This window comes from Somniosus microcephalus, chromosome 4 (assembly GCF_052327205.1).
Source record: "Somniosus microcephalus isolate GS21.2 chromosome 4, FLI_Smic_1.0, whole genome shotgun sequence".
Taxonomy (NCBI): Eukaryota; Metazoa; Chordata; class Chondrichthyes; order Squaliformes; family Somniosidae; genus Somniosus; species Somniosus microcephalus.
In genome coordinates this window covers 245,511,504-245,654,992 of record NC_140990.1, presented here as the reverse complement: position 1 = coordinate 245,654,992, position 143,489 = coordinate 245,511,504, and the positions used below count along the sequence as shown (strand labels likewise).

The 143,489-nt window shown below is 39.2% G+C and overlaps 11 protein-coding genes and 3 long non-coding RNA genes across 26 annotated transcripts; 11 read left to right on the top strand and 3 right to left on the bottom strand.

Moving 5' to 3' along the window:
• The first annotated feature begins 1,897 nt into the window (after positions 1 to 1,897).
• Positions 1,898 to 4,553, top strand: LOC147120334 (homeobox protein Hox-D13). The gene is made up of 2 exons (XM_085986116.1): positions 1,898 to 2,667; positions 3,040 to 4,553. The coding sequence occupies exons 1-2, from the start codon at positions 1,980 to 1,982 to the stop codon at positions 3,288 to 3,290; spliced, it is 939 nt and encodes a 312-aa protein (XP_085842242.1). The 5' UTR covers positions 1,898 to 1,979; the 3' UTR covers positions 3,291 to 4,553.
• Positions 4,554 to 5,953: 1,400 nt separating this feature from the next.
• On the top strand, positions 5,954 to 10,963 carry hoxd12a (homeobox D12a). 8 transcript variants are annotated; one of them, XR_015078169.1, is made up of 5 exons: positions 5,954 to 6,157; positions 6,309 to 6,369; positions 6,903 to 6,955; positions 8,599 to 8,670; positions 10,162 to 10,251. XR_015078169.1 is itself a non-coding variant. In XM_085986115.1 (2 exons), exons 1-2 carry the CDS (start codon positions 8,823 to 8,825, stop codon positions 10,398 to 10,400), a joined length of 756 nt encoding a protein of 251 aa, XP_085842241.1. In that variant the 5' UTR covers positions 8,677 to 8,822; the 3' UTR covers positions 10,401 to 10,963. The 8 variants fall into 8 exon arrangements, 2 of the variants coding, with proteins under 2 accessions (XP_085842241.1, XP_085842240.1); XR_015078172.1 differs by lacking the exon at positions 6,309 to 6,369 and having other exon boundaries at positions 5,956 to 6,157; XR_015078171.1 differs by lacking the exon at positions 6,903 to 6,955 and having other exon boundaries at positions 5,957 to 6,157.
• A 5,397-nt stretch (positions 10,964 to 16,360) lies between these two features.
• On the top strand, positions 16,361 to 19,688 carry hoxd11a (homeobox D11a). 2 transcript variants are annotated; one of them, XM_085986110.1, is made up of 2 exons: positions 16,361 to 17,678; positions 18,275 to 19,688. In XM_085986110.1, exons 1-2 carry the CDS (start codon positions 17,054 to 17,056, stop codon positions 18,505 to 18,507), a joined length of 858 nt encoding a protein of 285 aa, XP_085842236.1. In that variant the 5' UTR covers positions 16,361 to 17,053; the 3' UTR covers positions 18,508 to 19,688. The 2 variants fall into 2 exon arrangements, with proteins under 2 accessions (XP_085842236.1, XP_085842234.1); XM_085986108.1 differs by having other exon boundaries at positions 16,366 to 17,711; positions 18,275 to 19,686.
• A 7,286-nt stretch (positions 19,689 to 26,974) lies between these two features.
• hoxd10a (homeobox D10a) lies at positions 26,975 to 31,035 on the top strand. The gene is made up of 2 exons (XM_085986107.1): positions 26,975 to 27,947; positions 29,178 to 31,035. The coding sequence occupies exons 1-2, from the start codon at positions 27,209 to 27,211 to the stop codon at positions 29,447 to 29,449; spliced, it is 1,011 nt and encodes a 336-aa protein (XP_085842233.1). The 5' UTR covers positions 26,975 to 27,208; the 3' UTR covers positions 29,450 to 31,035.
• Positions 31,036 to 34,043: 3,008 nt separating this feature from the next.
• hoxd9a (homeobox D9a) lies at positions 34,044 to 36,684 on the top strand. The gene is made up of 2 exons (XM_085986111.1): positions 34,044 to 34,817; positions 35,378 to 36,684. Exons 1-2 carry the CDS (start codon positions 34,241 to 34,243, stop codon positions 35,617 to 35,619), a joined length of 819 nt encoding a protein of 272 aa, XP_085842237.1. The 5' UTR covers positions 34,044 to 34,240; the 3' UTR covers positions 35,620 to 36,684.
• Positions 36,685 to 42,196: 5,512 nt separating this feature from the next.
• Positions 42,197 to 43,810, top strand: LOC147120329 (homeobox protein Hox-D8). Of its 2 annotated transcripts, none has more exons than XM_085986113.1 (2): positions 42,197 to 42,632; positions 42,847 to 43,810. In XM_085986113.1, exons 1-2 carry the CDS (start codon positions 42,206 to 42,208, stop codon positions 43,137 to 43,139), a joined length of 720 nt encoding a protein of 239 aa, XP_085842239.1. In that variant the 5' UTR covers positions 42,197 to 42,205; the 3' UTR covers positions 43,140 to 43,810. The 2 variants fall into 2 exon arrangements, with proteins under 2 accessions (XP_085842239.1, XP_085842238.1); XM_085986112.1 differs by having other exon boundaries at positions 42,844 to 43,810.
• Positions 43,811 to 47,251: 3,441 nt separating this feature from the next.
• Positions 47,252 to 85,179, top strand: hoxd3a (homeobox D3a). Of its 3 annotated transcripts, none has more exons than XM_085986100.1 (5): positions 47,252 to 47,314; positions 57,821 to 57,847; positions 75,921 to 76,000; positions 80,963 to 81,499; positions 83,643 to 85,179. In XM_085986100.1, the coding sequence occupies exons 4-5, from the start codon at positions 81,016 to 81,018 to the stop codon at positions 84,389 to 84,391; spliced, it is 1,233 nt and encodes a 410-aa protein (XP_085842226.1). In that variant the 5' UTR covers positions 47,252 to 47,314; positions 57,821 to 57,847; positions 75,921 to 76,000; positions 80,963 to 81,015; the 3' UTR covers positions 84,392 to 85,179. The 3 variants fall into 3 exon arrangements, with proteins under 3 accessions (XP_085842226.1, XP_085842229.1, XP_085842227.1); XM_085986103.1 differs by lacking the exon at positions 47,252 to 47,314 and adding an exon at positions 47,378 to 47,519; XM_085986101.1 differs by lacking the exon at positions 47,252 to 47,314 and adding an exon at positions 55,662 to 55,724.
• On the bottom strand, positions 48,788 to 55,682 carry LOC147120327 (uncharacterized). Its single transcript, XR_015078166.1, has 3 exons — positions 55,280 to 55,682; positions 51,490 to 51,597; positions 48,788 to 49,928 (listed from the first exon to the last, which is right to left on the bottom strand). It is a non-coding gene; the product is annotated as an uncharacterized LOC147120327 (long non-coding RNA).
• LOC147120328 (homeobox protein Hox-D5) lies at positions 52,733 to 54,562 on the top strand. 2 transcript variants are annotated; one of them, XM_085986105.1, is made up of 2 exons: positions 52,733 to 53,294; positions 53,687 to 54,562. In XM_085986105.1, exons 1-2 carry the CDS (start codon positions 52,787 to 52,789, stop codon positions 53,932 to 53,934), a joined length of 756 nt encoding a protein of 251 aa, XP_085842231.1. In that variant the 5' UTR covers positions 52,733 to 52,786; the 3' UTR covers positions 53,935 to 54,562. The 2 variants fall into 2 exon arrangements, with proteins under 2 accessions (XP_085842231.1, XP_085842230.1); XM_085986104.1 differs by having other exon boundaries at positions 53,684 to 54,562.
• Positions 62,424 to 64,568, top strand: hoxd4a (homeobox D4a). The gene is made up of 2 exons (XM_085986106.1): positions 62,424 to 63,150; positions 63,572 to 64,568. The coding sequence occupies exons 1-2, from the start codon at positions 62,739 to 62,741 to the stop codon at positions 63,877 to 63,879; spliced, it is 720 nt and encodes a 239-aa protein (XP_085842232.1). The 5' UTR covers positions 62,424 to 62,738; the 3' UTR covers positions 63,880 to 64,568.
• Positions 70,294 to 74,518, bottom strand: LOC147120325 (uncharacterized). The gene is made up of 2 exons (XR_015078167.1): positions 74,127 to 74,518; positions 70,294 to 71,237 (listed from the first exon to the last, which is right to left on the bottom strand). It is a non-coding gene; the product is annotated as an uncharacterized LOC147120325 (long non-coding RNA).
• Positions 85,180 to 87,358: 2,179 nt separating the features above from the next.
• On the top strand, positions 87,359 to 89,173 carry LOC147120323 (homeobox protein Hox-A2-like). The gene is made up of 2 exons (XM_085986098.1): positions 87,359 to 87,890; positions 88,283 to 89,173. The coding sequence occupies exons 1-2, from the start codon at positions 87,545 to 87,547 to the stop codon at positions 89,029 to 89,031; spliced, it is 1,095 nt and encodes a 364-aa protein (XP_085842224.1). The 5' UTR covers positions 87,359 to 87,544; the 3' UTR covers positions 89,032 to 89,173.
• Positions 89,174 to 89,241: 68 nt separating this feature from the next.
• On the bottom strand, positions 89,242 to 95,991 carry LOC147120322 (uncharacterized). The gene is made up of 2 exons (XR_015078165.1): positions 95,707 to 95,991; positions 89,242 to 89,493 (listed from the first exon to the last, which is right to left on the bottom strand). It is a non-coding gene; the product is annotated as an uncharacterized LOC147120322 (long non-coding RNA).
• On the top strand, positions 95,956 to 98,181 carry LOC147120321 (homeobox protein Hox-D1-like). The gene is made up of 2 exons (XM_085986099.1): positions 95,956 to 96,606; positions 96,994 to 98,181. The coding sequence occupies exons 1-2, from the start codon at positions 95,967 to 95,969 to the stop codon at positions 97,356 to 97,358; spliced, it is 1,005 nt and encodes a 334-aa protein (XP_085842225.1). The 5' UTR covers positions 95,956 to 95,966; the 3' UTR covers positions 97,359 to 98,181.
• Positions 98,182 to 143,489: the final 45,308 nt, after the last annotated feature.

Sequence of the window (143,489 nt, the reverse complement as noted above, 5' to 3'; positions counted from 1 at the left end):
GTAGAATCTGCGTTGTCTCTGTGAAATAACCGCTCATATTGTAGTTTTCCAGTCTTACCTTTGACATTCTGAAAAAGATGTAAGACAAGATTCAAAATGTTTTCTTTGAAATGTGAAATAATCCTTATTTTGCACATGCACAGAATATCGTTTTCTAGTTGTTTGGTGTTTTCAATTATTCTTTGCCGAAAAATTCTTATCGGTTTCTTTGAGTGGCAACCTTGTCAACAGATTTACTTGTGTCTGGACTCTGTGACTTTCAGGAAGATGTGAAAATATGTGCAGTGGAACAGTGAGATGAGCCCCCTCAGTGTGCCACAATATTTCACACTGAAAACCAAGTCACAGTATCCCATCTCTTTCCATTATCCGTTTAACATTTGTAAAATGCTACTGCTGTTATTATAGCTAACTGCAATATATAACTTGCATCTAAATATCTCCCCAAAATGGAATTGCTTCGTTTTAGTGAATCACAAAATGTAATGCAATATTTGTAGCGCATGTTATGAACCTCTTATTCTAAGGTAAGCTGCAAAGTATCGTTTGGTTTGTCTAACAAAACATGTTTTTTAAACGTGGTTTTTCCAACTTTGGGAATATGTATTGGGAGTGTATTTTGGTGGAAAAAATTGATACTTTTTTCCATCTTTTCTTATAGTTAAAGATAGATTGTAGTAATCAAAATATGTCCTATTTTCAATAACAGAGTGATATTGCTGAATATTTCTATGTTTTTACCCTACGGTCTGTAATAGCAATGGAGTGAATTGAATCATGCAGTCGAATTATGCTGGAACTTTCCCACAAAACACATTTTCAGATTATAACGAAAATAGGGCCTGTGGAGAAAACCAGCATTTACTACATTTTGTGGCCGCCTCCGAAATCATATTTTTGTCCGTTTGACACAAGTAATTGAAAATTCTGGCACAGACAAATAGCAATTGGAAAGTTGGAATAATTTAGCGCATTTGCTGCAAAATGTAAGCTAATCCCAATATGCGAAAATCGTGTGCTAAAAAGGCAGTGGGATGATGCAAAATAAAGAACATTACGTGTAAATCGAAATTAAATATCAGACATCTGAAAACTCCACACCCCCGAAAAACATAAGCTGAGTTTAAGGAAGTACTGAATAAAACGTGCTCCTTATTTACAGATCGGGTATCTGAGCGAAACTTAAATGTAGATCGAATTACTTTGCGCTCAGATTTTTGAAAATGTAGTCTATATACAATCTGAGCGGAACTCAATATATACATGACCGTCTTATGAGTTAGAATAAATGAATGATCTTTGAAATTTATTTCACAGTTGTATACAGAATAATGCTAATCGCATCGTTTTATATATAGGACATTTATATGTTATCCCGAACGTGACATTTTGATGCTAAACGGATTATTAGCGAGATTCTTCGCCACAATATAAGAAAATGCAAAAAATGGTCACCACTGTGCCTTTTATTTATTATATCACAGTATGATTCCGTTCCCAATTTGAAATGGTTATTTTGCAAAAGTTGTCCAAAACTTTATTTGAAAGGGAAAGCAATGTAGAATAGAAAATTGACTCAAAGAATATTCCATGTATACTGTACTTGTAATTTACTGATCCTACAAACTCTATAATATATTATGCAAGCCATCAATAATATTAATACAAATAAATCTCAATGAAATACATCAGTAAAAGTATTTCCATGGAAACACCATCCTGTGTTTTGTTTACAATGCACATCATCTCTGTTAGTCATTTATAATGAATTAATTTTGGAAAAATTAAATGGTTTTAACATCGGGAAAGGGGTGCAACGACTGCAGAAGCCAGCTTCAGTTGCTGCGTATCACGTGGCCAGAATCGACCTATCAGGTTTCACTCGGTCAGTGCACACTCTAATCAGTGAAAATAAGCACCTCTTCTCACTCCCGAGGCTGCTTTTATAAAGCAGTACTTAGTTCGCAGTGGGTCGTGATATGACAGCTTCTCTTCTTTCAGCCCCTTGGAGGACTGATACAATCAGGTACCTACACAACAGAAACAACACAACTAACTCGGAGATGGAAGGACTGGGAGGGAACGTCCCTTCAAATCAATGCAGGAATTTTCTGTCTCCCTCTGCATTTGGAGCTCATCACAACTCTTTATCTTCGGGTCCTGCTTACTCCGTCGGAGATCGAACGCATTCTGTCATTTCTGAATCTGCTAAGCAGTGCAGCCCATGTCCAGCTCCAACAAGCCCTCCAAATCCAGCGATCAGTTACGGCTATCATTTTGGAAGCAGCTATTACAGTTGTCGAAATGTTGGCATTCAACAAACTGGACTGAAATCTGGCGCTCATGCATCTCTAGCCGGTTATCCAGTGGACAAATATATGGACGTTTCGGGTTTGACTAACACTCCTGTCCCCACTGACGAGGTGTCATCCAGGGCAAAAGAATTTGCTTTCTATCAGAGCTACCCCAATCCATACCAACGGGTCCCTGGTTATTTGGACGTTCCAGTAGTCCCTACAATAAGCGGCCACGGAGAGCCAAGGCATGAAGCCTTAATATCCATGGAGGGCTATCAGCCTTGGACATTTGCTAATGGCTGGAACGGTCAAGTGTATTGCCCTAAAGATCAGACACAGACTTCACATTTTTGGAAATCGCCTCTTTCAGGTATCATGACATATTTTTCACTGAGAAACGTTACGCTCATTTTAAATATAAAGCAAACAAAATAAATCCACTGTCGTTTGGTTTAATCTTGTCAGCAATTCGCCAGTCTTTTAATTAACAATATTTCAAACGAATAATACATGGAACACAGAATAACCATGTGTCAGAATTAATGCGCTGAAATGTGCGATTGGCCGTATGCCTAAATGTCTCAAATGAGTTGCTATTTTAAAAGTATATTTTAAAAGCCAGAAGTATGGGTTGTCATTTTTCTTTTTAATGCTTCATCTAACACCTTCGTTTATTTTCAATATCCTTTGAACTGCTATTGTTTGAAGTTTATATTCTTATAATTTGCATTTCCCCCCTCAGGAGATGTGATGCACAACCAGACTGACATCAACATTTACAGACGAGGGAGGAAGAAAAGGGTTCCTTATACGAAAACCCAGCTTAAAGAACTCGAGCGAGAATACGCCACAAACAAATTCATAACCAAGGAAAAAAGGCGAAGGATATCAACAGCCACCAACCTTACCGAAAGACAAGTCACCATCTGGTTTCAGAACAGAAGAGTCAAGGAAAAGAAAGTAGTTTCCAAAGTCAAAGAAAATATACCTTGATACCGCAGACATCAGTAACCAGTAATGGTGCATTGTAAATTGTATGCGATGGTCTTTCTTGTAGAAAAAGAAACTACATGAATGTAGGAGACGTCCAAGACACATCTTCGGATTTACAAAGAAATCTTAAAATGACAAATTCCACGAAATCTTGTGCAAAACTTTGCTAAAATACTTGATGTGACTTCATCACCACAATCAAATGAATAAGGCACTCTGTTAAGAGTGTGAACAGTTCCACATTCATATACTTGCATTGTGTTACCGTGCGGGATTATTTTCACGAGTGACATTGCAAACACTGTTGCAAAGTAATGCTTCATTCAGTCTTAAGTAACATTTTCGTGGGTTCAGTTGAGTTACTGGAGGTTTTACAATACGCAGATAAAATGGCGACTACAACTGATAACCCATTCTAACCCAAAGGTTGACATTAAGTAAAGTGTATTTCTAACTTTCTTAATGCAAGGCGATTTTTATTTAACATTTAAGTTTTCAGTCATGCTTTGCAAGAGGTACCATGGCTGTATTAAAAATGGGTTCAAATGCTGATCATATATTCTAGCAGCAAAATCCATTCTGTTGTGAATGATTGGAATTATATTGCTAAAAAAGCATTGTAAGTCAGTGCCAGTTAGAAATTATTTACAAGACTAAGTGTGGCACAACCCCATAAGATACTTTATCATATTAACGGCAGCGAATTTACAATCATTTGCATATTAAATTATTTAGTCCAGATATCGAAAGGGCCTTCTGTTTACTCACTCCAGAAAGTTCTATAGTAACATGTTGCCCTAAGCAAATGTAAACTGAAATTTCAGTCTCAAGTGAAATGCTTGTCAAATTTAAAAGGCTTAAAATGTCTTAAAAAGTTATGAGTTAAAATATGAAAACCTATGTTACTGCATTTTGAATATTTTGTTCATTTTAAACTGTTATTTTCAAAACAAATGCTAATATATTTGAAAGTCCCACGGTCGTTTTCAATGCGGTGCCTTTAATTGAAACATTTACAGTTGTTTTCTAATTAGTAACTTGTTATGCTGTATACTTAAATTACTTCATTATTGTAATCATGATAACTATACGAGTAAAATCGTGGAGAAGTTTGGCATTATTCCTATGTTTTATGTACATTTTTAACGCAAGCCTTTGTTCATATTGTTCATTTCCTTTACCGAGTTCATTTTGAACTCGCGTGGTTTTCTTACTTTGATTTATGCCATGTAAAATATTAAAAGAAATCACACTTTAACTGTCTCCAAGCTTGACATTTCTTGTAAATGAGTTCAATATATTTTGTCTTGTCACATCGCCACCTTCTATATTAAGCTGCACAGTATTTACACGAATGCTTCTCTAATTTACACATGTACACAAGTGCCGCGGTATTTGGGGGCGAAAATTACAAACACTAACGCCATAATAATAGAAGAAATAAATAGAAATTACGGTATCAATAAACTGTAAGGAATTTGAAATGCTGGTGTTGAAAGACATTATTTGCTATTATTTTTAATAATGCCTTGTGATAGCATGTTTATCCAGCATTTGGTTGCTGGGTATTTTGTAAATATAAATTAAACTATTTGAAAGATGTATTGTTTCCAGGTTGCAGCGTTTTAAATCAAATTGTGAGCAGGCCAAATTAAACGCAGAAAAGGAGTAAAATCCCAAATAGTGTCGAAGAATTCAAACTTGTGATATGAATAAAAATATTGTCAGGATTGATGACGTTATGTCATTTTCCCTTGTACGGGTTAATTCAAATTAGAGTCGTCCTCATTTCACATAAGCTTTCCAACCTTTTTTAAGGTTTGCCACAAATAATTACTGGTCGGTTAATAAACTGGTTGGCAAAAGTACCATTTAGTTATCAAAAGCAACTCATTTGCAGAGAGGCACACTAAAATATATGCTATAACAACGTCTTCTCGAATATTAAATACAACTAAACGTGTAAACAATCGAGTTAATTATTTTTATCTTAAATCTAAATTGAAACATTTAGTGGGCTAACGTGTAATCTCCGCACAGATGTAAACATTTATTGTACCATCCCTGTCGGCGACGGTGCGTAAATAAAACAAAACATGATAATGTGGGTAAGGTGTTCACCACAATACAAATGTAGCCTGGATTTGTAATGTTCCTTTTTTTAAAAGGGAGATTATTACTGGTATAAGGAAGTGGGGGAGATAAATCAGTTCCTAATTTTTAAAATAGAAATATTAAGTGATGAAGTTTATAATTAAACTAAGTGAGATTGAGTGCATTTATATGAGCAGGAACTTAGTAGGTGATAATGCTCCTGACCCTGCCTCTTTATTTACCAGCTGCTAACATTTTCTAACCATAATACTGTGCATTGGGATAAGTTCTGTTAGTCAGCCATAGAAGAAAATTAAAAGGAATTATGTTGTATTAAATTAAAACTCCATATTCTGTCATCTTTAACACATGCATACAGGCTGATTTTCTTCCATTAAATTTGTTGGAGCTTCGTGACATTAGATACATTTTTGGAAGGATCAGCGCTCTGACGTCAAATTTCTATTTACCATTGACCTTGACTATGGTTATAGTCTTTGACCTTGACTTTATTTAGCATCATGAATAATGAAGACGACCCTGATCGCAGAGCTAGTTCGCCATCTGCTGGATAATCTGCTGTAAAACATGAAGCAACATAGTTACAATCGAAGCGCGGGCCACAAGATGGTCGTTCGTACTTTACGCTGCAAACCAGTGTCAGAAGTACTATTTAGGCCAACAGTTTGGCTTTACATCCAAGAACTTATTGATAGGCTGTATTGACAGCTTAGACAGCAGCATTGCCTATTTTGCAAGAAATGCGCGAGAAAGTAAGTCTTTCAACCCAAGCTATGTAAGCTTTGCGAGGTCCGGTGCTCAACGTGTTAATAATTTGAGGTTTATTATTTTACATCATTTAAATTTAGCGTGTTTTCACGAATTTATACACCGCTTGCATTTTCTACATGTTGGTCTATTTAGTGTTCACATCCCGGATAACCAAGCACACCCCGAGATTGGTGTTCTATTGTGAATAAAGAATGTAAGTAAATTAGCCTTACTGTAGCGGTAGTTTCTAAGAAATATGTAACAGATAAATTGCTCGATTGTAGTTTTCTTCAGGATATTTTTACGTACGTTACGATAGAATTTCATAACCAGTATTTAAATGTTCACCGTGGTCGAATGAGGGTTTTGAGAAAACATCACTAACTATAAAGCAGCGTTTGTTGTGGGAAGTGTAAAGTGAGGATTCTTTGCCCGATTTCATTCCTTGGCTACATAAATTGTAAAGAAAACCTCAATTGTGGTCGATGTGATACTGATTTCAAGTTGAAGTGGCTCTTCATTCGAAAACACATTTCGCACTAAAACGAAGTTAACATCTTTTCTAAAAAAAATATGGCGATTTGATTTCATTCGACATTGACCTTGAACTGAGCTACAGTTTAATTTCTTGGAGTTATTTCGAGATTTTACAAGAAATGTTAGGTAGAGGCCCGCCTTCGGTTAAGCGCCTTTGATCGCAATTGCGTTTGGATTTTAATGTCTTACTAAAGAAACCCCATTTTTTAGGGCGGCGCGAGATCATAAAAGGGACAGAGGAGAAACAGTGGTTCTTCTTTCCGGTGAGGATGTGGTGGCGGTCTCTGCTTTGATTTTATTGCACATGATTTTAACTGAAAGGGCCAATTCGTGTCATATTGTAAATAGCTGAGTATATACATTAGAGAGTAAGGTAAATTGTTAAATTATAGACCGCCAATTATTAACAGTGTAAACAAAAAATATTTTAAAATATTACATTTCTGCAGTCGATGCGACGCTAGAAATAAACCGTGCCAGCTATGCGTGAATTTTAATTATCTAAAGTCACATTTGGAGCCAGAATTAGTTGCATAGTTCGATAAGGTAGACGCATTATATTGAATTTTATTCCATTTGCTTTGCTATCGATAAACATTAGTACCATTAGTTAAAATGCTAAATGAATAACACCCACATTAATGTTTTAATCATTGATAGGTTTAATAGATCGCGCAAACGTCTGTAAATTCTGCTCAAAATAAGTTTCTAGAAATTCTGAAGTTAGCAGATGCAAGAGAGCGAGTCCTTTCTTTTGGCTTTGACGCCAGCGTTGCAAATATTGACATTTACTCCAACAGTCTTGTTTCAACATTTGCTTTGTCTAAGTATGAAATGAGGGTTTGCGGTGCTCTAATAACGAGCAGCATTTTTAGGAAATCTTAAGATTAAAAAAAACCCTAAAATTTTGCAGTCTAATATGTTAAGAGTTGCCACGACCAATCTACTGGATTTTACTGAAATGTACGTATTATAAACACAGACACACAACCGAATTTAACTTCAATATTTTCACATGGAGCGGCACATATTCAACACAATAGAACTGTGCAACATTATTCTAATCTAATGTGGACAGACTAAGAACTGGACCGTTTTAGTTTCCGCCTAATAATGCATAGCACGCTTTATTATTATAATATAAACTTACTAAATTGTTATCAAATATCTTAGATAATTGAATTCAACTACGATAATTAGAACATGACCATTACTCACATAACAGTAAACACAGTGCTGATGTAGGGCTTTGTTTAATTTTATGAATGCGCATTTTTTTTGCTAAAAATCTAAATGAGTCTTGGCGCATTGTATTCGGTATATTCGCTGATTTATTCGATGTTTTAAACCCTCCCACAATTAGTTAGGCACGGAATATAATTTCTAAATTATTTAGATAATTTGCACTAACGTTCACTTGTTTGGTTTATTTGTCTTTTATGTTAACAAAATGAAATAAAATAAAATATATAGCGTGCCTGATTTAAACATAAATGTGCTTCGCCTAAGAATTGGTACTGCCCGAAAAATTGGCCGCTAATATAGAGCTAAAAGTAATGCGTTGAAATATAAAAATCTACCGACATTTTAATTAAAATGTTGCATTTTTTATTCGACCTAAGTAGATGTTACGAATTATCACCCGTTAAAATAGCGCATTATCTCTGCTAATGCATCATATCGGTTTTAGGCATTTGGTTTTCAAGAATGATTGAAACTGGTTTGAAATTGCCAAGAGAACACATGAGCATTTCGGATATTTAAAGCTTTATTAATCAAATATAACGTAACTAATAGAACGATTAATCAGTGCAGTCTGTGAAATGTTCGGAGATCTATTGAAATTGTATGTCCAATTTATTACGTTATAACAATTTTTCTGAACTATTCATCCTGTTGACTTCAGCGAGTTGCGTCCCGTGAGCTGCCGTTGAGGGGGATGAAGGTGCACATGGACGTGGACTTGGCCATTTCAGATGTGAGTTGTATTGGAACGGAGGCGGTGCCAGAAAAAAAAGCTGCTTCCGCTTGTCTTGTGACTCTCCCGGAGCCAATCGGCGAGCGCCTTTCGTTTATCTCTGTCTGGAAGCTAAATAGGGGACAGAGAAGATCTGATCGCGCTCCTCGGAAATGTGCGAGCACAATCTGCTAAATTCAGGCTATGTCGGCTCCCTGTTAAATTTTACCAGCCCGGAGCCCTTCTACTTCCCCAACCTGCGTCCGAATGGGGCTCAACTGGCAACTCTGTCGCCAGCACTCTCCTATACCCGCAGGGAGGTGTGCTCGCTCCCGTGGACTTCGAGTCCATGCGCATCGCCGCCGCAGAGCCGCGCCTTCAGCGGCTACTCTCAGTCCTATCTCAGCAACTCAGTCTCCATCAGCATCAATAGGCATGGATCAGACAAGGCAGCAGCCGGCGAAGAGCCTAACAAATACTTCTTCCAAGACAGCAGCCGAAAACTGGAGGAGAGATGCAGACACAATCAGTCTTATCCAAGTGATGCCAGCATCTCCTCTTCAGTCAACATCAATCCTGCCAAGTACGAGTACCCAAACGTGGAAACATCTCTGCATGGCTCGACATTACATAATCAAGGCTTTGAATTGAATTCCAACTCTCCCACTGTAAATGAAGGCATCAAGCAATGTGTGAGCCTCAATATGTCATTACAGTCATCAGTAACGCCAGTATGCAACAGATCCTCCGATGGTATAGTATCAGTGTAATATTAAAGCGATGATCATTTGAAAACTGCAGCATCCCTCCTTTTCCAAAGTGCTACCTGTCACCTTCACGTGAATTTCAAATATTGAGCATCAAACAATGATCCCGGAACACTGGCGCTTATTGCAATCAGAACCATCAGGAAAATAATTATTGTAATTACAAAAATGATTAGGACGAGATAATGAAACACAATACTGAAAGCATGGGAGCAGTCCATGTGTGATAGCTGGAATTACTCTAAATAGGAATTACTCTAAATAACAAGTAAAATTGCAACGTTAAATAGTTCCGTTTAAGTTCTAGCTAACATTTAAATAATGAAGAAATCGTAACTGTGTCCTGAATCTTTCGCCATTTTATTAAAAGCCAATATTTCAGGGAGATTCCTTTGTTCGGATTTATAATTTGCGAGTTTTCTGCGGCAAAGACTACAGGATATTAAAATGTTTGAATGTTTTATTTAAATATGTTATTTGTGCTATTTAGCTAGCTTATCGTGTCACGTAATAGTTTACCAGTGTTGTTCTTTATTTATAAAGGCCAAGGGTCACAAAAATAGACAATGTTACATTGTTTTGTCGAAGTTTTAACAGCATTTCTAAAAAGAACAACAATAGGAATGCTGCAATGCCAACAAAGTTATTGTCTAAACTAACACTGAAAAATTAAATCATTTTGGGGTGGAAGGGTGGTGAAATGTTTCAATTACTTCAGCCTTTTTTTCTCAATTTCGATTTGCAGGGCTGCCCTGGTGTCCAACCCAAGTGAGGTCAAGGAGGAAACGCAAGCCGTACACAAAGCAACAAATAGCTGAACTTGAAAATGAATTTCTTGCGAACGAGTTTATCAACCGACAGAAGAGGAAAGAGTTGTCCGATAGACTGAATCTGAGCGACCAGCAAGTAAAAATCTGGTTTCAAAACCGGCGCATGAAAAAGAAAAGACTTGTAATGCGCGAACAAACACTCTCACTCTTTTAGGCCAAAGTAAAGTTCAAATGTGAGTTTCAAGGTCGTGAATTGAACTTTTTATGGTAATTAAGCTTGCTTGCAGAAAGCATGTAGATCAAGAATATCCATTGTTTTAATGGATAGGTGCTCCTTTGATGTGCTGTCATATAAAACAGCAATCTAACATTACATTGCCACTGCCACTAGTCCAGGGCGTGTTGGTTTAGTTAAACATCAGCAACAAACAGGGACTGAGATGCAAACTATGGATACCTCGTGAACATTTGCTATAGCAGGAAATTGATCGCAAGGCACAAATTTGACTTGTTATGGTCTGTACTTCGCTGTCCGCGGATAACGTGCCGACGTCTTCTCATCATCATTTATTAGTTTCAAAGACATTTGTAATTGTTTTGTTTCCTCAATTTGTTTAAATTGCCACTCGAGTAACAAGCAGATATTCTGCATTTTGAGAATGTAAGTACAACAGGTAATTGGAATGGAACATTCGTATTTTAATCTTAAATATAGAAATATTATGCATGCACTCTACCTATGTAAATTGAGATCTAATAAAAAGAACGACGAAGCAATTTTTCATTTGTATATACAACTCATGTTGGTTTGTAATCGTGCTGTGAAGCTGGAGCCGGAAAGCGGATTCATTCAAAGGTGTGTGGAGATCTGATAAGGATGTATGCCTAACCAGGAGTAATACATTTGTTTGTCGAAAACAATGCGTTTACGGGATAAGTGATAGCGATATGTGTGAATTTTAATTCGAAGAAAGGAAAGGTGCTCGTTGAAGTTCTGTGTCTGACTTCAGTATAGTTGGTGCCGCGTTGTTTTCAAAACTGCGATGACCTCGGCTTCGCAGTTCAGATTTGCTTTGCTAAAATTACACGTGAATCCGGTGAATAGAATAAAATAAATAAGCAACGGTGCCAGAAATTAAAAATAATAAATAAAACACACGGGTGATAAACTGTTATGGAACTGTATTTTTCTTGGGTTCTCTAAAGGCCCATATTGAACACAATAAAAATAAAGAAACACGCCTCTCCAACTTTTTTTCTACAATTGATTTATTGCAGTTCTTTTACTCCAGTAACATTGAACGCCTAATTCCTGAATAAGTTTCAATATTTATACACTAGCCATTAATTCAGAACACAACATATGCACCTGATGCGTGAGTTACAGGGTTGGAAAATATGAATCGCCGTATAGACACATTACAGGTTCATAGTGTCGTAAGCAATCGTTTTCAAATGATCGCATTATCGTTGGAACAGTATTGGCTGATCACTACACACGCGAACTAATTTTCGTCAATCACATTTCTAAAGGATCTTTATAATATCGCAGAGTTTGCCGATCAAATTTGGGTTTTTATGCAAAATCTCGCGGGGTTCTGGAAATTCTGAGCACGATGAAAGATAAAGGAGATCGAATCCAGATTAAATGAGACAAATATTTCTTTTCAGTTGTGTTCTTGTACACCAATATTCAAGTGAAATCAGGGCACCAATAGAAACTACATAATATATAAAGACATCCCGTGGTCACCTCTCTTATTTTTATGCTACTGGGTTTTGATTTGGCAACACGCGATTTAACTCTCTCGTTTGAGCGTTGTTACCTAACACCTTCCTATTTTTACTTATGGCTGACCGCTATTTTATACGAAGCAAAATAGTAATGGGCATCTCTATGTAAAACGTGTCTATTAATTTATAATAATTCACATTCTTAATCGCCAGAAAAAATAACCATAAGTGCAAATATTTAAAGGCAAACTTGCACAAAATAATGTAACTAAAATCATCTATTCTTTTCTGCAATTGGAAAATGATTTGACCCGGGTGTAGGGCGTCACGTACTTGTTTCACTTGAAACGAGAATGAGACTTTTGTTCATCAATTTTATACAGGTTGACGACGATTCAACTCGCAATTGGGACACACTTTTCATCGAAATTACTGTTTGTATTGAACTATGGAAATAATGTTTGGGTTTTAGAGAATGGAGCCAAGTGCTATCAACCCCTTTGATAATTATTATTTCACTTTCCTTTTATGGGCAACGCCATTGTCGCGTACTACTTAGTGAATTTGTTGATTTGACGGCTTCAAGTATGGTAGATTTTTAATTCATTTAAAGGTGTCAAATTTTGTTTTGATGTAAATAAGTTATGCTTGTTAATGAATGAGGTTTGATGGACAAAGTTGTTCTACTTGAGTTTGGGCAGTTAGCAGACGATGTAAACGAGAATGAATGAGATGCAGCCACTTCGCTTCTCATTCTAGCAAATCAGGACGTGGGTGGCCAGAAAACAGCCAGTTACATCAAACCCCGCCATTTGTCTGGACTCCCATTAATTAAACATGCACCGTACGATTTCATGAATCTTTTAAGAATCTTTATTGAACTATATCAACGCAAAGATATATTCTCAGATTAAATGTAATTAAATATTTCATTCTGAGCATTTTACTGACTTTACCTGTTTGGGATTTACGAACAACGTTTCATGGGACTTAAATATATCACGATAACATGTCGACAATTAGGTCTGGGGGCGATGAAAACATGCTTATGAAATTCAAAGAGTTTTTTCTGGCAAAATATGTAAATGAGACTTGCGGTGCAAACAATGCACGCACATATTTAAAATTATTTTAGTGAAATTAAATTGATCCCAGGTTTTTATTCAATTATTGGCTCGTGTCAAAGCGACTTTTCATGTCCCTAGTCCCTGGGCTTCATGGTTGTAGCAAGTACATGAAAGAAATGCAGATATCTGCAGCCCAGACGTTACATACAAGAACACGTTCCTACATTGTTTGGACCGTGGCAATGAAAAGAAAGGTTACTATTATTGTCGAGACATTTTTTACATTTCAGAAAGACAGGTGCTATGGAAGAGAATACTTTAAACTAGGCTACTCTGAACTAGAGGTTCCTGCATAACCACTCGACGTGAAATATGTATTTAAATGTTCAAAGATTCCATCAAATTCCATTGCACTAAGTTTGCAAAACGTTTGCATAAAATCGTACATACTTCTGCTATTAAATTCAATTAAAACGAATGCATGCAGTAGTTTACAAATACATTGCTCACTTTTTAGAAAGTTAAAGTAGAATTAGCGTAAATCTATCGAATCTATTGAATCTGATGAGCTTGTTTTAGAAACACTGTAATCTAATAAAAACGCCTCGTAGGTTTGCAGTATGGGCGAATGATTCTGAGGGAGCTTCGACCGAACACAAGAAGGACGTCCGCAAGCGCCACGTTAGAAAATAATTCGAAACAAATTCAACCACCAATTCGTAGGAAATTACGTATGTCGTACCAGACTCTAGAAGGTCCTACATATTTTAATGCATATTCATCCAAATGTAAGATATATTTTAAAATCAATGAAACCATGCATCGGCATTTATTGAAAATATTACCGTTGTTACCGCGATTGCACTTCTAGTTCAAGTATTCATTTAAAAACAGAGACCCCAGTATTTCGGAACTGTGAATTGACTTCCAAATGGAATTAGAAACGGACCAAAAGTGACTATCGCTATGCTTTTCTAACGGCTGCTGCTACGTTTTGGGGAGTGCTCAGCCCTGAGCGTGGTGCTGAATTTCGGAATGCTTTCCGTGTGTATTATACCGCAAGTGTAAATAATGTGGCACATCATTCCAGGCTCTTATTTACATTCATTTGTTGGATTATTGTAACTAAAGTAAATTGCTGTAGCATCGAAATATATTGTTGTAACAAGGTTATTATATTTGGAGTAGTATTTGCAATTGGGAATTTGTCCGACATTACGTCGAATTGCTCGGAATCTCTTTTTCATCTCACTTTTATGGGTCGAGCTGCCAGACGGTGTCTGTACATGTTCTCCAGATACTGGGGGCGCCATAACAAAGTTAAGGTCAAGTTAGTGTCTCTTTTTGGACTGCACAAGTCTAACCTACCTACAGATCGTGGACTTTGCTTGACTAATGAGATTTTTTTCACATTCGGAATACTTAATGTTGCGTGCAGTGCAAAAAAGCAAAGAAGAAGCTAAAATGTTGCCAGGGAAGTCAACGAGAAACAGCAGATCGTCGACTTGAAGAATTGCGTAAGAAAAAAATACGTCCGACAAACTTGCTTCGTACATCGCCTTTTGTTGCCTGTATGTAAGAGAATAATCATCCTAACTTATATACTATAAAACCCTTGGCTTAGTATACCAGAACCGCATTTGATTCCTCATCAACGTTAAGCAGCTTTTTAGGTATTTGTCGACAATTAGAATTCAAAACAGGCCGAACTGGTCATCTGAACACGAGACGAGAACAAAGGACACCTTTAATTCCCTTTCTATTTACGGCTATTGCCACATTATTGAACCGGATCTTTTAGCATCATTGACTAATGCTATTTGATGCCCAATTTGTACTAATATGTATTTTTGTAACAGTTAATTCTTGGAAATTACATGAGACCATTGCCAGTGCATTTAAGTTTAACAGCTATTATATGGAACAACAAAAGTCATATTAATTAAGCGAATTCTATAATCTATGAACAGAACACGCAACTGATGATGCTTTAATTAATTATAAAAAGGAAATATTACATTCCAACACAACATTTAAAATTGCATGAGTATATGTTAGATAGGGGCGTCGCATTTCAAATTATTGTGCAGGAATAATGTTCGACGTGCTGTTCCTGTATCAGTGACCACTGACGACAGGCTAGATCACTCCGTTGTGTTACATTAGGAGATTTCAATCTTTGATTTAATATGAGGTTAACTATCATTATTATTTTACAATGCACAAAGACAACACTGCGTTTTGGTTCTCACTAATTAAAACAATACATTGTCACATGCTTTATGTTGACAACGACCGGATATCACATTTTATATATGTGTGTTCAAGTTTGGTGCTAATGGAGCAAACGAATCCCATTTGTTGCTTTCAAATCATTCATTTGAATCTATATTTTAGGAAAATTACTCTACAACCAAAAAATGGCTTCTTCAATAATCAACAATATACACGTTTCCATTAGGTTTTCATTCGGGGAAGTAGAACCTGGGATTTATCCTCAGATTACTTGAGTTGATTATACAGAATCTTGTTCTAATCGGTTAGATACCGACATAATAAATTGTGTATTTTAATCTGACAAAAGTAAACAAATATTGATCGTACAACAACGTGCTGTTTGGTCGTATGGATAATGATATGTATTCTTTGATGAAATTATAAAAGTAAATATGTACATGAATAGAAATTTTGGCTAAATTAAATAGGATTATTTTCCCCGTGAAGCTCTTTCCCCCTTAAATCAATTGGGATTTAACAGTTACCTACAAGCATCCGCTGGTTTTACTTTCGCTTGTGTGGTTGTCACTTAAAAGGGCAGAGTACAGTCCACATATGTAGATTCAAGCACTTTTCAAATAATCACCTTCATGCAAATTAATCTATTTTGAAAAGAATTATCTAAATTCTGAGAATGGGGAAGATTACGGAATAACTAGAAAATGCGCTTGTTTTAATTCTTAGAGTACCGAAATCACTTTCCAGCTTCAATAACATACGTCTTTATTTGCAAATATGTATTTTGTAATTTATGCAAATCATGAATATGAATTTTTGACATTGCAGTGAGAAAATTACAGATCGAGAAATCCTGGTATTTTGGGAATAATCTAAATATTATAGTGCAGCCATATTCTGATGTTAGTACAAAAGTGGTGCTTTAAACTTCAAAATCTTGTTTAATTTACATATTTACGGTTTATACTGAATATGGCGTCAAATCCACACGGTCACTGGACGATTACTTTGCGTAATGTAAACAATAATATATTTTTTTCCAAATACGATCATAAGTTTTTGATGAAGAAAAATCGTTTTGGAGATGTAACGTAATAAGTTAGGCAGTAGGGAATGGCTACCATTTGCATATTCTTGTCAATGTGCCAACCTCGATATTATAAATTGAAGGGAACGGCTAGAAATCACCGTGTTCAAAATACCTAAGTGAATAGTGCCGTTATCGTCCTTTACTTTAATATACATTCCACTTAAGTTCCTTACTATGAGACATAATGAAAATTCTATTCACACATCAATCCGACCTTGAAGTATAGCTTAGTCTGTATCTTTTAATTTGGTTCACCAACACAAAATAGCTTGGAAATCCTCATTGCTGCCCGTGGAATGCATAATATTTAAAATGTAATATTTACATTCTGCCTGTTTGGCAGAATATGGCTTTATATTATGAATATGAACTGGACAGCTAATGAAACACCAGTGATGTTTTTCAAGTTTCCAAAAATAGAAAGGCATCTTTGACAGACTGTGTAAATTACATTTTTGTTATAGTGTTTGTTTTATCTTTAGTCAGAGCACAAATCTTTGGAACTGGGAGACAGACCTTGCAGCGCCTAAAAACCGATAGGCTCATTTCGAGAGTATTACCTACGAGTTCCTAAGGATGGATCTTAATGACCAAAACTGATATATGGTAATTTCTACATTGGATCACATGACTCGTTTACCCTCAGAATCAATCAAGATGAATTGCACGTCAGCTTACGTTTCCAATTTTTTTTCTTTCGCGGACCCCGTTCATACGCCTTTAGAGTAGAATAGATGGAGCATGTTTAACGCCATCAATCCTGCTAATTCGTCCTCGCAACCCCGAAAACAAAACATGACTGAGTTTGAAGACCGCAGTAGCTGCACCTCGAGTATGTATCTACCCAGCTGCACGTACTATGTTTCAGCCCCAGATTTCTCGTCAGTGTCAACGTTTTTACCGCAGACCACTTCTTGCCAAATGACATTTCCTTATTCCTCTAACTTAGCCCAGGTTCAACCTGTCCGAGAAGTGTCGTTCAGAGATTACGGGTTAGAACATCCGACTAAGTGGCATTACAGGGGCAACTATGCTCCTTATTGCTCTGCAGAAGAAATAATGCATAGGGACTATATCCAGCCACCGACCAGGCCGGGAATGTTGTTTAAAAATGATACTGTATACAGTCAGCGTGGAAGCTCAAATCCATCTTGCAATTTCTACACCACAGTTGGCAGGAATGGAATACTTCCTCAAGGTTTTGATCAATTTTTTGAGACAGCCTATGGGATTTCTGACTCTTCTAATTATGAACAGTTGACCGAAAAGTCCTTGTCTACGTGCCAGAGTATCACAGCATCTGATAAAGTTTCTTCCGGCCAGGAGAAAGAAAGTCCAACCGAAAAGAGCACCGTCGAATCCTCCGGTAACAGTGCGGCGGAGAAAGGCAGCCTATCCAGTAGGTGCAGTAGTAACCCGGGGTTAGAATACAGGGCCAACACATTTTGTCTCACAGATTTTATGTGAAATTTTATAAGCAGACGAAGGATTTTATATACCCTATAAGATCTGCTTTAAAGTTGTAAAGGTTGTTTACGATGGGAAATCAGTTTAGGTGGGCTTTTTGAATCTGCAAAATTCCGAATAGTCGATTTTAACTTTCTGCAATGATTTCGGTAATGTCATTGCATTTTGATCGGATGGTATTTCCGTTTTTATTCATTGCAAATACTTTTCGTTCATACCAACAAGGCAAGGTTTCATGTGTGATGTTTTCTGTTACTGTTGCTTTCAATATGTATATAAACAAAAACAAAAGTCATAAAAGAAAATGCAATCAAATATGTTCATTAAAAAAACTTTATGGAGAAATAAATAGTGCTATCAGGGTATATTAGAAGAGTCAATCACGAACATTTTTTGCATCGTTCCACGTTTAGTTTAACTAAGTGCAAGAAAGTAAGAACACATCTGTTGGTCTATGATAATGTGTAACATTATGTTTTAACATATTTCCATCAGCTGCCCTGCGATCCAGAAAGAAAAGATGTCCTTACACCAAATATCAAATCCGGGAACTTGAACGAGAGTTTTTTTTCAATGTCTACATAAACAAAGAAAAACGCCTGCAGTTGTCGAGAATGTTAAACCTCACCGACCGACAAGTCAAAATCTGGTTCCAGAATCGAAGGATGAAAGAAAAGAAACTTAGCAGAGACCGCCTGCACTTTTTTACTGGTAACCCTTTATTGTGACTATGAATACAGCTTCCTCTGATGGATTCTCTTCGACCAACTCTCCATTGCCTTAGTCGATATTTATTTACACAAGGAGGGACTGCAAGAATGAGGGAACAGTTCTGCCGTTCTTGTGTGGAAACCACACTGTCCTTATTACGATTGACGTTGAATCAGATTTAAGGTGACACGGTTGTGCTGGAAACATGTTTATTAAGGAACATTCTTACCTCAGCATTTGTGTTATTCAGTTCCAACGGAAGAAGCTTGATTCTGCGGGATATTCAGGGCAAAAGGGAGCCGTGTGCTCATTTTAAACAATAAACTGGGGTAATAGAGGGCTGAAATGGAACAATCGTTCGTTCACAGCGATGGGTCAATCAGATAATATAATATTTTCTTTTGCTGTTTTTAGCCAAACTAACCAAAATTGTTCAAGTTGTGTGTATTCTCATGAAAAGAAGAAATGCATATTTATTATTTTACTTTTTCCATTGTATTTCATCAGTTAACTATAACATACCGTAGCTAGAGATGTCTAAAGCAGTTGTAATGGTAATAATTCTGTTTTAAGGTTACAAACTAGTTGCCATTTCATGGTAGCCACGTGTTAGAATGTGTTTTTACTCAAATCAATAAAAGCCTTATATGAAATGTTGTAAATAAAAAAAAGAAAGACTATTTGAGTTTATTTAAGCAGACCTAATACAGAATGTCACCAATGGCTTCAAATGATACAAATATTGTTGATCTCTGAAATACAATAAAAAGCAAACACTGCAGTTTACTGTACAAAAGGCAAAATACTGCGAATGCTGGAAACCTGAAATATCACAGATGCTGCCTGACCTGCTGAGCATTTCCAGCATTTTCTGTTTATGTTGCAGTTTACTGTCCCTGGCTCGTGTATTATGCGTCTGCACGACTAGCCATTTAAGAAATAATTCCTAGTATACTAAAATACAAAAATGAACGCACCCAAATGAATGTTTCTGTTTAAAAGGCAACGCCGAATGTTGGCCTAATCTTTTACCTGTAAACATGATAGCTAATTGCAATTTGCTTTTTACATATTTCAATTAAATATAATTATATCTGGAAATTAATTGATGAATTTATTTCGATTGTATGGTAAGAAAAAAACAAATGGCAGCGTATATTCAAAAATAAACTGAACTCCGGCAGAAGAGGAGCACTTACTTATAAATAAAAAATGACAACTTGAAGCTCACCTCGGTGTCTCTGTAACACAGCTTCTCAAAACGCTTAAGTTTCTTTTCGAAAAAGAATTACCAAATTTCCGTGCCGCATGACATAGCATTGTTGTTTACAAAACCTTGAACTGTCTAGACAACATCGTAAAGTTCACTGCTCTAAACAGCTTAATGGCGACTTATTACACTTTCCAGTCACTAAGAAAGGCTTCCGCACTATACACCAAACAAAAGGATCGAGGGAAATCAAAGTAAATAGGACTGACTAGAAGATTTTAAAAAGGAAGAAAAACACAAAGTCAATTAAATTTATAACGTCCAACATTTTGAAAAAATAAAATAAAATCAGGGGCTCACATACATTATATCAAACAAATCTGTTTAACTTAAGGAAGACCAGGGTGATACTGAAAATGTAGCATCGCCTCGTGAGCATACTAAAGTATATTTTGTAAAGAGAATTCTTATAATGTTGCCTTTGAACTTCTATAATGTCAAGGTCATCACCTTTAACCTTTTTGAAGACATAGGCGCCTGGTGGCTGTTGGGTTGTTCTTGCAGCTTCCCTCCTAAAGTAAAACAGAAACTTCAACATCTAAAACATTCTACTAAAGTGCGCATGCTTAAGGACACATTCAGTCAAATGTGAAAAATGGCCCTTCCTTAAAAAGTCTCTATTTTAACTGAGTATTTGTGCTTTTCAAAAGTTTCATTCAGCAATACTTTTCAAAGTCTTTTTGCACAACATAAATAATTACGAACACTCCTTTGTTCTCCTGCGCTTAAATTATAGGAAACATATATTTTCATACAGGTTATTCACATACGAGCTGAACTAGTCAGAAATGTTCATCAAATGTTTATACACTATACCAATCACCCACGAGTGTCCCGGTTACCATGGAAATGGGAGGAATTGTAATTTACGACTCAATAGTTGAAATTTCCAATGCAAGTCTGACCGTTCGACTTTCTCTGTATCCTTGTAACGCACAATACTGATCTAAGTACGATTTTACTGCATATCTTACTTTAATTACCCATAACATTTATAATTTGATTAGGCTCGTTAAAAAAGTGACAAAACAGCAAAGAGCGTTTACATTGACACTCTTAACATTGCCAGCGATGGTTGATTCTGCAAATAGCCACATGGCGGCGCACTGCAGCTCCGCGGCCCAGCCCAGCAATCGAGGTCTGTGGTAATGGCTTTCAGGGATGAACATGAAATTAACTGAAATAATGTAAGTATTACGAACGATAAAGTTCTACTTGTTGCGGTCATATATCTGAAACATAATGTCGAAGTATGGAATTAAATAAGATACTAGTGACTTAAATACAAGACAGCTCATTGCACTCGTAAATTCATTTGGATTATTGCTCGCTTCAAAGATTAAGGCGTTACTTTCTTGTCGTAATAAGTACAAGATAAATAAAAATCACTTTCCAATGACGTTATTTGGAGAGATTTGTTAGACGTTACTCAGTATATTCGCTTAAACTTGTTGATCGGATTTGTTGGGTGCAGAATACACGAAATTGCAAAGTAATGGGGCCGAAACAAAGGTTTTGTAATATACAACACAGACATCAATCAGACTTGGTGTATTATTTCTTCAACAACCCAAATAACATTGTGAATGTGTAGAGTAAACTAAGGGGAATATATTGCCGCTAATTTGAAAAACGATGTTAAACAATTTAACAATAGGTGGAAATTGTTAAATCAAACAGCCAACGTTGAGAAAAATGCTGAACAGCTATATTCACAACCTGGCGATATGGTCTGCTTAAATGGCAGCTCCGTATCTGAATCCGCCTTTTCTAAGCACTGCTTCCTCCTTACAGCTTCTCCGAATCCAGACAGTTTAACAGGATTATGAAATGACGTATTAGACAATCAAATAATATTTCAGGCTTTACATTTCACCTGGATAATGACGCTATGTTTAACCACTGTATTGGTTGTTTTAAAGCATTGACATGGGACGCCATTTACATTGTTTCTGCCTGTTAAATTCCTACGTTCTTTTGTAGAAGTGAAAAAAGTAAGAAATATTTACTTTGGTGAGAAAAATCAATAACTAACGGGTTTTGCCAAAGAGAATGGAAACAAGGGATATTTGACGGCAATGTTCTGTGAACCATTCAACGATACAACCCGCGGAATATACATAATAGGTGGCATTTTCATCTCTTTTATGAGAAATGGTTTCAGAAATGTGTAATGTTATATTGTATGTAAGGAGATAAGCTGTTGTAAAACAGAATTAGCACACATTTGCAACATATTTCTAAATAGTCGAAAGCGACTGATCATAGTAAATGGCACTAATACCCGCTCCAACGTCACGGAGGTTGTGTATTAATTGGGCCGTTTTGCTTTTAATTTCCTATTTCCCCACAGAAGATTTAAGAACATAAGCTCATTGCCTGGATGTGTTTCACTTTCTTGTGACAAGGCTGGCGTGTTTATTCTTGTCAGCTATCCTCCCTTCAGTTCCGTACACTTCAGTCGAATTGTGTTGGGAACTTTTGTTTTTTTGTGCTTGTAGAATAATAGTTTTTTTTAATTTTTAAATGACGCAAAACTGTTTTGAAAGAGTTCATTACTCCTGCCTATTTATTTTATAAGATGATAATAATATTGCATTAATTTTACTCAGACGTAGCCACGAATGCACGGACGCATATAATTTAAAACATGGGGAGGCTAATATTCCGATACGTGTAATTGCTAACTGATACCCGTGATCGTTTACTGATAGCAAAGATCAGAACAGTTTATTTAATGTGACAAGGAGTGAAGTGATTTAAATATGTTGGACTCTGTTACTAGTAATTTGCAATTTGTAGTAAGGCACAATGAAAGCGGCGGTCGTCTACGCTATAATTTGGCTTTCACTCACAATTTAACTGAAAACGATCAGTGACCAAAAACATTTCCGAAGTATCTGCAGGTGGTAACATTAAAGCAAAGTTTTGCTTAGACAACTGTGGTGGCAAACACAGTTAGGCTGACCGGAGCTTTGCGTGCATTTTAACCGGATGTTTATTGAATATTCAGACAGGAAGGGATGTTTCATTCAATCTTTTCTACATTTATTTGATAAACTATAAACAAAAGCGCAGGCCGAAACTGATGACACACATTCTTTGTTTAATTTTGAGATCTAAATGTGGCAAAGCGCTCAAAAAAATTCAAGGTGAAAGTGAAGGATACAAGTGGCTGGCGGTTTCAGGGTCACAAGACCATACCAGTTTAGGCTAGTGGGAAATTTAAAAGGAGAATTGTGAGCCTCTAGCATAGCGTAGGGACAACATCCTGGTTAATGTTACAAGGAAAACAAGCAAATAAATATTGTTTTCTGTCTAAACACTTGCTGTGACATTACAGTGATTTAAAATTGTTCCACCAAAATTTTTTAAGGATTTGCCAAATGTCCTTTCCATTATTTTGTCTCATTTTGAGAGTTGTTGGTGGTGTGTATACGTGGGGAGGGGGAATGTTGCCTCATGTTATATTGTAAATCGCTGCAAATGTAACACTACTGCCTCCATGTTCCTGTTTAAATCTAATATTCATTAAGCTTCCCTTATATAAAATCCTTCCAGCAAATCACATTCCGCATTGGCGCTTTAAAGTATTATGAGGTTTTAATTAAGCTCCATCATTAGAACTAATTTAAGGAGGATTGTATGTAACCCTTCTCCCATAAACAGCTTATAACTACGTTATTAAACATTAAAGTGTCGTTCGGAGACTAATCAGTCAGCCCACATTCTAGTTGCTATTAATACAAGCTTTCCTTTGCTAAAACTTGGCTCTGCGTGAGTTGAGTGTACCCTGATGATAACTGTGTTTGATATTGTAATCTTCTCCTCTGCATACCAGGACAGTTTATAGTTCAAAGATTTCATAGCCGTTAATTCTAGTGTGTCTGCAGTCGTAATATTTTATGAGTTTTTTGTCATACCAGGGATCTTATGATACAGGTTTACAGACTTATAATTTTATTTGAGTACATTGAAATTAACAATTATAGTATATCATACAGAACCTCTTGATACAATTAAGTTATTTTGTTTACTTGACATGCAATTTTTAGAGATTGGTGCAGTGAAATCTTAAGGGTGGTTAATACGTTAAACCGCTATCATTGGTTTTAATAAACATATTGATACAATCAACGTCAAGCTCGTGTGTAAATAAGCAATAAATGTAGACGAGAATGTTGAAGTGGCTTTGTAAATTTAACAAGTTTCCTGCATAGCAATTTACAATTGATAAATATATACATAAATACAAATGTACTGCGGTTATGCCTCCCTACGTAATATTACGGTAACTAATGTTGCTTGCCTTCAACCTAGCCGGGACAATGTGAGGGTAAAATAACTGGTACTAATAAATGACCGGCACAAGTCACGGCTACTGAGCAGCGAAATGCCTTGTATTGAGTGAAAAAGAAAGGCTTCATGGTGAAAACACGTTTGAGCTATGCGTTGCCTATTCTAAGATCAATATATCTCGTCTTTGGAAGGTTATGTATATTTGCGATCGCAATTTGTATATAAATACCAGTTTATTATTGTGCAGGCCACACGGCGCGGAGACTTCTCTCGTTCAAGGCTGCAAGAAGCATCTGTTGTCTGAGATAGTGCAGCATCGATTCTTGTCTGTAGTACGTCCAAAATCACTACGGCTAGATTATTTGCTTCTGATCGCTTACAAGCAAAGTCACCGCCGGTTTGATTTTGTTCACCATGATTCTGAATATTTTTATAATATGAGGAGGCGTTGTGCAATAAAAATACACGACTGGCCCTCGTTCAACAATTCATTGCTTATACACGCAAACCATAGCGATTAGCCAATTATAACAGTTATTCAAGTATCATATTATTCCAGGTATAGTCGTGCTATCTACATTTATTGAATGGTATCCATTATTAATAGTAAAACAGTATTGGTGGAGGGTGGCTTGTATTTTATTTTACTGGGATATAAACTACATTCATGTTTAGGTTGAGTAGACTTTAGGGTTTACGGCTGTTGCGGATTGTCGACAGAGGAAATAATAAAGAAGAAGACATGAATAGAACGTTGTATCGATCAGTTTTTCTGTATGTTACATGTATTCACTCATGTTACACATACATGCGTCCAGGGTTCCAAAATCCATAGAAAAGCAACATTTTTCCCTCTTGCCCTTGCCTGGAAGACTGGTTTTACATCAGAGCATGTTTACTCTCAGTTGTAATTAAGGCAAGACGCTGAATAAATTAATATGAACTTTATCAATAATGCATGACGGTCTCAGTTGGATGCATTACTTGCTCCGTTATATCGCTCGTCTTTTGAGGTCATTTTTAAGAATTAGTAAACTTATTTTGCACGGAAGGAAAAGTAGTTTAAGAATTTCACAGCCAATTCTAGTGCCTTTTGGAGCCCTTTGCTGAGATAGGTTTGGCTGTTAGGAACAGGATTGTGATATTTTGGGAGAAATATAAGCATTCTAGGATCCAAATAATTGTGTTTCTCTACAAATACTTATTGGAAGCAACATTTTGTACGGGTGAGATATGCTACACAACATCAAGACGTTGTGAACGGAGTTACGTTCTGGCTTAGAATAACTGCTAACAAAGACCAACCATAAAACTTAAAATGCAGGGGTGCCGTAGAGCTGGTTGTAAAGATTTTGACTACAAAATCTTATCAAATCATAAATAACGATTTGCAAATAAACAGCGGTAAATTCTCTACTAAAAGGATTATATCCATTTAAGTCTAATTGCACGTCCCACAAATACTTATACTTTTGCTAATGTTCTGTTTATTTTCAATAGTTGTAGAATTTTAAGCGTTTCGTGCAAAACTAAAATTTACATTATTCTGAAACAATTTCCAAAGATTACATTTACATTGCAAAAAAATAAAAGAAATGCGTCCACCGTGGCAGCCTTGACCCTGACACTGTCGCCTTCTCAGTTCTTCGTGTTAGTTTTGTGTGGATGTCAAATTGCTCCTCCATTGTCGTTATTTGTATTTTCTTAAACCCTAACGGGTTCTCCCAATGGCCGGGCGAGAACATGTGCTGTTAAATGGCAAATTGCCTCCAGATACTCAGAAAGTTCGGAAAACCACTTGGACATGGTTGCAGCACAAGAAGCTAACTCCATCAGCCAAGCTGAATCCTGAAAACAACAAGTACCTCCACTGCTAACGTTGGGAAGCAGGCGAACATACTGTGTGCCTTTCCGTTGTTTTTCACGATGTTTTGACCATCGAGTGCAGAAACATTTCCGGCCTATTTTGGACAATGTTTCTATTGATTATCAACAGCGAAAACACCCAACTGCAGCAGGAGCCCAACGTTAAGTTGGGTTTTTAGGACAAGGTAATAAACTATCAACGCCAATAGTCCTTAGTAAAGGTCAAACCCCCGAATTAATAGCAAGAATCGGAAATGTGGCTCTTTCTCAGCCACAGTCTTAAATCTTGGAAGATGGCTGTGCAAATGTTCGAACGCAACAACAGCATAGAAGTGTGTGATATTTAAATCAGTGTGTCTGCACTCTAACTACTGTAGATATTTTGTAACGGAAAGGATAGGCGTTCAGGGCGTGAGTTAGCTTACAATAATTCAAAATGCGAACTCTGTTATGGGCATTCGTAACGATCAATTTTACTCATGAAGATCGGGTTTATTGTACAATATGATACTTTTACGTATTTGCAGCCGCAACATAGAGTATAATGTAGTTATATAAGAGCAAGAAATCTACCCATGAATACCGGTAAGTGTGCAAGATTTTGATTCCATTCATTCATTTCACAAAACGTTTGTTTTATATCAAAACAAAGTGCATGGCCCGGCTGGTTATACATGTAAATGACGTAATGTGCAGAATGCACACAATGGATTGCCCCCTCGCAGCGCCGGGATTCCCGAAACTACAAAGATATCCCACATCATAAACCTGCTCTGCATTCGTTTCATTTCACCGACATTTTCTACAATATCAGTAACTACCTTTATAATTCCCGATGGTCAGATACTGCTGCAATTTGTTTTTTTCTTCGATGGATTTCCTTTTTGTTTTATCAAAAAAGCTTGCGGCATTTTAGCAAACAGAATAAAAACCGAGTGCTAATTATTTTCCTGTTGATGGCTGGGGTGAGATTAAACAGCATAAAGTGTGAATGTGTTGATGGGTTTGAGTCGGGGTCTGTGCGGGGATTGCACTGAGCTGGAGCGGACGCCACTTTGGAATGGGTGGTGTAGGTGTCGCTGTTGTCCACAGTTAAGATCAAATTCAACTGACTGCGGATCATGTGATGTGCGGGGAGGTAGTGCTTCAAGGCCATTTTCAAATTCCATTGGCTCAGTAGTCATGTGGTTGTACAGAGGCATCCACAATTACACAGGGAATGTTTTGTTAGAGATGTCAGCTTACAAAGGACATCATCTGCCTTCTTCAAAATACTCTCCAAAATGTCCTGTCCCAACAGCTCTCCTGCTACTAACTCGTTTTTAGTCGATTCCCTGATTAGTGCTTGTAGGGGTGACAGCTTCTATTCAAACAGCTCCATGTACATGCCATCGAGCACGGATATGGGAACTTACGGAATGCAGACCTGTGGACTGCTCCCGACCATGACTAAACGAGGAGAGGTTAGCCATCAAAATATGAGTATGAGCGTTCATCCTTATTTATCTCAGGTAGATGGCTGGGCTGACCCTCCAAGACCATGCCGAATTGAACAACCTGTTACTCCACAGATGCCCACGTGCTCCTTTCCTGCTAGCATAAAGGAAGAAAGCACTTGCTGCATGTATAATTCCGATAAACGGGCCAAACTCAATCCTACAGCAATTCCCGCCTATCCCAGGCTAGTCTCCGAAACCTGTTCCATTGAGAATCCTGAGATTCCCATCCCGGGATATTTCAGACTCTGTCAGGCTTACCCATTGGAGAAAAGCCTGGATTATAATCACGCTGGGGAAATCGGTTCAAATGTAATGCCGCAGCCAAACCTAGGGTTTATCAGTAAACTCCAGGTAGCCAGCCAGTCTCCAGTGGAAAGGAAAATGAACGAGAAACCAAACGTACAGGAATCCACTAAGGGAATATATGTGGAAAGCCCTGAACCAAAGCCGAGCTTACTGGAGGCCAGTGCAACCGCTGAAGAAGCCGAGTCTAGCTCGGAACTATCGGACAAAGAGGCTAAAGGTGAGCTTTTCAAAGATTTAATGTGAACATGTCAGCATCGTAAAGCTGATACAAAGGTTGCACAGCTACTACAATAGGTAACTTTATTGTGGCAATATATTGGGCAAGTTATGTGCTCTTCTGGTCACCTAAATTTACAAAAAAAAGGGCAAGGAAAGTCTGAATAACATTGCATAAAATGACAGTTTTCTTTTATTACAATGAGTTGCTGGAAAATTTGCTCAGTAATGCCATGACATTGTTAATGACATAGTAAAGGTTAGTAAACCATTTACAGATGTCAGTGTAACATTGATAGTTTCATCTTAGCGTTGGTATATGTGTCATATAATACGAGACCTATGGTATTGTATGAACTTTTTAGTACCATACACGACATGTATTAAGGACAACTATTTATATATTTAGCACAACGTCCAAGCTCAGTCCTACTCGCTCTATTGTGGGAAGTAAGTTACTTGCATCATTTGCTGACTTGGAAGTATTGAGCGGGAGAGTGTTGGTCGCAGTTAAAATGATCGCTTCCCCTGGAATAGTTTATGTTGGATATGTAACATATTGCTATAAGCTGTGATAAAAGTTCCATTCGAATACTGTGAAATATTGCTACCCACGTATAATCGTAAATTACAATTAAGCTGCGCTATAAGAGGCAGCGATAGTACGTTTAATACTCTGAGATTTACCTCCAGAATTATTGTCATGACCACATACGTTTGTACTGTCAGGATTATACAATCATTAAATTTAGTTATGAAGTTGAAAAACGACCTATTGGTGAAAAACCTATTGGTGCATTGCAACCCACAGTTTTATATTCAGTTCACAAGTAATAACATTACCTAATCATCCATCCAATATTATCAAATTGTATGCTTTTCGTATCCGCATCTTACTTTGGCATTTATTTGACAATTCACAAACAAACCTGTCCCCAGATGTGCAAAATAATAAACAATGTATTGTATAATACTATTTGCTAACCTCCAAATGCATTTGTTTGGTTTCCTTAACCAATTAAGCGATTTTCTCTTTGAATTGCGCCAATTTGTGTGTATATTTGTTTTGACTATATGCCAACAAGTAAAGAACATGTATTGAGTTGTTGCAGTCTGTGTACAGCGTAAGGTGTCAGTTTTGTGTTTAACAGCACTAGCTGAGGTTGGTATGAAGTAATGTGTTAGAGACATGTTTGCTGAATCGCATTTCTTGTTTTTTTACTTCTGATAGAAGAGATCAAAACTCCGATAAGCAACTGGCTAACAGCAAAGAGTGGAAGGAAGAAGAGATGCCCTTATACAAAATACCAAACACTGGAATTAGAGAAAGAATTTTTATTTAATATGTATCTGACTCGTGAGCGCCGTCTAGAGATAAGTAAGAGCGTGAATCTGACCGACAGACAAGTCAAGATCTGGTTTCAAAATCGTAGAATGAAGCTGAAGAAAATGAGCAGAGAAAACCGAATTCGAGAACTGACCACTAATCTGACCTTCTCGTGAGCATGGAACACTGATTCGAACGTGATCCAACACATTTGATATTGTAGTGGTTTACTGGGGACTGTGGAATCGTTCTGTTTATCCACTCTGGGATATTGTCGATTATTCTGATTTGACCATGTTAGTGTTATGGTTGTCTGAAAGTACAATAGCACGTTTACCTTAGCAAGAATATTTTCTAAAATGTTGTTCTATTTAACACAGGGCTAATTATTTACTTTGTTTAGTAAGTAGGTCTTAAGTTATTTGACATGCTACGGATATTCTTGCAATTTGGGAGTTTACTGTACATCAGAACATCAAATTTTGCAACATTACGGTATGTAGAAAAAGGACATTTATTTAGTAATTGCAAATCAGATGGGACACTTATAAGAATCTTATTAGAAGCACACGATTTGAATTGTTAATTGCAGAGTTACACTTAAACAATAGTCCCATAACGTACAGTTTTCAAATAATTAGGTCTGTAGAAGAAACTCTTTAGGTCCATTTCTGGAGTGTGTGATGGAGTCGTAATGCAAATTTTCATGTGTATTTATATGCATGTGTCTGTTGCACGTATATATATATATAAATATAAATATAAATAATAAATCCTAAATTAGATTTCAATTTCTTCAATCCGTTTTACAACTTGGGAAGTCTTCGCCAATGGCCATAGGCGAAATTGCTAAATTACTCATGGGTACTTCAATCAAAATGATTTAACAACCGCAAATATAATGCTTTTCACAATATTTTAATGGCTTAATAAATTAAATGTAATAATGTAATTACAGATATTCGAATTCCTTTTCTAATACTTCAGAACAGTACTTTGCGCCGTTGGGAGTATCAAGTGACCAACACTAAATCAGCAGGATAGTTTTCTCTAAATGAGTTCGATTCTAAATTAAACCAAACGGCAAAATTAGACCGGGCAGTGCATCCAGTTTGATACAGGGCACAGCATTTGTAAATGTGCGCATTTATTTATCAAATTATTATTTATTGCGTTGATAGGATTCTATTTTTGTAAAAAGCATGCATAACATACTGGCCCAAGAAACACGCCCAAATAGAAACATATTTATTTATGCTTTGTCTTCTCAGTGCAGAAGTCTGTATCAATGCAAATGTTTGAGTTTTCTTTATGTGTATTAGTATAAACCCTCTATGGGGATATAAACTGGTAGTATCTGAAGTAACGATCTGAATTTGCAATGTTAAAAGTTAAAGTTTGCTATAGAAATATATACGGAAAGTAATAATCCGCTTTATTAACTGAAAGACGTTCACGGTTAGGTACTTAGATTATTTATCTATTTTAGTTTGACTTTAACCACGATATCAAAACCACTTTATTAGTGCGGCCTTGGTGTGAATAAACATACGTGACACCTCTCGGGCTAGTTATTCCGACGTGTTCAATGCAAATGATAATTGCTATGCTCACGTGTTATTATCCGGTTCTAAACACTGTACGAATATTTGGTTGCAAGTCAGGGTCAAGCATAAAAGGAATTCAATGTTCGTTTCTTTTAAGGATGCCCAGCTGTATCATGTAAATCTCACCCGCGGCAATAAAAAAAGGAATAATTTTAGTAACATGATTAGGTCTTTGATATTTTTAGCACACAGGGTGACGAATTTTGCATAGTTTCGTGATATATTTAAAGGGCGTTAATAGTGTAAAATTCCTCTATCTAAGTTTCATAGATGCAAAACAAATCGAAGCACTCTAAATATAGATTGGACAGAAAGGAACTGCCGGATAATGGTTTAGCTCGATGCATTCTTTTTGATGGAGAAGGTTCAAACCAATTAATAAACCGCTTCAAGAGTTAACCTTTGTATTTACAGATGTACGCCATTTCAAAATCTACCAAAATTCTAGTCTTTACCGAGCAGCCTAAATAAAAGCAGAGGCAGGTATCTAATACAATAGTAACATTTACTTCATTATAGCTCAAATTCTTCGATAACAGTTTAGTGCCACAAACATTAGAATGTTGTTAAATTAAACTAAACAACTTAGCTGCACATCTGTCGCATTTACAAGACTTAAAAACAGAAATGAGACGTGAAACGCTTAAAATTACAGAGTATACAAGGGCATTAAGAAAACAGATATAATAAATGAAACCAAATCAAACCAGCTCAACCAAGTCCAAGTTTGAAATAAAGTACTTCTTTTACACAATGCGAAACACAAACCGAAACCTTGCCGTGACTGCTTAACATAATATTTGTTTCGTCTTCCACTTCCACGAATACTAAATAGAATTCATTTTCGCTCAGATTAGTCTACACGAGAGAACAGGGAAAAATTGTCTTCCCAATTTGTTTTTAACAGCTGACTTTCTATATACAAATAAGAAAATAAATAAAGTTAGCTTCAATTAGCAGGTTTAAACTTATTAACGTGTGAAATTAGTTATTTTTCCTTCATAACAATTATATTTATAACACTGATTCACTTAACTGAGTTTATAGAACCCTGATCGGTGTAAATGTTTAAACTATTTAAAAGTACTGTTTTTTTATCCTCTATTACATAACAGAACACTTATAAGGAACATAATGCGTTATCGCTGATGCACTATTCATCGCGTATTTTAGTAGCAACGCATTTTCTTGGTTAATTTAGGGATATTGACAGTCAATCTTAACTATTTTATCTCTTTAGAAAATTAAGTTTTACTTGAAGTGCTGCAAAATGGCAACCGACGAAAGAATGCGCTTTCCGACGACATTCCTTATACGAAATGCAGTAAACTTTAAAAAATGAATGTTGTAGAAATTTAATTTTATTTTCGTTTTATTTTAAATAACCTTAAACGGGAAAATGCAATCCACGCCTTTGTTCAGATATAGCAGCACCTAACTGTAGCGTATGTTCCATTCCTTATTCTTAAAGCACTTAACAGCCAGGAAAGGAACAAGCCGTATTTTTCTTTTGTAAATGACATGAAACAACAAGATTGAATGTATTCCAATTCCTTCAACATCACAAAAATTGGCATCTTGCGAGAAACGTCTGGCCAAAAAGTCGCCTCAACGTGTGTCTAAATTCGGCAAGATTACTATTATTTGCACAATCTTCAATGCGGGATAACGTGTATAAATTGGTGAAATAGAAATCAAAATTGGGTCTTTAATGATTACAAGTTACTTAAATAAAGTGTCTTAAGTGCACTAAGGTATAGCCATGCGAGGCAATAATATATAACGGTTCATACTGGAGTAAAATTGAATCGAATGGTTATTGACCTGCCTTTTCCTTCAGCTTTGCAAATTTTTAGATTCTGGCCTTTCGCCATGATACATGAAGCAGTGTTTTCTTCTCGTTTATAATGAACAAATTATAAATAATAACGCCTTTGCCCATAAACACGAAAAAGGAGCAGATAAGAATACAACGCTTTTTTTTTAGCTAAGTGTGATTTCTTTCCTGAAACCTCCATGAGGTGGGCTCAGTTAATGCCTTTAACTAGCCATGGTGAATGCCAAGATTACTGCGCCATTTCTGACCATGCAAAAGAAAGAAACAATCAAAGTTCAATGTGAAAAGTAAAGAGGAATTAACCTAGAAATGCGAGGATTTTTTTAATGTAAAACGAAACTTATTCCTTTTATCACAAATGAAGTTTGCCTGATTCGTGTCATGGTGGACGGTCACTGAACGTGTTATCTGAAGAAACACGCAATCTCTCTGCAGCTGTTTAATGGCTATCATCTTTAAAAACTCGGAACCAACTCAATCTTCTCGACCTTTACTCATAGACTCACTGCAATTCCTCCATTGTATCGACCAGCGAGAGCAGTGAAACATGGCACTGGAGCTGGTGATGCGTTTATGTTGCAAACAGCGGGTGCATTCTCCTCTTTTGTACACGATGGTACACTGACTGCCATTAACAGGCGATGTACTAGAAACATATTTATAGGCGGGAATACTTGTACCTTTGTGGGAATCTTAAGCGTCCAGTGTTGGTTAAACATACTTTACTATGCCAAAAGAGGCCTGTTTTATTAAAGACACATTAATGTATAATCAAATGCACCTCATAAAAATTTTATTGATAGACATAAAAGCCTTTATGGTGACTTCTGAGTATAGACTATAAAGCGGGCGAGGAACCGTTTACCTCAAAATGTGGTAATATTTAAAACAAATTAAAATATTAGACGAAGATTCGAAGAGGGGAAAATAAAATCAGCACGTTCGTGTACTCAAGATTGTTTTTAAAAGGCTCAAATCCTTCATTTTACAACTTGTCGTTTACTGCTTTTATGGGAGCCGCTAGTCAATGGTCTGTAAAAGCTCTTCTCTAGACAGTGTATACAGTACAGAAACACCAACGTACCTCGAAGGTGTTTTCTTGCCGCTTTATTGCACTAAAGTAACAGATATTTGCTCTTGACATAGATCATGGACTACTCACTGCTGATTATGAAATGAGTGACATACATTAATTAGCTTGCGGGGGGAAAATAGTCCCCGGTTTCTCCAGAAGCCTTTTTTAACTGCACTTGGAGAGCTTGTCCCTTTGGCTCCAGCAGAATGTTTCCAACGATCTTGATCAAGTGATTTTGTTTTGCCCATTGATAATGTATTTTTAAAATTTCTTGTAAAGCTGGGCTAGGCCCATTTGTGGTCACACCGCTGAGCGGATTGATTTACTCGCTGTATTGGTAAATACAATCACGTGAGCCGCGCAACCAATAGCTGCAGCTGTAGTCGGCAAAATACTATGATTGTTCTGAGTGAAGGTATCAGATATACTTTCCAGTGTAACCTTTTCTATGAAAGCGAGAGAGCCTAAAATGTCGACCGGTGGCACTATACACAATTATTATGTTGACTCTTTGATAGGACAGGAGACAGAGGATTTGTACGCGACTAGATATGCCCAAGGATCACACAGCACAGCTTCAAGGCCATCAGGTGTTGCAGACAGTTCAGATTTCTCTTCCTGCAGTTTTGCCCCCAAGTCAACCGTATTTTCTAATCCCTGGTCTCCCGTTCATCCTCAAGCCTCTGCCGCCGTTGCAGGGATCTACCATCCTTACATGCATCAATCGCATCTTGCAGCTGGAGACACCAGATACGTGCGCTCATGGTTAGAACCACTTTCCACTTCAGTCTCTTTCCCCGGATTCCATACCAACGGCCGGCATTACGGGATCAAGCCAGAAACTTTATCAACCAAGAGGACTGAGTGCTCTTCCTATGAGCTGCAAACCCTCAGCCTGCCAGAATTGACGTGCGGCTCCTACCCACAGAGCAGGGAGAAGCTTCCTAATGAGCTTGGTTGCACCAGCTCCGAGACTACGAGCAACAGCGAGCACAAGGAGGAGAAACAACAGCAACTTGACCCAAGTAAGTGCAAAAATTGCAGCTTGATTTACAACCCGAACCTGTAGACCCGAGTATGCAAAGCTGATGGTTTTACAAACCTATAAAAATGTCTAGACGCCTACCCAAGTCTGAAAAGCTACAGCTAGCAGTAGAGTTTATATTGTTTACAGATAATTTTTACACACACATTTGCGTCTGACAAGACTGTAAAAGGTTGTTTTAAAGTTGGTGCATTCCTTCTCATTGAATTTTCCAGGACTATCTGAAAGTCGAAGGCAAAATAGATTGTTTCCAGTTTAAACATTTGTAACTGTATTTTTCCATTCTTTCTATCAAAGATTCTTTTCTATTTGATAACATCCCACTTCAAAACAGGCCCAAACGGACTGAAATCAATCGCTGCCTCCATTTCTTAACATATTGAATCGCCCTGAACTTGACAAGTAACGAGTGGGGAAAGAGCACCGCTGCTTTGAGATATATTATTGCGTTTGTGGGAATGCTTGAGTGTGTCTGAAATTCCATGGAAAATATCCAGGAGATGTTCAGATTGTAATTATTGTTTTTTCCTTTCCTTCCAGATCACCCTGCAATAAATTGGATCCACGCTCGCTCTACCAGGAAGAAACGTTGCCCTTACACCAAATACCAGACGCTTGAATTAGAAAAGGAGTTTTTATTTAATATGTATCTTACCAGAGACCGGCGATATGAAGTTGCTAGAATTTTAAATCTTACCGAACGGCAGGTAAAGATTTGGTTTCAAAACAGAAGAATGAAAATGAAAAAGATGAACAAGGTGAAAAATAACGAAGAGCCTTAATTGATCATCAGTATCTTAGCGATAGATTTGAAAATCCTACAGACTGTGTAAAAAGTGTTTTGTCTATCTAGTGGTGCCTGGTCTATTCGAAGCACGGTCTATGTTTCCCAGTGTTGTACTGTTTCAGAGCAATCCTGTGTTTAAACAACTGCCTTTTATCTATAGACTGTCCCTGATTTGCTGCTATTGGCTTACATTAAACAGAATTTAAACTGATGTCAGCACGTTGGTTGTATTACGTTAAAACATTATTAAAATATACTTGTTTTATATAGAAATAAAACACGCATATTTGAACATTTGTTTAGCTGTGCAACGTGTAAAATGCGGTGTTTCTGCTGTACTGTTAGTGTATTATTTAGATAGAAATAGAGAGAAATGCAACCCCTTTTCCGTTTTATTCAGTTTTTATGCCGGTTACTCTGTGGAATGTAATACAAACGCCACTGGCTGTGCATCAGCCAGTTATTTTCCAGTGAAAAGACATTATCACTTGCTGATAAAGGGTGTCAAGCCAATGTAATATTTATTTAAAATATTTCAAGTTACATTAGCAGAGCGTCACGGTCACTATGGGAAGGTATATTTCTCGAATAACCTAAACGTGTCCTTAAACTATAGGCATCTTGACTAAGGAACACAAATACATAGAAAGGTGTTTAAATTCTGTTACTTTTCCAATGGCCGTGGGCATCTTTTTTGTGCGTTTGGGACAATCTGAAGTAAGTTTATTTTAGTGACAAGTGAATATAACCTGCTTTAATGCGGTGCTTATTGCGTCGATTTGAATACTGTTATAAAGAGGCGTTACTTGGACCATTACATAAGTCAAATCCAATGTAATTAATGAAATTTGAAGATGTAAGAAAATATAATGTCACGGTAGTTTTTGACTTACTCCTAGATCCTCCACAGTATTTAATAGCTACCACAGATGTGACAATAAAAATTATACTGTGCTACAAAAGTCAAAAGACTATAATTAAAAGCAGAAAGTTCCACTCATGTTCACTGTTTTGTACCTTTGCTCGTTATGATAACAATAAAAAGTTTATAAACATTTCAGATTTGCTGCTAGTGCAAAAGTCATTTATGATTCGATAAACGCTGTTTGGATGTAAACAATTAGCCATTTCAGGAGGGACTGCAAAGCTATATATTCCGTTAGAAGGTCATTATTACATTGTCTCTGCTTTATGTTTGAAACAGTCAGTATTGTTAAATGGATGCTAATATTAAGATGACCGAAAGGGGATTTCGTTCAACTTAGCTGATCAGCACTCTAATATTGACCTCATGATGGTAAAGGACATTGGCTGGCATATATTATGAAAACAATTCAGAAATCTTGGACTTTCTGGATTGTAGAAATGACCAACTATCCACTAAACTCTTGGGGTTTATAGATAACGTTGGCTAAAGTATTTTGTAAAACTAAAACGTTTTTTAATCAATGTATTTTGTTTATTTCCTTAGTATATGAGTTGGTATCTGCTTGAAGGAAGTTGTGCCCATCTCTTAAGCAGCCCTCTATAGACTGTTGCAAGGTGTTTTATAGTTTCTCCCTTATTGTTAGAGCAATGTGTTATTCATATTATTCACCCGTACGCGACGAGTAGCAGATTGGAATGATTCATAGTTACAAATACACTTGGTACATTAGTTAAAGGTCTAAAAATAAACAGCAACAAAGTATATATACATTGTTGGTAAAGCATTGGGTGCGGATTAACTATAACTGTACACACAAATAGCCACAGAGCACAGACAGCTTCGTTTTATTTCACGTCACTCTCATTATCAGTTCGGACTGGAAACAATTGCGTGCAGTCGTAAAACTAGAACTTCATTCTTTTTGGCGAAGTTCTCTGAAAACTTTTGGTACTCAGAAGATGTTGAATTGCAACGCCGTCTATTGCCACAATTCTACATACAGTATTTTCGAACAGGAAGGAACGGGGTACAATAAACCCCCACAACTGGCTAGACGTCTGACCTTAATGGCTTTATGGTTTTCTTCATGTAATTACGGACTTCTTTGAAATCAACCAATTCAGATGTTTTTGTCTGTTGGTGACAAACAAAAATGCAGACACTAGTTAAAGGGGCGAAGACAATTAATTCCGCCTTGTCACTTGAGTCTGGACAAACTGTTATCTATTCCCAAACATATATGTACGAAGGACAATGAAGTATATTTCGCTATAATGAAGATTTACGCAAAATATTAGTCAGCATGTCCAGTCAAAAAGTAATAACGCGGGAATCTGTAGGCTTACTAAATTAACTGAAAAGACATGCGGCAGAAAACAACAGAGACGTTCAAAACTATAATACTTAAGTGCAATATATTTTGTTATGCACGATGCAAATGATTTACACGCGAATATGTGTAACAGATTGTTTAAACAACGAGTCGAAACTAAATTGAACACAGCTAGAGAAATTGCTTTATTTTGCATTTGTGTTTTATGAATTTATTTCATTTTGCATCTCCATATAAATACTTCTTATCTCGCACACATACGCAGTACAAACGTATTCATAAATGCAAAAAAGATTCTAACAACAGCAAATGGAGCACATCCAGCAATACTTCTCAGCCTATAGAAAGACATAGTTAGATCTTTCCAGATATTTAGTAGTCGCTAATAGGGTTCCCTCTGTGCATCTGTGTTTCTTTCTTTGTCTCTCTATACACGTGCAGTTACACATCCCCCCTCCCTTATTCGGATTATTAGATCACCGTAGAAATGAGCATATATAGGCAACCAGCCGATTTGACTTACATATGTTTTGGAGTGCCATGTCAGGAGTATAATTAGTCGACTGCTTTCTGCCCAATACCAAATGTATAAAGTTTCAAATTATTATCTAACTTTTTGAACCTCTGTAGTTTCGTTGGAGAGTGCTGAATGCCCTCTTAGTGCATAGAGTATATGAGACAAGTTGTCGTGACAATTCTGAATCATTTTTACATAAAACCATTTCTATCATTTATTGAGATCTAATGGAGCTTCTTTTATGTTTCGTTTCTTCTCAAGCATGCAAACTGGTTCTTAAATGATTGCACAAAAGTGAACCAAAGTAGCCCTAGTTCCGGTTCAGTCGTAGTTCATATCATTATCCACTGGGGGGTGCTGTCGCTCCACTATACCCAATTGGAAACCTGCAAGTGGCAACAGAAACATAGTAAAACGCTTAAAAGGAAAGTAGTAACTTTTCGTAGCGCTTTTTAATTTAGAAAGCATGAAAAACAGTAATAGTTGAAGTCTGATTCTTCGGAGGAATTTCAAAATACAGGTTTAATATTACAATTGTAGACTCACCCCAAACGTTCAAAATCAAACACGAGTGAACGTAAAAACTTCCATATAACTCTGTGGAAATGTATTATTAAATAGTTACATTGTACGGACTTTTGATATTTAAAAAATTGTAAGAACAAATTGACGGATTTTACATAACAATTTACAACTATTGTAGACAGTTGTAATTCCAATTTCCACAAAAAATCTCCATATTTGTGCCTGTATTCGCCTTTGTTCTAATGATGTTCATTCATCGAAACTCTAAAATATGATCTTTCCACAATGAATGAAGTCGTGCACTCCGGTTACAGTCGGCGTGGTACATGTCAGACAATGCAGAGTGGGATTCGAGAATAAGGATGTCATTTTTTAAATTCCTCAATTTTAATAAATGAGGCTATTCAGAAACGAAAACTGAAAATGTGTAAACTAGTGCAACATTATAACAACAAGACGAATGCAACATTATCCCAACAAACGGTGAGCATTCCGAGCTAATCTTAGTAAAATGCATCATTCTCAACTTTAACTGGAGTAAACATTTCTTTATGTTAACGTGCGTTTCAGTCTTCAAAACAAGAATCAAAAATATAGAGCCCGGTCTACCATTTGTTTAAAAATCCACTTGGCGTCCAATTTTACAATCTTCCCTTTAAAATACTTCTTCCAAAATATGTTGTAATAATATTCAACGATTTCTGAAACATTTTCAAACGTTCGAATGCAGTTACAGATTTAAAAGTAAAACAAAATCAATGCCACTGTGCACATTGGTTTAACTGCTCATAGATTCGCTGCGTTGACATGTCCCGGAATAAATCGACTACAATATAGAATTTTATTAGAGCGAAAAAAATAATGAAGTTTAGAGTTAAAATTTAAATTATTATCTACACGATGTGATTCGAGATGTCTTATCAACAAAGAAAACCCTTTCTCAGGATTTCGGCAGGAACGCTTGCAGCCGGTTTAAACTATATATACATGCACATACTCCATTGTTTTATATTATGCACCTACCCGACAACATTCCACAATTACAGATAAATACCATATGTGTTTGTTTGTCGCTGATCACTGGGGTTTATTCAATAAACCCGATCAGTGTTAATACGATAGCAAAATACTGCGGATGTTGGAAATCCGAAATAACAACATAAAACGCTGGAAAAACTCAGTAGGCCAGACAGCATCCGTAGAGAGAGATACAGAGTTAACGTTTCAGTGTTAATTTGTGCTTTTCGGATTGCTGGTTTATCTCCCTTGGATTAGAAGCGGCTCTGTAATCATTTCAGATAGCAAAACAAATAGAAAAGTAAAACAGAGCTAAGATATACATTTAAATTAACAACGAGCTGTATATATAAACTCTCTCGCCTTACGGGTCAGATTTTTAAAATAATAAAATGACTTGAATGGCTTGTACAGAAAGGGCACGGGGCGATCCTCTTCGTGCCATTTATATTTTCGTATAAACTTGTTAAATGAAGCAAACATTTCTGCAAAATAGATATTTTGCCGAAAAGTAAATGACAAAATTAATATGCAGCATTACAAATTAATGGAAATGTTCATCATACTGAAAAGTAGTTTGCCGGAGGTTTTAACCGAGGCTGTGATCAGTGTTTCTGCTCTAGAATGCAGCTAAAACTGGGAAAATGGCAGCTTTTCCATCTCAATGTACACATTCGTGAACATTATATTATAATTACACAATGATAACGCGTTTTAAATTGCGAATTTTCAGCTGACTTTTGTTTTACGCAAATAAATGAGAAATTACTGAAAAATAATATGGTTGCAGCAAAGTCTAGCGCATAATGGACTCAAAACTCATTTTGGTCCATTTTGAATGAACATACGCTGCATACATTGAAGTGTAGGCAGAATTCTTCTGGTTAGCAGTCAGTGAAGACATTGCTGATTCTATTTCCCTGAAGCTTTCTGTGGAATTGAGACAACCACCGGAGCGTGAGGAACAAAGTTCACTGGTGAATACAAGTTTAACCAGATCAAGCACTCTTTTCGATTAAACTTTAAACGCAGTCGCTTGAAGGAAAAACATGGGATTCAGTTTATTCATGAGCGATTCAGCTATCAGGAACTAAAGCTAACCAGCTCGGAAACCGCACGCCTATCAGCTCAGGCTTGCTGTTTCTCCCGATGCTGGAGTTCTTATTGAAATTTCAACCTGAAACTACAAACTTTGAGTTTGCCTGCAGATCCGAGCTGCTTTTCTGGGCAATGACGTCTGCCAGGGGTGAAATGATGGAAATTGTATTCACAGGCATGATTTTCATTAGGTAGCTATTAACCTCCAAGTTTCAGTCAAGCGAGCCTATTTTTTATCTGAGGCAAGGGTAACCGTTTCTTCCCGTTCTTTGTAGAAGGGATGTTTCATGCAGCATATTAAGACCGTTTGATACTTCTTTTTGTAAACAGGGATCTATTTCTGTTCAACTGTTTCCTACTTATACCCAGTAACAGCAATAACTATTGCTGATTGACAACCGTTTATATGTAAACGACAGAAGTATCCATGCGCCAAATATAGTTATGTATGTAAATATAAATAAATATATAAATATATATAAAATATATAATTATATATTTATATATATATATATATATAAGCTGGATAGGCAGAGTGACAGACGCACGCAGATTCTACAAGATTTACAGAAACAGCCAGTACAAAATAATCCCTGCTCTTAATTCTAACTTTAGCCTTTTAGCCCTCTGGCCTTTCCCCCCATTTTTGACTATGTCTTGACCTTGAGACCAGTCTCACCTTGTTGTGCTCTAAAATCTAATTGCTGTGCTGTAACCGGGCCAGCTTCATCTCTCTTCGACTGAGTGGCGCACGTATTTCATGTTTTCTGTGATGCGGCCCGCCTAATTGTAATGAGAGTGTGCTGAATATATTAATCCGCATGTTATCTTTTTTTTCCGATCTGTATGCCCTCTACTTTTAAAAAAATATATCATTTCCCAGTGCAGGCGTGTTGCCCGCGAAAGCGGTAACTGTAAACGGCAGTCAAAGCTCTCCTCAGCTGGCTTCGAACTGAGCTGCGGTTTCAAAGTGAAGCAGCCAAAGCAGTGAGGCAGTTGTGTACCTACAGTATTAGCGAGTATGTTCCACGGGGCATCAGTGCACACTGGACCTGCATTGCCATCATGAGCACTGTGTAGACCGGGGAACCCAATAACATCACTCCAGTATTGTTTAGCATTTATTTTGTTGATATTCATTGGCCATTCTAGAGTCTGCACAGATGAGTTCATATTTTGTAAATCCATTCTACTCCAAGTACAAGCCAGGAGAAGCCCTCAGTCCCACTTACTACGACTGCCGGTTTCCCCAAGACGTGACCAGTAGACACGCTGTGGTCTATGGTCCCAGCAGCGGCGCCAGCTTCCAGCACCCAGCTCAAGTTCAAGAATTTTACCATCATGGGACATCAGCACTTCCTAATACTGGCTTTCAACAGAATCCTTGTGGAATTACGTGTCATGGTGACCCCTCTAAATTTTACGGATACGATAACTTACAAAGACAGCAAATTTTTACGACACAGCAAGAGGCCGATCTGGTACAATATCCTGACTGTAAATCGTCTAGCAGTAATATTGGCGAGGAACCAGAGCACTTAAATCAGAACTCGTCTCCTACTCAAATGTTTCCCTGGATGAGACCTCAAGGTTGGATATATTAAAATTAGTTTCCATCTCACGTTTTACTGTTCAGTTACACCGCCAAGGTGTTTAACGCTATCTGTAATAGTCGGCTTTAATAGGAACACTTTCTTTGTGTAGCAGTGCCGAGCAAAGCCCTTGTTGCTAGTCTGTCGATCTTTGATTGTGTGCATTGTATCCGCTGTTGATTGTTTCTTGTCTTTCTGGTGTTCTTTAGCAGCGCCCGGCAGACGCAGAGGGAGACAAACTTACAGCCGTTTCCAAACGCTGGAGCTCGAAAAGGAATTCCTGTTCAACCCGTATCTGACTCGAAAGCGAAGGATCGAGGTTTCACATGCTCTGGGACTGACTGAGAGACAGGTGAAGATTTGGTTTCAAAATAGGAGAATGAAATGGAAAAAAGAAAACAACAAAGACAAATTCCCAACCTCTCGGAACGACGAGGAGGAGGAAGAGGTCAAGAAAGAACAGGAAGAGCCTGAGCAGGAGACAACAGAAAAAGAGACCAAGTAACTTTACCCCCTTTGGCCTCAAAGCAAAACCTTATTCAGTTTGTGCCAATCCCACTGTTAAACGTGTTGATCAGGATGAATCCTCCAGCACATTGATGGCTAGTTTTGTGTAAACAGTCCACCTGTTTTTGAAGTTCTTTAGAGCCTTAATTCGACATTCTTTCTAATGAGGTCTGTGTGCATCATTTTAACCTTTTCAATCACACTCCGACAGATAGAGTATCAACCGTCCTATAGAATTTTGCAACTCCCTTTAAAAGTGGAAAGCGGCAAAATCGCAGAAGAAATAGCCATTTTGAATAAAGATTTTATTGCTTTTTAATAGGACGAAAATATGAAATGATATCGTGATTGATTTAGTTTGTTGATTTTATTTAGCATTTTGTGATTATACCCAACAACATGAACTGCCTAATAGAACGGATTATTTGGAATGTAATGCGAACACACTTAATTAATGATAGAAAAAAAGGTGCACTTGCGATGTGTCTTAATTACTGTGCGTGTAAACTAATTGGTGGTGTATTGCGGCTGGAAATTCTCAACCATTAACTATTCTCCGATACGCATATTATAAACACAAGCAAAAAAAATTACAAGGTATTCCGCAGCAATAGTCACTTTTTATGATGGTCGAATGTGATTAAATTAATAAATGTTGATTCAATTTAACTGTGTACTTGTTTCATTTTACGACCAGTATCCCAAAGAAAATAAAAGTAATTCATTTGATAGGAAATCACTGTGCTCTTATTGAAATAATCGGCTGAGATCGCTAATCACTATTTTGCCAGCGATCTGTGGCTGTTTCGAGTATTTTCTGTAAGGTTAAATCAGATGTATTTTAATTTTGTTTGTCTATCCCTGTGGCCAGAAGGTGTACGTCTGCCACACAGCACCGCACTCTGTTCGTTCGATGCAAAAGCCCGAAGATGGCGTATTTCTTTATATGTAGTTATAAAAGTTAATGATATGGCTGATGATTAGAATATTAGTTTATCTATGCCCCAAGTTAAATGTCTTTCGAGTGACCATTGGCTAGTCAGATCACATGCCTGGCTCATGTGTGGCTAAAACGATGCTGTAAAAGCTAGTGGTTGGTGTTGAACTGCGGTCTACTGTACACGTATATCAACAAATCTCGTAAAACCGACAATAAAAGTTCTAGTACTACAAATCACTCGGCAAACTGTGGACTTCTGGGTTCCAATTTATTCTTTTCTGGTTTAAAGGCTGAGGGCGGAAGCAACATCTTCAGTGGTCGAAGTGACCGTCTGCCTTTCCATTAAACTTTACTTAAGCAGCGATCAAGCCACATCTAAACTTTAACAGGATCAGTGGGCATATAAACCCTAACCATCGGAACTGGCAATTTTCTATCTCCACCTTTCCTTTGCGCACGATGATAAGCCTAAATAAGGAAAAAATATTGATAAGAACAAACAGGAAACAATTAGAAGAAAAAAAAGCAAACATTGTACTTCAAATGTTGTGCAAACAATCAAAAACGCGCGCGATTATTTGAAGAACTAAAGATAACAGTATACATTTTACCAGCGGACTCCAGAATCCACTCTGATAACACAGCGATGATATTAAGATCTCTGATTTACGAAACAATTTCAGACTTGTAATCGATATAATAGTATATTATATAACTAGGCGTCATATTCTGACAATGTCCTCATTCCATCAGGTATAGCTTGCCATATGAAGTGCCAATGGACTAATTCAGACGGACAACAGCGAAGTTTGAAAACTCCAGTTTTGTCAGACTTTAAAGTGTCTATTTTATGTATCCTAATCTCGATGGCATCATACATTATTTTAAAACAAATACATTTTGTGAAATGTATTGTATATCACAAGGGTGCCCGACTATAACGTAGATAAATAATTTCAGAGAATAAATCAACTATAAGTAAAGTAATATCAGGGTTTTATTTTTGAAATTGCATTCTCGTGCCGGGGAGTGGTCGTTTCACAAACTTTTAACAGTTTTTCACAAGCCTCTGTTGCTTTTTAACCAGGTGGGTTTTTTCAATGTGATATGTGATCTGTGCTCCTTTTTGGAAAGAACACTTATTTTAAAAATTAATCAAATCTGTTACAAAAAGTTCTAAACCAAAGAATGAAATAAATAAAGTTATTTTTGCATCCGCTTCCATTTACAAATTGGTCTTTGCCGCAATCGCGGTCACCAAGGTGTTGTACAATTACGGCAGAGCTGGGCCTTATCGACGGTCTTATTAGATGATAGGAATTGCAAGTCCCTCCGTGCTTTCACTGAAGGAATGGTGCACACAAGGAAGAGGCTTTTGGGTGGAATCAGTCCTTTGACGTGGGCATTACGCATCATACTTGCATAGATTTTAGCAGACAATGTAGAACAAAAATTGCCAGAAATGCTGCGATATGCATTAAAAAATGCTCCTTATGAATCCTTGTAAAAGGTTTCTCTGGGTTCTTCAAGCCCGTTCATTTGTTTTTTTTTTCCTAATCAAGCCTCTGCCGAAATCCCTCCACCCCCCACCCCAGAAAAACATCTTAAGGAACCAGAGTAAGGATAACTTACAAGGTTTAACGTTTTATTCATTTTGCATTTTATATTTGGTCTAACGTTTCTAGCAGTTTATCGTTATCATAAATGAAGTTTGAGAACTCGGTGCTCAGACACACACATTTCTAGCAGGCGGTTCTGTATTTTCCCCGTAAGATCACTTCAAAGCATTAGACCAGAGACAGTCAACTGTTATCCTTTCTCCAGAGTTAAACCCGCGGGAAATATGGGGTTAGGTAGAAAGTTCGAATATCAAATATCTACCAGCCATCATCTTTTTTTCCTAATTAATGAGGTTCCCGTGAATTTAACATTATTTGCCGAGCCCGCTCACTGCCGGTAAAGGGAATGGTCCTGCACAATTATCAAAGAACTGATTCAAACCATTTACACTTTCATTCATGCTGAACATATTTACCCAGCGTCGAAGCTATTTTATCCATTTAACCCAATTGACTATTGACGTGTTGTTATTTTTCTTTATAGGGTAATTTTCTCCCCTACACTGGAAACACGAGGAGTATAATGCAATGTTCCATTGTGATTAGAACTTGAGGTACAATGTGTAAACAGATAGCTAGATTTGCTGATCCTTAACTTCCACTTTCTCACCTGTGTAGAATGCACCACGGAACATTTATAATAAGTTGACACATTGCTTTTATTATTGATTGTTATTTGAAGGAAGTTTTGATATTTCTTCAGTAGCCAAACACTTCAGGTTCGTTTGTTTTCGACTCTTAACTCGGCTATATCGGATGGCCTCAGAACATCACGTCAAAACAAAACGAATAAGCTGTCTGATTCATAATTGGCAACATTAGATATTGTGATCGTTACACGTTTAATTATTTGTAAAACTAGTTTTTAAACGTACTTGACGTTTTTAAAACATGAACTAAAAAATATAGATTTTCAAATAAATTGGAGGGGTTTGATTGGTGTACTGTGAAATGCCCACTGCAGTGGAAATATTTCCCTTCATGTTTATGTTGTTGCTGCACTTCCGCCTGTATAGTTGGTTAATGCGTTCGTTACAATACACATTACAGCAAATAGCAGTAGCAAAGAACTCGTTAAAGGAAACATGGCGCTTGCGAGCTGTACTTGCGAAATCCGCAAGGAATTGCTGCGAATTCCTTTTTGTTTGAAGAAAATTTACAACTTTGTAATGGACCTTTTACGACGGAAACGGCGCTCCTATTGGTTGGCTTTGGTCATGTGAATCTAGTAACTGCGTTCATGGCCTTTTCATGATTTCCCTTGTGAATATTTCACTGCATTCCGCTGCTAACTCGTCTCAAACCGTCTTTTCTGTCAGTATCTCCCCTTGCCTGCTTTTGTCGTTGGTATTTGGCGCCAGCTGCTTGCAAAAAAGGACACTTTCCGCTGTATTCGCGGTGTTCAGTCCTTTTCTGTCCAACTATGAGGAAGTCATTCGACTCATGCTGGGATTTAGCAATCTGATCACTCTCACAGACCTCTGACGTCTGCTAACAGTCTTTCATTTACCCTTCAATTCGCTTTACCTTTTTAAGTTATTTTATTAATCGATCAATTACAAATGGAATACAACATCCACCTGGTTACTATTCTGGGGAAGCGCCCTGAGAGCGGTAAGTGCTATGCTTTCCCCTGCTCTGTTGTTGCAGATAGCACTGTTGTACATAGGAGGGAACGGCGCTGGATTCGTTGGTTGGGGTCTAGGCAGCTGTTTTGGAGGTCGAGGAGTGTTCGACATAAATTAACAAACAACAAGACTGATTTTAAAACGGCACATTCTACCGAGTGAATTCAAATGGTGGCTGTGGTGCAGATTAAGTAAATATTTATTTTCCGCAATAAGACGGGGAGTTGCGATTCGTGCCTATTTTTTATATGAAAGCTTCGCCACAAGGCAGCTGACATTTGTGCCTATGATTCGCAGTGGAGAGCAATCGGATTGCGTAATTTACTCGTGGGACGGTTATAATAATACTAATTACTAGTAGCGCTACTGTTGTTGTTATTTTGCGGGAATGATGCCCGGTGATTGCCGGTTTTACTCTGTTTTCGCAGATATGTGGTTTTCCACGTTATTTGGTATATTGCAGACGAGGACATTAGTTGAACTCTTTTGCGCTGTCTAAGGAAATGCTGTAGTGACAAATGATACACTTTGTGCTAATGATCCTAATAATTCCATGCAGTAATCATTAGCTTTAGAAACCCAAGAAGCTATCAGACTTTTAGGGAAATGTTTGGCTAACATCTTAATGATATTTCACCACGTGACAGCACTTTGCACAAATGCGAGGTACCCTTACAGTAATTATCCTGCAGTCGATATCAGACTTGTGGTTTCAATATGCTAGTAATGAGTGGGGATTCCGTCGATGTTTCTAACACTGCACTTTTTGTCATAGCTGCAAATAGTATCAGTTCGTCCATCTGATGATTTATTTCCTGCAACAAGTTGTACCCAATTTGGATTGTATAGTTTATAAAAACCATAAGGTCTGCATCCTGGGGAATGTCTTTAATTTGGTACAAACAGCCCCAACCCCATCTTATCGCGCTCCTTTATTTCCTCTGTCACTTATTTCTCAATATTAACTATTTAATTACAACAGCTTGCTGCGGAAATATGCGCAGAACAAGGACATGCGAGTTAGCAAGAGATAAATTTATCAATAAATATGTCTATTATTGTTATATTTTTTCCAAGGCAGTTGCTTGTATTTGCGCGGATTAAGTACTCGGAGAGGATTGTTCATGAATTTTCTCACTTAACATCAGAGTTGAATAAGGGAGTTTCTAATTGCATCCACTTGAAATTAATTGTCATGTTTGACTTTGACTATAAACTGGTTCGTCCTTCAGTCTCCAGATTATTTACTGGAAGCAGATAAAATGACAATACATTAGTTTGATCATCCGTATGGCGTATAATTATAGTGATATTAATTCGCTATTAGCATCTGGTATATATTTGCAAAGGAAGACTGATTTGAAAACCGTTGATCTACATGTGCCTGTATCTATCGCACAGACCAACAGGTACCTTGTCGAAATGAAACTCCGGCTGCAAAAAATAAGGTCACAAAGTGTTCCTAGAACCAAATAAACGTTTAATGATATCCCAACATTTGTAACCAAGTCATAATTATTCTTTATCACATCGTAAATATTTCGATATTAACTGTCTATTTTTAGACAAGGTCTACAAGCAGAAATGTATCCATACTCGATTTATATCAGGTTGGAGAAGTTGAAGTCCCTAGTGCTATTTGCTCTATTGAGAAAGCAGTTTTATTTTCACCTCAATTTTCACGCAGTAATTGTCATTAATTGGGTAACATAGTGTGTTTTCATATAATTTTCAATACATTGTCTGGGTTCACTGCAATAATTCTTATGCAGATATTATTAATTAAACTCTTTTCGTCTCAGTTAAAAAATCAAACGAGATAAATATTTGTTTCAGATATATTTTTCGATAAACTAAAGCTGGATAGCGGGAGTTATGCGATAGCTACATTCTTCGCTTTTTAGAATACAATAAAAAGCTGATGTGATTTCCTAGATGTTTTCTTTTTGACAAGACAAAATTTAATATAAACACATTAAATTTAAAACTGAACCGAAAAAACAAATTACAAATATAATAATCAGAAAACGCATTTGCAAATCTCAATGCCAGTGACAATCTGTAAGGTCGAATTATCTAATTTATGTTCTTCAAGATCACGTAGTCCGTATTTTTGCTAAAAGTACTAAAATGCTTAACAGGGACACTACTGTGTGTGTGTGCGTGTGTATGTATGCTGATCTACAGCCAGTATCCAGCGGTCTATTTGGAAGCTTAACTCTGGAGTTACACTCACAATACACTTTCTACACCGACAATACGCATTTTTCATTTCCAAACTATTTCAATATAACAATAGCAAAATATTATAATTCACCATTTAATGGAAACATTTTTCAATTAACATCTGACAAAAGTAAATCTGATCACCAACAACGTTTAGCACTTCTGAATTAATAATGCTGCTTTTCCAATCTTTTTAACATAAATTTGTAAATATAAGCAATTCATAACCCAAACACTCCCCGTCAGATTGAATCTGGAGTTTAACGGGAATAATCCATTGCGATTCCAGAGACAGCTCACTCCTCACAGGGTTGACAAACAAACGTATTTCCAAACCGCGATCTTCTCCTGAATTTATTACAAGGGCGAGCACACTGTAAAGTGAAAATCAACAAAAATTAATTGGTATGTGCTGCACGCAATGATTTGCTCATTCCACAGTATGAACATGATCCACAATCGCGTCCAGTGTAAGGGTAAAATGTTTAAATACTGGCCATTCTGTTTCAAAAGTTTCAGGGTTACAAAGGGGCAGTAGCCTGGGAAATATATATATTTTTATTTTCGCTCCACTCAGCACTAGAAACCATACTATTCAATCGGGTGCTCTATAAGAGCGGCCTGATTTGTTAGTACGGGACAAAGACAATATTTCTTCCACCGACTGTCAGGCGGCTGCGGCAAGGTTAGATTTACGAGCGTTAGACAGAGTCAGTTGGACTGTGTAGCGAGTACGTTCTTAGCTGAGAATTACAAGGGAGGCACACAAATCAAAGTTTACAAGGGGCAGCTAAAACCAAACCCTATATTATGGCATTTTATCTCAAATATACTTGCTAAAATATTACATTTTCTTGTACTTAAGCTTAACGAATCGCACGCTATAAGTTGTAGTAGATGATGTAGTATCTAGAATGACTACACTTTCAATCGAGGCCTACACTGAAACTGTAATCCTGAAACCATCCCAATAACTCGGAACTATGCAGTTTTAAGGCTGACGTTCTAACTCTGGCGCTGAAAACAGTGGACGTTGGGCCCTGTTTATACAGTTCCTGACTGCATAATATTTTCTTTGGAATATGCTTGGGCTTGAATTATTTTGCAATACTTTAGTGCTCCTGTTCTTAAATACTCCGGTGATAAGCATCAGGCAAAGGAGCACAAATACCTGGATTGTACAGCGCTACAAGACGACGCAGTAAATACTGTAAATATATTTCTGCCATAGCGTAGAAATCAAATATTGGTTCGTATGAAAAACCAAGTGTGTGTGGGGTGGGGCAGCCAAATAACCGGAGAATCCTATTTTATTGCTTAATAATTCACTTACACAAGTAGTTATGGGAACACCCTTTTTTATAAAAAACAACCAGCAACATATAAATGTAATCCCCATGTGTTAAATATTACTGCGATTATAGGTGGACTTTTGTAAAGTTCTTCAGGCCCGAATTACTACAGTCGCTTTTTGCCATCATTATCCCGCTCTAAATTGCGCCGTTCCGGAGCAGTTTCTAGGATTTATAATCCGCCTATTAATCAAAACGGAAAAGACATGCGTTTTTCAAATATTACATTTATTGCCCTCGCAGTTTTCCTGCATTTCTAGCCAGATCGAACTGGTTCGATTTGTTTAAAGTAGAATACTGCACCGCGAAACTATCCCTGCACAGAAAGACACCGGACCAAAGGTGCAGTCCCTGCAATCTGCACCATTCGTTTTCGAAAGTTGTATATATTTGGCGAAGACTCTCCTTCGGTACGGATTAATTAAATGGCCTCAGCTTGTATATTGGAGTGTACATCAGACCTCAGAGGCTTATGAAAATACCACCACCCGCCATAGTGTAAAATGTAGGTTGTACAAGGGAAAACTGCAATAAAGGTCACAAAGAATTGCACAATGAAAATAAAAATAAGTGTATAACACACTTCTGCTTAGCTTTTCGGTATGTTGTTCTGTCGAGACTGGTGTCGGCGTCGACTTAACCAGTCACAAAGTAACATATAGCGCCAATCCTTTCTTTCTTAAACCAGTACCTGATGACAACAGAAAACAAATACTTTATGTAGAATCCTGACTTTAGTGGGCAAGGGACACCAAAAGACGGACCATATATTTGCGAATAAAAGCTAATGGGAAACTTTGTAAAGCCGGTTTTTAATGCACAATCTGTAAAGATATAAAACTAATGCGCAGTGTTCTACGAAAACAATACATTCCAATCACTCTAGTGCCGCGGGCAGTGTGTGTAAGTGTGGAGAGGTTGCCTGTGAACCGTATATTTAAGTTTTTCGATCAAAATAATTTCCACGGCGTCGTTTCCCACAAGAAAAATGATCTAAAAATCCCAACCCGCTTGAGCAAAAATCGCAATCTGATTTTTTCAGTAGTAATAATTACTGCGAATATTTATGATTTATTTCCATCAAGCAATTCGCCACGAATCAAATTATTTATTTACAGTAAAAATCAAACTAAGGGGTCAAGTACACAGTTAATACGAAAGAAAGATGTTCTAATTCAGCTGAATTAGAAAAAAGAGGTGTTAATTGAGCTACAAAATATGTTGAATTATTGTGCTACAATATTCCATAATAAAAGCATCGCATAAAACTTAAAGGCTCTATGTAGTTGTATAGAACACGTCAACATATGACAATTCTGCCAAGCACTTTACACCTGTACTGTACACGAGCGCATACACTAATAAAATCACTAAACAGGGTTTTTGTATTTACAGAAATATTTTGCGTGTGTTCTCCAATACATGTCGACAGATACATAATGCATAATTTCGGATAACAGCAAGCAGCTTTCATAACTAACAATTCTCTTAACTTAAAGCTTGAACCATTTAAAAAAAAAAATGAACCCATTCCGAAGGAACCGTAGCAAACCGTGTGTATACGTCAAAGCCTCTTTCAATTTTGCTTTGTTGATTATGGGCCTGGTTTTCTCCATGTTTGCCAGCAGGAGGCGCTGTAGGACAAGGCTCGCTAAATCACAGCAAGTATTCTCACTGCATGAATTACCCCCAGGGTCAGGCACAAGAATTTACGACTGGTCAACAAAAGCACGTGATCTAAACTTGTGTCCCATATTTGGTTGCATACGTAGGAGGCAGAGAAATGACATGTGCCTTTTATTTCCATATTTCATTATATATCGCGCGGTCTAGTGGCGAATAAACGTCTAAGAACCACAAATCAAACCCCTAAAAGGCAGATGAGTTCCTACTTTTTAAACTCCTTCTCAGGTCGCTACCAAAATGGCCACGATTATCAGTTGCAGAGTTATGGAAATGCTGCGTCTGTGGGCGAGCATTTCAGGGAGTCGACGATGCTCTCCGCCAGGTATGGCTATGATTACACCGGGATAGACCTCAGCATGACTCGCTCTAACTCAAATCTGTGTGGAGACAGTGAAAGGTCTACTAACTACCTGCAAACAGCAAGTAACACCTTTCATAGCTCATCTGGTGTGAGAACTAAGTCTCCTGATCCTGCCTTCTGCTCGGGATCTTTAATAAGCCCATCAGACAGTGCTATTAAGACGGGGGCTACTATCACAGAGCCCAGTCACTCATACAGCGGTAGCCAGGACCCATCGCCGGTTACCGATGAGCATCAAAAGGGGACGAACAGCCCCAAACCAGAAGGTGGGCAACTAGACAAGGATCCAGCACAGCAGATGCAGATATACCCTTGGATGAAAAAGCTCCACCTTAACCAAGGTACGCTCACTGCCGTCATTCTGCCTTTTGACATACATTTTAATCCTGATCGAATTAATTTTTACATAAAGAAACAGAATAACTGAGCAAGCATGATCTAAGTATATAACGACTATTTGTAAAAGTACAGCAGTTTGAATCCTATCGGAATATAAGACTGTTGCTTTGCATTATTATAGCAATTATGCCAGGAGCTTTACCATGTTATGCATCTTTACGCTTTCCGTTGAAGTTTAAAATATGTTTAAAATATTTTAACATATATATCTGAATAATTAAACATTTTATTCTAGATACAGACATTATGGCGTATTTGTCTGAAACTGTATGATTTCATACTTTCGTTTGTATTGATGCGTGTAGTAATGCATCTTTAACTTTTTCTTAAGAAGGCTTAAGTGGACCAGAAGGAAAACGAACGAGGACGGCTTATACTCGCTACCAGACCCTGGAGCTGGAGAAAGAATTCCATTATAACAGATACCTTACACGACGCCGGCGGATAGAAATCGCTCACGCCCTGTGCCTGACTGAAAGACAAATTAAAATCTGGTTCCAAAACCGAAGAATGAAATGGAAAAAGGACAATAAATTGAAAAGTATAAATGTCAGCCCTCCAGGAGGAGGGTTTCAGCCATAGCTGGTTTCACCTAACTGGCTCTAATATTACTATCCAGATGATCTTTTAAGTTGCAATAGGAAAGCTTGCTTGGCCACATTAAATGCTCCTTTATGAGACACGTTAATACCTTGTTCTCGTGTGGGTTCAACGTCTTGTCATCAATTTATAAAGAAAAGAATACAATTTATCAGTTGTCATCAACAGATGTTAAAATCATGTTTTATATATTGATGATAACATCCATGCCTAAATTTAGATCGTAAGAGAAAAAAAGAGGTCAGCCGACGTAATGTAGCCAAGCAAGCCATTTGTCTCTGAGAACAGAATGAAGTTGTGCTGTATATCTGGTTGCTGAACAAACAAATCCTATGCCGGATTATAGCTTCGCTAAGACTCTAATTTAATAAGATTTTATAAACTTAGATAAATATTATTTCTTTCATCTCTTTTTACATCAAAGGTGATTTTTTTGTTTGATTATTGCTTGGAATGTTTATGGCACGAATGTTGCTGTGGTCCCAGGTATATCTTGTCATGTATATTCTGTACATATATAATGTTTAAATGTCTGCCTTTGTCCTATGTAAATGAAAGAAGTGGTGTTTTTGTCTACAACATTGAAATAAACCCAGTTTTACCAATAAAGGTTTCACCTGGTGTTTTAGCTGCAATGGGTGTATAAAGGCACGAACAATTGGTCACTTGTGAAAGAACCAAATGCCATCTCACTTTCGCACTTGCCCTGTATTCGTTTGACACCAGAGTTCTCCAAATACTGGTCCCAATGTTTCAGAACTCATAAAAGTTCCATAGACTGAACCCTCTTTGAACGCTTTCTGAATTAAAAAATACTTTTATTATTTTTGGCAAGAACTGTTGGCCGAGCTGATACTTATTCCAATAACTTTTTTAAGAAGAACATGAGTCATACGTCAGAAACCTCAGCACCTATACTACAGACACGTTCGTTTTCAAAAGACAATTTGAGAAACTGTTATCTAATGGAAGAATAATGCGAGTTTATGTTTTTATTAATGGCTATTTATCATTATAAATATTCAGGAAAATATATAAATCCATTAGTTGGACTTGATTGGGAGAACTATGGAGCTTATGAACAACTTCGTATTAGTTTCCATTGCATGGAATAATTTAGCAGGAATAACTGCACTGAGAATGTTTTTGTACCCAGCATTTATGACGAAAGCAGCAGGAAATAATAGACTGTTGAAGCGACAGAAATAGGGAAACAAAGTCATAGGAAGCCGTAACTGTTAAAAGGAATCCTTGCTTTTATTCTCAATCGATCCATTTCTATTTCACAGCTATCGGTCACGTATACATGTAGTGTATTTACACTTACCAAATCTAATAGATCCCCGTGGTTGCATAAGAAATGCCCAGACTGCGTTTTAAAGTATAGATAACTTATTCTCCAAGGCACGCGTCCTCTGCGTACTCAGTTGTTTAGCTTTATATTACTGAGAGCACATTTCGATGAACATGGCTGTCTTTAGTGAATAAAAGTTTTAAAGTTTAAGGGTTATTTATATGGACGCCACAGAGCCAGGTCCTGACTGGCTGTAGAGGGGCACGTGATGCCATTAAACTTTGTTTTATGGTTAGGGGAGTTGACAAGCCAAAATATAATTCACATCATATATTAGGTTAAGAGCAGACAAGTGCAGATGGTTAGTGTTTTCGAGAGGGTCTGTGGAAAGTGACACCAAGAAGCAAGCTGTCCTGTTCCACCGGTATGGATTGGCAGTGTCCTAGTGGCTTCTACCTTTGCGCTGGAAAGGCAGCAAGTAAGTTCTTTCTAATCGGTAACAGGGCTGGTGAACGCGTGACACCTGATGTCATTCGGGGCTCTTGGGCGCATGTACTGTTTCTTGGCCAGCCAAAAAAAACGAAATGATAGTACGACGTGAGTTCAATTTCAACAACTAGCTGTTATGATGAATGTGAAATAATATTCAGTTATGAAAATAACATTGCAATATTCTAAACAAATTATGTTTTAAGTATGTTACTAAATTTGTAACTACAATTACAAATGCTTAATCATGAAGAATGTTGTGCTTCATAATTGTGTTTAACTGTTAGATTAAAGACAATGAAGAAATAAAGAATAGATTTTATCTGATATTTTAAGCAACTGCAAGTAGGGTTCTTTACAAAACCAAATAGCTCTCATGCTGCTTAATCACATGTATTAGAAATAATATTTTATTAAGCCAGCTCTGAAAAATATAAACGACACAGTCCTTCCTAATATGTAACAATTTTATACGTTGAAAGTCGATTTTTTTTCAAACGGAGCTCGGTGGAGCAAAGCTGTGTACAGAATACAAATTGCTTCTGTATAATCTGCGAGACTGGCTGAAAAAATACCTGGAAGATATGAAATAATTTAAGAAACGATTCTGCACGTTTATAGAAAAATAAAATCTTCTGCATATCTTTTGTTGAACCTGCTCTATATTAATTTGCTGAGGTTGTATAACATTTTAAATAATCTGTTCGGTTATAGATGTCACGGTTCTGTTCAGAGTCCCAAGGGTTTTCTAATCGATCACATTCGTAACAATTTGGACTCGAATTATAGAACAATGACTAACAAGATGCTGCTTAATGTATAAAATGGCGAGCTTTCATTTTCTCCAAATATCTGCTGAAAGAAAACATCTTCAATGTTAAAGGTGCAGGAAGAACATTCACTGCAGCTGGCGAGATCTAGTTTGGAATTCTCACTGAACTATTTTTGTGTCTCGCAGATAGTGATGCAATACGAAATAAACTAGCCGTATTGTTTCTGTTACACATTGAATTTACTTATGGCCTACACAAATGTTACATGAAACGTAGAATGTCATGGTAAGGTTTAAAGAGAGAGAGCGAGAAGACTGAAATCATAAACAGTGTAAGATAGGATCCCAAATCCCCATATTCACAGCAATAAAGATTGAATAAATATCAAACACGACACGGGGCAGGCTCACCCCAAAAAGCTGAGATGAAGAATGTTTACACTGAAGATTGAAAATAAGTGCTATACACCTATAAATAATCAGAGTTTCTTTAAAAAGAAAAAGTCTGGCGCATTATGACCTTTTCCACCAACTTCAGTTTAATGGATAATTTTAAAACTATTTTTAATAAGAGAAAAATATAAAGATTTGGAAATTCTTCGAAGTTAACGAGGTAGAGCATCACCGCGAGTGCAAGCTTTTTCTGCTATAAATTTTCAATAAAATCTGCAACTGACAAGAATAACAAACAGAACACCGAGAAAAAAGACTTGCCAAGTTGTACATGAAACTGTTTGGGAATGGATTACGGCCGACAGAGGACTTTTTATTAATGTTGCTTCTCATTACAAATCGACATTTTATTCATATAGAATTATTTTAAAAGTTCAATCAATGGTCACATTAACTCATGAAAGAAGATTAAAATGCACATCGTCAGGCACTGTTAACGGCTAGGAAAGTCTAAAACCAGTGTTGAAATAACATTACTTGGGGTTTCCTAGTCTTAAACAACGTAAAGAGAAACTGGTAGTGCCACGTCAATTAGTAGGGCAAAAATAAACTTCGCAGTATATAAATCATCGAATTTTTGCTTAAAATGCTGCACTATAAAAATACAGACCCGCAGTTCTAATGGTAGCATAAGTTACGTTGTGGATCACAGTGAAAATCTTTGACTTTGAAAATAAAATTATGACGACCACGTACCTGAACTCTTAAAGATGAAGTTAACAACATTTCAGTTACTTTAATATTAGTTTGGATCAGAAAGTGCACAAAGGTGTATATTTTGTACTGAATGCTATCTTTATTCTGTGATTCACTTAGTCTAAACTGTTGAATCTAACTTTGTTTTTTAAATTTTATTGCAGATCTGACAGAATGGAGGAGGCGCTTCAGTAAGTAGCTATGTGTTATTTCTTAACAATATGGACAATAGTTGGAAGCGGTTGGTTGTTTCGAATGTGGTTTGTATGGAAAATTAGATGGTCAGATTGTGGGTCTAAAGGGAGCAGTAGCTTGGATTCTGAAATGATTCTAATAGTAATTGTTGTGTGCAGCTTGCGTTCTTTGTGATTCTCTGTTTAATTTGTATAATGATGTGGGAGAAATGATGTTGTTACATTCAATTTCCCTGAAAGGAATAGGATCCTTATAGGTGCAGAGTAAAATCAGTTAAAATATAATTGTGCTTAACTCTAATTAACTAAGACAGTGTAGATCCAGGGTCAGATTTAGCTGGCTTGTTATTTTGAACTGGCAATGCACAACACAGCGCCTCCCAGTGCAAGGCTGTATCTCTAAAAGGTCATTTGGAGGAAAGTTATTGTTCCGGTTTCAACAACATCTGTAAAAACGCTTTGGCGAATGACGTGGCAATAATTATAGTAGATATTTAAAGTGTACTCTTAATGAGTCAACAGAGGCATGTTGGATAAAGCAAATATTAAAGCTCTCCAGATATTACAGCCACTGTAAACATGTAGGCCAAAAATCAAGCCTTGTGGCTGCCACAGCATCAAATGAACTATTCGTTTAACTAAAGCACGGTGTTTCTTTTCTTGTATTATCTATTGGCTAGGCTTGCCTTTTATGATTTCATAGTGATTTTTGTAAAGGTTGGCCAGGTCGTTGGTAGAATAATTATTCATTAAAAGCATATATTACTTATTGTAAAATTTCGTTACTTTTTAAATGGGAGCATTTTTCAGTAGTTTCTTGTCGTTTGTTAACTATGAAAGATACAGTAAATGAAATGCTTTATTAATAGGTACACGAGGATAATTTGACGCTATTATTTTAAAATTGTACATTTAAGGGAAAGCTAGCAATATCAAAGTAACCAAAACCGAGAATGTCACACGTCAAATTAGAAAGGTTCAACCCTTACCATTTCAAAGGGACTGTAAAACATCGATTTGGATTACTATTTGGCTATCACAAGCCAATAATACAAATGTTCAGATTCTGTCTTCTCTACACCAGGGACTGTACATGTTTCTTTCACCTTAGGTCTGCTATTGCTCCTTCACTTCAGATCATTAGAATCACTGCTAGGTTGTCAAATGCAAACATTCACAGATACTAGTCTATCTTTATACACAATATCCAACACTATTGTCCTCCAAGCAATAGCATACTATGCCACGAGATAAATGTCAAACAAGGACTCACTTTAAATAGATCCAGATAATGTTTAACCGGTATTCGCAAAGCAATGGACCAGCGCCATGGATCCTTCGTTTCAGCACTAAGTTTTACAATGTGAATCTTTAGGCGTTGATAAATAATCAAGGGCAATTGCTACTGAAAAGCAAAACAGTCTTGCTTATACTGAGCGGACTTCTGCAAGAAAATGGCTTTCTGGGTCACTAGAAAGGTGAACTTTTTAAAAATTCAATTTTGTTTTTAAAATCGTTGTTTTTATACGTAGGAAAGCCCTTAGCAGACTGATGACAATAATAGCTTTCACTGAACCACTGAATCTATGAATAAATATAGGGTTCACTTCCCAAACACTTACTTTGCATTGACATTCTCTAGGTCAAAATCTGCTAGATCAAAAGTCGCAGCACTTGTGTGGGCAGTTAGAAAAAGAGGTGAATTTTAATCGGGTTTGTTCATCAATAACTCTTTGGCATTGACCTGTCTGAACGAGTCGAGCAGTAAGGTGAAATGCAGGTCACAGCGTCTAACAAATATTAAAATGTGTAGCACCAATCAGCTTCACAATGTGCGATAATTTGAACTGTAAAGAGATTTGGCTTTCGAATTATCGGATGATGTAACGATATCTGGTATTTTCTTTGCAAAAAGGCTTTTAAAAGCAGAATTCACTGCTGGTGCTTTCGTTGGCGCCATTGGTTGTCGAAAACTGTTTAGCTCTTTTCTTTCCTAATGCACTGGGGTAAACGAAAAAAAAATCACAGGTAAATCAGATCAAACTTTTAGCGACGTTATGGATGTTTTACAAAAGTAAAATAATCAAAACATCAACTTACTGAGATATTAAATATAAGATTGAACATTTGTAGAGGATTAGTTTGGCTGCTCTGCAATAAAACGTAGATAACCCGAAACCTTTGTCTGTCGTACTCGACAGAAACAGCAGAGAAATAAATAAGTGAAGATACCGTTTACTGTCAAAAAGTCCAGCTTCAGTGTTACATTGTTAATCAATTCATCTCAAAGCATTGAAGTGTAATCTTTGTATTGTCGAACAAACTTACTCATTTTCGTTGGCGTACGTTTATAATTGTTCTCAGCCTGCCTCTCGTGTGTCTGTTTTTTTTAACTAGCGAGATAAGGATAGAATTACTGTAAGCTTAGCTGAACAGTTAGTTCGGAAAGGTTCACACGCTTAGAAAAGGTTCAGCGTGTGGCGGTCGCTAAAGTGAAAATTATAATGCAACTTTCCGAGGTGTTTGTAAATGATTTCAGCCTGACCCCGTGCCCTTCAGCCTTTAACACACAACGCGGTGGCACTGCAGGGACAGTGGGGACAGCAAAGTAAGGAACCTGCAATGCACTAGAGTTTAGAAACCACCTTAGACATGTTCGAGGCAAAGGGAATCCTGATTAGCTGGCAGATTAAATTGTATGTTTTTGTCCCTGCATATGACAATCCAATTGACTGGTGGTATAATGAGATTTTGAAGCATACTGTCGACAGTATTATTTGATCCAGCTCCTAGGAAATGGGAGAGATTAGAATAGAACAAACAATCGTTATTTTCCTGGGCTGCTATCATTTTATGAAAATAACAATGAGTGGAAAACGCTTTGGAATAAACCAATATTTGTGCTATCATGTATAAATTGTATTTGATTAGATTTAGGAATTGTTTAGGCCGGGTGATATTTGTTATAACATCCTGCGGTTTGTTAGTGGTGAGTTCAAATTATTAGCATCTGGAGCAATTATTGATTCACGCTGGGGCACTTAGTAATGTTAGCTGGAGCGGATCGGTACAAACTGTTTCCTATAAAATCTCTGTGAAATACGAAGGGTTCATAAACACAGTAACAAATAGTAACTTCTGCCTTGTAGACTGTATGCACAAACCAGCTCTGCATGCTGATCCATGTTGCTCCCACTGCCGAACAATGCAAATATAAATGTTTGCTACCACCTACCAGCTATAAGGAAACGACTTCTATTATTTTTCAATGGCCAAACAATTACATTATTTAACAAACGCTTTGCCTGGATTTTATTTTCTTATTTATTAATATTGCACGTCATTAACTCTTTGGGGCTAGCTTGGAACTGCAGCTTTTTAAACTACTTTTCCATTTTGGAATTAGTCGCCGAATTGGTTTGTAACCCGTCGTCTATATATACCCTGTAGAACCGAATTTGTGTGATGATTCGGTCACAGATTCGTTTCTAGGGGAGTATATGGTCGATGCCAACACTACGAAAATCAGCAATTTGCTCTTCGTGGCTTTTACAGCTTAGACTGATTTAGTTCTAAGTAACACTCAATGATTTGCTGAGGAATGGCCTGTTTTTATTTTGAATCCAGTCTTCATTATTGAGCAGAAGACTTTTAAATCCCGCCGCTCAGAATTGAATGGCTTATTTCAGCTATCCTTTGCAATCTAAATATGATGCTTAACGTGTTGATTTACTGAGCAGTAGTGAGAATGTAGTCGTTTCGAAACTTCTGGATTTACTCTCCGGAAATATAAGATTACTGAAACTTAAGTATTTCTTTCTGAATGCTGCCTGTTTCCATGGCGATGGCGATAAATTATCTACAAAGATTGGCTTACGGTTTTGTACCGCGTTTGACCAACTTACGTTGCTTCTGAATTAAATCGAACTAGATAACGTCTTTGCTCGAAACTTACAAACCGAATTGTACATGTTACAGATAAAAGAGTTAGAAATGCGTTATTGCGTTAGTTTAAAGAGATAATAGGTGGTAAGATCTGAGAAGAGGAAAACGAATTGTGAAGAGATTGGAACATAAACGTTTGCAAATGAGAGGCAAGGCCAACAGATATAAAACTTATATTCTACTCTTCCAAATTATTGAACTTTCAGAGCAAAGTATTTTTGACCTTACAATGTCCTTAAGCAACACGTGTAAAGTGCTCTGTGTGACCCTGAATGCCTTGTTCTGACTTTATCGGGAGTAGACCATGTTTGCCTTTGAATAACTTTGTCCAAAAGACCTTTCTGCATCTGTAATGGCTGTAATTATTTTCCTCAGCTCCGTTATTCCTTTTTGTGGCTAACGGGATACTTCCTTTGTCACCCTGCGTACGTTGGATTGCCAGCCGTCTCTCCAAGTACCCTCGCTATTGTCATACTGCTCTCGGGCGAAAACAACAACAAAAACATACAAACAGGCCGAATGCCTTCTCTAGCCTTGATTTATGTGAAAAGCGGCAAGGAATGGTGGAAAATTCTCTTTGGACAAAAGAGCAAATTACCTGGGCAATATTCGAGCGCTCAGTGAGTGATCATTATTCTCTCCAAATGGAAACCGCTATTATACTCATTTTCCGGAAACTAATTCGAATATTTAGTGACCTCTGGAAAAAATTAAAGACGTTGCCGTTTTTATTTTATTTTTTAAATCATGGTTTTCTGGACGAAGTTTGTAAAAAATTGTCATTAGCTGTTTCCTTATCCGGGAATCGGGCCCGACCCTGCCATTGGCTCGTACAGTCACATGGGTGACTAACTTTATTCAGTTGACAGCAAGTAGGAGGGCTTTATGGAACGGGAAAAAAGACAACTCGAGAAAAATTAGTATTTTCCACCTTCAGAAATTAATGACCATGAGTTCGTATTTGATGAACTCTAAATATGTGGATCCCAAATTTCCTCCTTGCGAGGAATACTCGCAAAATAACTACATACCTGACCAATGCTCAGAGTATTACAGCCAGTCGCAGGACTCCGATTTTCAGCACCAAGGAATCTATCCACGGTCAAACTACAGCGGCCAGTCGTACAGCTGCAGCAACGCTCGGGGCTCTCCAGTGCAGCAGAGGGGTCATGTGCAGGCACAGCCCGCTCCTGAGAACCACCTCACAGGGCAGGGGGAGCCCGTTGCACCGCTCCAAGTGTCCATAGCCCGGCCTTGCAGCCAGCAGCAACATAATGCAAAGAACCAAAACGGCACAGCAACCAAACAGCCAGCAGTGGTTTATCCTTGGATGAAGAAAATCCACGTTAACACGGGTAAGGTCCACTTTTTGGTGTCCCCCCACCCCCCTGCATCGCCACCCCTGGCAAATATTTGTGACCCATTGGTATCGGTCTACCGTAAATAACTCCTTCAAAGGAGGATTTATGAGCGGTTTTTAAAAAGACCGGCAATTACACCCATCATAAATTTTTATTGCTGAGGAAATAGGCCGCTGGCCATGTGGCTGGCTCCATGTGAAAACTCGAGCCTGAGAGTAACAGGGACATGTTATATCTCCGATTCGGAAAGAACTTTAAAGTGGTCCTTAGTAATAATATATATTTGAACTTCTTACCAGGGGTACTGTTACAGTGCAGTGTAACAGCAGACGTTGCTTTTAGGGCTGCACAGTGGAAACGGCTGACAAACTTTAGGTTCAGATTTGAATGGTTTTTGAATTGTTTTGTTTTTCAGTGAATCCTAATTACACTGGAGGGGAACCAAAACGTTCACGAACTGCCTACACAAGGCAGCAGGTTTTAGAACTGGAAAAGGAATTCCATTTTAACAGGTATCTGACAAGACGACGTCGTATTGAAATAGCCCACACTTTATGTCTTTCCGAACGCCAGATCAAAATTTGGTTTCAGAACAGAAGAATGAAGTGGAAAAAAGATCACAAACTGCCCAACACTAAGACCAGATCGTCTAGTTCTTCTGCTTCCAATCAACAGTCACAAACTGTTTCCAAGGACCAACAAACAGACCTCACAAGTTTATAGAAGGAAATCTTATGTGGCTCTTTAAGTGTATATAATGAGACATTTCCAGGCAGAAATTGCATGTACCGATAACATGGCTTGTAGGTGCTTTCCTGCTGATTTTTCATGGCATTGAAGGGACCTTATCTTATGCCGTCACCTTGTTCTTAAATGTAGGAAATGAAACAAAAAGGAGTAAGTCACCTTAGCTGCAGCTGAAACGATTGCAAATCTAGTCAGTGGCTATTCTTACCATACAGCACACCTTAGTAACCTTAACAAGTACGAGGCACTAAGTCGTGAAGACATGGTGAGGTGTACACTCCAGGTACATGTGTAGTCTGCTAGCATGAAAATGAAAGGCTGCGACGCTTGTTCATGGTCTTTTTATTTTATAATGAAGGCTGAGTGATTTGTTGTGGGGATTTCTTATTTCCACAACTATTTTTGCTTGTAATGTGTATTTTTGCGATTCCATCTCTTTGTGTATATTGTGTTGATATTCGAGATTTATAGTGATCAGGAATTAGACAGTGTTTTGTGGTTTCTTTATTTAAAATGAGAAAATGGTATTTGTAATTGTGCTGCTGGATGGATTATTGTTACAAGTCTACAATGCAAGATTGCATTCGTTTTTATGTTCAAGAACGATACCAAAATTCGTGCGCACTACTAAAGTTCAAAAATAAATTTAGTAGTAACAAGCTGAATAGCGTGAGTAGTTTTCCTTTTTGGTATCTGGTATGTATATTCTTATATATGACTACAGCTCATGTTGCGATGCTGTCGTGAACAAATGCCATGAAAAGAGACCCTACATATCATCGTTTTCTGTAAGAATGCAAATTTCCAAAAATCCAGTGATCTGCTGTTCAATATCAAATATCCGAAGACAGCAACCGACGTTGTCTAAAGCAAGATTTCTGAAAGAGAAATGTGCTTAGTGGAATATTGCAAAAGTACTTTGTGTTCAGGGCGCTTGTTAAACTCTGTTTCTCGGTTTGTTGGTTGATAAATGAGTAAGCTGGTTACACCAATCTGTGAACGTTTAGTATTACAAGTGGGAATGTGTTTCCTTTCGATTTTTTCCAGAACGGATGAGCGAACAACAATACGACACGGTGCACAGTTTAGAAACAGAAAACGGTCTACACAGTGTATATTTTGTTTTGTGAAGAGCCCTTTTCGTTTTTCCAACCTATTAATCTGTAAAGACACACTGGTGGTTGATTTAGAGGGGCAAGGACAATAGCCGAGAGTCTCTTCAATTAGGTAATTTACACCTAAACACAAATTGCTGAAGATTCTTGTTTCTGGCAGTTTTAAGGAAGCTAATGTTATGTTACAACCAGACAAAACGAGTCAGAACTTCCTGAAATACAAGATTCTATGTGCTGTGCCAACATTCTCACGATATCAATCAGTGGCACATTGGTATGTAATGGAGATTTCGCACTCAGTTCCTTTATGCAAAGCTTTAAAACGGTCATTCATTGCAGGATATCCAGATGTTTTAAACGGAATAAAGTCCCCGTTGTGTTACAAAGGAAGAGCTAAATAGATATTACAACATACCGACTTACTGTTTCCATGATACTGTTAACCCCATAAACTAAATATATAATTATAAATGTAATTCTCACAAAGCCTTTCTGGGTTCATTTAATGTGCGTTTTTTGAGGAAATAGCCAATCTTTGGAAGTACAGCCTCCTCACCATGAAGCGCTTTCCCCTAATTTATGATAGACATGAAAGCAAAGATTGGGGAACGATGTTGTATTTAATTGTGTGATTACAATTGACGGTTATCGGCCCACGCATTTTTAAAACCACGAACTAAATAGGAGTATTAAATTTAGGCCGTTTTATTTCTTTCACCTGCAAAATTAGAGTTTTATAAAAAGATGACGTGTATCCAAAATATTGCCTCAAAATAATTAAAGCTATTGGTAGAAAATGAATGCAAAGGGAAAAAGTCCGGAGGGGTTCGTGTTAATGTTCTATCTAATCCACTAAAAGGAAACCGAGCCAAACCAACACTCAGGAAATCATTATTTGCAATCACACAGCAATTTAGATGGCAATGCCAACATCCCGTCAAGATACAAGAAGTTAAGAAAATTTATTTCCCAGGAATTTCGATGTTCAACCCGTTTTTGCAGCATTCAGTAACAAAAGTAAGTTGGCGGTGCAGCTCTTTTTCCTGTCCCTTCCCTGCCCTGCAAGCTTGCAGCTGGCTTAGCTGGACATGGTCTGTTTGAAAAGGCGAATTCCACGATTCTTTGTTCTTTATAGGGTAAGCCATGTAGTTCTCAGACTTGCACATGACATTACTATAATATATCCACGTCTTGATATTATAAATGAGTGATATTCTCTATACCATTTAAATCATTGTCTCCAGTACAAAACGCTAAGGTTCACGCGTAGCAAAGATGTCCTTTTCTGACGCCTTCATGTTGAGAAGCTGAAAAGGTATTTTACTGAAGTTCGGCTAAACTGTAGAAACAGGTTCACCAAGAGGACAAATTTTCTATTCGATTAGCTGTATTTCAGCCTGGAGGACTGACCTCTAAACCCTTGACCTTTTGGACTAAATCCTACCCTTCGCCTTTTCTATGTGTTTTAACACAGACACCATCTAGTTAAAGCCAGTTGAAATAGGTTCTCACGTATGAACTACTCCAATTTCTGCATGTGGCAACTTCTGCATCCATTTGCAAGAGATGCGGATTTTTGTAGAATGCGTGGCGTCACCAAGCTCCACTTTTCCCCGGTCCCCGCACTTTTACACTTTATCTCTGATGACAGAACATAGAAGTTGTTGATTTACTCGGCTTCAAACTTTGCTCATTTTCAACTCAATGTGCTCCCGCTTCCCTTTCTTTGCTGCTTGAATAAAGGAAACGTTCAGAAACACTCACAGGCATTCATCTTTCAACATTTGCATTAAGATCCCCACTAAATTCTTTCTGCACAAATTGGCCATAAAATATAGTTTTGCCACATTTATTTATATGCTTAAAATACTCGAAATCATGTTACAACGGTTGACGTTTGTATAGAATAATAATACATGTTGTTTATCAATCCAGAATTGAAACCTATTCATGCCACCGAAATTCGATGGTAAAATACCCAACAAAACAATGAATATTCCAAAATAAAAGATTTCGAGTTTTGCAGTTGTAAATAATTCTATTCTCAAGCACCGTTGCATCCATATTATGGATAAAGTCCGCATAATTTCGTCATTATTCATTTTTTAATTAAAGAAGACACATTTCGACACCGAGTGGACACAGCACCCTATTGTGTAGGTGTTTCGGTCTGGCCCGTGTTAATGCTAAGCTATAACTCATAACCACCCCACCCCCTAAAAAAATCTGCATCGTCTTCTATGAAGGTTGAGTACAATGGAGCCCCCTTTTTGTTTTATGACTACGCAGAAAAAGTGAAACTAAACGAACTTTTTAAATATTTTCGTAAAGCAGTCTAAATCTGAAACTGAGACCCAATGTACGCAAACAACTAGAATAAGTAATAATTAATCAGCAGCATGTGCTGTCTTTTCTAAGATACAATCTAAATTGTGTGAACATATATATGTTAAAAGAGGCTGCAAGCAGTATCTGACTTTGACTTTTGTGCAACACCTATCTCCTTGAAAAGCAGCCTACTTTTAACCGCAGTTACCACCAAGGTCAATTGATAACGTCTCACATTCATTTAGCCAAGTAATTTATCAATATTTAACCTATGCAGCCACACGTATTAGTGTAGGCACTGGTTACAATTTATAATTCAAATGTTTTAAATTTAGAAGCTTAATTATTTTCAGGTTCTTTCACTATATCATTTGTCATATAAATATCGAATACACAAACATGAGAACTATAGAACATAAAAGTCAACAACATCATGATTTCTGAACTGTTATATCATTCAAAATTCATAACGTCACATATGATCTCAATCACAATCAATCAACTTGCATATTTATATCTATGGCCGCATAGCACAGCTCCCACAACCACATATAACCCTATATCTAGCTGTGCACAGTTTGTATGCATAGAAGTATTTTTTCTATACCCGCATGTTTTTGTGTGTATGCATATATGTACATATGTGTGTATGCATGTGTATACGTGTGGATGTGCTCGTATATATGTATAGATGTATGTATGTATGAGTGTTTATATATACATAATGTGTGTATGCGATAATGTATATGTGTACTTACTGTACACGCATGTAATTATGTCTATGCGCATCCAAGGGGTTAATACATACATAAAATGTCCCACCTTTAATTATTTGACCTTCTTAAATATGAAACAATCTTAATATTTGGTTTAATTGAATGGGTTTTAACAAACTTAAACTTAAACGAGTAATGTTCACTGTCTTTTTATTCTTGTATATATATCGCCCCGTTACTTCGCTTCTAGTCTGGAAAGAGAAACAGCTGAAAGGAAGGCAAAGAGTCAATACGACCATGCCATAGGCTGGTCATTCAAAGTGGGACAAAAGCTGATGCAGCCCAACGCTTCTAAACAGCCATATTTGTTAGTCTTTCCCCTTTAGAATTTTAAAACATATTTACCAACCTAATATTTCTCAAATGATAAAGACTTTTACATTTTATGATTATGTCCAGAAGAGGTGGTGAGATTCTATGTATCCTTTTATATTTGATTCGGCCACGTGATTTACTAAATAATTAATGCAGTACGTCCCGAAAGAAACACGGCGTCGTCATTAATCGGCCAAGCAAAGGACTCTATCACACTTGAAAAGTGAACAGATCCCAAGAATATTATATACAAATGGTCCGCTATCACACTTTGCTGTTGTAGTTCGTTGCCAGAAACTGAAAAATGGAAGCTTGGTAGGTAAACAATTTTAGTTTTGTTTCTGGTAAGATAGCAAATGAATGTAACTGTCATATATATTTGATGAATAGCGCCCTTTGCTTCTTACTATGTGCTACCAGGCGACAGTCATAAGTTGTAGTAGGCAGATATACTGACCTTCTTTTCGGATTAGCTTTAACATTTTGGAGCAACTATGATAAACTTCAGCTGCAAAAAAATTGTACCGGCTGCATTTTGGAGGTGGGGGGTAAACGTTAGTAAGACTGCGATGGGATTATTATTAAGGCGTAGTTGTGTGTCATGAAATGGCGTAGATTTTACGGTTTAGTTGTGCTTTATTGCAAACAATGCCGGCTGTCATGGCATCTGCTGCCTATTTGCACACAGCGAAATAGAGGCCTGAGCTTATGTTGAATACCACGAGTCATATATTTTGTTTTCTTTGAGACGTAATGGAAAGTCTGTAAATGAGATTCACGCAGAACAATTGCAGGTACTTACGTATACAGAAAATATATTCATGGGCGTTTGGTGCTTTATTTTTTTAGTCGATGTTTTGCTTTAAAAGATGGAATAAATGACTCCTTTGAACCTACAGAGTTTTTTTTTACAGTAAATGAGTATTTATTTCCTACAGTAGTCGGTTAAATGAGTATCCACATAACTAGAAGTGTGTGTTTGACTCATTTAAAGAATACATGCTAGAGATTGGTGCCCAGAACAAGAACACGCTGTATTTTCACTATTGGTACATTTTATAAGGTAATGAAATGACACAATTCTGATTTGCTGAATCTATGTTAGTGCGACAATACTAGGGAACCGTATTAAAGAATGCCTCACATATACATTATAGATAACACAATGCAGTAAAGTGCAAGCATGATCTGGCTCTTTATTATTGGCATTTTTACAGTGATGTGCAAAAGTTTTATTATTAGGGCAAAAATTAAAAGCAAATGGTCAGTAAACATTTTCATTTGTAACATTGAACAGGAATGTAAAACCTTATTGTAAAGAAAAGGGTGAGGACTCTGCATTCCAAAAGCATCATAATTGAAGTAGCAAAGAGTGTAATAGCATTATAAACCAATAAATATTCTTCAATAACTGTAAATTACAGTGTAGGGTTTTAGTGGCATATCATGACAGCTCTGTTCCTAAACCTCTCTCTAAAGGTGTAATTAAACTGTATAAATTACTGTGGTAAATACAGATGTCTTTGAAAAAGGATTTTATTAAGTTGGTTGGAGATATTTTACAATATGAACCTCGGCATTTATTGCTTCCGTTGCTTTTGTCACAGAACACTTCTGGAAATTGAATATGTGCTGTCGTCACGTGTGTAAAGTCGACGTTCGTTTCCTTTTTTAATAAATTATGCATTAAAACAATAACCTATTAATTCAGTTATTCGCCGATGACAAATGCAGCGCTGTTTTACTGATGACAAAGCTGCGGTTGTGGCGCCAAGTTGCTATTTTTCCGACTCTCACTTCAACTCAGTATCATCTACCGTTAAATTCTAATCCAGCAAAGAACCAGGCAGACAAGAATCAATGAAAACGCTTTAATTACAACTTTTTCATTAAATCGAAATAAAGTATTATGGTGTGGGGGGTCAACAATTTCCAACCCTGCTATAAATCACTACTAGTAATTCCTGAAAGGGTGCAAGGCTGCCGAGGCCAGGCGAAGATTGTAAATCTCTCCCTTTTATTGCTCTATGAACATATGCTGCGGTCGAAGACGTCTTCGGATCCCTATTTGATTATATTCCCCGTAAAGCCGAGTTCCCACAGTGGCAAGCATTAGCACGTAGTTGCTTCATCTTACACTCCTCATAAAATTATCAGCGAAGGCATAACTTGCCGTAATAAAATGGTATATTTACACTTTTGGGATCAACAATATTTTAACAGGAACTACTTCAAAGTCACAAATATGGATACATTAAACCACACAAAAGATTTATTCTCTTTACAAAATCCCATAACACAATCATCAGTAGGCAGAGATTCGAACTTACTCAACATAGTTTTTGAACGAACGTAATGCTTTAGCTGAACAGTGAGATGTAACTGTTTTTTTAAATAATTTATAATGCAGTAATTGCAAAGCAATATTTCTATAACGACCATACAGAGCCACAAAGGGTAAAGTAATTTAGATAAATGTTGCATTAAGCCAGCGCTAGGTGCAATAAGGTCATGCATTACTGTCAATAGAAATGTTTTTTATTGCTATTAAATTACAGACAAATGTTTCAGATATTAAAAACAGTTTGAAGTAGCATTTTACAGAAATATTAAGCAATTCGATAGAATGCAACTGAAAATTAATTTTCCATAACTAAAAACGTCGTATTTCAACAAAGCAATTGCGGGAAAAAACAAAATAAGAACGGAGACAGAATGAACCAATATCCAACGCCCGGTTTTGTGATACATTTGTATAACTAGAAGTTGCCACTGGTTCCTGTGATTTAAATTGCTTCACCTGAAAGAGAAAGGGAAAATCCCACATGAATTCCTAGCACACAGACATCAATTTCACTACATAAAACTACAGTTACGAACGATGATTAATTTGCCATCCCAGAAAAGAGGGGAGATTGAGTTTCACGGAAGTCTTATCTGTTGCAGAATTCTATATTTCTAACGGCGCCTCTCAACTGGTTCAAATTCTAATCAGGATAAAGAAAAAGTCCAATTCATTCGCGTATTTTAATGTGATCACTCCACAATATTTAACCTAAATATATGCTTGTTGTTGTTCCAATGCAGAATTCGTCGTTTTATTCGAAGCTTTTGTGTTGGTTTTGAGGCCAATTGATATATCTGGTTTGGAAAATACTAAAATATTTTAAACCGAATTAAGTATTTTATATAAATTCGTCGCCTTAGTTATACATATCTACAAATCTGATTCTACAAAAATAATACTTCTTTAGTTTTATTAAATAAATGAGTGTAATAATTAACTCAACACACCGCGAGGAATGATGATATACAATATACAACCCTAGAAGCTGTGAAATAGCAATAAAATACAAATCTATTGTTCAGATTAGTAAACGTGGTACTGTTCTGAAAGCCGGTACCAGTGAAGTCTAATCTCACAATGCTTTTTCAAGTACAGCACAGAATATTTAATTTTCACTCAGCTCCCCATTAGTGTTAATGTAAGAAGTGACTCAAAGCCCCAAACAATCCATATTAAAGAGATGTTAGTGAGGTAGCGCTGGCTCAACTTACTGGCTCAATCAGAACAATCTGGTAACACAGATCACGTGAACAAATATGCCTGTATCTTAAGGCAGCGCCTATATTTTCTGATTATAAAAGGTATCCGTTGCACTATAAAATTCATAAATTGCAACTTTTTAAAGGAATACCTACCGGTTTATAAATACCACTTCCTCGTTGGATGTTCGATTATAAAGTCTCGATTTAGATTTAAAGCTAAAGCATCTCTGTACGCCGTTTTTATTGGTAGTTATCCCTGAGACTGAAGCCATTTCTATCGGGAATACCGTCTGCATTTGGTATCGAAATGTCTGTAAAACCGCAAGATCTGGTTTAAGACAGCATTGTCTGCAGACAAACGGCAGAGGATATTATTCGCAGCTGCAGGCTAAGAGATTGAGTTTGAGAAGCACAGATTTATGATAAATTGACACACAGGTAAGCAATCGTATGATAAAATGCAACCTTTAGCAGTAGGTTTGCATAATGCCTTCAGCAAGAGAGCATATTTTTCATGCCAAATTGTATGAAATTCTGATACAAACTAGTGTATTGTTTCCATTTCAGCAGCAGATCAGAAAAATGATTTTGTAGCAAAGAATGGCGATTTATAAAGAACATCTTGCTGTTTCACGAAAGTGCGCAATTTGAGAAAGGTTAGATCAGACAAACCAGAGCAGTCCCAGATTTGTCTTGTGGCTGTATTTTAGCTGATTCTGCGGTTTTATGTAAAAGGAAAACGAAATAAAAAGGCATAGAAACCCAGGGAACTTTTCAAACTGTCACTAGCAAACTTAGATCGTAAATCACATTAATTTGTTGTCTCTAGCTTATCGTCAGGCTGCAGTCTTCTTTGATTTATGCGCTTCAGAAATATATTGCGGGCTAAAGTTATTGCAGCAGCCTGTATAAATTATTTCTCAATTAATGTTATTGTCGGTCAAGGAAAACAATTTGTGAATTTCTAGGAACTCAGTATATCCGTATTTTTAAATATATTAAATATAAAATATCGAATATTATTTTAACTCATAATAATCGTGTCAGAAGATAGTCTCGAGAATAGATTAAATTCAATATTCTTGTAGTTATGCCCTTCACTATTAACCAGCTTGTGTAGATGCTCAGAAACAAAATCATCCTGTTTTAATCATATTTCCTGGTGTCTAGGCGACGTTCCAGTGGAATTTAAATGTTAAATGTTAACTTAGTTATTTCTTTTCCAGTACCAGAAACGCGTTCACTTACTTTTATTAATTGCTATCCCGAATACAACTGTATTATGTTCCAATTTTAAAACACAAAACGCCTTATAATTCCTACGTTTAGACATAATATCTTAATGTCATTACAGTATATAAGATGTAGGTCTGATGTAGATAGAAAATAGGATCGGGAGTGTGATTGAAGTTGCTTTTTTTAATTCCATTTTTAAAGCCAATAGAACTATAGTATTATTCGTTGTAATTTTATTGTTAATAATAGAGGAAGTTTCGTTTTTTCTTAATGAAAATTTGTACACGTAAATTGTCCAAATCCATGTGTGTGTATGTGTATTTGGACATTTTCTCAGAATGTCCACAGGTATAAAAGTTGTTTCGCAACGTGCATATGTGCTTTGCTCGGTAAAAACTTTTGAGTCGAACATTTTTCATTGCTGCATGCCTCGAAGCTGCTGGGCTGCCATGTTAGTCAGCTGAATCCAATTACTGTGAGTAGCATTTCATTTTGCTCGATGGGGCCACTCACTTATAACTTCACCTAAAATTTCAATAAACCTCTCTACAGCTCACGTCATGGTAACTCGCAACATTCGCTTGATAGTGTGGCTTTAAAACTTTTCATCTCTGAATAAAGTCAAAACTTTTAAGGCACCACGTACAGTAACCGCCTTGGACAGATAGACAGACCCTGCTCCATTATGCTCTGGTAGACAGTAAAAGTAATAAACACGTAATCATTCCCAAGTTTTTCTGCCAACTCAGTTTAGCAATTTAGGAAAGTGACAAAGAAAGTTTTCAAAACTTTTCGACGTATTCATTCTGCTAACGGTTAGTCTGCTTATACGTGTTTAGGGTGGTAATATGAGAGCTCCCTTACACTGCTGCGAAATTAATAAGCAAGATGTTTCAAAACTTACCGTCCAGATCATAGCTGAGCACACTTAAGTTATCAATAACAGCTTGAAAGCAACCAAGTGTTTAAAGCTTGTCGACTGTACTCGCTTTCCTTGGAACGTAGCGACTTTACCCTGCAAATACTTTACTTACTTCCAGTGATTACAGAGAAATAAAAGCTTTTCAATTGACGTATGGCCACGTGAATACATTACACACATTATGGTGGGAGGCATTGGACCGAGGACCTGATGCCTTGCCGACTGTGATTTGAATCCTCTTCCAACTTCAAATTATATCGACACAAGTTGGTGAGACTAGTTTGTAAAGTGCTGCGCCTTAGTGGGATTAAAGAGGGATAGAAAAGCCATGGTGAAGTTATGTGCTGGGCTGTATTGTGAGGTAGTGGAGGCGCTTCCGTTGGTTGTTCATTAAGTGGTGAGTTATTGCTGTACAAGCCAAAGGTCATTTCAAAGGCTTATGACTCTTACATATTGTCAGCTAATGACCGCGATTTCTTTGTGCATTTGATCTGCCACTGTTGCTGTTTTTCTTAAATGTGTTTCCAAATTTTAAGCATGTGTTTTGAATTGATATAAAATTTACTAAAATACAGTTTATGCGCGACTTCAGCTTGCGTTCGCCTCTTCCACATTGATTTGGAGTTCGGAGCCTGTTTAGAGGCTCCAGCGATGCTGTATTATTGCATTTTAGTTACTTTTTGTATAACCAAGCTGTTTATTGCGCGTATTATGATCATGCCTAATCGATATAAAATAATACGTGATGTTTGGTATCCCAATGACAAAGCATAACCAACCGCCTGTCAATATAATACATTATTCATGAGTTTTATACATGGCGCCAGGCTCTTTCTTGCAAACCTCCATATTTGTATTGTTATGTTGGCTTGTTTCAAAATGTTCGACAACAGTGGTAGGTTTTCCTTAAACGCATATATTTAAACATCAACGAGAAAAGAAATAAATATTTATATTTTTATAAAGAAGAATGTTGATAGTGTCAGTTTACAGATAGTGGTTTGGAGCAGGTTCGAGGAAACCAAAAGGCTGCATGATATAAAATTGTGGTTCTTATTTAATGCTCCGTTCAGACCCAGCTTCCATTAAAAGGCCACCATAGAACGATGTATTTTCATACCAAGTGCAGTAGGCCCCAAAATATCATGCTCATTGGGTAATAAGTCCACCCTCGAGGCACATTTCTGGCACTTTAAATGAGAGTTTCGATATGAAATGCTCGGTGCTATTGATAGATTTATGTTACCGCAATAACAATTTGAATTATGAAAATAGCTTGAAATAAATGATTTGTTATTGTGTATTCAAATTATCGGGAGGCATTCTTTGTCAAATACTTCCAAAAGTAGCCAAATTACGTATTCTAATCATTACCAGAATGAAAGCTATTTAACCCGTTCTTTCGTTGTTTTTTGAATTCATTGACAATGCGGCTCGCATTCATTAAGCACACAACATTGCTATTCAGTAACATCGTGTTTCTAATTTCTGGAGGAAATAAAATGATGTCTAGTATTTTTTTTTAATTTAAATGTCAAATGCCATAGTTATTGGATTAAAGCCCACAAGGAAACATTGGTTTTTTTCCACACATTTTTAATGTAAATAATAAAGCCAATACGTTGTGTAAAAACAAAAGTGAATCTGCACGGCCTGTTGCAAGTTCTTTTCCTTTCTTTGTTTGATAGCAGCCAGGAAGATGACCTAAAATATACAGGATATAGAGAAATAGTATTAATAGATTTGAAAGTATTTAATTACATTTTCTTCTTTCAGAACAAAGCCAGCGGCCTCTGGTCAATCCGGACAGATTCCAAATCCAAGCCAAAGAAAAGCAGATAGAAACATTGTGTGTGGTAAGTTGTTTCACTTTTCTCTCCTTTCCGCTTTCAGCAACACTGAATTCGGTGTTCCGTTGGACTTTGTGTGTTTAATAAATAACTGAGATTTACCCATGGGGAATTAGTTCAAGGTTTTATATCTTAACCACCAGAACACATAGAGCAGAAATGAAACACATTCTTTGAACACGCAGGGACGTGATCCTGGTTTCTTCATTTGTGACTATCCTCGAGTTTTCCGCCTGTGAATCTGCTTCTACTGTGTGCTAGAACCATTACTTTTGTAAAATAATCGGTAATTCTGATAACTTGGTCTGCATCATGTTAACACGTTTGGATTGCAAATCATAAAGGCCTTCACAAGAACCAATAAAATTGAAAACAGGAGGAAATGACATTTTAGTTAAGCTAATCACTTTATGGCAACTCTTAATGCACAGAATAAGGTATGTTTATAGTCAATATGCTAATCTGTGTGCGTTTCGGTAAATCTGCAATCTTTAGAAGGGGAAAGATTTATGAAGCGTTGAAAGTGATTCGTTCGAACTGTAATATTCCCTCCCGTTACTTTCACTCCAGTTCTACAAACATTATTGTTTAATCTTTCCCGCTCAGTTTCAACTTGATATATTAGTTTCCACCCCTTTCTCTTTTGCAACTCACATCACACTTAGACAAGAGACCGACACATTTGCTCGTACCAAATGCCTAGTTTATAATTTAATCGGGTTGTACATTGGAGTTATATTTGTGGACAAGGACAGATTGTGAATTGGAGATAGGGACTGCACAATTCATGTAACTTTTACAGTCTACAGTGAATGTGTTTATCCCACTTACTGTATATAGAATTAAATAAATTTCATTAAAAATAAGTTAAATGCTGAATCGGGCTGAATATCGGTTTTATATGCGGATCTTGCCGCTTCTCTCTGCAAACCTGGATTATTGTACCACGGACATTGGGGAAATGCAGCAGAAGGCAAACCATTCCAATTTAAAACAAAGTTCTTAGATGTCCACAGATTAGGAGCCAACCGCAGATCTGGAAGAAATTGCGTGATCCAAGCTGAAATATGAACAGATGTGCATGTCCAACCAGATTCCTTACCAGAACTGATCCGCAAAGTATAAACATAATCAACATTGTTAGTTCCCAACATTAATCTGCTTCTTCTGGAGAGTGATAGCTGAAGGCAACAAATATTTGAGTAGGATTTTTAACAAAATATATCGTATGATTAAGCAAGTTCTGAAATTGTACGATTAGTTACAATTTAAAATAACTCAGCATACATAACTAATAACATTACATTGAACACGCCCGCCAGACACTGAGTAGAATAGAAAAACCTTTTTTCCCATTTCCCCCCCTTTTTCTCCCGACTTCATACCTGAAATCAAACCTTTGATTTCAAATTTGGCTCCCAGCTGGCGCTTATCAAAGACAATTTCCAGTTCCTCCCGCTCGAGCCATGCGGTTCTGCTAGCTGTGAAGAGCTTGTGGTCGGAAACGTATTTTAAATTCCCTGTCAACTTTCAATGGCTTATATAAAATCCTGCAAGAGCTGGCGAAACGCCTCGTAGATAAGAAACTTGCGGAGTATGTGCATTCTTTTTCTGGTCTTTCCTCCTACGCTCTAGCTGTTTTACACTTCTGAAGATAGCAAGTCTTTGGAAAGTGTTTTTCTTTTCATTCTGTAGTGAAGCGTTTACGACCATAGCACTAGCAGTCATAAATTTTGCGTAGCACACATTGACAGGTGCATTGATATGCACTGTGAGGGCTCTAGCTTCTTAATAACAGCGAACTGCCCACCTTTATAGATAGCTTTTAAATTCTTAGGCTACTCTACTAATATTAGACTGAAAATTAAAAGAAAACGGAAAGCGATTATTTGCTCAGTGTTTAAACGATAGAAACTGCCGTTCAGTGGTCTGGCCTTGGATACATAAAACAGTACAAGTGAGATAAAATAATGGATCATAACACACAGTAAATAGATAGGGAAAATGTGACGAATGATGTGGTTTTGATATTGTCTTGTGCCTGTATTAAAGTAGTTTAACTTTAGAAACCCCGTACACCATGCTTGAAACGTGCGACAATGGACAATGGAAATTGAACTCGTTGACTTCAATTCTTTCACGGTGCATGTGGCACCGTTACCTCCTTCGCTCTTCCAGTTTTCGCCAGTTTTGCAGTAAGACTTGCCATTTATATTGACCAAACGCACTTATTAATTCGCTACTTTAGTTTTCGGCCATGGGCCCCACGATTGCAGACAATGTATTTGAAAACGCACCAAAAAAAAAGTGATGGCCCATACCAAGGTGTTACTTATCAAATCTTTGTATTAGGTGATGCACCCTTGCATTTAGAAAACATGTAAGGTAAGAAAGATCTGAAAGATGAACGCAGAAACAGTTGACCATTGTCCAAATGATTTATGGCCCATGGCTGCGATTGAGGTTCAAGCAGAGTTCACAAGCAGTTGGTGTTTCTGAACCAGATCTGCCGCTTCACCACAGCCTTTTCACAATACCTTAACAGTAATGTTAGTTTTGATATTCTGGAGATAGCGCCTTCAAATGCACTACAGACGAGGAGGCTGGCTGTAGTGGCGAAGGTTCAGACCCCATGGCAGTAAATAATACTGGGTTACTTTCTTATCTCTTACACATAACGCAGATTAGATGGGGAGAGGGGGTGGGGTGGGGGTGAACAGAAATGTAATTAGATTTCAGATAAATAACCAAGGAAAGGGCAGAAATATAATGCCAAATTTATTAAACTAAAATGGCGAACATGGATAGGAAGTGAAAGCTGGATAACAAAAGAAAACAAAATATAAAGAAACACATAGAAACAAACAACACAGAGCAGGAAAGCAAAACATTGAATGACATTTTTTCTTAAAGGAACAGCTGAGATGTGCACGTGTGCCTGACTGCAACTTTGGAGGCCGCAGATCATAAACCTCATATTTCATTATAATGTCAGGTCTTGTATGGCTGAAGGCTTTTTCTAAATGAATAGAAAATCTATTTGTGACGTGATATAGTAGCCAGATAAGTCATACGTCCAATGGCTGTGATGGTTTATACAGCAATATGTTTTATTTAAATGATTTTGCAGACTAGGTATTATACTTAAAACTTAAAACCCCGGCCAATCATTTTCGTGTAACGTTTCAAGTTTATATATTTCATAGTGATTTGTTTTAATGCGCGTTTTGATCATTTAATTCCAGTCGCAGCAATAACCTCCAAGTTTAACAAATAACTCAGGGCAACCTAACTCCGAGAACAAGGTACCATGCTTCAATCAAAAAGGTTTGGCTTTTTGCTGAGCACCCCCCCCCCCCCCCCCCCCCCGCCGCCGCCCTCCTCAGTTCATGCAGACATCGGCTTGTTGGGAGGTCTCCTCCCGACATTAGATACATACTTTTAAAAAGTCTCCTGTCCAGAGATTGCGAGAAATAAAATACAATTAGTTTACTAATACATTCTCAGAAACCTAAGGATTGTTCAGCAGAGTGGTGTTAGGGTGGGAAAAGATCTAGATAGCATATATATATAATATACTAAAATATTTTGTAAAAAGAGGATGTTTCAATAGTTGATATGTAATATAGTGTATGTAGCAGCTATTGCTACAGTTACAATAGTCTGATCCTTCATTGTCTCAAATCGATTCTAATATTATGGAACCTTTATTGACTTAAAGGTTGACGGTTAGTAAAGGCTAAACATAAACATTCATTCGCTGATTTTTTTGTTTCAATTTAGCTTAGTATGATGATTTTTTTAGTCATACATGTGCTAAAATGATAATCTTATCCAGTAATATGTGATATTTTGCCGACAACTGCATAAACTAAAGCCGATGTAAGCAGCAGAGTGCAGATGTAAAATGCTGACTTGCTTATTTCTCTGTTTTAATTAGAACAAAGAGATTGAATAGGTGCTAGTTACACTTTAACTACACTGCCTATCCTCTGTCATAAAGCAGAAAGATGTAACAGAAAGAAGCAGATTCGCTTCACACAAACCTCTCTTACGTTGAAGAAAAAGAAACCAACAATGGCGAGGGAACACTTCGCTGGTTTTTCAGGTTTTGGAACTGGTCCGATCCATCATGTCCTGTGTAACACTGTCTAGATCACAGAATAAAACGGTCTGTACCCACAGCAAATGCTGCAGGCAAATAAGTCGTCTGTGACTATGGTATTTTCGCTTTTTTTAAGAGGGGCCTTTTTTGGTTCTCACCATTATAAAAATGGCCTCAATCAGTGAAGCCATCTGGAATAGCACTGTGTGTCCCACCGAGGTTCACTTATATCAAGCATGACTGGGACATATTTAGCGTTCTTTGACTTCTATTGCTTTGAGGCTCTAGAATAATAAAGCCATGGTATAACATTGGTTGTTTTCCATATGATGTGAAATATTTCATATGATGGAGTTTATTACATTTCATAAGTCTGTTATATTATTATTTGTTAAAAATCAAAATAGAGTATTTATAAGAGGATCATTTGTCTGTGATAGATATTAATAGACGAGTAATGCATCATGTATTGAAATATTAATCAATAGCCATCGAAGTGGAATGCAATAGCAATAATTTATACATCATTTGAACTATAAATATTTTCTACAGGTTTTGAAAATAGTTACTTCAAGAGCTGATTTTATAAATTGAAGCTAATTCCTCGGATCTCAGGAAGGCTTAAACATCTTGTAAAATTATAAAAGGTTCCAGAATTTGCCAAATAATATATTATACATTTTAGCAACTTACTAATTGTCTCGTAAAATACTAATTCTTAGACTTGCAGAAGAAGGAAAATCAAATTCTGCTAACCGATGTAATATGAAATTTTATTTCTGGAATGCCGTTTTATGCTTTACACACTGGACTATGAGTTCCTAATGTTTCACCATTATTGTCTTTTGCCTCATAACCTCTAGGACTGCTGCAGACTGGCGATTGGTGTAACAGTGCCACGTGATCGAAGGTGTCAATGCTATTCGATAAGGGTGTCAAGACCCTGTCATTTCGAAATAGCGAGATGCAAAAAACGACTTACTACGATAACTCCGGAATATTCGGTGGTTACTCTTACCAAAAGTCCAACGTATACAGCTACAGCTCCAGTCACCAGGCCTACCCGCCATCGTCTGTTGAAAATGATTATCAGAGCTCAACGTGCCCCATTCAGACATCTAGTGCCAGAGCCCCAAACCATAAGCCCACCGATATAAATGGCAGCTGTATGAGAACAAGTGGCAGTCAGGGCACTGCCCAGCCCCCAAGCATCAATGAGCCACAGCAGCCACCTCCTTTACCACCCTCACCCAATGCAAGCAACACCTCAACACAGAAAAGAACGAAGTCTATTCCAAATTCTTCTGCCAGCCCAGCTGCTACTCTCACCAAGCAAATCTTCCCATGGATGAAAGAGTCTCGTCAAAATGCCAAGCAGAAAAACAACTGCACAGTTGCAGGTATCCGTCAGCAGTTCACATTTTTCAACTTTAAACTACGTCTAGTCTCTTAACAATTAGAAAGAAAGTTTATCAAAAGAATGTCACACGTAGATGGGAGTAATTTCCCTCTATTTTACTTCCAATGACTGGGGAGAGTAAAGGGATCATTACACATTTTCAGGGCATTGCATACAGCATTTTAGGGATAAATTGTAAGCCACTGTATCCTTAGTGATCACGATAATAATGTTGACATATTAAAACATTCCTGTTGAGTAACTGGCATATTCTGGGAGGATTGATCAGGAGAAAGGGGACTGGCAGAAATTACTGTCTATTGTTAAGTCCACAGTAATAAGATGCAATTATTTGGGCCATCTCCAAGAATTGCATATATTAGGATTTTGATTCTCAAACATCACATGGTGAAATCTTAATATATGCAATTCTTGGAGACAGCCCAAATAATTGCATCTTATTACTGTGGACTTAGCAATAGACAGACCAGAACCTAATAAAATACATTCATATCAAGAATTTGCTTGTATCGCTTTTACATATAAATTAATTTGGTTGCATTTGATCTCATCTTATCCTTTCGCTCATTCACATTGTCTGTAAATGCAGAAGTTTGAGCACATATGACATAAGTATGGTATATGATAGAAATGCTTTTAATGTGAACCATCCTTCATATTCTAATTGGGTATTACCAATCGGTACAACTGTAATTTAAATGAGAATAACTAAATACTTTAAGTAAATATTTTCATTAAAATTAATCAATGTAACATTTATGTTTGTTTCCACATGTACACTGACAACACCCAGCTCTACCTCACCACCACTTCTCTCGACCCCTCCATTGCCTGTAAATTGTCAGACTGCTTGTCCGATATCCAGTACTGGATGGGCAGAAATTTCCTGCAACTAAATATTGGGAAGACTGAAGCCATTGTCTTCCGTCCCCACCACAAACTCCGTTCCCTAGCCGCCGACCCCGTTCCTCACCCTAGCATCTGTCTGAGGCTGAACCACATTGCTCACAACCTTGGTGTCATATTTGGCCCTAAAATGAGCTTCCGACCACTTATCCGCAGCTATCTAAGACTGCCTATTTCCACTTCTGTAACATTGCCCATCTTTGCACCTGCCTCAGCTCCTCTGCTGCTGAGACCTGCATCCATGCCTTTGTTACCTCTAGACTTGACTATTCCAACCCACTCCTGGATGGCCTCCCACATTCTCCCCTAAGTAAACTTGAGGTCATCCAAAACTCGGCTGTCCGTGTCCAAACTCGCACCAATTTCCATTTACCCATCACCCCTGTGCTCACTGGTCTACATTGGCTCCCGGTGAAGCAATGCCTCAATTTTAAAATTCTCATCCTTGTTTTCAAATCCCTCCATGGCCTCGCCACTCCCTATCTCTGTAATCTCCTTCAGCCTCACAACCACCGAGATATCTGCGCTCCTATAATTCTGGCCTCTTGAGCATCCCTGATTATAATCGCTCAACCATTGGTGGCCGTGCCTTTTGTTGCCTAGGCCCTAAGCTCTGGAATTCCCTGCCTAAACCTCTCCACCTCGCTACCTCTCCCTCTGATCAAGCTTTTGGTCACCTGCCCTAATTTCTCCTTAAGTGGCTCGGTGTCAGATTTTGTTTTAGAACACTCCTGCAAAGCGCCTTGGGACGTTTTACTATGTTAAAGGTTATAAAAATACAAGTTGTTGTTGTTATTGAAACTTCTGCTGGTATCTCCCAAGAAGAAATCGGAATAAATAGACGCTCATGAATCAGCAAACAGCATTTACAGCAAGTTTTAAAGAATAGAAATAACTTGCATTTATCTCGCGCTTTTCACGACCCCAGGACGTCCCAAAGCGCTGAAAAGCCAAAGAAGTACTTTAGAAGTGTAGTAAATTACTTGTTGTAATGTTATTGCAAGTGTTAACCCACGTTTTTCTGTCATCGAAATGTTACGCTTCAGATAAGTCCGTTTTGAAGACTTTATAATAAACTGGGGAGCGAAATGGTTAAAGAATCGGTTTATATTTGTTTACTGGTTCAGTGTGAGGACAATGACGCGGGGTTTTGTAGGTAGGGCGTGCATATTTACATATTTATGCATAGGTACTAATATAATGTTGTCATTCTGTAGGTGACAATTGTGAGGATAAAAGCCCGCCAGGCCCAGCCTCCAAGAGAGTCCGTACAGCCTACACCAGCGCACAGCTGGTCGAACTGGAAAAGGAGTTTCATTTTAATCGTTATCTGTGCCGTCCTCGGCGAGTTGAAATGGCAAATTTATTAAACCTAACCGAACGCCAGATAAAGATCTGGTTCCAGAACAGAAGAATGAAGTATAAAAAAGATCAAAAGGCCAAAGGGATCATGCACTCTCCTGTTGGACAGTCTCCAGACAGAAGTCCGCTTTTAAACGCGCCAAATAACATTGGATTCTCAAGCCAGCTCCCCACTGTCAACAGTCTGAGTTACGAAGCTCCTTCGCCAACATCTTTCACCAAATCCCAGCAAAATATGTACGGCTTAGCTGCTTACACAGCACCTCTTAATAGCTGCCTACCCCAGCAGAAAAGGTACCCGGGCACAGAATACGACCATCACACTATGCAGGGCAATGGTAGTTTTGCCAATCATAATTTGCAGGGCAGCCCTGTGTATGTTGGAGGGAACTTTGTTGATTCAATGCCAGCTTCTGGTCCGATGTTCAACCTTAGCCATCTTCCTCATCCTTCATCAGCCACTGTGGACTATAGCTGCGCTGCTCAAATACCAGGCAATCACCACCACGGACCTTGTGATCCCCATCCCACATATACAGACCTGACTCCTCATCACACATCTCAGGGAAGAATTCAAGAAGCGCCCAAACTAACACATCTGTAACGGACTAGCACAGTTTGCCAAGCGATGTCACTTCGCTTTTTTATTACCTCATTTGTATCAAATATTCTCCTGCTATGAGACTGCCACAGTATTTGTCCACCACTCATTTTCTACCCGTTACATTGCTTTTCTGTGTTTATTTAAGGGTCTACACATCAACCGTCCCTTTCGGTAAGATCCTAGTGTAATGCAGAATGCAAATAGAGGAACAATTGCTTGAAATAGGTGCTTTTGAAGGTAAGACATAATGGAGTCAGTCTTCAACAAACCCTTCTTAATGTGGATTTTAAAGACTAGTAATTCTATACACTCCACTTTGGTGGGATTCTGTCTGTAACTGGCCTCACTGCCCAGAACTTCAGCTATGTACTTTTCAGTAATGAACGAACTGCATTGAACATCAATGATATGTATTTATTATTTTAAGTCGAAAACAAAAAAGATTTTTCTATCACTTATTTATCCTCGTCTTAATGTATTTATGTGAGATTTATAGACTTTATACAATCTGACTTTGCCCTGTTTGATCCATGTCTGTTACAATCATATTTCTCCTCTTTAGTAAACCTGGGTTTAAACTAGATGAGAGGATAGTTTTTGAGCAGTTGTATCAGTGGCTGGTGTTTGTAGATTATGTAAGGGTTATCTCTGAAAGCAAATTGTAAGTTATGACTGTAGTAAATCAGAGAAAATGTGACGCTACACAATAGTCGACACATTTCTATAAGAATACTTTATTTCAATTGTCTGGTACTATTTCAACAGATATTTAGAATAAAAATGTGTTCTTTGAACAAACCTGTAGCCTTTATTTTATGAATATATATGCACCGCACCAGCTGTAAGCTTCGCCATCTTGTCTCCTCACTTCTCATTAATACACAAGCTGACTGCAGCTAAAGACTGGGATCTGGAGCTGTTTAGCCGAGCTGCGTTCGGTTTAAATGTGCATTTGTAAAACGATATACTGCATGTTCCAATGCGACGTTATTATAATGGGGGAAAGCATTGCTACGATTTTGTCCAGCAATGTATACATATGAAATGTTAAGAGACAGGCACACAAAATTACAAGAAGGAAACAAAGAGAAAGAAAGGTTGGAGGATAGGTCGAGAAGAAATGTTGCAAAACAGCAGAATACAAATAAAACAGAAAAAATAAAATGCAAACATATACATACTGGATACTTTAACGAAACTTGTCAATTATTATTTGTTTTAGTTTTCCTAAATGATTTGCAGTCCTGCCGTATGTAACATTCCTATTAACATATATTTAAGGAAGCGGTTAACTTAGCTTAATTTTTCAAAATATACAAAGTGCAAATCAATCCAAAAGAAGAATTAGTCGACATTTCCACAGATATTTTATCTGATAAATATAGGAATAAATCTCAATCTATTACCGTTATGTTACGGGGACGTCAGTATTATTATGCAGCAAACTGTGTTAACTATGATCCAAAGTGGCCCAATGGTGCCCAGTATCAGGTGCCTGTGAGAGGGGAGCCTGATCCCAGGCGCTAGCTGCCGCCTCTCTCCACAGCAGCCGCCCGCAGCACCGAGCCACGCGGCGCCATTTTGTTTGACAAATAAAGCAAAGGCGCTGAAAGCCCTCTGGCAACAAACAAAGATATCTCCCATCCGTCGAAAAATAATGTCATTATTTTAAATGGGAAAGAAATTGTTTTCTTTCAAAAGGGCACACACATTTGAAAACGTTAACACTTTGGCGAAGACAACAATCTAACAACTAACCTTTTGTTAAAGATTTTTAGAGCTTGAAGTCAATGTAGCACTTCAAATTCTCTCCTCCAGAGTAAACTCCTTTGATTTACTTTATTTTAAAACGTTTGATGATAACTAAGTACTAAATATGAATGTAGTGTAGCTTCTAATGCACTGCACACAGCTCCTCAGTTTGCTGTCATTTTAAACTGCCTATTATTAACGCCAACGCCTTAAAGGGGTCTAAAAGCCTTGTTTTGTTAGTACACCACCCACACTTCAAAGAATGCAAAATGTTGTCTTTCCAGGCAGACAGAAAGGAGAAGAAGCACCCACTCACGCAACAATTTCCTGATAGCCGAAGTCCAGTTTAGCAGAATTAAATAAATGCAACGCGGCATTTTGACTGGTTTAATTTTTTATTATTCTCAAAACATCTTGTATGTGAGCAGAAATTATTTTAGCAAATATTGTGATTACTAATTTGCCAATAATATATTACAGAATGCGCAGCCTTTGGGGTTTAAATGTCAAATAACTCACAAGTGTTGCTATATAATGTGCAAAGTTCATAAGTCGTAACAGCTGTGATCAGAGACAATCCGCGAGATGTTACTTCACAAAGATATAATAAATGGCTTGTGGGTGTTTACCAAATCAATAAATAACATGAAAAAGAAGTCATTTTAAACAGGCCGTGCTGCTCCAGATGGAGTAAGTTAGATGTTACTTGTTCAGAGTGTAAAGGTGCCGAATAAATGGCATAATTCAAACCAAAGGGAAAAAAGTAGTTGAAAATGTTTACAATGTCTGTTTATGTTCATGGTAAAATCCAAATAGTGTCTGAAAGTGATCCTGTCCTACTTGGCATTGGGCCTCACTGCCAGCTCCTACTGTCCAGGGTGCTGCTTTAGCCACAGCTTGTGTTCATTCTTCTATAAGGAAGGGCCTTGCGATGATTGTCACAGCTCCGAAGATTAATTGATTTGTCGTTTATTACTCCACGCCATACATTTGTAAGCAGAAATATAGCCTTGAGTGTTCTTTTCTTCTCAGTAATACAGCCACCCACCAAGAGACGCAGGATGTTTTGTAATCGTACACTTTCTACTTTATAAAAGCGATTCTGCACTACCTTACATTATAGCATGGCCTGCAGAAGGCAGGGAAACGCTACCTACACCTTTATATATTTTATTTCAGAATCATTCAGAAAGCCAGTCTTATTTTCCACTCCTGTCATTGGTTAAGGCGATCATGTGACGATAAAATCACCCTCATCTCAACGTCGTGTCTGTGTATTCAATAGACATAGTTTAATAATAGCACGGTCCCTTAGCGTTTGTAATCAGTACATTTTATAAATATACATTTTCAAAGAAACTGTCAAATAAGCAATTTTCTACCGATTCTGCCCGGGCAGAAATGAACAACGAGTTTGAGCGAGAGGTTGGTTTTATCAATAGTGAGCCATCGCTTGCCGAGTGCCTGACATCCTTTCCTCCTGTTGGCGAGACATTTCAAAGTTCATCAATCAAGAACTCGACGCTTTCACATTCGACACTGATTCCTCCTCCTTTTGAGCAGAGCTTCTGCAGCTTGGACCATGGTAACACACACCAAAATGGGAAAACCCACACTTCAAAAGGCATTGGTCGGGCCACGTTAGGGGACAAACCTCTGGAATATCCGTGGATGAAAGAAAAGAAAAGCCACAAGAAAAAAACAGTCCCAGCGACGGGATCATTCTCGTCTTGTTCTTCTAATGAAGGTCAGGTCAATAATATTTTCCTTTACTATTTGTTTTTTTGTTGTTGTCATATATGGTGTACAGAGGGTTGTGGTATTTTGAAAAATGATTCAATTCAGTAACAAATGTTTCATTGACTTGAAAGGTATCATACCTGCAAAATGCTCACTCCCTAAAAATATCCAAAATGTAAATAGTGGGTGTTCAAGCCTATAGCACTCCTGGTATTATGTAGGTATCAACAACCTGCACACACCAAATTCCAGACAAGCATCTGTATCATCTTTCTGTTGCCCTGCCTGGGCCATATTTTGCTGGAAGCCTTTTGTGTCTCGGAGGCGGCCATTTTATGTTGCTGGATTATTTGGAAAGATTAGTGATAACTTATGGAAACTTTTCCCTCCTTGCTACAGAAAACGAAGAGCTCAATGAGCCGGACAACGGGAGTCCTTTTGACAGCTCCAGGAGACTACGAACCACTTATACTAACACTCAACTGTTGGAGCTGGAAAAGGAGTTTCATTACAATAGATACCTTTGTAGACCACGGAGGGTAGAAATCGCAGCTCTACTCGATTTAACAGAAAGGCAAGTCAAAGTCTGGTTTCAGAACAGACGCATGAAACACAAGAGACAAACTCGATTCAAACAAAGCCAAAACGCTGATTCAAAGCGCCATTTTGCCAACAGTGTTAATCAGAGTGGATTTTCCACAAGAAGTTTTGCTGAGACACCTGTAAATAAAACCTTGAGTTCGTTAGAGAGCGAAAACATTGCTGAGCAAGATATTAGCGATTCTGCTCATAAAGATACATTGAGTGATATCAGCAGTGACCTGCTCAGTGTTATTGGCACTTCTCTGATCTGCACTGAGGGAACCCAGAGTCATTATTTCCCTCAGAGCTCAGATGAAACAGACTGCCTGCTACCTATGCTGAAGAACTGCTCGGCTGGAACAAGCCCTAGCAGTCCGGAGAGTTTCAGCATTCCATCTCTGGAGGATTTAGACAAAATTACAATCGAACCCCGTCTAGATCTGATAGAAGAATTACCTCAAATGTCTTTGTTGGAAAACGAGGACACACTAGTTATTCCATCCAACTTGTTTGACTTTCTAAGTGACAACTTTAGCTCCACCGATTTTCAGCAGTTGCAGTTTTAGACCGAATTCCAGCTCATGCACACACACTCCGCTGATATTCCTTAATATGTAATATTTCTAATAACTGTATTAACAGGTTGGAAAGTCGTGCCATTTATTACATGCCTCTTGATCTCAGATTTTATCAACTATGGACCTTCTGCTCATGCCTGCATTATGCCATGAATGAAAGGAAAGGAGTTCTGAACAAATTTAATGTAGCGCAAGAAATAAAAGTATTTTCAGTATTTTATTTTACATAATGTGAATATTTCAAATAACTGCAGATTTTCAAAAACTAAATACATGTCTTTAAAATACAATTTATATAATAGCTTTGTGTAAAAAACGTATTAACATGAAAATATGCAAGAAAAAGTAAATAAAATGTATTGGAGTTGAACATGTCCATCCCAACACTGCTGATCGCCCTCAGCTCAATAGATGACCTGCCTTAGTCCAAAATCCCAATCAGCGATATTCCTAGAAAATAAGAAGAATAGATTTAATCAGCAACCAAACAACATAAGTATTAATCGTGCTCTGGCTGAAACAAAGCTCGTCGCTTATGTTAAACATATAGTTATTTAACAGAGATATATTGGTTGTTATGGAAAATGCATTAAAAGTAATTGATAGACCTTTTTTTCTACGTTCCTTAGTAATGTCCTTATAAAGAAGTATAGTTTTAAAATAATTATGGGAATTGATTTCTCAAGCCACAACATGGATCTTTATTTAAATTTAAATACTAAAATCACTTCAAATATTTAATGAGCTGCTATGAAAATCGAAAGGGAAGCCAACTGAGCTGATCATCCACATCAAGATAAATGCAATTTATAATTATTCAGAAACTTAGTTACTACAGAATTACTGTTAAAGGAAACCGGTAATAATCATAAGCCAACGATGACTGTCATAGTCAGGCCGGGGTTTAAACCCATGAAAGACGCCATTTTGTTAGACCGCACCAAATGCAGTAGCTGAATAGATCAATGCACGCATATCCTATTTAGAAGATTTCGATAAATCACTGCACTTCTACCATTCACATTAGAATAAATTAACTAAACATGTAATATCATAACCAAGACAGAAAAAATAGAACATAAAGAAATGATGACCACTTGAAACACGTATATTTATGATTTTGTTTCCTTCTGGATTTCACTCAGCGGTTAACAATAGGTTATCATCATTTGTGGCTTTAAAAACGAACGAGATTAAGATTCAAAACGGTTCTACGACCTTTATGTAAGGTATCTGCGTAAAACTGTCAGTCGAGTAACGCAAATCAAAGATGCCGAAATATGTTTAAAGACAAGTATTGGTGCTGGTAGAAGATTTATTGATATTTAGTTTATATTTACAAATGACATGAATTTCATCACCGAAAAAAATCCGATTTAGCAAAGAACTAACTGTAACAAGCTAATATAGTTCCATGTAATAATTAACTGTTGCATAGATCGGCCCTGCTGAACAATTGCCACCACTTTGATCTAAAATTTTTGTATTTATTTTTGAAAACATTTCCTCCGGCTATTTATCAATTGAATTCACGATGTGATTAAATTTATTGCGCATGATATTGACTATAAGTGGTATATAGAAGAGAAACAAAATGCATCACAATCTAGGCCAGGAATTCACGAGTTACTTCGAAGGCAAGGTGCAATTCATCTTCCTGTTTCAGAAAGGGGGGACACATGTGCTTTTCAAACGTCTACTTAAGCCTGCTTGCAGCATCAGTCGACAAAGAATAGCGCTCTACTTTGAAAAATTAAGTAGTTTTTAAATCCTTAACACACCCACGCATTTTTGTTAGCAAACTATGCTAACTGCGCCAGACAGGGATGTGCTTCGAAACGCCCACATTCCACATTTGTAATGTCCAATAAATATTTAATTTTTTGAAATTCTTACTTTTATGTCTTATTTTCCAGAGAAAACAGCGTTCTGTGAACATTCCAAACATAGGTGTCTGCTTTGTTAACGTTAGACAAGACCATGCTTTTAATGTTCAAAGGCTTGAGGAGTCGTTGGTACGTCGTTTCACATTTCAGGATCAACTGTCATGTTATTAAAGTACTAAAGGAAATGTTGTGGTTAGATGCTGTTATTTATATGAAGGCCGTAAATCCACGTTAGTTCAAGTAATCGCTCATTTAGTACCATTAGAACTATAAATTCAGAACAAATCCTCTGCGAATAATCCCTAATTTCTCTTTTGAGTACTACAGCAAAAATAATGAACACTTTTCTGTACAGATAACTATAATGGGTTGGTCTTTATGCAGTTTTCCCTCTGCATTCTAATTAGTAATAAGCTCATTTAGGTTTTCCTTCAATTCGATGTGTTGTGTTTTGGTTCCAATATAGCGAGGTCATACCCATGCAGCTCAATAACAGTAACAAGTGACGTTTTGACCTTGCATAAATTATGAAGCTTGTTCTGCTTCTATTAGTATAAAATGTTGCACGTTTTTCAAAAATATGAAGCATCCAGCCCTAAACAAAGGGTGAGTTTTGTGTTTGCTGTTCCAGGTAATAAACAGCAGCTCCCCAGGAACCCTTGAGCAAACGATCACGTGGCAGCAAAATCAGCCATCATATTTCACGTTTATGTGGGCAACTGGCTGGTATATTTACAGCCACTATTTCCGTTTATTTTGCAAACATGATGGCTGCAAAAGTGCAATTGTAAATGAAAAGGAAGGCTAATTTTGGAATTTGAAACAACGCACTAGCAAATAAGGAGTTCTGCTGAAAGACTTGCAGCTCTGTCTGGATGCATGGCTGTCAGTGGGGCATTGTTAAGAGTTCATCAATCATGAAATCTGCACTTTTCCCTCGACAGCAGTTCCTCCTTCTTTAAAGCAAGCTACTGCCAGCTGGGATCCCTCCAGCAACCGCTGCCAAAGCGAACAAATGCGAAAACGAATAACACACCAGTCTAATCACACCACAGACGAAACCTCCTGTATGACCAACCATCGAGAAATCTGGACTCTAACTGCGATCCCTCGTTACTGCTCGTTAAAGAGGGTAAAACGTTTCAAGGGCATCAAAAATCTTGGCTCAGCTGAGAAGGCTATGTGTGCTTAAATTATTGTCATGTATGACTGCCTTTGTGGTATTGGGTCATTTACGTTAACCTTTTAAAACATGTCACTAATAGATGTACGTTCATAGGAATCCCTAATGTATAAAACACGTACATTATATTTTATTTACAACCTTACATTTCCTCTTGTCAATTCGCAGTACAGTTAATGGAAAGCTAATATAGTTGCTAGTACTGTAGGTCTAGTGCAATGGTTGTACCTTTTTGAATATAACCAACACTTCCGCGTTGGTGCCCTACAAATGTGACAGCCTTATTTGGGAATATAGAATGGTTAACTGCACTTCCCACAAAAATAAAATGAAAGAGAAGTTAGTTCAAAGACAATCCTGGGATTCCTGACAAGTTGCTAAATGCAAAGCAACCCTGGCCACTTGCCTGACTATTTTGATTTCGAGTCTGGTCCTTTCATCTCCAGAGATCGAAGCCCCCCCCCCCCAACCCCCCGCACACACACACACACACACACACACACACTCCTTATATGCTTACAGCGTTAAGATGGAAGCTAACCTCGGGTGTACCGAGGTTTTAAATAGGAAAGCGTGGGGAAATTACAGATATGGTTATTGCACAAATAGAAGCCCCTATCCAGTTCCCAGTAATGATAGGATAACCCTAACGTTTACTTGGAGGACTATTACTTCCAAGTCGTTGGCCAAGTACTATCGAGTCTGCGCCAGACTCTTAGCGGTCTAACATCAAGTAAATTGATATGATTTTACTGTTGAGAATATGAGAAAGTGCGACTCCCTTGAAATTCAGAAGCATACTCTGATTTGGGAATAGTCCCACTCATTACTGCAGTGAGTCCACGCACTCTACTAAAGTAAGTCTGTAGTCTGCTTCTGATGTGCCACACAATGCAATCTTCAATCACATTCACCCTAAGCCGTCCAAATCAAATGATTTACTTTCAGAACTAGTTGCAGGAGGGAGTCTAGAAAGAGGTTGATTGTATTACTTTTACAAACAAGAATAGTTGACTGTTTATAGAAGTAACTAGATATGTGGGTCTGTTACTGTTCATTCTTTACAAAAATCTATGAAAGTGCGATTAAATTAATACAAAGGACTGCCTGCTTATGCCTGTTTATTCAAATAATCAGTCATGACTAAGGAAGTATTGTGTGCAACGGTCAAAAGAAAGCAATATTCCAGTGCTACTCACTTCCTTAATTATTTGAACGTGGAACACATGAACTTTAGAAAGAGCATTGGAAATCGGAATTAGTTTATTTTTGTATTTATAAATTCCCCCCAAGCAAACATTATGGTCATTGGTAAAAGTAATGTAATTTTCTGATTAGGAACTGTGATATGTTAAATTATGCAAATTCATGCTCAGAAATGACCATCTCAACTTTTACCACATTTATTAAGTCATTGTATGTTCAACATACAGACGTTTATTTTGACAGTGATATCAGCATAAATGAACAGGTATGTGCTGTAGATCACTGTTCCGGGCAGTAGCTCAGTTAAACGCCCACTGATGATCAGCATTGCATTTCAAAGAAGAAAAGTAGATGACAAATAGTTATAAACTTTCTACGAATATCTGCTTCTGAGAAACACAACGAATAGGACCAAATATTAGGGAATTGTGTTTTTTTAATAAATAATTTAAATCATGACCAATATATCATTTAATACATTGCTGTTAACAAGTTTTTAAAAAAGATGTAGATAATGCTGTATATATCCTTTACAAAAAAACTGCAAAGGCATGTTAGTAAAAAAAGCAAAAGACGAATCTGAAGTGAATGAGAAGGCGCGATGCATATGTTGAATTTTATATGCAGGAATTTAGTCATTTGCAAATCCCGTGGCAACTGTATGCTTTCAAAGCCCTCAAACTCGCTTCCCTCTGAATTATACATAACACAGCTTTTCAAGATCAGATGAAACCTGCTGACCGCAAAATGGATGGAAAATGCTTTTATAAGATGTGGCTTTTACTCAAGCAAGAGAGTAGCAACAGAAACATTATTGTTACTCAAGCCCTCACTAAGATCCAATTGCGAGGGGACACGAGAACAGAAAGGAAAGCATAAACTCGAATTGATGCCCACTTTAAAAATTAAGGCAGAGCGAGCAGAATTCACTTGTAGATTAGATAGACGGACAGAAAGACATAAAGAGATAATCAAACACAGATAGAGACAGAACAGACATGCTGTGCTGTAGACAGCTGGATTTCAGATTCTGAATGCTACATACCGATTAGATATCCTCAGTCCTTTTATATGATTGAAGAAATTTCTTTCAAACTACTGTAATTCTATGTTTTAACACACACATGAGGTAATGACACTGCACCTAACAAGCTGCTGATATGAATTAGACTGCATACTGCCCCTGGCGATGAAAAAGAGCAAGTCTTCCTGTGCTGTACACGCACAAATCAACAGACTTTAAGTCAGAGCTTTGCTAGTGAGTGCTTTGACAGGTGAATGACTTTCACTCAACTGCTACCACGGAACTATACCAGGGTGGAATAATATTTAATAACACATTGGACAAATGAATCAGAATATTACATTGTTTTGTCGAATTCCCCAAACAATTGTAATTGTTCGACTGTGCAGTTCGGGAACTCATTTTTGTAAAATTTTATTTTGACGTAAATGAAAATAATATGTTTAAATTCAGATTTTATCGTGATTTAGATATATTTTGCAGAAAGTCACATAACAATGTGTACAACAGCATAAGACGAATTCAGAATTAGCAACAGCCAATACTGTGCAGTGAAATAAACAAGCCACTAGCACTAAAAGGAATATCCTACCTTTTATTTCAACCTTTTATCTTATATAGTGATTTAAATAACTCTGAATATTGTTGCAAATATATTTCGGTAATTTTACAACGTTCAAAACTATTAACGATAATTGACAGGTTGCCGATTGAAAGGGACTGAGCTATCTATTCTTTATATATCTGGCAAGATAGCTATCCGGTTTCTTTACATGTTTAAACAACCGTTCAGTAGGCCTTGATGCTAGTATTTGTAAAGTCACAAGTACGCGGGACAGGCAATAGTACTTTGGTCGTTTTTTTAAACAGTTCCGACATTTTAACTATCTCATAAACATATCACTTAACGTAACTATTTTCTTTATGGGCCTGATTATTATGTCGGTTAGTATTATGTTTACGAAGAGAATAGCACCTAACAGAGAGTAAGCGTTAATTAAAAAGAAACACAAGGAATTTGCTGGCGGTGTTCTATAACCCGTACACTGAGTTACAGCAGCAATACAGTGCCAGGAACTCAACTTCAGAAACCATTGAAATGGCCGTTTGCTGTATTCTGTCATTTTCTTTTCATTCTGGTTTTGCTGGTGCTGTGGCTATACTAACTCATGTCGTGCAGTCAAGGCCACGAAACACTCACTCACGATTGTACCCCCATGTTGATGATCACTGTATCATAAAACAGCCAAACCTACTGACAGCAGACGGAGTGCCTGCTACTGTAAGCGCCACCATCACACAGTTCAAACCTCTCATTATTCTGCAGCAACAACACTCGGCCCACAATAAAAGGAATATCCTACCTTTCAACGGGCTTTCGGAGGATCGTCCACAATGTAGATAAGGTTAGTGGACGCCTCTGCGCGCTGTGTTGATGATGTGATGGTAATGGAAGGTGAGTGGATTGAAGAGTCCACTCCTTTCTGTGCATGAGCCAAGACCTCCGGACGCCATGGAATAGCGCTGGCTAGGAGCGCTCTGATTGGGCGGGCGTCGCCACGTGACTTCCTTGCTCTATATTAGGAATATTTACTTCCTCTGCGAAGGAAGTGAAGGATCTGCTATGGTGATCAGGGATAGACAGCAATCAGCCAGAGCTAAACATCTCATTCTGCTCCAACCCATCATTGGAAGAATGAACTCTTACATAGATTATATTCCCAGTGCAGACATTCTGACGTTTTCGCCAAAGTTTTGTCACAGTAATTCTCCATCAGTCTCCCTGCAGCAGTGCTCCGGAGAAGGTCGGTATGTTGCAAGTGGACCGGTAGGTAATCCATCTCCCAGCCATCATCACCTTCATCAGGCGGTGCCTGCTAGTCTCGAACTTTCATATGACTCCTCTGCATCCGTAGATATTAACTTCTTACCTCAGAGTAATCTCGGCTATGACTTTTCTTATGCTGCTAACCAGGAGCTGGATGACACTGGGGGACTTATCCCATACCCCACCTCTGTTTACTCAGGAAGCGCGTCTTTTCCGCTCACTGCGCGCCAGCACGAATACAACAGAACTGTCTTTGGTGAGCAGGAACAATACCAAACCTATGGCAAGGAGTTCCCAAACTTTTACCCCGGGCATTATCAGAGTCCATCGCCGTCTCAGGGCGGTTACCAAAGGCCGGAGTCTCCCACAGCAGAGAAAATCACCACTGCAAATACCTTCGAGTGGATGAAAGTTAAGCGAAATCCTCCTAAAACAGGTCAGTCTAATATCTCGGAAGTCTTCTGCAGCTGAAAATGTACAACTTATTCATCTAATGAATGAATTTACAGTAGTATGGGGGCCTTCTGTAAGATTCACTCAAAGCAGTAATTTTATATTAACCCTTTCATAGACAGAGTCGAGACGAAGTGACCCGTAAGGGTGAAATGCATTGCTGATCGAATAATTTCGCCTCCCGTATTCCTACTCCGGTTCTTATCAATGTCATTAATTTTGTTTGAGCACGTTGAGAGCTGCTCAATGGTTTTCAATACCGCTTTCGTGGCGAGGGGCGGGAGTGGCACCGTGAAGGGAATGAGTTAACCAACTCGTCTGTGCTTGGCACTAAAATACTGTGCTTAATTATTTTGTATGTCTTTTGTAGCTAAAACAACCGACTATGGAGTCCCCAGCCCTCCCAGCACAGCGCGTACAAATTTCACCACCAAACAGCTGACGGAACTGGAGAAAGAATTCCATTTTAATAAATACTTAACACGAGCCAGGCGTGTGGAAATAGCTAACGCACTACAACTCAGTGAAACCCAGGTGAAGATCTGGTTCCAGAACAGGAGGATGAAGCAAAAGAAAAGGGAGAGAGAAGGCATCCTTGCCAATCTGGCTTCTGTGGGCTGCGGTCAGGACTCCCCGTCCACAGAAAGTTCTGATAAATCGGACACTACCTCGCCATTGCCTTCCCCATCAACAAAGAGTTCGTCAGAAACTCCAAACTTTGCTGAACTGAAATAAATGTTTTGAGGAATCGGGCCTTAGCTTCCAACACAACATTACACAAATTTCTGGCCCAACGTACTGGAATCACTTAGCACATGACCATAGTTTTCACATTTATTCTATATAGCTACCGGCAGTTGAAGCAGACTCGATTATTATTTGTATATATTGGTTTGAGATTATTTTAAATTCTGTAATTATTGAACTGGACTCAAGGGGTTTGGCCAAAGTTTTCACGTTGACCTGGAATCTACATAAACAAAAGCTCCATTAACAGTTCAGTGCAAAGGCGAAACAAAATGTATGACTCAACTCGTGTTAAAAGAGCTTCTTTTCTTAACACGTTTGCACAGGCAGTGAGTCAGCCTTTGTAAATAAAGTCTGAACAAGAACAGGCTGCCACAACTTGCCAGGTGTCTTCTATATACTGCCTTGCTGAGATTGTTACTTGTGTGAAGTAAATTGTTTACATGTATTGTATTTTTTATTGATTTATGTGTGATGACAATGACGAATGTAACGTAGCATGTTCGACCTAGCTCCTCAATGAGCGGAGTTTGCACAATTATGCCTCAGGTTGAAAGGTTGCGGTTGCTGCTATTTAACACTGTGCCTATCTAGTACTCTTTCACTAGTAAATATGCTACTTGGCTACTCTACCTCTCTGATACTTACTACTGTATATTAAAGACGGATCAGGTTGTATTCTGCTCTATTCTGAACGGACTTAAAAGCTTGTAATGTAATCTATCCGCCATAGGAAACGGTTTGCAGCTTTAGTAACTGTGATTGTACAAAACAATGTCCAATGGTGAGAACATACAAACGGGCTTGGAATAAAATCTATCAGAATACATTTTAACGGTTTCAAACCTCTCGAATCTTCTGTAAGTACAGTATTCAATTGGACTCAAGGGTTTGGCCAAGTCATTCACTTTGATCTGGAATGTACGTCAAGGAAAGCAAGCACTTAACAGTTCAGTGTAAAGGTAAAACAAAATGTAGGACTCAACTGGTGTTAAATGAGTTTAATTCACCACTGTAGTAAATCAGCAAGAAGGCTGCAGTTTCCCACTTTCAGTTGAATCTTAGTCATTTTACACCATTTTAACCCAATCAGCCAGTGATTTTATGATTGTTATTAAAATGTAGCTGGTTGTCTGAAGTTGAAATGAGAGACTTTAACATTTATCTTTTACTGTCATTTCTGTTACTAACTTCAGTTTAATCAAAATATTTTTGAATAATATGTATAGTGGCAGCTCTCTCTTCTCTCTCTTTCTAAAGCCAGGAAAGAAACGGGTCTTTGCATTATTAACAAGTTATAATGAGTCCACTTGGATTAAACATCTTTGCTCAGCAACTTTCTATCCAATGATCAATACAAGAGAGGGAAAACATTCATTCTACTTCCTAATCAATTTAACAAGAGATGTTGGTATGTGAGATGTGTGTGCTCTGTGCTGGATTGCTTGGCCTGTATATGCTGGTGAGTTCAATGGGCCTTACCTCAATCACACAGCTTTAGACACAAGCTGCCCGTCATTGGTATTGGACAGGAGAATAAGTCAAACAATGGTGGTGGCGTAATTGGCTTTAAAAAAAATCGTTCATTATTCTATGAAGACAACTGAAATGTAAAAACAATATTTTGCTGCTAAATAACAAGCATCACAGCTGTATAATGTGTCAAAATCGTACAATCATTTCAAAATTACAGTTTCCATGTTTAATCTTTCACAGCCGTACTTAAATTACAATTCATTCTGGTGGCTTGCTTTGGATAATATTGCCTCAGTGCTGTCCCTAGTTTACAGGTCTACATTTGAAGCTGACCGTAGATGACTTTTATACAGACTTAAGGCTCACTCCGCCTTAACGTTAGCACAGCGATTTAATCAGCCAAGTGGCCTTTTGTTACAAATCACCCGATTGCTTTTCTAGATAATTATAATAGAAATAATAAAAATTTCGAGCAATTATTTACTGGTTCGTCGATATGCTTGACTTAACCTGAAATTGAGCATATATTGTATCGGTGGGAAATAGATGCTGTTTGTAGTTGAGAGTAGTGAAAGAAAAGACAGAAAGAACTTGTATTTATATAGCGCCTTTCAGGACGTCCTAAAGCGCTTTACAGCAATGAAGTACTTTTGAAGGGCAGTCACTGTTGCAATGTAGGAATGATAGTATGATGATAAAACGTATAAGTTTGTATAAAAGTCAATATATTTTTAAGATTAACTTTTATAATAAATCTGTAAATTAAGTTAAAATAGGCTTTACATATCCTAGTTATTATCAATGTATATATAATATACACAATCCTATTTTTAGGCTTCATTTTAATGTTTGTTTAAAAATTGGGCTGTAGCTTTTTATGAGACAAGGAAAGCTGACCACTCTAACGATTCAACACGAATCGCATAAATCTTGATAATCTGTTAGGTTTTGACTATTGCTTTTCTGTATTTGTGTATAACTGCAAACGGGTAAATCACAAATCATAATGCCAGTGCATGTTTCAGATCAACCACGTTTTGTATAATACAACAAAGGGGAGCGACACAAATGAACCCATGCCAATATTTTTCTCTCAAGTGTTTCGGCCATTTGGTCTTAACAGCTCAGTGTTAATTACACTTCCACTAAAATAACACACAGCAGTCCCCGCGAAGCGGTATTTCAAAGAACTGCTGAAGTAGTAAAATTTACAATGACCTCCTTGGGAATCAGCTCGGAGATCTTTGATATAGAATCCACGATTCTTTGATGATGGTTCGCATTGGAAAATCACTGCATTCTTCTAAGCCCAGAAAAGAAGTGCTTTATCTAAAAGCTGATTGCGCATAATGTTTATTTTGCTTTTGGGCACTGGCACATGCTGCACTCAGGCCAGGAGAGTGGTTTAAAAACTTGATATTTTTGAGAGTATAAATAAGTGATGCTAGGTTACGCCTCGGGAAATGGCATATCCTGGTGCGATTGTATGTTATAAACTTGCAGGTCTTTTGTCTTGTCCCTTGCTGTTAGGCGCCTATTGTTCGCTTTTATGTTATCATACCTCTGATCCCAGTCGTGATTACTCCCCAAAGCCCCTGAAGACGTGGGGGATGCCAGGGATTTTATTAGCACAATACGAAAACTGTTCGTAACTGTGACTGTATTGTAAGGGTTACAATAGTCGTTTGCACTTGTTTGATATCCAGTTTTACTTCTGCCCAGAGCGGAAGGACTGTTCAATATTTACTCTGCCTGAAAGGGGTTGTGGAAGGGTGAACCATAGCAGGCATCCCACCGATCCCACCCCCAAGAACCAGGTTCACTGAAAGTTCATGAGAGAAAAAAACGATCCAGATCGATCCTTAGTCTTCTACGATTTCTGTTGCGATCAATATATTAATGTTTTTAAAATAACGGGCATGAAATATATGCTTGTCTTCCCCCCCCGCCTCCCCACCCCCCAACTTGCTTTTAACGTTTGAATCAATAAACGTTAAGGTAATATCTTATATTCAGATAGTCTTAAAGGTCAAAGTTCATTGTAGTACTGCATAAATGAATATTTAATGTTACTTTATGGCTGACGCACAATTAATGTGCCACTAATCCATTGTGTTCATGGCAAATAATAAGGACATGCCATTTAGGGGTTTTCCCCCTAAAATCGGTTAATTCTGTTGTTTGTATCCTATAACAACAATATTTTTTTCTAAATGATAGTATATTGAAAGGTTAATTAGATTATTCTAAATGTCGTTTGTTGCAATAAAAACATATCACATAAATATATGAAGTGCACGTTGGAGCAGGAAATATGGTTGTTTTTTGTTTGGAATGTTGCATAGGAAGCATACTTTCTGCGAAATTTGCTACTGCCAAAGATGATAAAATAAAGAAGCCCTGTGGCACAGGCAGGAATGCAGCAACATTGATAACATCATTCCATACCAGGCATTCTCCGTTTTGTGTAAAGTTTATCAGTTTACCCTGGAAACAGGTAACGAATATAAACATTATTAACTGGGCTTTCGGGAGAGTGAAAATAACTGACAGGTGTGGCAGAAGCTCTAAGCCAATTCGAACAATGGGCGGGACACTGAGTCTGAGTATCGGCGTCTCATTGGGTCTCCACTGCCTTAACATGCAAATTATCCATATGCTGGGTGCTGGCGAGTAACGTTTGTCGCTTGTTTATTTTGGTGTTTATTTACATTGTAATTGTCACTGATTGAGGTACTTTATTTGAATAATTGGTTATTGTATTGCGCTCCTCAATGATCATTTCACATACTTTTGCTCCAAGTATTTCAGGATTTTCAGGAAATTCAACTTGTTGACACAGAAATCAAATCGTAAACAAGCAACACGATTCGAGATAAGCTATATATTTAAATATTTTAAAATGTATTTGACATTAACAGAGCAAACTGGCAAGATACAGTTTCAGCAATTACAGTATATTGTATATCTATGACACCGGTTCTCTAGGTTGAAGTCGATGACAAGAGCGGTATGAAATTATTTCATCACTCCATAAAAGTGTACCGAATCGAAGTGACTTCAGTACAGTAATAACACTGTTACACAATGCAATCCAAAGCAAACGAAATGCTCCTGATCCGACATGTTAGATAACTGCTCTAGCCGGTGTTTCTGAACTTTTCCTTCTTCAACAAACTAGTCATTATATGTTTTTAATAGAATTGACAATGTGAAAATAAATATAAACGCCGGGTACGCATATTAATTGGTATATATTTGTGTTACAGTGAACAGTTGAACTACTGTTCAATTTCGATATTGTGCAAACATTCAAAATTACATTTAACATTTTGTTCTCTATTTGGAGCTTTGCCTTTGAAATACACTTGTTCTGAAGAAAAACGTCAACTAGATAGGAGTCAACCTTTGCGAATTAGCATTATATGAATTGTTTTCATATAATGTATTGCCAGAGTTCAGCATTGCGTTGGGATAGAGATTATATAAATAGAAAATTGACTCAGTCTAACTTTGACTAGGCTCTATAACAGGAGGGACATGACTGAAAACCAATGCTATACATTGTCATATCAACGGCTGTTCCTTATGATACTAGTCGCGGGCATGTGTTTCGTTAAGTCACTCTATATATATGTGTACAGGAGACTTACTAGTCGTAAGAAACAGCCGTTGGTGTTATGTATCTATTGGTGCTGAAGTTCAGGACGACGTTGCTAAGAAAATGGTTATAAATATATGGTTATACTTTCGTCCTCCTCTCCAAAATGTTTTTTTTAACAATTTGCATCATTTGTTGTGGTCGATTAATTAAATTTTGGATTCGCTGTGCAAAAATCAACCATTATGAAAATGACTAGTTAATGTGTCAGGAACGTCACAAGGTTCAGTTGTTTATGTAAGTTGCATTATAGCAAACGAGTAGGAGGGGTTGATTGCTGTATCTGCTGCTGCTGTGATTAGTTAACATACTTTATAGTAACAACAACAACTTGTATTTATAATAGCGCCTTTAACGTAGTAAAACACCCCAAGGCGCTTCACAGGAGTATTATAAGACAACAAAATTGACAGTAACAGTTATAGAAATAATAACAATGTAGATTGCTACCTTTGCATTAAAATTCAGTTTAGTCCAACCTAGAGGCATGGCCTGACAAACACAAGCTTAATTTACCAGAATATGTTAGGCTTGGCTAAAGATTGATGTTAACTGCAGACTAAACGAGTCAACGAGGGATGGGCAATAAATGCTAGCGACGCCCACATCCCATGAACGAATTAAAAAATATATGTAAAAACAGCATATTTAATAATTCATTAAAAGATAAATCTTAAAAAAATAATAGAACATAATATACAGGTTAAGCAAAACTGATTAGTATTCTAAGCGTGCTGGAGTTTGTAGGAAACTTTTGGCAGTGGAATGATCATATTTCGTATAACGATTTTCTTTAAGTAAAAGTGTTTGGATTCTATATAGCAGGAGGCTGAAATGCTATATTGAATCAGGTATATTCGGATCATGTGTAGATGTATCTGAATTTGGCTGCGTCAGTGTACTTACTGTAACCAAGTTCCTCTTGATAATCAGCTTAATATCTGCTAAATGCAAAATAATAAGTTTCACACTCCATTCTTACTTTTGCAAATGTTAATGTGATGATTCTCGACATGCCAGATGCTAGCTGGTGTACACCTTATGATCGATACGCTTTAAAGAGACACTCATCAGAAAAATCACTGCATACCTTGTATATACCTCTCTATTAACAAACGTTTAAACATTTATTTAGCATAAGTACACAAGCATAGGGTTACAACGCTTCTGCGTGTTCCCAGCACAGAGTTATAAATAAAAAAGACGCATCGGATATATTTTATCTGATCCGATCTAATGATAGAATTACAGAGAAATAATACTATAACATTGCAAGAGACATTGCGATTCGTCTAATCTCGAGCCCTCATGTGTATGCTACCAAAAATGCCCATGTGTATCATTAAACTGTAAGAAGTTTTCACAATCAATGGTTTCATAGTTTGTTGAGCAAAATGGTTAGTTGGGGAATCGAAAACAACGTCATTATTTGGAGTAAAGGAGGTGAACAAGATCCGACCTACTTGCCATTTTATATTCGGTTTTAAATCATCTATCCTTGTCTCCTTTCTGTGCAAGTACAAACATTGGCTAGCGTTTGCATGTTTCAATAATTAGTTCGCTCCCAAGTATAGCGTTCCCGCCCACAAACAAACACGAAACAAGAAAGTGTATTTATTTTACTCGACAATTGCCAATTGGGTCTTCCAAATTATTTTGAATTATATACTTTATCTTGAATGAAGTATTGCCTCAAGTATTATCACACCATGCTGGGATAGCCCATATTTCGTGAGAATGTCACCGATCTTTCGATTCTGATGCCTGTTAAACATTCAGAGTAAAATAGCCAGGATATATCAACCTGTCAATTCATATTCCAATCATCATATATTCCATGAAACGTGAAGTTTTGTGGGGACTGGTTAGCCCAGTTGGTTAGACACTAGCCATTCACCTCTGGCATCTCGGCTCAAATCCAGCGCTGTCATATGGAACGAGTCTGTAAGGGTCCTAGCTAAAGCGAGTTTGGGCAGTCTCAATCCAGTATCTAGTTGGCATGGGTCTGCAACAACAACAACAACAACTTGTATTTATATAGCACCTTTAACGTAGTAAAACGTCCCAAGGTGCTTCATAGGAGTATTTTAAGTCAAAAAATTTGACACCGAGCCACATAAGGAGAAATTAGGGCAGGTGACCAAAAGTTTGGTCAAAGAGGTAGGTTTTAAGGAGTGTGTTAAAGGAGGAAAGAGAGGTAGAGAGGCAGAGAGGTTTAGGGAGGGAATTCCAGAGCTTAGGGCCTAGGCAACAGCAGGCACGGCCACCAATGGTTGAGTGATTATAATCAGGGATGCTCAAGAGGGCAGAATTAGAGGAGCGCAGATAGCTGTGGGGTGGGGCGGGGGGGTGGGGTGCGTTGGGGGCTGGAGGAGATTACAGAGATAGGGAGGGGCGAGGCCATGGAGGGATTTGAAAACAAGGATGATAATTTTGAAATTGAGGCATTGCTTAACCGGGAGCCAACATAGGTCAGCGAGCTCAGGGGTGATGGGCGAACGGGGCTTGGTGCGAGTTAGGACATGGGTAGCCGAGTTTTGGATGACCTCAAGTTTACATAGGGTAGAATGTGGGAGGCCAGCCAGGAGTGGGTTGGAATAGTCAAGTCTAGAGGTAACAAAGGCATGGACGAGGCTTTCAGCAGCAGATGAGCTGAGACAGGGGCCGAGACAAATGATGTTATGGAGATGGAAATAGGCCGTCTTAGTTATGTGGCAGATATGTGGTCAGAAGCTCATTTCAGAGTCAAATATGACACCATGGTTGCGAAAAGTGTGGTTCAGCCTCAGACAGATGTTAGGGAGGGGGATGAAGTCAGTGGCTAGGGAACTGGGTTTGTGGCAGTGACCGCAAACAATGACTTTGGTCTTTCCAATATTTAACTGGAGAACATTTCTACTCATCCAGAACTGGGGATTGGACATAAAACAAAACTGTCTCTGTTTTGAAAAAGGGTTAGACCCGAAACGTCGACTCTATTTTCTCTCCACGGATGTTGCCTGGCCTGCTGAGTTTTTTCAGCATTTTCTGTTGTTATTTTGTCTCTAATACGGCACTAATTGGCAGCCTCACTCAGAGAGGCCACATATCTTGTGTGGGAAATGGGGAAACAAGTCATGTCAGTGCAACAGAGCATATTGTTGGGACAAAATAGAGCGAAGCTTTATACCCGACCTGGAAGTGTTTGATGCTGACACCGGGTGCCTAAAATGGAAACAATTCTATCCCCCAGCACAAAAATATAATTTAAATCAAAAAGTAAGCCTTTGTTTCCGGGTTCCGATTTATATCTGTGTTTCTTAATTAATGTCATAAATGTAATTTGCCGTAGCTCATATCTATTATTTATTGATTCAAAAACATTTTATAGTTTAATGAACGTTATTAATCAAATAAGTGTATTCCAATTCTAATCAGTGATTTGAGCAACATTTGCAGTGATATTTACCGAAGATAATTTATTTTGCATTTATTTCTTGATAGGAAAAATTACGAGATAGTTCCAGTTAAATTTCAATTTTACAGTCACAATTAACCACTTGTTTAATAAAAGAAAAACATATTTAACTGTACAAAAGCTTGGGGAGATTTATTTTTAGATGAGAGAGGCCTGTTTTAAAGCGCTTATTGAAAATCACAGAATTAAAAATAGGTGCTCGGTTACTGACTAGGGAGTCTGCTTGTTCGTCGATGGACCTTCTGTTATATCAAGCAGGTCGTCGAAGTGTAATATTTAATGCCAGATTAAGTCACATTCTTACACCACAGCTACCAGAATTCAGAGGTGATTTGCTGTGCTGTCTCTCTAGTATTGCTCAACCACAAGTCAGAATGGTAACTGCAGTTAGGAAAATGCATACAATATATAAGATGAAAGCGGCACTTTCAGTTACAATGATGGAATCGTATGTTTTCAGGTTCACACAGTGCCGAGTCTGAAGCTCGATTGTAACTGTATCCCTCTGTAATGGTCCACTGTGGCTTGTATTCAATTATTACAAGTTCAGTGTGTGGCTGACTCATTTGTTAAATACAATGGATCTAAATGCTTTGGTTGGAGTTTCAACATTATATACCTGTTAACAATAAATTTAAGTATCAGCCTTGGCTGTGGTAACATTCTCGCCATTGAGATAGAAGGATGAGGGTTCAAGTCCCACTCCAGGACACACAATTGTGACCCACTAGTTTTTACTATTTATAACTCTACTGCTTACACAAATGCGAATTTAGCTTATATCCTTTGTCGAAATGAAAGGCTGCAGGATGAGAGAGTGCCGTGCTGTCCAGGGTGCATTCTTTCGGATGAGATATTAAACTAAAATTCATCTGTCCTCTCTGGTACCTAAAATATCCTATTACACTATTCAAAGAAGAGCAGGGGAGTTCCCCAGGTGTTCTGGCTAATTTTTATCCCTCAACCAACACCACTAACAACAGATTTGTGGGAGAAAACACAGAAAAACAGAAACAAACCCGATCAGAGTGCTGCTTGTGGGACCTTACTGTGCGCAAGTTAGCTGCCGCCTTTCCGTGCATCACAACAGTGGCTACACGTCATTTGGATGTAAAGCGCTTTGGGACGTTCTGAGGTCATGAAAGGCTTTGTATAAATGCAAGTTATTTCTTTCTTATCAATATTTTAATATATAATTGAAGAATGAAATCATTATAAAATATATGTATACACGTTGTTAATTGTAGTAACTAATTCAAATAGGTTAGTTAATATGCTAAAACTCATCTCCAGAACATTATTGGTGTCATTGATCCTCTGATGGACCGCAACATCTTTTCCCGTCTACTTACAATCGGGAACGATGAAAACGGCCAGTGCACAAAGACTCTACAGGTAATTTGCTCAGTCCTTGGATTATTCACTTGGAATCGCAGACAGTTGCACAGTTGTTCGTCGATGGACCTTCTTCGCTCTCGGAGACACAGATTCACTTGCAATTGTTCCTGTAGAATTACTAATATTTGACTCTCCGTAGCTGCAATAATTAACATTACCGGCCCCATCAATTGTCTATACACACAGAAAGTACAGATCTCTTTCCAACATAATGTATAGAATCTAATAATGTTAAACCTCACAAGCCGAAGGAGCGGCGCGATAGCACTGTAGCCACGCGATTTTTAAAAGCAATTCTGTTAAATTCAACCAGCAATCTACAATCTTCAAAATGTTACTGTCCATACATCTTGATAGTTATAGTTGTATGTTTTTCTTTCATTTCAACAAAGGATATACGCTAAATTCGCATTTGTGTAAGCAGTAGAGTTATAAATAGTAAAAACTACGGGGTCACAATTGTGTGTCAAATTGACAAGCTTCTGCAATCTTGAACATATGTAAGGCAAGGGACGAAAGTCAATCACATAGAGTGGATCAACTGGAACGCAAAACTGTAATGTTTTCAACTGCTGTTGACCAACTTGTTTGGCGTTTTATTAAAAAAATCGGCTAGGCACTTGATCTTCAACACATATATTTACAGGGTCGGTCTGAAATATCAATTGGTAGACAAGCAAGTGTAGTGAATAAAACCTCAGAACGCCCAGTTCAAAATAGCTCAAATGTATTACTGAAAACAACTCAAACAATCTTCACCAACACTATCTGGTTCCTGCAATTTTCTCACTTCTGATCTCCAGTGATCAGGCAGTGCTAGGGTCAGAGAGAAAACATGGAATGGATTAGTACACATTCGTGTTCCAACCAGACCACCTGATCTATACACATATACTAGAAAATAAAGGATTACCCAGTTTAGTTCACAAATGAGGACGCATGAGAAAATGCCTGCACAGCACTTTAAATCACGCTGACCAATTCAGAACCTTATCTGTAGGCATGAGAAGGCCTATGAAAAGGCTGAAGGACATCTCAAACTTCCTCACAAATGAGGAAGACCTGATAACTTACTGCTGACAAAGTTGGACATGAGTATTGCCTTTTTCTTTGGTGAAAGGTTTATCGATTCTTCTCCATTGTGCATGCTGTTCATCTAACAGAGCTGGAGATGATGTTTTAAATAAAACCATATACATTTTATTAACTCTATTTTTTTGGAATGATTACAAGAACAGATGGTACAGCATATAACATCTGCATCCCACCTCTAAATGTCACTGGTTATGATGTATAAAATGCACAAATGGGCACCAAAAGCAGCAACAATACCAAATATAATTTCTTTGACCAGAAAGTAAGTATGTAGTATAAATAATGTGTTTTTTTTATATTACACCCTAACTTCCTGGTCAAAACATGATACTTGCTTTTTCAAAGCATGTAATATGACTTGGAGAAACAGTGAGTGAAAGCAGTAGTTCTGGTCATCATTTAGTATCACATAAGCACATTAAGAGCATCTTATTTTAGAGAAAATATCAAATTTTCAGTTATACAAATGCATACATATATACAAACACATATATATATAATGTACAATGACACTGACAATAAATATATACTGTACATCAGATTTCACAGGTATTCAAAAATGAAACTAGTACATATTATGTTTTCCTTTTTCATTGAGGATCTTTATTCCAGCTAGCAGTCTAGCATTTTTATATATTCTTTGATATTTAGAATGGTGCAGGTCATCATTAGAAATTATATTTATATAAATTCAACCAAAAGCTTTCTTTAAATTCATACTTCATAGGTACTCTGTTTCTGTGTGTCATATTATTCATCTTAAAAGGAACAAATACCTGATCTTGGTATCCATTATTACTGTTCAACACATATTGCTCTCCTTCTAGGATTCATCTTCTAATTCTTAGAGACCTCATAGTCCTTAGGACACAAAACCCTAGATTGTGCATGCCCACTGCATCCTATTGCTCAGCAAGTTACTCTGGAAGATAATATTATTGACACACCACATCTCAAGCTCAGATTCTTTATTTACTAACTAGGTTATGTAATGCAATTAAACAAACTGAACATGCACTGAACAGTACACGCTCATGTACAATGATAGTAGTAAAAGCTTTAATCTTTGAATACTACATTGTGTTCCTGACAGCAGTGAATGTAGTGATATTCTCTTTACAGTCTGTAAAATTCTGCAGCACTTGTTTTCAGTTACAGTTCACACAGGACCATCCTGGTTCCCACGATGTTGTGCTTCAGTCTCTCTAGAGACCATCTCCACCTCGCAGATTCCAGGTCCTTAAATGCACCACTTGTTATTGAAATTCTTAGTGGACATGAATTCATAGCTGAAAATTTCTAGAATCTGGCACTAAATTATTCACCACAATGAAAGAGGCCAAAAGAAAGGAAGGAAGAATGGAAAAACTACACTGGTGCAGTTGAAGGTGCTTTGCTGGTGTTTAGAATCATAATAAACCCTTCCTGCAAAGTCTGTTAAAATTATTATTTCATCATTTATTCATAAGAAAATATATTGGTGCATATGCAAGTTGGAAAACTTTATGGTACCTGCCTTATTTGTTCTCCTGACTAGAAAAGATGTGCTCAGATACTATACCCAGTAGATACCTCTCCACTTTACTGCTATTGGATGGAACAGGGACTGGGATTCATCCTGCTCCAAGATGTTGACATATGGCAATGTTTGAAACCTGTATCGTCTCTGTGACACACCATCAGCATATTCTCATTTTATTATAATGCTGGATATCAAATTCCTAGTTTCTAAAAGCTTATGTCCATGGCCATGATAAAAGTATTTTCTGGGATTGGATTGACTAGCAAAGGTGTTAAAGTTAAAACATTCTGTGTGGTTGCAATATCTCCTTACAGACTTAAGCCTTGTTAAATTAGAAGTCTCTCTTCATGAGCCAGAGGAAATAATCCCACTATGTTTGCAAATCCCTTGATCATAAAGAGCATAACCAGTGAAAGGTTTTTTATTTCAGCAGCTGTTTTGGTTTTGTAACATTAGATTCCACTCATTGGCTGGATAACATTCACGGAAAATGTTTATTTGTCTGTTAAACAGATAGGACATTTTAAAACTTATCTCAAGATCTGCCTGAAACATCTTCCAAAATCTTACTTTGAGTTTGGATGGCATTGCTAGGTCCTTAGCATAAATAATAATTAATTACAATATTAAAGTTTCTTTTTGTTTTATCAAGCTGGTCAATGATTAATGAAGAAGAAGAATATTGATGGTTTAATAAACTCATGGATCAACTCTCCTGAAAGTTTATTTGTTTGCTCCCAGTATTGATGCTTAATTATAGCATGTTCATGATTGTCTATTGGCTGTTCTCTTATTTCTGTTATCAATAATCCTTAGATAAGCTTAAGATATTTTGTAATTCTTGTAGTAGACCTGCCATCCTATACTCAACACTATATTGTACCAACTACTCAGACCAAACTAGTGTCTCCAGTTCAGTGATCCCACTCAAAAAGATACCATCTCTAGTCAACCAAATGTAGTATCACTTATTCCATTGGCTTACATCTTGCAGCCCTCATATACAGTTGACAATAGCCTCTAGAGCACTATAAAGATATGCTACCTGAAGTGAAAATTCTTCATTATAAATGGTAAAACTTTTGCTCACTGTCTGCAATGTTTATGTAGTAACGGACTCCTCTCATTGTAAGAGGGATAGCTGACACAAACACAGCAAGAGGTCGAATTGAACAGCACCAGTTCCATTCTTTTTTGGAGGCAGGGGAGAAATAATTACAGCACACTTCAACAACATTTCTCTTGTGTGGGTTATTCTTCCCATTCAGAATAAGTTATCCTGAGAAGGCATAAATGGGAAAAGTTCACTGAAGTATTCCATCAGCTTGAGCTCTTCTACTCAATTCTGATATCCCATCTCCAGCCCTTTCACCTATACACAAAAGCATCTTATGACCCTAAGTAGGTGACAGACTTCCTTCTGTCATTATAGATCAATCTGCACGTGCTAATAAAGAGGTTGTTTTTATATAGTTATTCTGTCGCATGTACTGGATCACAACAGTATATACAGTATACATTGTCAACCCAAAAATATATATTTCAATATATATCTGAATTTCCCAGATATATATTGAAACTTACAGTGCATCTTTGCTGTTGGTAAGATTACATCCAGTCATCATGGAGACAATGGCTCTTTTTAGATCTGCCAATTTTCTGGAACAACACTTATATTTGCTCCTGCTGATTTTGCTGAAATGATGTTTCGCCCTTGGGAGCATCTATGTGATAACATCCTTCTGTCCCAAATAGTGCCATGTTTTTTTTCTGTTGCAGTTTGGTATGCAATCATAAAAGATGTGGCACCACTTTCTATTTCCTAGCAGCAAACCCTTAATATTTCTAACACAACATTTTAATTTCCCCAGAATATCACTATTTTATAAATGTTCTTTTTGATATAACTTCAGGAATCCTTAGTCATTTCATAGATTATCTATAGTGAAAGATATTTGTCATTCAGCTGCCAGAACAGCCTTTTGTTCCTTGATTATGCTAAGTGTATCAATCAGCCTTCTGAGCTTTATATGTTTTACTGTTCATATAGAGTTGGCATGAGGTAATCAGCATTAATCAGCATCTATGTCATTTCTGATGATGTTTTAGGATATTCCACTAGTATGGTGGATTGAATTAATGCAGGAAAGTTACATTTGTAGCCCTCCCAAAAGTACTGTTGCTAATCTTAGCAAGTAATTGATCAAAAGCATATTTAAGTTTAATAATCACAAATAATTTATCCATAATTATCTCTAGCTATTATAGGTAATATGTATAGTTTGGGGTCAGCAGTCTGAGAGAGATAAAATACCATTTTTTACTCTTGTCTGCTTTTTCATTAAAATTAATGAAGACAGTAATTTTGGCTCCATAGTTTTTGAAACATAACTGTCCCTCTGCAGTAGTGATTAAGGCCTTGAAATCTTATTGTTTAGAAGGATCTAAGCCTCCAAAGATAACACAAGCTCCACACAATGAGTTAGCTTATCTATGTCCAGTTACCTTAACCATTGGAACTGGCTACACTCTCAAACTGAGTTTTGTTGTAAGCTCAAGTTGTTTAGTTCAGCTCAAGATAAGCTTATGCCTGAATCTAATGATTGGGGCTGTTGGTCTGGTCTGACTGTAGCTTTGGGTTAAGCAGTGAATACTATATGAGAAATTGTACTTCTGAGGTGGCCCAATTGCTCTGTTCACTATGACATTTCCATTATTCTTTCTTTTATGTAAATAGAGGAATGATGATTTCCAGCATGATTCAGGATACCGACACTCTAGTTGGGTCACTCTGGTTTAAATTCATACATTTCCCCCTCTATCACTCTAGTTTTCCTTCCAGTTCCTCTGTTTTCATTTGCAAGTCTACCTTCAACTAAATGTTACCAAGTAATTGTCCATTTTCATCTGTGGGTTATTTGTTTTTTTCCCTTGCAGGTCATTGTTGCATTCCTCAACATCTGTTCTTTTGACCTATTTTGGCAGCCATGTTGGCTTTTACCCATGTATTAGCTCTCCTTTTCCCATCATTCTTTTCTGTTCAAGGTCACCCTGGCCTTATTGGATCAGTTAGATTTATCAAGTCTCCACCTGGGCAGCCATTGTCTTTGGTCCTCGCCACAAACTCTGTTGCCTAGCCATCAACTCCACCCCTCTTCCTGGCAACTGTCTGAGGCTGAACCAGGCCGTTTGCAACCTTGGTGCCGTATTTGACTCTGAGATGAGTTTCCGACCATATATCCGCGCCATCACAAAGATCGCCTACTTTCGCCTCCGTAACATCACCCGACTCCGCCCCTGCCTCAGCTCATCCGCTGCTGAAATGCTCATCCATGCCTTTGTTACCTCTTTTCCAACGCTCTCCTGGCTGGTCCCCCATCTTCCACCCTCTATACACTTGAGAGCTCATCCAAAACTCTGCTGCTCATATCCTAACTCGCACCAAGTCCCATTCACCCATCACCTCTGTGTTCGCTGACCTACATTGGCTCCCGGCACGGCAATGCCTCCATTTTAAAATAATCATCTTTGTCCTTGAATCCCTCCATGGCATTGCCCTCCCTATCTCTGTAACCTCCTTCAGCCCTAGAACCCTCTGAGATCTCAGCACGCCTTCAAATCCCGTCTCTTGCGCATCCCCTATTTTAATTGCTCCACCATTGGCAGCCATGCTTTCAGCTGCCTAGGTCCTAAACTCTGTTCCCTCTCTAAACCTCTCCGCCTCTCTACTTCTCTCTCCTCCTTTAAGATGCTCCTTCAAACCTACCTCTTTGTCCAAGCTTTTGGTCATCTGTCCTAATATCGGCTTATGTGGCTTGGTGTCAAATGTTGTTTGATAACGCTCCTGTGAAGCACCTTGGGATGTTTTATTACATTAAAGGTGCTATATAAATGCAAGTTGTTGTTGTTATTATTTCTGAGCTTTGGAAAGGATTTAATAAACCTCTCATACAGCATGAAAGCCAACTTTAACCATTTATTCATATTGAATTACATAATCTAGGCCAACACTTCTTTGCAGTACTGAGGCAGCGCTGCATTTTCAGAGGTACCATCTTTTGGTTGATAAAGGTGGATGAAAAAGATCCCAATAGCACTATTTGAAGAAGAGCACAGAAGTTCTCCCAATGCCTTAGCCAACAGTTATCTCAGCTAACACCACTGAAAACAGGTTAATCAGTTATTTATCTCATTTACCATTTGTGGGACCTTCATATGTTCAATTTGGCTGCCCAGCAACAGTGACTACACTTCATTCAATTCATTGGCTGTGGAACACTTTGGGATGACCTGGGGATGTGAAAACTGCTATATAAATGTAAGTTATTTTTCTTTCAAAGTTAATTAGATTCTTTGCCGTTCATGTTAGAAGATTTGCAACTCGTAAGCCCCACCTTCAACTACGCACTTTATGCACACGGAATGCCTATAAATTTATGAACCTCTTTTCATAGAATCATACAGCACAGAAGGATGCTATTTGGCCCATCGTGCCTGTGCTGGCTCTTTGAAAGAGCTGTCCCACTCCCCTGTTCTTTCCCCATAGCCCTGCAAATTTTTCCTTTTGAAGTATATATCCAGTTTTCTTTTGAATCGGCCTCCACCACCCTCTCTGTATTCCAGATAATAGCAACTCGCTACATAAAAAAATTCTCCTCATCTCCCCCCCTATTTTTTTGCCAATTCTCTTAAATCTGTGTTCTCTGGTTTTCGACCCTCCTGCCGGTCAAAACCCTTATAATTTTGAACACCTCTATTAAAGCTCCGCATAACCGTTTACAGGTCATTGGTGTATTGCTGTTCATAAAATTGCTAATTAGAGTAAATGCTTTAGAACGTCTTACAAAAGATATGTGCAAACAAGCTGATACGCTTCTCTACAAAAGCGCTGGGATGCTAAACTAGTTTTTGCAACACGACTCCACCACCATAACTTCTACTGCCTCTCTCTTCTCTTCCCATGTCTCCATTGTACAATTATACTATATAGTGGCTACTATATCAATCAAAAGCTTTTTGTCTGCATGATATATTTCTAATTTCTGTAAAACAACTGGTCACTAGATAATGATAATGCATATTATGAGTTCACTCAAAAATAAAGGCCATGGATTTGCATGCTAAAATCTTATTGCCTTAATCCTGTAGTCCACCTAACCAATGGTACCAAGAAAAACACAACTTCCTTTTAGAGCGTATATGAAAAATAAACTGATAACCTCTTTAACTTTTTATATGACACATTATGAGGTTTCCCTAAATTAACTTAGTCTCATATTGTAGCTACCTCATCCATTACTCCTTTATCATCTCAAATGTAATAAACTCTTGGATATTAACACCTTCTTTCACCCACTACCATCTTGTATTGTTTCATTTAATATCTACAGTGTCAGCTGTAACATCTAAAATACAATCATAGAATCCTATTTTCTGTATTTATCATTTATTTGATTTTTTTTCATTGATCTCCTAAAGTAGAAATTGGCCAGCTATTGTTACATGCAATAAGTTATTGTTAATTACATTTAAATTTTATGAATCATGCTGCATATCTAGACTAATGATATGATAATCTATTGATTTTGGAATTAATCTTACTATTGCAATCATATTCTGTTGTCAAGTTTGGAGAGCTGGTAGTGTAATAAGCTTCAAAATAATGAGAGATAATTACTCTTCTATCAATAAAAGTTATATGACAATAAGATATCCTTAAAGATATTAAAACTGAAATCATGGATGGGGTTTAATTTTCAGCATAGCAAATAGCTAATAAGCTTCTAAATGCTGTACTTAGGGCCTGAATTTTTGTACTCAAACTATTATTCAAAACCCAGGCCACGTACTATTAATGAGTGATTTTAAAATGAATATATGTTACACTGACAAGTAACTACAAAGCAATATTACAGTTTTCAAACAATGTGATGCCATGAAGGAACTGTGAACATTCTAATCTCTGAAATTTTACAAACCTCACATATTTTTAGTCTTAATTCAGAACATAAGGAGCAGCATATGTAACTAAAGAGAACAAATATGAACTTGCATAAATTGTCATTATATTCTGTGGAAAGAGTTATATTTTGTTTTATTTAGCATTTATTTGTATTTAATAATTTCCAAATAAAATTATTACAAATTCCAAAATCAATTTTATAGTGGGACTTTGAGTGTGTGAGGACGTGGGCTGTAGTTTCCTGAATATGTTGTAACTTGTGGAGGTTTTTGCCAAGAACATTTTGCCAAGTTGAGCCTCAAGTTGAAAATGGTATGGATTGGCATTTGGCAATACTGGGGAGAGGTGGGAGCTGAAGCAGGATATGTTGTGGAAGTGATTGATTATTGACTGAGGCAGGGAGGGAGTAAATGGAGAAAAAGGAACAGAATTCCTAAAATGTATGCAAGACTCCTTGCTCAATCATTGTGTTTGAATGTCTACGAGGGGAAAGGCATTGCAAGATCTAGTTATGATAAACGAAACAGAAGGATAATGAGAAGGTAAATCCTGAATTGTTAAATGTGAGAAGAAAGGTATAACAAATAACAGAAAAGTATTGAAGAAGTTAGTTAAGCTAAAGGAGGGAAAAGTAGTGGAATCTGATGAGATACATTCAAGAATCCTGAGGGAGATGGGAAGAGAAAAAATAGGAGAGTCCCTAGAAATTATGGCCCTGAAATTACGGTGCTTCCAACAGGGTACGCACGGCTTCAGAACGGCCCCGCAAGTTCCGAGTTTCTGCATGTGCTGCGCATGCGCGAAAACCCGGAACTTGTGATCTGCCAAGTTTTGCTTGGACAGATCCACCGCATCCGCTACAAATTCACTTTCGCTGGCGCAGAATTGGGCTATTTGCCCAACTACTGCCCAGCGAATGCTCATGAAACCCTTACGCCTGATAAAAGCAGGTGTAAGGCCTTTTTTTTGTTACCAGCGTAAGGGTTAAAATAAATGTTAAAATATATTTTTTAAATGATTTAAAGATACACATACATTTAAGATTGATTTAGGAAAATTTTGTCCTGTTTTAAAACGTTGAAATTTATTTTTCAAAAATTAAATTTTTATTTTAAATGTTTAATTAAAGGGTCTTTCAATTAATTTTGAACATGTGAACATTTATTTTTATTTAAGTGGTGTGAAATGTTATTTATTATGTGATTTTTGTTATGCTCATGGGGATTCCGTACGTGAACAGTCTGATGCTCCGGAGACACCAGGTGAGTTCATATTTTTCTTTTGGTTCAGAGGTGTATGCCGGCGGCAAGCCTCCAACTGCAATTTCCAGGCCTACATTTCAGGGTTCTATTGTATGTAGGTGTGTACAGGTGAATGGCTAATATAATACCTATTTTCAAAAGAGGAGACAAAGCTAATCCAGGTAATTACAGGCCAGTTAGTTTAACGTCTGTGGTAGGGAAAAATTGGGAATCTTTAATTATACATGAAAAAAGACTTGCATTTATATAGAGCTTTTCATGGCCACCGGAAGTTCCAAAGCACTTTATAGTATCATAGAATCACAGAAGGAGGCCATTCAGCCTGTTGAGCCTGTGCCAGCAAGAACATAAGAACATAAGAAATAGGAGCAGGAGTAGGCCAATCGGCCCCTCGAGCCTGCTCCGCCATTCAATAAGATCATGGCTGATCTGATCCTAACCGCCAATCCACTATCACAGAACCATCTCCTGAATCTAACAGAATTAGACACATGAAATAGGAGCAGGATCAGGCTACACGGCCCCTGGGCCCGCTCCGCTACCCACAGGGCCATGACCGATCCGAACCTAGACTCATGTCCAAATTCCTGCCCGCTCCCCATAACCTTTTATTCCCTTTACTTCTAGGAAACTGTCTATTTCTGTTTTAAATTTATGTAATGATGTAGCTTCTACAGCTTTTTGGGGCAGCATATTCCATGGACCTACCACCCTCTGAGTGAAGTAGTTCCTCCTCATCTGAGTTTTGAAAGAGCAACCCCTTATTCTAAGACTATGCCCCCTAGTTCTAGTTTCACCCATCATCGGGAACATCTTCCCCGCATCCACCCGATCCAACCCCTTCACAATCTTATATGTTTCAATAAGATCGCCTCTCATTCTTCTGAACTCCAATGAGTAGAGTCCCAATCTACTCAACCTCTCCTCATATGTCCATCCCCTCATCCCCGGGATTAACTGAGCGAACCTTCTTTGTACTGACTCGAGAGCAAGTATGTCCTTTCTTAAGTATGGACACCAAAACTGTACGCAGTATTCCAGGTGCGGTCTCACCAATACCTTGTACAACTGAAGCAATACCTCCCTATTTTTATATTCTATCCCCGTAGCAATGAAAGCCAACATTCCATTGGCCTTCTTAATCACTTGCTGCACCTGCATACTAACCTTTTGAGTTTCGTGCACCAGGACCCCCAGATCCCTTTGTACTTCAGTACTTTCCAGTTTCTTGCCATTAAGATAATAACTTGCTCTACGATTTGTCCTGCCAAAGTGCATAACCTCACACTTTCCAGTATTGTATTCCATCTGCCAAATCTCTGCCCACTTACTTAGCCTGTCGATGTCCCCTTGCAGGTTTTTTATGTCCTCCTCACTCACTACTTTCCCTCCCATCTTAGTATCATCTGCAAACTTTGATATGTTACACTCGGTCCCCTCCTCCAAATCGTTAATATAGATTGTAAAGAGTTGGGGACCCAGCACTGACCCCTGCGGAACACCACTAGTTACTGATTGCCAGTCTGAGAATGAACCATTTATCCCAACTCTCTGCCTTCTGTTAGATAGCCAATCCTCTATCCATGCCAGAATATTACCCCCAATCCCGTGATTTTTTATCTTAAGCAATAATCTTTTGTGTGGCACCTTGTCAAATGCCTTTTGGAAGTCTAAATACACTACGTCCATTGGTTTCCCCTTTATCCACCCTATACGTTACTTCCTCAAAGAACTCCAGCAAATTTGTCAAACATGACTTCCCCTTCATAAAACCATGCTGACTTTGTCCTATTAAATTATGATTATCCAAATGTCCTGTTACTGTCTCCTTAATAATGGACTCCAAAATTTTACCTACCACAGATGTTAGGCTAACCGGTCTATAGTTTCCAGCCTTCTGTCTACTGCCCTTTTTAAATAAGGGTGTTACATTAGCAGTTTTCCAGTCTGCCGGGACCTTTGCCGAGTCCAGGGAGTTTTGGAAAATTATTACCAATGCATCCACAATCCCTACCGCCACTTCCCTCAAGACCCTAGGATGTAAGCCATCAGGTCCAGGTGATTTATCCGTCTTCAGTTCCATTATTTTACCGAGTACCACTTCCTCAGTGATTTTGATCGTGTTTAGCTCCTCCCCCCCCCTATAGCCCCCTGTTTGTCCAGTGTTGGGATATTCTTAGTGTCTTCTACTGTAAAGACTGATGTAAAATATTCATTCAGTGTTTTTGCCATCTTCATATTTCCCACCATTAATTTCCCGGTCTCATCCTCTAAGGGACCAACATTTACTTTAGCCACCCTTTTTCTTTTTATATAACTATAAAAACTCTTGCTATCTGTTTTTAGATTTTTTGCTAATTTACTTTCATAATCTATCTTCCCTTAATCAATTTTTTTTGTTATTTTTTGCTGTCTTTTAAAGTTTTCCCAATCCTCTATCCTCCCACTAGATTTGGCTACTGTGGTAAACCACTGTTTGTATTCCACTGTGTACATGCCTGGACATGCCTCGGCTGACTCCTCCCACAAGTCCTAGTATAAAGGTGACTGCTCCCCAGCCCTTTGTATTTCTGGACCGGTCGACCACTCGAGGCAGACCTTCATTCTTTTGTTAATAAAAGCCTTTAGTTACTCTCTTAACCCTCAGTCTTTTATGAGTAATTGATAGCGCATCAATTTTATTAACAAAATTTTTATAATGGAGAAGATCCTCACACCAGCATGCCTGGACTTAGATCATCGGGAGGCGGACTCATCCACCAAGTTTACTCACTGGCTTAAGTGTTTCGAAAAATTCCTGACCGCCTCCGCAGCAATCAAATCGGACGAGGACAAACTGGATGTCCTGACCTCCAAAGTGAACCACCGAGTGTACTCGGTCATCCAAGACGCGACCTCGTACGCGGACGCTATCAAGCCCCTCAAGGACCAGTACACGCGCCCAGTGAACGAAGTGTACGCCAGGCACCTTCTGGGGAGTCGTAAACAACAACCTGGGGAATCGACCGTGGAATACCTTCAGGCACTGTCTGTGCTTGGCCGGGCCTGTGGTTGTAAGGATGTAAAGGCCGCCGTGTACACAGAGGAACTTATCCGGGACACTTTTGTAGCGGGCCACAGATCCAATTACACCCGACAGCGACTGTTGGAGCAGAGTGACCTCAACCTCAACAAGGCCTCTGAACTCGCACTATCATTGGATGCAGCCTACCGGGGCATGGATGCCTACTCCTCTGCACCGTGGACACCGCGGGGAATGACAGCCTGGGACACGGTAGGACCACCTCATAGCGCCGTGCCACCCCAGCCACACCCCAGCAACGGCCCAACTACCGCAGCAGTGTCCCAAGGCCAGACAGCAGTGCCCCAAGGCCAGAAATGCTACTTCTGTGGCCAGGCAAAACACCCCAGAGCGCGCTGCCCGGCGAAAAACGCGATCTGCTCGGGCTGCGGGAAGAAGGGACACCACGCTAACGTCTGCAGGGCCAAAGCCACCCCGAACCCCAGCAGCGCCGCGTGTGGGCCATGCGGGCCGCCATCTTGGGCCTCCCCGGTCATGTGCGAACCACCGGTACAGCAGCCATTTTGGACGCCTCCAGCCACATGGGGATCATGGACGCCGCCATCTTGGATGACAGCCGGAACGCAGCAGGCCCCCAACACCGCCTCATCTGATACCCGCAGCGACACACCGACCCCTACGCTGGCATCCGTTACACTGGACCAAGCGAGACCGCACCAGCTGGCCAGTTCCACAATGGACATTAAGGTAAATGGCCACGATACAATCTGCCTTTTTGACTCTGGGAGCATGGAGAGCTTCATCCACCCCGACACGGTGCGGCGTTGCTCTCTCCCAGTCCTGCCTGCGCACCAGCGGATTTCTATGGCCTCCGAGTCCCAGTCGGCGGACATCGGCGGCTACTGCGTAGTGACACTCGTAGTAGATGGGACCGTGTACGATCATTTTAAACTTCTGGTCCTGCCCGACCTCTGCGCTGCCGTCCTGCTGGGGTTAGATTTTCAGTGCCACCTTAAAAGTGTTACGATGGCGTACGGTGGACCCCTACCCCCACTCACAGTCCGCAGCCAGCAGCTCCCAAATTGCCCGCCGCGCACCAGGTGCAACCTCTCCACACTCAGAGTCACCCCCCCCCCCACTGTTTGCTAACCTCACCCCCGACTGTAAGCCCACCGCCACAAAGAGCAGGCGATACAGTGCCGGGGACAGGGTTTTCATTAAAACCGAAGTGGAGCGGCTCCTGAAGGAAGGGATTATTGAGGGCAGCACCAGCCCCTGGCGAGCGCAGGTTGTGGTCGTTAAGACCGGCGAGAAGCAGCGCCTGGTCATCGACTACAGCCAGAAAATAAATCGCTACACCCTGCTGGACGCCTACCCACTCCCCCGCATAGCTGATATGGTCAACCAGATCGCGCAGTACTGCGTCTTCTCGACCATTGACCTGAAATCAGCGTACCACCAGCTCCCTATCCACCCTGAGGACCGCCAGTATACTGCCTTTGAGGCAAACGGCCGCCTCTACCACTTCCTTAGGGTTCCCTTTGGCGTCACCAACGGGGTCTCCGTCTTCCAAAGGGAGATGGACCGGATGGTAGATCAAAATGCGTTGCAGGCCACTTTCCCATATCTGGACAATGTGACCATCTGCGGCCGTGACTTGCAGGACCATGACGCAAACCTCGAAAAATTCCTCCGCACCGCCCAACTCCTGAACCTGACATATAACAAGGAGAAGTGCGTATTCCGCACAAACCGCCTCGCCATCCTTGGCTGTGTTGTGGAACACGGAGTCATCGGCCCCGACCCCAACCGGATGCGTCCCCTTATGGAACTCCCACTGCCCCACTGCCTCAAGGCCCTGAAGAGGTGCCTAGGGTTTTTCTCCTATTATGCCCAGTGGGTCCCCTACTATGCGGACAAGGCCCATCCGCTGATCAAGTCCACCTCTTTTCCCTTGACGGCAGAGGCCCGCTTAGCCTTCCACCGTATCAAGGAAGACATTGCCAAAGCCACCATGCACGCAGTGGACGAATCCATCCCCTTCCAGGTGGAAAGCGACACGTCCGACTTTGCCCTGGCCGCTACCCTCAATCAGGCGGGGAGACCCGTGGCCTTCTTTTCACGAACCCTCCAAGGCCCGGAGACCAGACACTCCGCTGTTGAGAAGGAGGCCCAGGCGATTGTGGAGGCTGTGCGTCATTGGAGGCACTACCTGGCCGGAAAACGATTTACCCTGCTCACTGACCAATGTTCAGTTGCTTTCATGTTTAACAACAAGCAGAGGGGCAAAATCAAAAATGACAAGATCTTGAGGTGGAGAATCGAACTTTCCACCTACAATTATGAGATCTTGTACCGGCCCGGGAAGCTCAATGAACCCCCGGATGCGCTATCGCGTGGCACCTGCGCCAGCGCGCAGATCGATAGACTGCGGGCCCTCCACAATGACCTCTGCCACCCGGGGGTCACCAGGTTCTTCCACTTCATCAAGGCCCACAACCTGCCTTACTCTATTGAGGAGGTCAGGACCATGACCAGGAACTGCCAAGTCCGCGCTGAGTGCAAACCGCACTTTTAGAGACCAGACAGGGCCCACCTGATAAAAGCCACCTGCCCCTTCGAGCGCCTGAGCGTTGATTTTAAAGGGCCTCTCCCCTCCTCCGACCGCAATGTGTACTTCCTCAATATTATTGATGAGTACTCCCATTTCCCGTTCGCCATCCCCTGCCCGGACATGACCAGTGCCACGGTCATTAAACGTCTGAACGACCTCTTCACCCTGTTCGGTTTCCCCAGCTACATCCATAGCGACCGGGGCTCATCGTTTATGAGCGACGAACTCCGTCAGTACCTGCTAACTAGGGGCATTGCCACAAGCAGGACCACCAGTTACAACCCCCGGGGGAACGGACAGGTGGAAAGAGAAAATGCGACAGTTTGGAAGGCCGCCCTGCTAGCCTTAAAGTCTAGGGGCCTTCCAACTTCCTGCTGGCAGGATGTGCTCCCCGATGCGCTCCACTCTATTCGGTCACTGCTCTGCACTGCCACTAACGCCACCCCTCATGAGAAAATGTTTGTCTTCCCAAGGAAGTCCACATCGGGGACATCGCTACCGCCATGGCTGACGTCCCCAGGGCCGGTCCTACTGAGAAGGCACGTGAGGACCCATAAAACGGACCCCCTGTTCAAGAGGGTCGACCTCCTCCACGCCAACCCCCAGTATGCTTACATTGCATACCCGGACGGGCGGGAGGACACAGTCTCCATAAGAGACCTTGCACCCTCGGGGGCCGCAGTAACCCACTACTCACTACCACCCCCCCCACAATCCGATATCCAGCCCCAGCAGATGGCAGGCCTGGGCCCCGCGACCCGCTCGACATCTACGAGGACGACACGCCTGTGCCACAGCCCACGCAGGACTCGACGCCGGAAGCTCCACTACCCCTGCCGTTGCCACGCCGATCACAGCGCCAGACAAGACCTCCGGAGAGACTCCAATACACTAACTTTTAATACACTTCACCCCGCCGGACTCAATTTTAAACAAGGGGTGAATGTGGTAAACCACTGTTTGTATTCCACTGTGTACATGCCTGGACATGCCTCGGCTGACTCCTCCCACAAGTCCTAGTATAAAGGTGACTGCTCCCCAGCCCTTTGTATTTCTGGACCGGTCGACCACTCGAGGCAGACCTTCATTCTTTTGTTAATAAAAGCCTTTAGTTACTCTCTTAACTCTCAGTCTTTTATGAGTAATTGATAGCGCATCAGCTACCTTATATACCCTTGTTTTAAGTCGAATACTATCCTTAATTTCTTTACTTAGCCACGGATGGCTGTCTTTTCTTTTACACCCTTTTCTTCTCAGTGGAATATATATTTTTTGGAAGTTGTAAAATAACTCCTTAAATGTACACCACTGATCATGCATCGTCTTACCCTTTAATCTATTTTCCCAATCCACTCTACTCAATTCCGCTCTCATACCTTCATAGTCTCCTTTATTCAAGCTTAGCACGCTTGTTTGAGATCCAACCTTCTCACCCTCTAATTGAATATGGAATTCAACCATGTTATGGTCACTCATTCCAAGGGGATCCTTTACTAGGACATTTTTAATTAATCCCATCTCGTTACACAGGACCAGATCTAAGGTTGCTTGCCCCCTGGTCGGTTCAGTTACATACTGCTCAAGAAACCCATCCCTAATACACTCAATGAACTCATCCTCAAGGCAGCCCTGCCCAATTTGATTTGTCCAATTAATATGATAGTTAAAATCCCCCATAATTATAGATGTTCCCTTATTACAAGCCTCAACTATTTCCTGATTGATACTCCGTCCAACAGAGTTGCCACTGTTCGGAGGCCTATAGACTACGCCCACTAGTGTTTTTTTCCCCTTATTATTCCTTACCTCCACCCAAACTGTTTCATTATCCTGATCATTTGACCCAATATCATTTCTCTGTATTACAGTGATTCCTTCCTTTATTAACATAGCCACCCCACCTCCCCTTCCTTCCTGCCTGTCCTTCCTGATCGTTAAATAACCTGGTATGTTTAATTCCCAGGCATTGTCACCCTGCAGCCATGTTTCTGTGATGGCCACAAGATCATACCCATATGTAGTTATTTGTGCCATTAACTTGTCTATTTTGTTACGAATGCTACGTGCATTCAGATAGAGAACTTTCAAATATGTTTTGTGACACTTAGTTCCTGCTTTTGCCCTTTTTATTACTTTACCTTTTACTCCATACCTTCTGCCCCCTCCTGACATGCTCTGGTTTTTAATTTCCCCACTGCTACCTAAGTCTATGACCTTCTCTGTTGTCATTTTTATTATTTGCTCTCTAGGAACCTCCCCCCCACTAGTTAGTTTAAAGCCCTCTCTACAGCCCTAGTTATATGATCCGCCAGGACTCTAGTCCCAGCACTGGCCAAGTGAAGACCGTCCCAACGGAACAGCTCCCTCCTGCCCCAGTACTGGTGCCAGTGTCCCAGGAAGCAAAACCCATTTCTCCCACACCAGCCTTTGAGCCACGCATTTAACTCTCTAATTTTATTTGTCCTAGCCAAATTCGCTCGTGGCTCAGGTAATAATCCAGAGATTATTACCCTTGTGGTTCTGCTTTTTAATTTGGCCCCTAGCTGCTCAAACTCCCTCAGCAGAACCTCCTTCCTTGTCCTATCTATGTCGTTGGTACCAACATGGACCACGACAACTGGATCCTCCCCCTCCCACTCCAAGTTTCTCTCCAGTCCAGAGGAGATGTCCTTAACCCTGGCACCGGGCAGGCAACATAGCCTTCGGGACTCTCGCTCTCAGCTGCAAAGAACTCTATCTATCCCCCTAACGATACTATCCCCTACCACTACTGTTAATTCCGTGAATGATTGAGACACGGACTAGCAGGAGAGGAAACAAACAGATCTTTACTGGTGGAAGTCAATAACGAAACTAAACAACAGAGGCTCTCTAGCTCCTTTTATACAGGGGTGGTCACTGCCGGTACTGCAGTCTGAGACCAGTTATTCTCTTAAAGGTACATACACAACAATTCCTCCCCTTTTAGATAAACAGTACATAACATTCATTTAACAACTAAATGATAACGAATTACAATCACAATTACTGTTGCTAGATACATTGGTTAAGTTTAAGCAATTATAAGTTCAGTCTTTGAGGAGGCTTCCTGATTCTGTCTGGATAACGCCTCTTTGGGGTAACAGGTTCTTCTGGCAATGTTGAGTCGGAATCAATGTCGTTGTTTGGTTCATCTGCTTCCAATATTACCGGTTCTGCGGTAGCTGCAATTGGAACGTCGATTTCATTACCAGGTGTATCAGATCGTGGTGTGGAGTTGACGTTTTCCAGTGACTCTAGAATCTGGTCAGCATGGTGTCTTACAATGCTCTCCCCAACGTCCATGGTATACATGAGAGGTCCTTGTCATGTACAAATCGTTCCTGGCTGCCATTTCTCAGTGCGGTAGTCCCGGGCCAAAACTGGTTGCCCTATCTTAAAACTCCTGGTCAGCCTTTCATTCATATTCTGAAATTGCCTGTTCTCCACATCTCTTCGGATGTTTGGCTTAACCAAATGCAAGCGGCATCGTAGTCTTCGATTGAAGAACATCATGGCTGGAGTTTGGTTGGTAACCGCATGTGTCGCATTCCGGTAGGCAAACAAAAAGTTGTCCACCTTGTGTTGTAGGGGTATCTCTTCATTACACATTGCCTTGATAGCCTTCTTGAATGTTTGGACAAACCTCTCGGCCAATCCATTAGTGGCTGGATGATATGGGGCAGATGTGTAATGCTTAACACCATTGTTCTTTAAGAACCTCCGGAACTCTTCAGACACAAACTGTGGTCCATTGTCAGAGCAAATCTGTTCAGGCAGCCCATTCCTGGCGAATATGGTTCGTAAAACTGTGATAGTTTTTTCCGTGGTGGTTGAGGACATTTTTATTACCTCTGGCCACTGTGAATGTGCATCCACCGCAATTAAAAACATCGAGTCCATGAAGGGACCAGCAAAATCAATGTGCACCCTTTGCCTTGGAGATGAGGGCCACTCCCATGCATGCAGAGGAGCTTGTGGTGGGGTGTTTTGGACCTTCTGGCATCCTGCACAGCTCTTGGTCATCTCTTCGATTTCTCTATCGATTCCCGGCCACCACACAAACGCTCTGGCTAAGCTCTTCATTTTTACCCCCCCCAGATGACCCTCATGAAGCTCATTGAGCACTCTATCCGTCAACTTAGGTGGAATTACTACTCTGGATCCAGACATCAAGGTTCCTCTGCACACTGACAGCTGTTCTCTTCTCGGCGAGAATGCTGGCAGCAGTTGTTCGCCATGTGCTGGCCATCCCTTCACCGTTAAATCATAGACCCGTGATAGTGACGGGTCATTCCGTGTTTCCTTTTCTATGTTTGCATTCGTCACAGGAAGACATTCGACTATGGTCGAGTGGAATAACTCCATTGGATCCACTGCAAGGTCTTCTTCTTCCACTGTCGGCAGCGGTAGACGTGACAATCCATCAGCATTTCCATGCTGTTTAGTTCCTTTGTACTCGATGTCATATTGGTGTGCTCCTAGGAAAAGGGACCATCTCTGCAGCCGTTGTGCTGTCATTATCGGTACGCCCTTCTGAGGGTTGAAAATGGAGACAAGAGGTTGATGATCGGTTAGTAGAGTAAATTTTTGACCGTGCAGATAGTGATTGAACTTCTTCACCCCCCACGCTAGGCTGAGGGCCTCTCTGTCAATCTGGGCGTAGTTACGCTCGGCAGAAGTTAACGAGCGTGACGCAAAAGCTATCGGCCTCTCCAAACCATCAAGGAACTTACGTGACAGTACCGCCCCAATGCCGTAGGGAGACGCATCACACGCCAGCCTGATTGGCAGTGCTGGGTTGTAGTGAGCCAATACTTCCTTTGAAGTGATTAAGTCCTTACTCTTCTGAAAAGCACGCTTACAATCATCGCTCCATTTCCATGCTACCCCCGTTCGTAGCAGGGCGTTCAGTGGGTGCAGAATTGTCGACAAATTCGGCAAAAACTTATGCTAGTAATTCACCAACCCGAGGAATGACCTCAGTTGCGACACATTTTCAGGCGCTGGGGCCTTAACAACTGCTTCAATTTTGTCAGGGGCCTTATGTAACCCCTCTTCATCAATCACGTGGCCACAATACGATATCTGTTTCTTAAAAAATTCGCACTTGGGGCAGTTGGCTCGCAGCCCATGTTCCCGTAGTCTAGTGAGCACCTGTTCTAGGTTGTTAAGGTGTTCACTGTCATCTTCACCTGTCACAAGGATGTTGTCCAAGTAACACTGAGTCCCCGGAATCCCTTGCAGGACTTGTTCCATCGCTCTTTGCCATATCGCCGGAGCCGATGCTACTCCGAATACCAATCGATGATACTGGTAAAGACCTTTGTGAGTCTTTATCGTGAGATACTTCCTAAAGGACTCTTCAACCTCCATCTGCAAATATGCTTGTGCCAGGTCAATTTTTGTAAAACGCTTTCCTCCAGACAGCGAGGCGAAGATGTCTTCTATCCTTGGAAGAGGATATTGTACTGTGCGAAGGACAGGGTTCACCGTCAGCTTGAAATCCCCACAGATGCGAATCTCCCTTGGCTCCCCGGACTTATTGCTTAACGTTTTCTTCATGACAGGAACGATGGGTGTCGCCCACCCGCTCCAGTCGACCTTAGACAACACGCCTGCCTTCTCCAGATTCTCCAGCTCTGCCTCGACAGCTGGGCGAATTGCATATGGTACCGGTCTTGCTTTGAAAAATTTGGGAACTGCATTCTCTTCTATTTTTATCAAGGCGGTTACGCCTTTAAGCGTGCCCAGTTCTTGTTGAAATACCTCTTTGGCGTTAGCTAAGATTGTTGACAATTGTCCAGGAGTGACGTCTTCATCTTTTTTACCGTCCACCGTCATTGCATGAATGGAATGCCAATCTAAGTTTATCTTCCTGATCCATTCCCATCCCAATAACGGTGGTCCACCATTTGGCAGTATGTAGAGATACAATTTCCGTATTTTCTTGCCATTGTATTCGACAGGCACCCTTATTTTTCCTCTGGGGTATACTTTTTGCCCTGTATACGTCGTCAAGACGATGGATGTCTCTCTCAAGGGTATGTGTGAAAATAGCCGCTCGTAGTCTCGTTGATTCATGACGGTTAGCGCTGATCCTGTATCCAATTCCATTTTAACTTGGGACCCTGCTATTGTGAGGGTGACCCAAATGGTTCGGTGATCCTCTTTTGCGATTACATTGTGAAGTTTGAGACAGCTTAATCTCCTGTTCTCGGATTCACTATCGCTCATCTGGTCTTCGGAACTACTGTCCGTCATCTTTTGTACTTTCTTGTACGGTTCCTTAGTAGCCTTATTGTTGTCGCTCGTCTTCTTCCCAGACCTACAAACTCGTGCAATGTATCCAATCTTCCCGCATTGTCTGCATATTTTGTCTTTGGACCAGCAGTCCTTCTGGTCATGGTTAGTTCTGCCGCAGCGATAACATTTTGCAAATCCCCGTGTCATTTCGTGGGTGCCGTATTCCCGTGGTTTTTGTTGAATTTCTGCAGCTCCCCTGGCTGCTGCTTCATACGATACTGCCACGCTGAAAGCCTTATCTAGCATCAGCTCTTTCTCTGAGAGTAACTTCTTCTGTGTTCCTTCACTCAGGAGTCCACAGACAAATTTGTCCCGTAGGGTATCTGCCAGTCCTGCTCCGAACTGGCAGTGCTTTGATAGCTTGCGTAGTTCCGTAAGATACTCAGCATTGCTCTCATCTTTGTGCTGAGTTCTCCTGTGGAATTTAAATCTTTCTGCTATCAACAGCGGTGCAGGGTTTAAGTGTTCCTGTAGAACAGCAACAATTTCGTTAAAACTCTTCATCTTCGGTTTGGCTGGAGTAATCAGATCCCGCAATAGGCCGTACGTTCTAGCGCCCATTAAGTTTAGCAATATCGATGCCTTTTTCCCCTCCGCTATTTCGTTTGCCTCGAAATATACCTCGACTCTTTCCACATACGTGGTCCAGTCCTCTAATGTATTATCAAAAGCAGTGATACAGCCAGTCTTCGGCATCTTGCAAATCTAAAATGGCGCCTCCCGCGCTTTGCCTTCTTCCCTGATTTAACAAAATGGCGCCTCCCGCGCTTTGTCTTCTTCCCCACTGTTGTTAGCGCTGCTTTTCACGGTTTCCTGCGCGTTAAATATTGATTCTTTTTCTTTTATTATTTTCCCGTCGTGGAGCGGACCCTCTGGGACACTTCCCTCCCTCTTCTTAGGTCCGAACGCTGCCCGGCTTCGAAACACCGGCCCCGCCCTGTATGCTCCACCCTTTCTCTCTCTCTTTGCTTCCCGACTCGCTGCCCGGCCCCGTTGAAAGGCCACCCGATCGAGCTTCAGCCCGCCGCAGCCCAGGAAGGATCAGAGCACTACCTGCCACCAGCCCGATTAGCTGGGAAACCACGGATCGAGGAACCCAGCCTGGCTCTGGACAATCTCTCCTGCAAGTTTTGAACCCGATGATTGACGGTCGACGCCCATTTCTCGAGTTTCAATGGACTCTATTTTTTTTTTTCTTTCTTCTGGCTCCGACCTTCAACAACGTCGTCGGAGCTGCTGCCAAGTTGCAGGTAAGTACATTTCTTACTCGTCGCCAGTGTTAAGTCCGTGAATGATTGAGACACGGACTAGCAGGAGAGAAAACAAACAGATCTTTACTGGTGGAAGTCAGGGGTGGTCACTGCCGGTACTGCAGTCTGAGACCAGTTATTCTCTTAAAGGTACATACACAACAACTACAACATTTCTTTTAACTCCCCCCACTTGAATGGCCCCCTGCTCCACGGTGCTGTGGCCAGGTTGCTCATCCTCCCTGCAGTCCCTGCTCCTGTCCCCACAGGGAGTAAGAGCCTCGAACCTGTTGGACAAGTGCAAGGGCTGCGGCTCCTCCAACACTACCTCCTGGATCCCCGTACCTGCCTCACTTCTAGGCACACCATCCTGACCCTGGCCACGGACTACATCTGAATTAATTAATCTAATTGGTGTGACTACCTTGTGATACACAGAGTCCAGGTAACTCTCCCCCTCCCTGATGTGTCTCAGTGTTTGAAGCTCGGACTCCAGCTCTTCAACACGGAGCCGGAGTTCCTCGAGCAGCCAACACTTACTGCAAATGTGATCACTGTGAGCATCAATGGTGTTCACCAGCTCCCACATATTGCAGCAGCAACACATCGCCTGATCTCCCATTCTATGTAATTAATTAAATTTATTAATATTATTCTTAAATATCCTCTGCCCCAATTCTAGATGGTGAATATCACACCTTAGAAACTATAAACCAAAGAGATTTGCTTAAAACGGAGAAATACTTACCAACCAATCACTTACCCGCTTTCTGGTGACGTCACACTTGGATTAATTTTTACCTCTCTCCTTCCAGACTGGAGACTGGTACGCCTTACCTGGGTCTCCGGGACTTTTATAGCCCCGCTCTGCCGCTCAGGATTCCCGCCGACGCTGTGAGGCCTTACCTGGTCTCTGGGACTTTTATAGCCCTGCTCTGCCGCTCAGGATTCCCACCGACGCTGTGAGGCCTTACCTGGTGTCTGGGACTTTTATAGCCCCGCTCTGCCGCTCAGGATTCCCGCCGACGCTGTGAGGCCTTACCTGGTCTCTGGGACTTTTATAGCCCCGCTCTGCCGCTCAGGATTCCCGCCGACGCTGTGAGGCCTTACCTGGTCTCTGGGACTTTTATAGCCCTGCTCTGCCGCTCAGGATTCCCGCTGACACTGTGAGCACTTGAGCTAGTCCCAGTCCTTTACCCTTTGCCCTTAGCCCAGCAAATTTTTTTCATTCTGGAACTTACCCAATTCCCTTTTGAAAGCCACAATTGAATCTGCCTCCACCACCTTCTCAGGCAGTGCACTCCAGATCCTAACCACTCGCTACGTAAAAAATGTTTTTCCTCATGTCACCTTGGGTTCTTCTGCCAATCACCTTAAATCTCTGACCTCTAGTTCTCGACACTTCCGCCAATGGGAACAGTTTCTCTCTATCTACTCTGTCCAGACGCCTCATGATTTTGAACACCTCTATCAAATCTCCTCACAACCTTCTCTGCTCTAAGGAGAACAACCCCAGCTTCTCCAGTCTATCAATGTAACTGAAGTCCCTTGTCCCTGGAACCATTCTTGTAAATCTTTTCTGCACCCTCTCTAAGGCCTTCACATTCTTCCTACAGTTCGGTGCCCAGAATTGGACACAATACTCCAGTTGAGGTTGGACCAGTGTTTTATAAAGGTTCATCATAACTTCCTTGCTTTTGTACTCAATACCTCTATTTATGAAACCCAGGATCCCATATGCTTTTTTAACCACTATCTCAAACTGCCCTGCCACTTTCAGCGATTTGTGCACATATACCCCCAGGCCTCTCTGTTCATGCACCCCCTTTAGAATTGTACGCTTTAGTTTATATTGCCTCTCCTCGTTCTTCCTACCAAAATGTATCATGTCGCACTTTTCTGCGTTAAATTTCATCTGCCACGTGTCCGCCCATGCCAACAGCCTGTCTATATCTTCGTGAAGTCTATTACTATCCTCCTCACTGTTCACTATACTTCCGAGTTTTGTGTCACCTGCAAATTTTGAAATTGTACCCTGTAAACCCAAGTCCAAGTCATTAATAAATTACAGTCAATGAAGTACCTTTTGAAGTGTAGTCACTGTTGTAATGTAGAAAATTACTAAATATCTAGATGAAGAGAAAATAATTAGAAGTAGCCAACACAGATTTCAGAAAGATCTCCTGGACATGTTTTGACTGTCTGTATGGATTGGAGAGGAATTTTCCAGATTTTTTTCTCCTCTAATTGTCTTTAGATCTAGTTTTCCATCTCTCTCAAGAGACCACATGGTACCTCCAGGGTATGGAGTCTCTTGACATGATGCATAAGGCATAACAACTGTATGGGACAGGTTGATGAACCAACTGGTCAATTCCTGTCTAACGCTTTCATAAGTTCATATGCTTTTTCTTTGAGAAGGTGACAGATATGGTGGATGAAGTAAATGCAGTGGATGTGGTATACATGGACTTTCAGAAAGCCTTTGACAGGGTACCACATAGGACACTATTGGAGAAGATTAAGGGGCATAGAATTAGTGGAAGGGCATCAAATTGGTTTAAAAACTAGTTAGAAGTGAAGGAGCAGATAGTAGGAGTTAAGGGAAGTTCTCGGAGTGGTTAGAAGTTGGTAGCTAAAGGGTGTGGTGTCCATATTTGAAGACTATACTAAAATCCGAGGCATAGTAAATAATTCTGAGAACCAAAGGAAGCTGCAAGAGGATATTGATAAGATGCTGGAATGGGCAAAAATGTGGCAGATGGAATTCAATGTTAGTAAGTGTCAGGAGATACATTTTGATTTAATTTTTTTTGTATTATACTCTGAATGGATTAAAGCTGGGTGATGTGGAAGTGCATGGGGATATTGGGGCTCTGGCTCACAAGATATTAAAAGCAGACACTCAAGTGGAATAAGGTAAAAGATTATTGCTTAAGATAAAAAATCACGGGATTGGGGGTAATATTCTGGCATGGATAGAGGATTGGCTATCTAACAGAAGGCAGAGAGTTGGGATAAATGGTTCATTCTCAGACTGGCAATCAGTAACTACTGGTGTTCCGCAGGGGTCAGTGCTGGGTCCCCAACTCTTTACAATCTATATTAACGATTTGGAGGAGGGGACCGAGTGTAACATATCAAAGTTTGCAGATGATACTAAGATGGGAGGGAAAGTAGTGAGTGAGGAGGACATAAAAAACCTGCAAGGGGACATAGACAGGCTAAGTCAATGGGCAGAGATTTGGCAGATGGAATACAATACTGGAAAGTGTGAGGTTATGCACTTTGGCAGGAAAAATCGTAGAGCAAATTATTATCTTAATGGCAAGAAACTGGAAAGTACTGAAGTACAAAGGGATCTGGGGGTCCTGGTGCACGAAACTCAAAAGGTTAGTATGCAGGTGCAGCAAGTGATTAAGAAGGCCAATGGAATGTTGGCTTTCATTGCTAGGGGGATAGAATATAAAAATAGGGAGGTATTGCTTCAGTTGTACAAGGTATTGGTGAGACCGCACCTGGAATACTGCATACAGTTTTGGTGTCCATACTTAAGAAAAGACATACTTGCTCTCGAGTCAGTACAAAGAAGGTTCACTCGGTTAATCCCGGGGATGAGGGGATGGACATATGAGGAGAGGTTGAGTAGATTGGGACTCTACTCATTGGAGTTCAGAAGAATGAGAGGCGATCTTATTGAAACATATAAGATTGTGAAGGGGTTGGATCGGGTGGATGCGGGGAGGATGTTCCCGATGATGGGTGAAACTAGAACTAGGGGGCATAGTCTTAGAATAAGGGGCTGCTCTTTCAAAACTGAGATGAGGAGGAACTACTTCACTCAGAGGGTGGTAGGTCCATGGAATATGCTGCCCCAAAAAGCTGTAGAAGCTACATCATTACATAAATTTAAAACAGAAATAGACAGTTTCCTAGAAGTAAAGGGTTACGGGGAGCGGGCAGGAATTTGAACATGAGTCTAGGTTCGGATCGGTCATGGCCCTGTGGGTAGCGGAGCGGGCCCGGGGGCCGTGTAGCCTGATCCTGCTCCTATTTCATGTGTCTAATTCTGTTAGATTCAGGAGATGGTTCTGTGATAGTGGATTGGCGGTTAGGATCAGATCAGCCATGATCTTATTGAATGGCGGAGCAGGCTCGAGGGGCCGATTGGCCTACTCCTGCTCCTATTTCTTATGTTCTTATAAGGTCACAAAAAATTCTAATCGAATGCTGGGATTTATGGTATAGGTATAGAATATGAAAGTCGAGAAAGGTGAATCTTTATAAAACTTTAGTAAGATCACAGTTGGAGTACTAAGTGTAGTTCTGGGCTTCACACTACAGCAAGGACATTGAGGCAACAGAGAGGGTACAACAGATTCACTAGGATGCGGCTTGGAATGTGCAAATACCAATATGAAGAAAAATTTGAAAAATTGTGGCTGTTAGAGAGGAGATTACGTATGCTTTGATAGAATTATTTAAAATTATAGAGGGATGGGACAGAATAGATAGAGACACCTGACATTGCGAACGCCCCCCCGCCCCTTCCCATGACGTAGCTTTCTGGTGACTGGAGAGCCTCTTGGTCTGCTGATATTGCACTGGCCTACATTGGGCATCTGTTTGGTTGGGCAGCTCGCCAATTCTACTTAAATGAGGCCCAGGCCTCTAAATGGCTCTGGGCCTCTTCACTCCTGGCATGGGCAGGGTAGGCATATGAGATCAGGAGTACTGCTAGTGTGGAGGAGAAACACCAACACAGGTTGATTGGGCCAACCAACCTGTTTACATGTGTAGTTATGCAATTTACCAGGCAGCATAGGATTGTGGAAGATATAAACCCAACTGCCATATCATATCAGCTAATTCAAAGGAGGGTGGAGAGAAAAGACCAATTCAATTAGAGAATCGACTTTATCACAAAACAGGAACCTTAGGAACATAGGAACAGGAGTAGGCCATTCAGCCCCTCGGCCTGTTCCGCCATTCAATGAGATCATGACTGATCTGTGACCTATCTCCATATACCTGCCTTTGGCTCATATCCCTTAATATCTTTAGTTAATAAAAAGCTATCAATCTCCGATTTAAAATTAACAATTGATCTAGCATCAATTGCCATTTCCGGAAGAGAGTTCCAAACTTCTACCACCCTTTGTGTGTAGAAGTTTTTCCTAATTTCACTCCAGAAAGATCTGGCTCTAATTTTCAGACTATGCCCCCAGTCCTAGAATCCCCAACCAGCGGAAATAGTTTCTCTCCATCTACCCTATCAATTCCTCTCATATTTTGAAAACTTTGATCAGATTACCCCTTAACCTTCTAAATGCTAGGGAACCCTAATTTGTGTAATCTCTCCTCTCTCATCGTAACTTAACCCTTGAAGTCCGGGTATCATTCTGGTAAACCTACACTGCATTTCCTCCAAGGCCAATATATCCTTCCTGAGGTGTGGTGCCCAGAACTGCTCACAATACTCCAGGTGTGGTCTAACCAGGTAATGATCTATGTACCTGGATCCCCAAGTCCCTTTGGACCTCCACTGTTTTTAGTTTTTCACCATTTAGAAAGTACCCTGTTCTATCCTTTTTAGGTCCAAAGTGGATGACCTTACATTTACCTACACTGAACTCCATTTGCCACAGTTTTGCCCATTCACTTAATATGTCAATATCCCTTTGTAATTTTATGCTTTCATCTACACTGCCTACAATACCGCCTATCTTTGTGTCATCGGCAAATATGATTTTCTATGCCATCATCTAAGTTGTTAATAAATACTGTGAATAGTTGAAGCCCCAACACAGATCCCTACGAGACACCTCTATTCACATTCTGCCAATTTGAGTACCTACCCATTATCCCAACTGCCTGTCTCCTGTCGCTCCGCCCATTTCCTAACCAGGTCAATAATTTGCCCTCAATTCCGTCGGCTTCTACCTTAGTTAACAGTCTCTTATGTGGGACTTTATCTAATGTCTTCTGGAAGTCCATATAAATAACATCCATAGACATTCCCCTGTCCACTACTTTAGTCACCTCCTCAAAAAATTCAATCAGGTTTGTCAGGCATGACCTACCTTTCACAAATCCATGCTGGTTCTCTCTGATCAACTGAAAATTTTTGAGGTGTTCAGTCACGCTATCCTTAATTATAGACTCTAGCAATTTCCCGACTACATAGAAACATAGAAGATAGGAGCAGGAGTAGGCCATTTGGCCCCTCAAGCCTGCTCCGCCATTCAATGTGATCATGGCTGACCATCCAAATTCAGTACCCTGTCCCTACTTTCTCCCCATATCTCTTGATCCCCTTAGCCTTAAGAAATATGTCTAACTCCTTCTTGAATATATTTAATGAATTGGCCTCAACTGTCTTCTGTGGCAGAGGATTCCACAGGTTCGCCACTCTCTGGGTGAAGAAATTCCTCCTCATCTCAGTCCTAAATGGATTACCCCTTATCCTTAGATTGTGACCCCTGGTTCTGGAGGCCCCCGCCATCGGGAACAGCCTTCCTGCATCTAGTCTGTCTAGTCCTTTTAGAATTTTATAAGTTTCAATGAGATCCCCTCTCATTGTTCAAAACTCTAGCGAATATAAGCCTAATCGACCCAATCTCTCTTCATACATCATTCCTGCCATCCCAGGTATCAGTTTGGTGAATCTTCGCTGCACTCCCTCCATGGCAAGAACATCCTTCCTCAGATAAGGCGACCAAACCTGCACAGAATTCTCAAGGTGTGGTCTCACCAAGGCCCTGCACAACTGCAGCGAGACATCCTTGCTCCTGTGCTCGAATCCTCTCGCTATGAAGACCAGCATACCATTTGCCTTCTTAACCGCCTGCTGCACCTGCATGCTTACCTTCAGTGACTGGTGCACAAGGGCACCCAGGTCTCGTTGCACTTCCCCTTTTCCCAATCTATTGCCGTTCAGATAATAATCTGCCTTCTTGTTTTTTCCACCAAAGTGGATAACCTCGCATTTATCCGCATTATACTGCATCTGCCATGCTTCTGCCCAATCGCCCAAGCTGTCCAAATCGTACTGGAGTTTCTCTGCATCCTCCTCACAGCACACACGCCCACCCAGCTTTGTGTCATCTGCAAACTTGGAGATATTACATCTAGCTCCTTCATCTAGATCATTAATATATATTGTGAATAACTGGGGTTCCGAGCACCGATCCCTGCAGTACCCCACTAGTCACTGCCTTCCACTCGGAAAAAGACCCATTTATTCCAACTCTTTGCTTCCTGTCTGCCAACCAGTTTTCTATCCAAGTCAGTACCTTACCCCCAATCCCATGTGCTTTAACATTGCATGCTAGACTCTTATGCGGGACCTTAATGAAAGCCTTGTGAAAGCCCAAATACACCACATCCACTGGTTCTCCCTTATCTATTCTACCAGTTACATCCTCAAAAAATTCTAGTAGATTAGTCAAGCATGATTTACCTTTTGTAAATCCATGTTGACTTTGTCCGATCCTGTCACTTTTTTTTCCAAGTGCTCTGCTATTACATCTTTTATAATGGACTCTAGCATTTTCCCCACTACTGATGTCAGGCTTGCCGGTCTATAATTCACCGTTTTCTCTCTACCACCCTTCTTAAATAGTGGTGTTACATTAACTGTCCTCAAATCCATGGGAACTGTTCCAGAGTCTATAGAATTTTGGAAGATGATCAGCAATGCATCTACTATTTCTAGGGTCACTTCCTTAAGTACCCTAGGATGTATCAGGCCCTGGGGATTTATCGGCCTTCAATACCATCAATTTCCTTAACACCATTTCCCTACAAATACTGATTTCATTCAGTTCCTCCCTCTCATTAGACCCTATGTTCCCCGACATCTCTGGGTGTTTATTTCTGTCCTCCTTTGTGAAGACAGAACCAAAGTATGTATTTAATTGGTCTGCCATGTCTTTGTTCCCCATTATAAGTTCCCCTGATTCTGACTGCAAGGGACCTACGCTTGACTTTACCAATCTTTTTCTCTTCATATATCTATAGAAGCTTTTACAGTCAGTTTTTATGTTCCCTGAAAGCTTACTCTCATACTCTATTTCCCCCCTCCTAATTAATCCCTTTGTCCTCCTTTGCTGAATCCTAAACTGCTCCCAATCCTCAGGTTTTCTGCTTTTTCTGTCCAATTTATATGCCCTCTCCTTGGATCTTATGCTATCCCTAATTTCCCTTGTTAGCCAATGTTGAGTCACCGTTTTTGTTTTATTTTTATGCCAAACAAGGATGAACAAATTCTGTAGTTCATGCATGTGATCTATAAATGTTTGCCATTGCCTATTCACCGTCAACCCTTTAAGTAACATTCCCCAATCCATCCTAGCCAACTCGCGCCTCATACCATCGTAGTTTCCTTTATTTAAATTCAGTACCCAAGTCACTGAGTCAACTACTATGCTCTCCATCTTAATGAAGAATTCTATCTTAGTATGATCGCTCCTCCACAAGGGGCCTCACACAACAAGATTGCTAATTATTCCTTTCTCATTACATAATACCCAGTCTAAGATGGCCTGATCTCTAGTTGGTTCCTCGACATATTGGTCCAGGAAACCATCCTGTATACACTCTAGGAATTCCTCTTCCACAGTATTGTTACTAATTTGGTTAGACCAATCTATATGTAGATTAAAGTCACCCATGATAACTGCTGTGCCCGTATTGCACGCATCTCTAACTTCCCGTTTAATGTCATCCCCAACCTCAGCATTACTGTTTGGGGGTCTGTATACAACTCCCACTAACGTTTTCTGCCCCTTGGTATTTCTCAGCTGTACCCATACAGTTTCCACATCATCAGAGCTAATATCCTTCCTTACTATTGTGTTAATCTCCTCTTTAACCAGCAATGCTACCCCACCACCTTTTCCTTTTTGCCTGTCCTTCCTGAATATTGAATACCCCTGGATGTTGAATTCCCAGCCTTGGTCACCCTGGAGCCATGTCTCCATAATCCCAATTATATCATATCCATTTACATCTATTTGCACAGCTAATTCATCCACCTTCTTATTATGAATGCTCCTCGCGTTTAGACACAAAGCCTTCAGGCTTGTTGTTTTAACATTCTTAGACCTTTTAGAATTATTGTTTACTGTGGCCATGTTTGATTTACACCCTTGATTTCTCTGACTTCCACTTTTGCTTTTCTCCTTCCTGTCTTTTGCTTCTATCCTTGCTTCCCTTTCCTCTGTCTCCCTGCACAGGTTCCCAACCCCCTGCCATTTTAGTTTAAACCCTCCCCAACAGCATTAGCAAACACTCCCCCTAGGACATCGGTCCCAGTCCTGCCCAGGTGCAAACCATCCAGTTTGTACTGGTCCCACCTCCCCCAGAACCGGTTCCAATGTCCCAGGAATTTGAATCCCTCCCCCTTACACCATTCTTCTAGTCACGTATTCAGCTGAAATATCCTTCTATTTCTACTCTGACTAGCACGTGGCACTGGTAGCAATCCTGAGATTACTACCTTTGAGGTCCTTTTTTTAAAATTTACCTCCTAACTCCCTATATTCAGCTTTTAGGACCTCATCCCATTTTTTTTACCTATATCGTTGGTACCTATATGCACCACGACAACTGGCCGTTCACCCTCCCCCTCCAGAATGCCCTGTAGCCGCTCCGAGACATCCTTGACCCTTGCACCAGGGAGGCAACATACCATCTTGGAGTCTCGTTTGCGGCTGCAGAAACACCTATCTATTCCCCTTACAATAGAATCCCCTATCACTATAGCTCTCCCGCTCTTTTTCCACCCGTCCCGTGCAGCAGAACCACCCATGGTGCCAGGAAGTTGGTTGCTGCTGCCTTCCCCCGATAAGCCATCCTCCCCAACAATTTCCAAAGTGGCATATCTGTTTGAGAGGGGGTTGGCCACAGGGGACCCCTGCACTACCTGCCTGCGCCTACTACTCTGCCTGGTGGTCACCCATTCCCTTCCTGCCTGTGCAGCCTTTACCTGCGGTGTGACCAACTGATTAACCGTGATATCCATGACGTCCTCAGCATCGCAAATGCTCCCGTATGTATCCATTTGCAGCTCCAGCACCGCAATGCCATCTGCCAGTAGCTGCAGCTGGATACACTTCCCGTACACATGGTCGTCAGGGACACAGGAAGTGTCCCTGATTTCCCACATAGTGCAGGAGGAGCATGCCACGGGGCCGAGCTTTGCTGCCATGACTTACCCTTTAATTAATTTAAATTAAATCAATACCACCAATTATACTACAATTAAATGATATACTCAAGGGCTCTTGTTTCCTAGCACTCCCTGCTACACAACAGGGACCTTAGAAACTATAACCACAAAATTAAGACCTTCTAAATTTTATAAACTATGAACCTTATCTGTCAAACTATAGAGTATTGAGGCTCAGAAAGGCTATCAAAGCAGCAAAAAGAGACCATAAGAACAAACTAGAGTCTCAGTATGGCAGGGGCTCTGACGCCAGACGCATGTGGCAGGGACTAAGGGCCATCACCAACTACAAGGGGAGCTCAGCGGGAGTCACCAACACCGATCCCTCCCTACCAGATGAACTGAATACTTTTTATGCTCGCTTTGAGAGGGAGAACACTGAGCCAGCCATCAAAACCCCCAGCCACCCAGAGGATTACACATTACAGCTGACTGAATCCGAGGTCCGGAGAACCTTCAGGAGGGTGAAAGCACGGAAGGCAGCCGGCCCAGACGGGGTTTCACCCCGTGTCTTCAAGACCTGCGCAGACCAGCTGGCTCCTGTGTTCACGGACATTTTTAACATCTCATTGCAGCAGTCTGTTGTACCAGTGTGCTTCAAGGAGACAACCATTGGGCCGTTACCTAAAAAGACCAAGGTAACAGGCCTCAATGACTATTGTCCCGTGGCTCTAACATCCATAGCCATGAAGTGCCTGGAAAAGCTGGTCATGACCGGCCACCGTGCTGCCCAAAGAAAAGCATGTCAGAAATCCCAAGGAAACTAATATTAAATCAGGGACAGGGATGCAATAAAATTAATGTAAGTAAAATAACAGTAATGAAGAAGATAATGGCTAACATCCATAGCCATGAAGTGCCTGGAAAAGCTGGTCATGACCGGCCACCGTGCTGCCCAAAGAAAAGCATGTCAGAAATCCCAAGGAAACTAATATTAAATCAGGGACAGGGATGCAATAAAATTAATGTAAGTAAAATAACAGTAATGAAGAAGATAATGGCTAACATCCATAGCCATGAAGTGCCTGGAAAAGCTGGTCATGACCGGCCACCGTGCTGCCCAAAGAAAAGCATGTCAGAAATCCCAAGGAAACTAATATTAAATCAGGGACAGGGATGCAGCTTGGGCAGCACGGTGGCATAGTGGTTAGCACTGTTGCCTCAGCGCCAAAGACCCGGGTTCGAATCCGGCCTCGGGCAACTGTCTGTGTGGAGTTTGCATATTCTCCCCGTGTTTGCGTGGGTTTACTCCGGGTGCTCCGGTTTCCTCCCACAGTCCAAAGATGTGCAGGTTAGGTTGATTGGCTATGATAAATTGACCCTTAGTGTTAGGGGGATTAAATACGTGGGGTTACGGGGATCGGGTGGGATATGTGTCGGTGCAGGCTCGATGGGCCGAAATGGCCTCTATCTGCACTGTGGGGTTTCTGTGATTCTGTGATTCTGTGACACACATAAGCAGCATCATATCCAATTCCTTGGACCCGTTCCAGTTCGCATATAGGGCGAACAGGTCTGTAGACGATGCCATCTCCCTAACACTACACACTGCCCTGGAACACCTAGACAGGAGGGACACTTATGTCAGACTGTTGTTCATTGACTACAGTTCTGCTTTTAATACTATTATTCCCTCCAATCTGGTCCTGAAATTGAGGGACCTAGGCCTGGGCACCCCCATCTGCAATTGGATTCTGGATTTCCTGACTGGTAGGCCTCAAGTGGTGAAAATAGGGAACAACACCTCATCCACTCTGGTTCTCAACACCGGAGCGCCACAAGGCTGCTGCCTCAGTCCTTGGCTGTACTCTCTGTTTACACATGACTGTACAGCCATACACAGCAATAACCAGATTATCAAGTTTGCCGACGACACCACAGTAATTGGCCTGATAAGCAACGATGACGAGACGGAGTACAGAGATGAGATAGTCCAGCTGATGAGATGGTGCAATGACAACAACCTTGCCCTGAACGTTGGCAAAACTAAGGAGCTCATCGTGGACTTCAGAAGCCACCGAGGGAACCATCGCCCCATCAACATAGACGGGACACCAGTGGAAGTCGTCAGTTGCTTCCGATTCCTGGGTCTGCAGATCTCTGATGACCTGGCCTGGAACCATAATACTGAGGCTATGCTGAAGAAGGCACACCAGCGCCTTTACCCTCTACAGTGCCTGAGGAAATGCGGCATAAGCACACAGTGCCTTGTGAACTTTTACCGCGGCACCATAGAGAGTGTCTTGACGAGTGGTGTCAATGTGTGGTATGGTAACACCACTGCACAGAACAAGAAAGCCATCCAGAGAGTTGTGAATACGGCAGAAAAGATCATCGGGTGCGCACTTCCGTCCATCGAGGAGATCTTCCAGACCAGGTGCCGGAACAAGGCCCGCTCCATCATCCAGGACCCCAATCACCCTGGGCACAAACTGTTCTCCCTCCTGCGGTCCGGACGTCAGTACCGCAGCATCCGAACCAGGACCAGCAGGTTTAAGAACAGTTTCTATCCACAGGCAGTGCGCCTACTGAACTGCTAATCGCACTGCCCCATATATTATGGTTATATGTTTATGTAAATATATATATTATACTTATATTACCATATATTTATCATATTACATTACTATTATTTCCAGTGGTAATTGAGACTTTTTTATACTATTCATCATATCCTGCAACTTGGACTGTTATTGCTATACTTTTTGCTTATTTGCTTATTGTTTTTATTTATACTTGTTTACATTTTTTTGCTTTATATTATATGCTTGTATTGTGGGAGTGAGTGGGGAGTAAGCATTCCATTTTACTAGTTACATATGGCAATAAAATGATCTTGAAT

What these genes read in the sequence shown, in the direction of transcription:
- hoxd10a (XM_085986107.1), top strand. Translation starts at nt 27,209, where the DNA reads ATGTCCTGTCCCAACAGCTCTCCTGCTACTAACTCGTTTTTAGTCGAT. An exon ending in ATCGGACAAAGAGGCTAAAG is followed by an intron (nt 27,948 to 29,177) that starts GTGAGCTTTTCA and finishes TACTTCTGATAG; the next exon opens with AAGAGATCAAAACTCCGATA.
- hoxd3a (XM_085986100.1), top strand. Translation starts at nt 81,016, where the DNA reads ATGCTATTCGATAAGGGTGTCAAGACCCTGTCATTTCGAAATAGCGAG. An exon ending in AAACAACTGCACAGTTGCAG is followed by an intron (nt 81,500 to 83,642) that starts GTATCCGTCAGC and finishes GTCATTCTGTAG; the next exon opens with GTGACAATTGTGAGGATAAA.
- LOC147120334 (XM_085986116.1), top strand. Translation starts at nt 1,980, where the DNA reads ATGACAGCTTCTCTTCTTTCAGCCCCTTGGAGGACTGATACAATCAGG. An exon ending in TTGGAAATCGCCTCTTTCAG is followed by an intron (nt 2,668 to 3,039) that starts GTATCATGACAT and finishes TTCCCCCCTCAG; the next exon opens with GAGATGTGATGCACAACCAG.
- hoxd9a (XM_085986111.1), top strand. Translation starts at nt 34,241, where the DNA reads ATGAAAGCGAGAGAGCCTAAAATGTCGACCGGTGGCACTATACACAAT. An exon ending in ACAACAGCAACTTGACCCAA is followed by an intron (nt 34,818 to 35,377) that starts GTAAGTGCAAAA and finishes CTTTCCTTCCAG; the next exon opens with ATCACCCTGCAATAAATTGG.
- LOC147120323 (XM_085986098.1), top strand. Translation starts at nt 87,545, where the DNA reads ATGAACAACGAGTTTGAGCGAGAGGTTGGTTTTATCAATAGTGAGCCA. An exon ending in GTCTTGTTCTTCTAATGAAG is followed by an intron (nt 87,891 to 88,282) that starts GTCAGGTCAATA and finishes TCCTTGCTACAG; the next exon opens with AAAACGAAGAGCTCAATGAG.
- hoxd11a (XM_085986108.1), top strand. Translation starts at nt 17,054, where the DNA reads ATGTTTAACGCCATCAATCCTGCTAATTCGTCCTCGCAACCCCGAAAA. An exon ending in GGAGAAAGGCAGCCTATCCA is followed by an intron (nt 17,712 to 18,274) that starts GTAGGTGCAGTA and finishes TATTTCCATCAG; the next exon opens with CTGCCCTGCGATCCAGAAAG.
- LOC147120328 (XM_085986104.1), top strand. Translation starts at nt 52,787, where the DNA reads ATGAGTTCCTACTTTTTAAACTCCTTCTCAGGTCGCTACCAAAATGGC. An exon ending in AAAGCTCCACCTTAACCAAG is followed by an intron (nt 53,295 to 53,683) that starts GTACGCTCACTG and finishes CTTTTTCTTAAG; the next exon opens with AAGGCTTAAGTGGACCAGAA.
- hoxd4a (XM_085986106.1), top strand. Translation starts at nt 62,739, where the DNA reads ATGACCATGAGTTCGTATTTGATGAACTCTAAATATGTGGATCCCAAA. An exon ending in GAAAATCCACGTTAACACGG is followed by an intron (nt 63,151 to 63,571) that starts GTAAGGTCCACT and finishes TTTGTTTTTCAG; the next exon opens with TGAATCCTAATTACACTGGA.
- LOC147120321 (XM_085986099.1), top strand. Translation starts at nt 95,967, where the DNA reads ATGGTGATCAGGGATAGACAGCAATCAGCCAGAGCTAAACATCTCATT. An exon ending in GCGAAATCCTCCTAAAACAG is followed by an intron (nt 96,607 to 96,993) that starts GTCAGTCTAATA and finishes TGTCTTTTGTAG; the next exon opens with CTAAAACAACCGACTATGGA.
- hoxd12a (XM_085986114.1), top strand. Translation starts at nt 8,823, where the DNA reads ATGTGCGAGCACAATCTGCTAAATTCAGGCTATGTCGGCTCCCTGTTA. An exon ending in ATGCAACAGATCCTCCGATG is followed by an intron (nt 9,403 to 10,161) that starts GTATAGTATCAG and finishes TTCGATTTGCAG; the next exon opens with GGCTGCCCTGGTGTCCAACC.
- LOC147120329 (XM_085986112.1), top strand. Translation starts at nt 42,206, where the DNA reads ATGAGTTCATATTTTGTAAATCCATTCTACTCCAAGTACAAGCCAGGA. An exon ending in TCCCTGGATGAGACCTCAAG is followed by an intron (nt 42,633 to 42,843) that starts GTTGGATATATT and finishes GGTGTTCTTTAG; the next exon opens with CAGCGCCCGGCAGACGCAGA.